The sequence below is a fragment of the Oncorhynchus kisutch genome, linkage group LG7 (assembly GCF_002021735.2).
Source record: "Oncorhynchus kisutch isolate 150728-3 linkage group LG7, Okis_V2, whole genome shotgun sequence".
Taxonomy (NCBI): Eukaryota; Metazoa; Chordata; class Actinopteri; order Salmoniformes; family Salmonidae; genus Oncorhynchus; species Oncorhynchus kisutch.
Genome location: NC_034180.2, coordinates 39,604,933 through 39,749,111, shown reverse-complemented (window position 1 = coordinate 39,749,111; position 144,179 = coordinate 39,604,933). Strand labels below are relative to the sequence as shown.

General features: G+C 43.2%; 4 protein-coding genes across 6 annotated transcripts in view; all 4 read left to right on the top strand.

Annotated features, from left to right (window-relative positions):
- The window catches only part of LOC109894610 (filamin-A-interacting protein 1), a 32,081-nt gene extending 18,424 nt beyond the window's left edge, over positions 1–13,657 (top strand). Inside the window, exons 5-6 of the mRNA XM_020488218.2 lie at positions 8,116–11,125; positions 11,805–13,657. Of these exons, the coding sequence (XP_020343807.1) occupies positions 8,116–11,125; positions 11,805–12,011 (3,217 nt within the window). The 3' untranslated portion in view covers positions 12,012–13,657. The remainder of the gene's footprint in view (positions 1–8,115; positions 11,126–11,804) is intronic.
- A 5,528-nt stretch (positions 13,658–19,185) lies between these two features.
- Positions 19,186–23,909, top strand: LOC109894609 (cell cycle control protein 50A-like). The gene is made up of 7 exons (XM_020488217.2): positions 19,186–19,717; positions 19,894–20,013; positions 20,417–20,524; positions 20,671–20,755; positions 21,625–21,765; positions 21,850–22,059; positions 22,218–23,909. Exons 1-7 carry the CDS (start codon positions 19,469–19,471, stop codon positions 22,409–22,411), a joined length of 1,107 nt encoding a protein of 368 aa, XP_020343806.1. The 5' UTR covers positions 19,186–19,468; the 3' UTR covers positions 22,412–23,909.
- Positions 23,910–29,504: 5,595 nt separating this feature from the next.
- Positions 29,505–34,154, top strand: LOC109894608 (cytochrome c oxidase subunit 7A2, mitochondrial-like). The gene is made up of 4 exons (XM_020488216.1): positions 29,505–29,683; positions 32,439–32,528; positions 33,442–33,526; positions 33,921–34,154. The coding sequence occupies exons 1-4, from the start codon at positions 29,666–29,668 to the stop codon at positions 33,974–33,976; spliced, it is 249 nt and encodes an 82-aa protein (XP_020343805.1). The 5' UTR covers positions 29,505–29,665; the 3' UTR covers positions 33,977–34,154.
- A 1,607-nt stretch (positions 34,155–35,761) lies between these two features.
- On the top strand, positions 35,762–123,363 carry LOC109893783 (collagen alpha-1(XII) chain). 3 transcript variants are annotated; one of them, XM_031829082.1, is made up of 66 exons: positions 35,762–36,401; positions 37,208–37,313; positions 41,359–41,475; positions 41,595–41,738; positions 42,723–42,779; positions 43,756–44,019; positions 44,302–44,466; positions 44,595–44,768; positions 45,644–45,934; positions 46,087–46,689; positions 48,307–48,585; positions 49,053–49,328; positions 49,427–49,702; positions 59,274–59,543; positions 61,363–61,629; positions 61,924–62,116; positions 62,326–62,447; positions 64,479–64,628; positions 64,800–64,919; positions 65,276–65,440; positions 65,652–65,798; positions 68,335–68,474; positions 71,372–71,501; positions 72,300–72,445; positions 72,874–73,003; positions 73,210–73,346; positions 74,728–74,857; positions 79,075–79,214; positions 84,461–84,593; positions 84,708–84,731; positions 84,900–85,039; positions 87,733–87,862; positions 88,132–88,271; positions 88,557–88,686; positions 90,292–90,434; positions 92,249–92,378; positions 92,491–92,633; positions 92,831–92,960; positions 93,368–93,487; positions 96,656–96,802; positions 96,906–97,022; positions 97,608–97,760; positions 97,923–97,997; positions 98,109–98,248; positions 98,401–98,524; positions 98,717–98,860; positions 99,094–99,258; positions 99,383–99,421; positions 99,591–99,729; positions 101,563–101,705; positions 102,055–102,164; positions 107,006–107,164; positions 107,522–107,599; positions 108,504–108,590; positions 109,168–109,221; positions 109,735–109,830; positions 110,090–110,143; positions 113,172–113,225; positions 113,655–113,708; positions 114,391–114,462; positions 114,720–114,755; positions 116,012–116,078; positions 116,212–116,394; positions 116,852–116,929; positions 119,810–119,980; positions 120,364–121,026. In XM_031829082.1, exons 2-66 carry the CDS (start codon positions 37,244–37,246, stop codon positions 120,372–120,374), a joined length of 9,216 nt encoding a protein of 3,071 aa, XP_031684942.1. In that variant the 5' UTR covers positions 35,762–36,401; positions 37,208–37,243; the 3' UTR covers positions 120,375–121,026. The 3 variants fall into 3 exon arrangements, with proteins under 3 accessions (XP_031684942.1, XP_031684941.1, XP_031684943.1); XM_031829081.1 differs by lacking the exon at positions 120,364–121,026 and adding an exon at positions 122,410–123,363 and having other exon boundaries at positions 35,769–36,401; XM_031829083.1 differs by lacking the exons at positions 41,359–41,475; positions 41,595–41,738; positions 42,723–42,779; ... (11 more) ...; positions 62,326–62,447; positions 120,364–121,026 and adding an exon at positions 122,410–123,363 and having other exon boundaries at positions 36,083–36,401.
- Positions 123,364–144,179: the final 20,816 nt, after the last annotated feature.

The following is a 144,179-nucleotide window of genomic DNA, read 5'->3' as shown; positions in this document are numbered from 1 at the left end:
TGTTCTTCATGATGCTCTCTGCGCTTTTAACGGACCTCTGAGACTATCACAGTGCAGGTGCATTTATACGGAGACTTGATTACACACAGGTGGATTGTATTTATCATCATTAGTCATTTAGGTCAACATTGGATCATTCAGAGATCCTCACTGAACTTCTGGAGAGAGTTTGCTGCACTGAAAGTAAAGGGGCTGAATAATTTTGCACGCCCAATTTTTCAGTTTTTGATTTGTTAAAAAAGTTTGAAATATCCAATAAATGTCGTTCCACTTCATGATTGTGTCCCACCTGTTGTTGATTCTTCACAAAAAAATACAGTTTTATATCTTTATGTTTGAAGCCTGAAATGTGGCAAAAGGTCGCAAAGTTCAAGGGGGCCGAATACTTTCGCAAGGCACTGTATAGCCTCATTACAGATTTTATTGTGTTACTATTTCCTTTTTTGTTATTTAGCAAATATTCATCTTACTTTTTAACTCTGCATTGTTGGGAATGGGATGGTGAGTAAGCATTTGACTATAAAGTTTACATCCGGTTGAATTCGGGGCATGTGACCGAATACACTTCGATTTGATAATTAGAATTTCTCAGATTTACTTTTACGATATTACATCTACCCCTGAGTCCAGGTTGGATTAAACTACTCACACAGAGGGATGAATGACGTCATCTGACCAGTGTGTGACCTCACCCTGCCCTCGAAGCCAAGCGGAACCATGGCCCGACACTGGGACTCCCATTGACACTAATCACCACAGTTTATATGATACCTATCATATGGCCAGGACTTGTAAAGTCAGAGGACCAGATAACTTTAACAGATTCCACTGGCTAGATCCATTGGATGAGGCTTTTGCAGCAAGCACTATTGTTGCTTCCCAATACAGAGACATATGTGTTTGCTCTTCTCCCTGTGGGCAATGGGGGCATGGAGAACCTGTATGCCCATAACGTCCATGCATTTCCCTTGGATCCAGCAGCAGCATAAAGGGCCATTGCACAGTTTTAAATGTTCAGTTGTGCTGAGGGTTAATGCTTGCAGTACCAGCTGCCTCTGGACACAGACCATTTACTGTGGCCGATAGATGATGTGTTAGAACTACGGTGTGTGTGCGTGTATGTTCCCCACACCCAGTCATCTGCAGGCCAGAGTGGAGACCCAGCTGTGTTTCATAAGCTATAAAACCACAAACAGCATCTCCCAGACAGGCCCAATGTACTCTCAAAGCTCCACAGCACCATCTCCTTCCCTTTTATTGGACAACTCAGGAGACAGACCATGAAGGCTACATCACTGTCAGAAGAGTCGTCATCAGAGACAGTGGGAGAGGCCTGGGAGAAGGAGAAAGAGGACAGAGGGACTACTGTTCATTGGTTCCAAACAGTAGAACAAACTTGAACCTTTGCCCCGGATGTGTTTGATTGACACCTGACTGAGGTAGACCCTGAACATGCCTAACTCCAGGCAGCAGGTTTCACGCTTTTTTGGAGAGAGATAGCAACCGCAGGAATTCCCTTTAATGAACCTTCAGACTGTCTGATGAAAGCCTTCCACATTAACCAACCCCAGAGAAACAGATACAGTCAGTGGGACTAAGTTCGACTAGGCTTCATCAGGTGCTAGCTATGTACAGTACGAGACAGCAGTGACTTTCATTCTACAAACCAAGGTGGTTATGAACTATAAATTGTTCAATCCAAACCTGAGATAGTTGTTGGAGTTTACAGGGTTCAGTAGGTAGATCTACTTTAAGTCCAGTTGATCTTAATGTAGGTGTTAGCGGTGCCGGTGACAGCCTCTGCCAGGTTGTTTCACTGTCCTGGTTGGCCAGTGTTCAGCCTACTGCCCTCCACAACCTCCTCTTAGTGCCTACAGCCCTGTGTTTAAGGTCTCCTGCTCCATCAGCACTGGCTGAGCCCACATTCCCCTGGCCTGGAGTCAGGAAAGGGCTGCACACACGCACACACACACCTGGTAGAGAATTACCACTGTTTTGATAATGCTCTCTGTCAGTGCAAGGTGGGAGCAATCTGTCTACATGTCCATCCATTTCACACCTATTCATTTAAATAGCTCACTGACGTGTGTGAGTGTGCAAGAAGAAAAGCGAAAACACATACAGGTCTTACACCAAACTACTGAAGGAATTTGGAGTGAAGGGGTTGCTAGCTCTGCTCTTGACTTCGTTTTCACATGCAGTATGTTGTAAATTAGGGAATAGAAGCGTTGCTGCGGTTGATACAAGTTGTATTCAAAAGAGAGGCATTTAATGCCGCTTGCCGTCATTGTGATCAAACCTACACCGGCCTGTGATCCAGACTTTGGGTGCTTTAATTAAAGTAGTTTAGCTTCTGGTGCACTTCTGTTAACACAACATCAATGAGATGTAGTTTATCGATTATGCTGTAGCTGAGCGCTTAATGCTTTTCCACCTCAAGAGCAGCGATTACAGTCCACGATTGTGTTTTGACAGGCACAGTGTCTCATCTTTCATCCACAACCCTCTGACACATACAGGCTGCTGCGCCTCCAACTACATTCCTCAGGGAAACAAAGGATGAGTGACATGCTGTTTCATCATGAACATGTGTTTTCTCAGGGACCCACTGTTGATTGCACCTGAACATGTGCTCAAGGGAGTTCAGGATCTCATGTTTATAGACCACGTCATTATGAAACTTACAATCATTTGACCATCCTGAATCCATGATCAAACAGAGCCGATAACGTTCCACCTATGTTCCGTGAATCCATGATCAAACAGAGCCGATAACGTTCCACCTATGTTCCGTGAATCCATGATCAAACAGAGCCGATAACGTTCCACCTATGTTCCGTGAATCCATGATCAAACAGAGCCGATAACGTTCTATGTTCCGTGAATCCTAACATGCCAGCAGTATGTGTGGTTCATAACTCGTCATTACAATATAGTCTGGTTGTTTAACCATCTTCATTACAATATAGTCTGGTTGTTTAACCATCTTCATTACAATATAGTCTGGTTGTTTAACCATCTTCATTACAATATAGTCTGGTTGTTTAACCACCTTCATTACAATATAGTTTGGTTGTTTAACCACCTTCATTACAATATAGTCTGGTTGTTTAATTATCCATCTTCATTACAATATAGTCTGGTTGTTTAACCACATTCATTACAATATAGTCTGGTTGTTTAACCACCTTCATTACAATATAGTCTGGTTGTTTAATGAACCATCTTCATTACAATATAGTCTGGTTGTTTAACCATCTTCATTACAATATAGTCTGGTTGTTTAACCACCTTCATTACAATATAGTCTGGTTGTTTAACCACCTTCATTACAATATAGTCTGGTTGTTTAATGAACCATCTTCATTACAATATAGTCTGGTTGTTTAACCATCTTCATTACAATATAGTCTGGTTGTTTAACCATCTTCATTACAATATAGTCTGGTTGTTTAACCATCTTCATTACAATATAGTCTGGTTGTTTAACTTTGTGCTGCAATCCCGTTAAAACGGGATGATATGACAACAGCCAGTGAAAGAGCAGGGTGCCAAATTCAAAACAACAGAAATGTCACAATTCAAATTCCTCAAACATACATGTATCTTATACCATTTTAAAGGTAGTCTTGTTGTTAATCCCACCACAGTGTCCGATTTCAAATATGCTTTTCAGCAAAAGCACCACAAACGATTGTTAGGTCACCACCAAACCACAATAAACACAGCCATTTTTCCAGCCAGAGACGAGTCACAAAAAGCACAAATAGAGATAAAATTAAATCACTAACCTTTAATGATCTTCATCAGATGACACGCATAGGACTTCATGTTACACATGTTTTGTTTGATAAAGTTCATATTTATATAAAAAAATCTGAGTTTACATTGGCGCGTTACATTCACTAGTTCCAAAAACATCCAGTGATTTTGCATAGCCACATCAATTCAACAGAAATACTCATCATAAATGTAGATGATAATACAAGTTAGACACATGGAATTATAGATATACCTCCCCTTAATGCAACTGCTGTGTCAGATTTCAAAAAAACTTTATGGAAAAAGCAAACCATTCAATAATCTGAGACGGCGCTCAGAACAATAGTCAAATTAGCCACCATGTTAGAGTCAACATAAACCAGAAATTACATGATAAATATTCCCTTACTTTTGATGATCTTCATCAGAATGCACTCCCAGGAATCCCAGGTCCACAATAAATGCTTGATTTGTTCGATAACGTCTGTTATTTATGTCCAATTAGATACTTTTGTTAGTGCGTTTGGTACACCTATCCAAACATTGCTGGTCGACCTTTTCTTTGGAAAAAAACTTCAAACAGTTACATTACAGGTCGAAGAAACATTTCAAACTAAGTACAGAATCAATCATTAGGAAGTTTTTATCATAAATCTTCAATAAAGTTCCAACCGGAGAATTCCTTTGTGTCTTGAGGAGGAACGGAACGCAGGAAGATATCATGTGCTATGCGCGTGACCTGGAACTGGCTCTCTGCCAGTAGTCTGATTCATTCCCCTCTTATTCAGTCCCACAACACAGTAGAAGCCTCATTCAAATTTCTATAGACGGTTGACATCGAGTAGAAGCCCTAGGAAGTGAATTTCAATAGGTAATGGGTTGAAAATAGATTTCTCACTTCCTGTTTGGATTTCTTCTCTGGTTTCTGCCTGCCATATGAGTTCTGTTATACTCACAGACATCATTCAAACAGTTGTAGAAAATGCAGAGTGTTTTCTATCCAATACTAATAATAATAATATGCATATATTAGCAACTGAGACTGAGGAGCAGGCCGTTTACTCTGGGCACCTTTCATCCAAGCTACTCAATAGTGCCCCTGCAGCCATAAGAAGTTAAAGGTCAATGCTGCTGCTTGTTGGAGACTTTGACTTGGCCTTAGATCACGAGGGGCTCCTGAGGACATTGCTACACCTCTGATGGGTTTGACAGGGTAGCCGTTTGACCACAGTTACTAACTCCTGAATTACTGTTTCTCCAGGGAGATAGGGAGCTCTACTTTACGTCTGAAGGTCAGGTGTGAGTGACTTCTCCCCAATGTGACCTTGCCCCTGTAGGCCCAATTGACAGTGACATCATGCCTGTGACCTTTGTGTGAGGGTAATTTTAGAGTGCCGATTGCTTAGGTGTCAATGACTTATGGACGTGGGTAAGTGTGTATGAAGATCAAGTGGCACACTGTAGAGCAGGAGTGTCAAACATACGGCCCACAGACCAGATTCCGATGGCAAGCCAATTCATTTCGGCTAGGGGGTGGTTTGAGTCATTTAAAAAATATGATTTTTCTATTATTATTTTTCCTTTTTCAGTGAAAAAAATCTTATATCGACATTGAAATGACTAAAACCAAACTGTGTAGAAATTATAATGGCTCAAAAGTCTCTGTCCAGCTCGCTAACAGTCATCGAAACCGAAGCTAGACAGTCAGGGAGCAATCGATGCAATGCAATGGATTGAGGACTATTTTTAGAAACATTTTACGATGGTAAATATAACCAATAATACCAGGAACCAAGTGTGTTCATCCAGACCTCGGTGAAGACCAAATGCGGCCCGTGGAGCAAAATTAGTTTTCCACCCCTGCTGTAGAGGCTGGATGATACTGGATCATTTGAATGATACCGATGTTCATAATCCTTCAACATAAACAAAAGATCTGCTCTATTAGAATCTAGAATTCAACGCATCCTCTGTATAGAGGTAATTTCACTGTAAGATCTACTCCCCTTTAATTTGGTGCATGTGACAAATAAAATTTGATTTGAAGTATGATGAGCTCTAAAAAGGGATAGTTGTTACGTACCTCCTAAAGGAGGGAGGTGCAGGAATCAGGAGCAGGAGAGCAAGGAAGTTCCAGTGGCACAATTGTTTATTGAGCAGTCCCAACCCAACTACAACATGGGACTGAAACACGTCCAAACGAGGTTAACACACACACAGGGAAATAAAGGCTACACACAGAGGAGAAACCTCTACTCCTAAACTCATACCAACCAGCACAACTGCCGTGAGAAAAGAAAACCCTGTGGTGCAGACACGCACCCTTAACAACGTAACCACAGAAAACAATCCCGCACAAAGACTAGCAGGCAGCAGAGGTAAATATACCCACCGAAATCAACTAATAAGACACAGGTGTAAACAATAAGACAGACAAACGAAAAATGGATCAGTGGCAGCTAGTAGGCCGGCGATGACAACCGCCGAGCACCGCCCGAACAGGAAGAGGAGCCACCTTCGGTGGAAGTTGTGACAATAGTTAATTACAGATTCATTGCATTGCCATTCACTCTTGTTGTTGAAGATAGGAGTTTCTTTGTTTGTCTGTAAGCTGTAGAGTGCTAGGCCTACGGTCTCTGTATTGATCCACACCATATCGCTCAGAGTCAGCACCTCATAAAACCATTGTCAGGGTTCCCGTCTGTCCGAGTGTTCATAGAGTCTGTTTCCTCACCTCCAGGGAGCGGAACTGGCTCATCCCTATCTGTTTTCCCCATTATACGTCAGCTTTATACGGAGCAGAACGCAGATCCACTTCTCCCAAGATGACACAACAGCAGACAGACTCGCTGTCCTCTCTCCTACTGAGCTTAAAGCTTCCTGTCTGTAGGCAGGGCTATTAGGAGATTAATCACAGGGCTACTTTGCATTGTTTTCCATCAACAGAATTTGGCTTAGCCAAAACAGCACTGTGTCTATGGAGACCGCTTTAAGTAATGTAAGAAGTGTCTGAATCACTTGTGTACACAGGCTTTTGTAGTAGCCTGTGTGTAGGAGCCACTTCTCTTGAAACACATTGCCTGTTAGTGAACACAGGAAAGGGGGGGAAACAAATTAAGGAGGAGTGTAAAGAACGCCCTCATCTGACCAGGGTCCCTCCTACTTCCTCACAGTCTAAACCAGAGCCCCACAGATCTCTGCCTAACTGCCTATGGGTGAGTTGACGTCACCAGCTAAAAGTCCGGTGCTACACACACAGCATTTATTCACCTTTCATTGTCCTGATGACATGCTTGGAATGTGATGGTACAGTTCTTGTGGAGAAATGCCAACTCTGAACTTGGAGTGGATCCTGTACTATGGCAAACATGTTAGACATGGACTCTCCTGTAGTTCATCTAGAATAGTGGGTAAGTTTTGGTTGGTGTCTAAGTTGTTTAGAGTGCAAATGTTTCTGCTGGTATAAAATGTACTGCAGTCAGAAATATGTTTCTTGGTTGATATCCTAGCTCATTGTGAGATTTACTGTATATATAAAAACTTCAGGCAAAATATGGAGAGGAGAGTTCCCAAGACAACTTTGCATTCAGTGTGGAGAGATTCCTCACATGGACATGCATAGCATACAAGAGACCGCTCAGTGGGGGTTCAATCAAACTTTCACTCACATTTTGTTTTCTCAGTCTTGATTTCAGCAGCAAGGATGGAAAACAGCAAGGGAGTTTTTGGCAGTTTTTCCTAGTGTACTAGATCGTTCAGTGTGCTGCGAGCCATGGCTATCTGAGCCAGAAAGAATTAGTGGAGGGTTCAGTGTCTGATCTGACCCATGATTGTTCCCTGTGACACAGAATCATGTGTTTTTTCATTAATCCTTCCTTATCCTGATCATCCTTTATGCAGTAAAATAAACGGATCCAGAGGAAATCAGGCTAACATCTACCAGGTTTATTAATTGGGAATATGAGAGAATCACTTATATTCATCCCTTTTGATAAATATGATTGAATACATCCCAAAGAGTATGTAGCAGCTGCAAATATCAGTAGTCATGTCTTGTAAATAAATAGTATCTTAGTGTTTAAGTTTCATGGCAGCTTACTGTATATTGTGTTCAATCACTCCTGTCATGTGAGACCAATTCTCTATGGTTTGACATTTCTGTAGAAATTCAAAAAATGATTGTGCTACAAAGTATCAAGCTTGGCTGAAGTGAATGATGTTTAAATTATATTTTTCTTTGTGAAAGATTACATTACAGAATGATACAACGAAGAAAATTACTTCTAGGATGTACAGTCCAGCAGAACAGTTTACACATCCTTAATGGTAAAAAAAAAAATGTTCTCTTGCCAGATTGAAGAGGTTGCTGGAGAATGAGAAAGCCTACCAGGTCCGTAAAGAGAAGGAGAACACCAAGCGTCTGGAGAAGGTGAGGGAGGAGCTGGTCAAACTGAAGTCCTTTGCCCTGATGCTGGTGGATGAGCGGCAACTCCACCTGGAGCAGATGGACCAGCAGAGCCAGAGGGTCCAGGAGCTGACCCAGCAGCTGTCCCAGAGGGAGCAGGACCTGAGCAACGCCAGTGCCCGGGCCCAGGAGGACAGACTGAGGGCCCTGAGCTTGGAGGGCGAGCTGAGTGAGTGCCAGGCCAAGTTTACCCAGGAGCAGGAAGAGATTACAGCCAAGCTGGCCAGCCAGGAGTCCCAGAACCGCCAGTTGGATGTCAAGCTGTCTGGACTCACCCACATGCTGGAGGAGCTGGAGGAGAGCAACAGGGCTCTGAGGAGATCAGAGGAGGAGCGCAATGGGGCTCTGAGGAGGTCAGAAGACATGCTGGAGGAGAGCAACGGGGCTCTGAGGAGGTTAAAGGAGGAGCTGGAGGAGAGCAAATGGGCTCTGGGGAAGTCAAAGGAGGAGCTGGAGGAGAGCAACGGGGCTCTGAGGACGTCAAAGGAGGAGCTGGACGAGCTGAGGGACAAGATCAGCAAAAGGGATTGTGGGAACTCTAACCTAATGACTGAACTGGAGAGCCTCCGCAAACGGGTATTTGAGATGGAAGGGCAGGACGAGGAGATCACCAAGGCAGAGGCCCAGTGCAGAGAGCTGAGGAAGAGGTTGCAGGAGGAAGAGAGCCGAGGGAAAGAACTCAAACTGCAAGTGGAGAAGCTCCAGAAGAGAATGGTGGAACTGGAGAGACTAGAGGGGGCGTTCAATGCCAGCAAGGCGGAGTGCTTCCAGTTACATGCCACTGTGGAGAGAGAGAAGGACGTGTCAAAGGAGCTTGCCGACGAACTGGTGGCCGTTAAGATACGCATGAAAGAGATGGAATCCTCTGAGCTGAGACTGGAAAAGACTGAGCAGGGCCTTAAAGATGACCTGGCAACGCTGAAATCATTCACTATGGTAATGGTTGATGAGAAAAATAATATGATGGAGAGAATGCTGTTAGAGGAGAAGAAGAGGGATGATCTGAGTAAGATGTTCAAAGTGGAGCAGGTCAAGGTCATGGAGGTGACTGAGAGATTGATAGAGGAGAGTAAAAAGCTCCTGAAGTTGAAATCAGATATGGAGGCCAAGGTTGGGACCCTCACCAGAGAGAAAGGAGAGCTTAGCACTAAGCTCACATGTGAAATGGAAAAGAGCAAGGATCTGAGCTCCAAAGTCAGCCAAATGAACAAGAGGTCAGATGGATTGCAGGAGGCAGAAAATATATCCACAAATAACATAGCAAAGAGGGAACTGGGAAGCTTGTCAGATGGGAGTTCGAAAGAGGACAATAGGGTGAAGGAGCTAACGTTTGAAATAGAGAGGTTGAAAAACCGTCTCAAGCAGCTGGAGGTTGTGGAGGGAGATTTGATAAAGACAGAGGATCAGTATGACCTGCTGGAGAAAAAGTTAATGACGGAGCAAGACAAGGCCAACATTCTCTCCCAGCAGGTGGAGGAGATGAGGAGTCAGATCGCCAGGACTAAAGCAATAGAGAATGGAGAGGTGGAGAGCCAGGAGGCAGACCTACGACAGCGCTGCAGGACAGAGAACGCCAACACCAGAGACTTGCAGAATGACATGGTAGCCCTCAAGGAGAAGATCCATGAGCTGATGCACAAAGAAGACCAGCTCTCTCAACTCCAAGTGGACTACTCTTTCCTCCAGCAGAGGTTCCTAGAGGAAGAGGAGAAGAAGAACAACATGAGCATTGAGGTCCTCCACCTCACCAAAGAGCTGGAGGTGACCAAGCGCCACAGCCGCGCTCTACGACCCAGTCTGAACGGGAGGAGGATGGTGGACATTGCCATGGCGTCCACAGGAGTTCAGACTGATGCGCTGGCCAATGAGACGGCAGAAGAGGACACCCCAGCCGTGTTCATCAGGAAGTCCGTCCAGGAAGAGAATCACATCATGAGTAATCTTCGACAGAAGGGTCTCAAGAAACCCACAGAGAAAGCTGGTGGTCATGAACGCTACTCACCCTCTGTTGCCGCTGACCTCAGCATGAAGAAGTCCTGGATTCCCTGGATGAGGAAGAGGGAAATCATCCCTCAGGGTGGTAATCTGGACAAGTCTGTCCATATCAACAGTGAATCCATGCATTCTGATCTGGCCATGTCCCAGAAGCAAGGGCAGCCTTTACGCATCAGAGTGACCCCAGACCACGAGAACAGCACGGCTACCATGGAGATCAGCAGTCCTTCTACTGAGGACCTCTATTCCAGCTCCAGCCTCAGCCTCAGTCCCACCCTGCAGGGCCACCAGAAACCTCGGATCACTATCATTCCCACCCACACCGCCGCAGCTTCAAGGGGAAAAGCCAGTGCCGGGCCAGGGGGACCAGAGAGGTCCAAGTCCCCGGTCACTGTCACCACCATCTCCAGGGCCAAGTCACCAGAGATCAGCAAGGCCTCCTCCTCATCAGGCAGGCCCATATCACCCATATCCATCATGACAGTTAGCGCTTCTATGGTGTCCAACATGTCCACCTCCCCAGAGCCCCAGGAGATGACCATGGGCCGGGCCGTGTTCAAGGTGACCCCTGAGAAACAGATGGTCCCCACACCGATCAGGAAGTACAATTCCAATGCCAGTATCATCACCACCACAGAGGACAACAAGATTCACATCCACCTGCACGGCTCCCAGTTCAATAAGGGCCCCTCGGAGGGTCACAGCAACACAGGACCCAAGGTGGTGGTTAGGCCTGTCGGCATGGCAACAGAGTGTAGCAGAGAGATGATGTTATCCACAGGCACGGTGTTGCGCTCCCCTCGCCATAGTGCCACTGCTGTCAAAACCACACCCAGTAAAGTGATGAGCAGCATCACCATCACTGCAGTCACGTCCACCCCTGCCAGACCAACACAAGCTGTGGTGAGTCTCCTCAGTACAACAATTCACCTGGCTGTTATGTTAATGTGTTATTAACTGGTTCAAACTTATACTTTGAGTTGTGTTAACCCTATGCACTCACAATTACATTAGGAATCTAATAAAAGGAAATCTATGAAAATAACTATGTTTATGAACTAGAAAAATAATGATTTTGTAAGATTGTGGACATGTACATTCATTTCTGTTATGTAACATATTGATGGGCGACAAGGTAGCATCTCACTGAATGGGTGGTATAATGAGGTCTTTGTGGGGCAAATGGTAGCGTGACAGAGAGAGCTTTATCAACAGTCCTCCAGACAACAGAGCTCTAATGATGTGGCAATCTGCCACCATGTTACAATCATCCTGTCACTTATAGCTGCTGCTCAGTGTGTTCATTCTCACACAGACACACAGGACACAAACACCCTTTCTGACAGAAGAAAGGCAGAACAGAGCCAGTAGGCTGCCATACGCCGTAACATGACTCTCAGCATTACTCCCCCACTGAGTTGGTCTTGAAAGAAGGACAGTTCCTATAGTATATGTTCTCTAAGGGAAATGTTTTCATTGATATTCCCCCTCAGTAATTGATCCTTCTCTACCCGTTTCTCTGTTGTGGCCTCCTCTTCTCTCACCCCCTCTCCTCTTTCTATCCTATCCCTTTATCGCCCAGCATGATGCCCACCCACCCCGGGCAGGGCTCACCCGTATCCCCATGTCCAAGGGCCTGAAGACAGGCAAAGCCATGCTGGGAGCCCTGGGGATGTCTGGAGGAATGAGGCTGGAGCAGAGAGCAGAAAGCCAGTCCATGAGGATAGAGCTGAAGAAATCTACAATCAGCAGCACAACAGCCTTTCAAAATGGAGGGAAAAGCTGTTAGAGCCAGAGACACGAACAGGGAACAGAAGTCAAACAAGCTGACAACCCATAGTAATGTTCTATGGGTCAAAGGTGCTCAGTATAGAGGCACCATTAAATGACCTGGAGACAGAGAGCGAGGGGGGAATGTCATTTGGCTCCTCTCTATTGAGCAGGAGCCTGAGTTGATCATTGTGTTCTTGTCTAACTGAAAACAGTACACATATCTAATATATTATATTTTTAGAAACTATTTATATTCTGTTCTCAGTGTTTGTAATGTGGATGAAATCAACTGAACTGCGTTGTTTGATAACCGCTGACGTGTGCATGTTGTAAGGGGAGAGGCCGTGTGTATTGTCAGGTAGTTCTGCTATTAACTGCTTCATGTGCTCGTTAGGGGACTGCTTCACCTAGTGAGCTTTTCATTATGCATTTTTGTACTGCATTTAATATGGAGGCCATATCATTTGGTTTGTACTGCATTTAATATGGAGGCCATATCATTTGGTTTGTACTGCATTTAATATGGAGGCCATATCATTTGGTTTGTACTGCATTTAATATGGAGGCCATATCATTTGGTTTGTACTGCATTTAATATGGAGGCCATATCATTTGGTTTGTACTGCATTTAATATGGAGGCCATATCATTTGGTTTGTACTGCATTTAATATGGAGGCCATATCATTTGGTTTGTACTGCATTTAATATGGAGGCCATATCATTTGGTTTGTACTGCATTTAATATGGAGGCCATATCATTTGGTTTGTACTGCATTTAATATGGAGGCCATATCATTTGGTTTGTACTGCATTTAATATGGAGGCCATATCATTTGGTTTGTACTGCATTTAATATGGAGGCCATATCATTTGGTTTGCAGCAAATTAAATGTGTCCTTTTTATGTAAAGGTTTTTAAATAACCATATTTTTTAAAGATGACCTACAGAATATTGTTATGAGAATACATGCAACATTGAGTGGACAATGTTAATGTTCTCTAACATTATTTTGGATGCATTCTTTGGGCAAGGCATCAGTTGAACCAGACTCACTATAGTAATTAATTCATCTCACATTCATTTACTGACTAGGCAGTGTTTGTATTGACTTGCTGTGTGTTATGAAATTGGAAAATATATCAATTGGAAAATATATCAAAACAAATGGCCGTATACATCAATGCTTCTGCTGTGATACACTGGAGAGTCACAGTCATCTTTCAGTTGTGGAGCGCTCACTTGCCATAGAGCAATTCAAATCAACTCGTTTAACAAGCTGCCTGTGTCTACAATCACCAACCATGTGCCCTCTGAATGAAAGAATAATATTGTTTCTAATTTGCTCAATCGACCAATGAGAGAATCAAACCTGTGTCATTAGATGGGTTTGTTGTGAGTCAAAGGGTAACTAGCCTGACACCCCCCATGGGAAATGTATGTATAGAAATATAGGAATTCAAAACGCGTCAAAATATATTTTGTAATGTCTATGCCATAAATTAAATATCTCTACATGTTTTAAATGTGTATAAAACAGACCTGCCTTTACAGTTTGTAACGTAACTCAATGCACAAGCAATGAGCATTGTCAATTATAATAGAACACATTGAATTAATGTGAACATGATGAAACAATTGAAAGAAACATAATTGTAATACATTTTCTATGCTGGTCTTTTTTTTGTATGCTGATATGGATATGAGCAAATTCACTCAGAGCAAATGGCCTGTGGGACAAAAAGAAGAATGGTTCATAAATGGCTGAAGTAGCAGGGATGTTAAAGTCCTCAGTTGAGGAGATGAATAGATACATTTTGGAAGGATTCAGTCAAACCTCACTAGGGTAGATTGTCATGTGACACAACCATTGATGCCATGAGGTCAAAGCGTGAGGGAGGGAGCAGGCCAGAGAGCTTTTGAGGGAGTGGTCCAGGCCCCTGGCTTGGAGGCTTTGAGATGGTCACATCAGTGTAGGGGATCTGCGGCCCCATAGACTTGCGGTTGATGTTAGCAGTAGATCACCAGAGAAAGCTATGATTGGCTGACAGTCTTGGAGCTAAACCTAGTGTAGTGTAAAGCAATATTCAAGGATAGAGCACCTACAGTCAGTCAGTCCAGAAAAATCTACCACTTGCAATCTATTACATCACTGACATATACATCCATCCCAAACATAAATATTATTTGGGCGCTTTGTGTCACAAATTAGTCAGTGAACATGGGGTTAGAATAGAATATAATAAAAAAGAGAGTATTTTCCCAGAGGGAACTTCAGTGAAGTCTGAATATGGTAAACTGTAAATCATATAGACTACAGTGAATTGAGTTATAACATATTGTAGCCTCATCCTATGAGGATGATATGTCCAGTGTCACATGAAAACATAATGAAACAATGAGTGCACATTTTAAAATCCACTGCGACACAAGGTGATCAATTCAAAATGTTAAAAGGTGCAATATGCAGAAATTGCTCCGCCATTTCCTTGCTGCTAAAATTCGAATAGTTTGCCTAATTTCCGTTGATGCCTCCGTCCATGCAGTGCTTATCGGCGTCTGGTATCCAACGTTACAGTGCATTAAAAATCACCTACTGTAGAGAATCATTGTACCATCTAGACCGCTTTTAAATATATTTTCAACTGTTTGAAGACAGTGTATTAATCAAATGTAAAAGACGTAAGAAACTAAATTTAAGAATGGGGAGCAGCATAGAAATAGCACACATAGAACAGATCTACCACTTCTTAGACTTGCTTTCAACTAGTGTGCAACTGCAGCCCGCAATTCAGTGTGTTCCTGCATGTAGACAGTTCCTTCATGAACACCCACAAGCATCCCATCGGTTCTTACATGAATGCCCCTCCTTGAGCGTTCCTGCATGACAGTTTTGAATGTGGGTCAAAAGGGAAAAATATGTATTATCTGAAATGTTTTGACCCTGCTAACTAGCGGGAGGGATACCAGTAGAGTGCCCTTCACTCCCACCCGCCAAATACCTGCCCTCATCGCGGTTACCATTTCTGTAACTGCGATGAGGCTACCTGGATAAAGCACGAAATAAACTTTTAGTGCTAAAGTTAGTGCTAAATACGGCTGCTAGAAACCTGACTAGAACCCAAAATGTTTATCATATTACTCCAGTGCTAGCCTCCCTACACTGGCTTCCTGTTAAGGCAAGGGCTGATTTCAAGGTTTTACTGCTAACCTACAAAGCATTACATGGGCTTGCTCCTACCCATCTTTCCGATTTGGTCCTGCGTACGGCATACGTACGCATACGCTACGGTCACAGGACGCAGGCCTCCTAATTGTCCCTAGAATTTCTAAGCAAACAGCTGGAGGCAGGACTTTCTCCTATAGAGCTTCATTTTTATGGAATGGTCTGCCTACCCATGTGAGAGACGCAGACTCGGTCTCAACCTTTAAGTCTTTATTGAAGACTCATCTCTTCAGTAGGTCCTATGATTGAGTGTAGTCTGGCCCAGGAATGTGAGGGTGAACGGAAAGGCACTGGAGCAATGAACCACCCTTGCTGTCTCTGCCTTGCCGGTTCCCCTCTCTCCACTGGGATTCTCTGCCTCTAACCCTATTACAGGGGCTGAGTCACTGGCTTACTGGTGCTCTTCCATGCCGTCTCTAGGAGGGGTGCGTCACTTGAGTGGGTTGAGTCACTGACGTGGTCTTCCTGTCTGGGTTGGCGCCCCCCCCTTGGGTTGTGCAGTGGGGGAGATCTTTGTGGGCTATACTTTGTCGTCTCTCAGGATGGTAAATTGGTGGTTGAAGATATCCCTCTAGTGGTGTGGGGGCTGTAATTTGGCAAAGTGGGTGGGGTTATATCCTGCCTGTTTGGCCCTGTCCGGAGGTATCATCGGATGGGGCCACAGTGTCTCCTGACCCCTCCTGTCTCAGCCTCCAGTATTTATGCTGCAGTAGTTTATGTGTCGGGGGGATCGAGTCAGTCTGTTATATCTGGATTATTTCTCCTTTCTTATCCGGTGTCCTGTGTGAATTTAAGTATGCTCTCTCTAATTCTCTATCTCTCTCTCTCGGGGGACCTGAGCCCTAGGACCATGCCTCAGGACAACCTGGCATGATGACTCCTTGCTGTCCCCAGTCCACCTGGCTGTGCTGCTGCTCCAGTTTCAACTGTTCTGCCTGCAGCTATGGAACCCTGACCTGTTCACCAGATGTGCTACCTGTCCCAGACCGGCTGTTTTCAAGTCTCTAGAGACTGCAGGAGCGGTAGAGATACTCTCAATGATCGGCTATGAAAAGCCAACTGACATTTACTCCTGAGGTGCTGACCTGTTGCACCCTCGACCACTACTGTGATTATTATTATTTGACCATGCTGGTCATTTATGAACATTTGAACATCTTGGCCATGTTCTGTTATATAAAAAAAAATCTCCACCCGGCCCAGCCAGAAGAGGACTGGCCACCCCTCATAGCCTGGTTCCTCTCTAGGTTTCTTCCTAGGTTTTGGCCTTTCTAGGGAGTTTTTCCTTGCTTCTACAGCTGCAGCTTCTATTGCTTGCTGTTTGGAGTTTTAGGCTGGGTTTCTGTACAGCACTTTGAGATATCAGCTGATCTAAGATGGTCTATATAAATAAATTTGACTTTGATTTGATTTGATCTGTGGGAAAACAGTGCCAGACATCTGGGGGCGAAGGACACTGTCTACCGGTCGCCCCGTCTCCCGCTAGCACAAAACTATGGTGGGTGCTAAGTGCCAGCATACCCCATAGTGCCCAATAGGCAGGGAGAAGGACACTACCGGTGTACAGCTAGCTAGCTATCGTTGTGGCAACCACCCCTTCTTCGGTGCGGCTTATCAGTGGCTGGCATCCAATATTATTGTGCATTAACACCACCTAGTGTACTGGAGCCAGTGGCGATTTTAGTATGATGGGGCAAACTAAATCTATTTTTTTATACATGCCAGCAAAGACACTACACAACATTAAACAATACATTCATTGCACTATAACGTGGAGTGAATCATTACCACTGCTACACCTGCGTATCAGTGAAGCCTCATCTGACAGCCAAACAGTTCATTCAGCCTCATTTACTGCCTTTTTAAAAACCATACCTGACGTGCTTAAATAAATATGGTTTCTACTAACTCCTTGTGGATTTGTGTAACTCAATAAGAATCGCATTCTTCTTCAAAATGAACAAATGCCGACACGATTGAGTTTTGAACCATACAGAAACATTATTACATTTATTTTCAGTAAATTCATCATGTTTGATCTTCATCATTAACACTTAGCTCTAAGTATAAGAAGCTGCACGCAAACGACCTACGACGTGGTAGGCCAAGTCGTTCGGCACTTTCAAAATGGACACTGACTGAAATTAAGATAAAATCAGCAAGATGTTGAGGCCTTAACTTTACTCTTCTTTAAGTCATCACAGAGAGAGAGAGACACAGGCGGTCTAAAAAGGAAGGAAAATACAATCACGAGGGTCCACTTTTAAAGACAATATACCAACACACAGACAGCGCACTGCACAAACATAACAGCTCTCGCAATATCAATTGGAATTACATGGGTCTATTACTGGTCTTTTTGTAGAATTATTTGGGGGGAAATTAGAAAGAGACTGCCACTGGCAAACACAGTTACATGCCCAACAACATTATGTTGTACCCCCTCCTCGTGGAGAAAAGCACATGAGCTAATTATAATTCACAAAGTAAGCAAAACAATGAAATGCATCATTCCAATATCGCCTAAAATTATTAATAAGATACTAATGATATAGACCTGTATAAGCAATATAACAATTGGGAACAATGAGCGGATAAGAGGTAAGCCATAATTTTCATTAAGACAAATGAGCGAGCTAAAATGGATGTATTTGTTCAGCACTTTTGAAACAGGCAGCACAGAAATCAGAACATAGGCCGTTCTTACAGTATTCTCCCTGTACAACAAGTCAGAACCATAGGATAAATAAAGGGGGCATATAAACAGACAATGAAAGCACTTACAATATTCGATGATGACATTTCTCTGAAACAGGCTATAGGTTACATGTGCACCACCAAGTCAGAACAGTAGGATAAGTTCTGAGGGGGAGAGGAACAAAATTCTTACATACTGACCAGACCGCCCACGTCGCGTGCGCAAGCGTTGCAAAATGAATGTACACATACATGTTATTCAGTCATTGCACCCACACTGCTCGAGTCTGCGTAGCCAGGCGCTATAATAGAACGTGGTTCCATTTGGAACACTTGACGCACTGCAAATCCGGCTCTCCCATTTCCTCATTGGTTTTTAGAAACATATACCCACGTGGGGGATTGAAAGATGAACTGAGGTCCACACTCAAGTCCAGTTGGTGGTGGTAACGCACCTTAAAGTTGGTTGCCAACCGCCATATAAAGTCCAAAGAAGAAGAGATTACTAGAAAGAACCCTTTTATCTGTGGATTAATTGTCAGTGTAGAGGATATTGTACATTTCAGGTAAAATAAAAACCCAATGTTTATATCCCAGGACAAATCAGCTAGCAACAGCAAGCTAGCTAGTTAAATTGACATAAATGTGAACCAAATAATTAACCAACTAATTAATATAGTTGGTTCAGAGCTCGTTTTGATATTTCAACCTGCGTCAGGTGTGTGTGTGTGTGTGTGTGTGTGTGTGTGTGTGTGTGTGTGTGTGTGTGTGTGTGTGTGTGTGTGTGTGTGTGTGTGTGTGTGTGTGTGTGTGTGTGTGTGTGTGTGTGATATATATATAAAATTATGAGCTAGAGCCACACCTGCCCTGAATGACAGGTCACCAATGACTGGAGCACCCCTGCCTCTGGCCTGTCCTTTAAAAATGTAACAATAGAAGTATAAAGAGGGATCCTGCAAATGCAGATATGCCCACATGCAAGAACGCCCGGACAGCGGCCCGCAATTGCATCCTTCTTGATTGCATCCTTCTTGCTTTCAATGAGAATGACAGATCTATAACACACATTTCTATGTGAATTGGTCTTCGCCAAAAAAGTTACATATTGCAGCTTTAATGATGAATACATCCTATACAACAATAAATATATATTTTTTTAATTATAATTGAACATTGTCTGTTCGGACGGGAGTTTCAAACCTCTGCCTCACACCGAAAAAATTATTCTGATTAATTTATATGGTCTCACAAGGGTATTTTTTTAGAGAATCAAAGGGGCGTGCACTTTACCTGATCACGTGCAACATCCTTGGATTAATAGAAGTTTCCTGATTTATTCTCATAGCTGTCTACTTTCGCTCTCACGGTAACTCGAAATTCCCACCAAAGTAAATCCACAATGTTTGTATTTGTTAAATGATTACATTTAAGGCTACGTAACATTATCGAGAAGATAACGGGTTGATTCACTTAGAAACGAAAGTTTACGCGCGACAGCCAGCTGTCACTGTTGTTGACAGTGGATTATTTTGTTCGACGAGAACTGCAGACATGATGGCGTCTAGCTACAACGCCAAGGAAGAGGACAGACACCAGCCTGGTGCTACGGGCCATGTAGGCGCAGGAACTATGACAAATAAAATGCCGGACAACACTGCATTCAAACAGCAAAGACTGCCCGCTTGGCAACCTATTTTGACAGCCGGCACTGTTCTTCCTGCTTTCTTTGTAATTGGTCTCATCTTCATCCCCATCGGCGTTGGGCTTTTCGTGACCTCAAACAACATCAAAGAGTTCGAGGTAACGTTAGCTAACAATCCATAAAGTATAGGTACCATAGCATAGTCAATTCATTTCGATTGTGTTTGGGTTAACGCTGTTGGCTAGCTAAACATCTTTCAGTTTGTCTGCTTTGAGTGTAATTGTTAACTAAATTGACGCTAAGTGTTATTATTGATCATCTCCCTAATTTACAGATTGATTACACTGGTGTTGACATGTCAAGTCCGTGCTACAACTGTTCTCAAAGCTACAGCTGGAACAACACAAAGTCATGTACCTGTTTTGTACCCTTCTCTCTGGATCAACCATTTGAGGTGAACTGAACATAACCTACAACTTTATTTACCCTTTTGGGTCCTCGAAGTACTGTATAATCACAATTAAATGTTTAGACAAGTCAATCGGTATTAACTGGACTGGAGGCATACTTAGTGTCCATTAGCTGTTCTATTTAGAAACACTTAACGGTCGGCCTCTATTCAGAATCGATCATTACTATTTTACACCATTTCCCTGAATGTTATTTATTATGCACTCAAATAGATTTTACAGGATGATGTTATTATGTGAAGGAAATCCTTATTTAGACTCTCAGCCTCCTGCACTTTCATCTTGGAGTTGCAGCATTGTTGCAATGTCTTATGAAGGCCTATTCTCTCATCCGATGAATAACTAAACTAATTTATTACTCATTGATCTGAAATTCTTCCCCGACAGAGTAACGTCTTCATGTACTACGGATTGTCCAACTTTTATCAGAATCACAGACGCTATGTGAAGTCCAGAGATGACAGCCAGTTAAACGGAGATAAGACTTCTCTACAGGTATGGTACAGGTACACTAAATTGTGAGGGCGTAAGCTACATCTGTCAAGTATCACATTATACATTGAATAGATGTCGGCCTAATTGTTAGCTTTAAACATCCATTATTTTTACGCTGCACTGAAACTTCTTGGCACTCTTTACAGAGCCCCAGCAATGAATGTGAGCCGTACCACAGCAGTGACAAGCCTATTGCTCCATGTGGTGCTATCGCCAATAGCCTCTTCAATGGTAAGACTTGAGGGCGGAATTCACTTAACAAATAGTTGCCATTTTTGGTTCCGCAGTCTCTTAGTAACATTACGGCACACACCAATGCGCAACTACAAACTTATATAAAACTATTTACAGTGCATTCGGAAAGTATTCAGACCTCAGTTTGGCTGGGCAGCCAGCTCTTGGAAGAGTATTGGTGGTTCCAAACTTCTTCCATTTAAGAATAATGGAGGCCACTGTGTTCTTGGGGACCTTCAATGCTGCATACATTTTTTGGTAGCCTTCCTCAGATCTGTGCCTCGACACAATCCTGTCTCGACGCTCTATGGACAATTCCTTTGACCTCATGGCTTGGTTTTTGCTTTGACATGCACTGTCAACAGTGGGACCTTATATAGACTGGTGTGTTCCTTTCTAAATATAGTCCAATCAATTGAATTTACCACAGATGGACTCCAATCAAATTATAGAAACATCTCAAGGATGATCAATGAAATCAGGATACACCTGAGCTCAGTTTCGAGTCTCATAGCAAAGGGTCTGAATACTTATGTAAATAAGGCATTTCTGTTTTATTTGGAACGCATTAGCCAAAATGTCTAAACCTGTTTTTGCTTTGTCATTGTGGAGTATCGTGTGTAGATTGAGGGGGGGGGGGGATGTTTTAATGAATTTTAGAATAAGGCTGTAACGTAACAAAATGTGGAAAAAGGGAAGGGGTCTGAATACTTTACAAATGTACTGTAGATAAACGTCTACCTATTTGGACCAACCCTTGACTAGAGTTTTTGGAGTGGCTTTACTTTAGTTTGCCATGAAGCATCAGTGTTGGTCCACTATTTCAGAGACCGGCTTGCTATTGACTGCCATGTATTTCTCATCAGACACTCTGGAGCTCTATTACATTGACCCCAATGGCTCCAGAACCGCAATTCCTCTGGTAAAGAAGGGTATTGCATGGTGGACGGACAAGCATGTCAAATTCAGGAACCCCAGTGGAAACAACCTCACTGTTGTTTTCCAAGGTGATTTACATACCATGCAAAATGACACAACTACCTTGTAATAATCAAATTATCATGACTGACTTGGCCTTTTTCCTCCTTCAGGCACAAGCAAACCTGTGAACTGGAGAAAGCCTGTCCTTGAGCTGGACCCATCAGACTCTGACAACAATGGCTTCATCAATGAGGATTTCATGTGGATGAGGACTGCTGCCCTGCCCACCTTCCGCAAGCTGTACCGCATCATCCAGAAGAAGCCCAACAACATGACCCCCACGTTGCCCCGAGGAGAATACATCCTGGAGGTCACCTACAGTATCCTTTTGAGAAAGACTGCAATACATTACAACCTAGAGATTCGTGGCAGGCATATGTTTGTATTGAGTGAACATTGCACATAGGAGACAGAGCCATATGAGTTTATATTCAGTTATAAACCGCTGCTGTCATTTTCTTTAACCATGTGACCTCAGATTACCCCGTGCGAAGCTTCGATGGTAGGAAGCGCATGATTCTGAGCGCCATCTCCTGGATGGGTGGCAAAAACCCCTTCCTGGGCATTGCTTACATCACTGTGGGCTCTGTCTGCTTCTGCCTGGGCTTAGTCCTCCTCAGCATCCACTACAGATATGGCAAACGTAACAACAGTGCAGATATTTCCAGCTGAAGGCCTTGCTCATATGGAGACCCTACCACCTCCTCCCTCTGCATGCCTGGGTCTAGCCACCACTAGTTTGCCCTGCTCTGGACTGCTTGCTGATTTAGCCTGGATGCACTGCTCTTTGTTTGTTAATGTTTGTTTTGATGTTGTAATGTTAGCTCACTCATTCCCACCTCCAGTGGAAGGCTGCAGTCAGGTGTTTTTTCAGAAGGGTGATTATATATAATTTCAGCATGTTCTAGATATCTGTTGTCAAGAACTTACACCATTGTGGATTCTCGTGACAAAGGTCTGTTCTACACAATATATGTCTAATATTGTGACCTCCTGAAAAAGGCCTGTGTGTTACACCCTGTAAATTAATGGGATGAGACACAAAAAGGCTCTGGGAGCTTAGGATACTGTGTCTTTGTACAAGATGACTGCTGAAAATGTTCTCTGTGGTTCTGAAGTACATAGTGTTTGTATTATCTTTTTATCTTATCTCAAAAGACAACATTGTATATTATTTGAGCAATGTATGTTGTATGGTTTGATGGCACTATATTTTAATGTAAGTTCCACACGTATTATTCTGTAATATTTCCTGTTTGTGAATGTACTAATGTTTTTAATTTACATACCTCTGAGGCAATTTCAAACAGATTTGAATTGGAGGGGGAAAGTTCATAGACATGTTGATTGTTTAAGGATATAAGCAGTTATTGATTTGATCAAATAAATGTTCACTTCAACAAAAGAGATCTTATTGAGATTGACAAACCAATGTATAATCACTTTTTTTTATTATTATTTTTAATTTTTAATTTACTGTATTGGTCAAATTGTGGTTTTCTCTACTATGGTATGTGTGAAATCCTATTTTGTCCTCTTAGGATACAGCCATAGCCAACTTGACCTGAAGGTTTTATGGACCAATGCTGTTGACGTTGTCTCTACAATGGAACTTTTTGACTTGACTATCAAAATGCATTTTAAAACATTTAACAAGCTTCATTTCAATGTTGACCAAATGCTATGCATTTTAAAAGTGTTACATTTGTTATGCAGTACTTGAATTTTTATTTAGGTTTTCTTTTTTTTCTTTTTTAAAAGCTAATTCTGCCCTTTTCTTTAATATATTGCATTGGATAATCTGCTGATATTTCAAAAGTGAATCAAATGTGAAAAATTGTATTTTCAAGTTATTGATTGGTTTTTATTTCCCTCATCAATGTTAATGGAAATGAAATGTGACATGCACTCCTGGGTGTTGCCCAATTATGGAAATAAATTTGCTTGCTATGTTTTGGCCAATGAGGGGGTTTGCAGCCAACGATCAGCCATATAAATCCTACATACTTGTAGGAATGAATGGAATTCTAGAGTATTTAATTTCAAGGACAAAAGTACATATTGTATTGGGGACAGTAAAATGAGAACTTTCAAAATAAATGTTTATTTTTAGATTACAGAACATGATTAAAGTATGCAATAGAATAAATGTGACAGTGACAAAAACGAATGTAGACATTAGTAAATGTATTTGTATAGCGTCCAAATTATTTTACAATGTGGGGGAGTGCCAAGATGGAGGTGTGGGGGCTTTAAAACAGTGCTCCCTGTCAGTCATCTAGTGTATATATAAAACTGGCATTGCCCCATACCAAGTTATTTCACACACACACACAGGTATTCTATCACAATTTCCACATTTCAGAAGTTACTGACTCTCAGTTGCCAACTGAATGTCAGGCCAGGCTTCTCTAAATTTGAGCAGAGAACACACCAATTGCCAATGTCACTTTCCGCCATACGGGGAAACTGACTTTTTCAGCAACCACCTTCATAGACTACGGTGAGTGTTTCATCCCATGTAGGAGCTGCACCTACTTTTCACAATTCCGGGATAATGTTGTCCGACCAATTTTCCAAGGTGAAAACTGTCAGTTTATTGAGGAATATACAGTACCAGTCAAGATTTGGACAACATTTCTTTATGTTTACTATTTTCTACATTGTAGAAAAATAGTGAAGACATCAAAACTATGAATTAACACATATGGAGCATGTTGTAACCAAAAAAGTGTTAAACAAATGTAAATCTATTTTTTATTCTTCAAAGTAGCCAACCTTTGCCTTGATGACAGCTTTGCACACTCTTGGCATTCTCTCAACCAGCTTCACCTGGAATACTTTTCCAACCTTCTTGAAAGAGTTACCACATATGCTGAGCATTTGTTAGCTGCTTTTCCTTCACTCTGCGGTCCAACTCATCCCAGACCATCTCAATTTGGTTGAGGTTGGGTGATTGTGGAGGCCAGGTCATCTGATGCAGCACTCCATCACTCTCCTTATTGGTCAAATAGCCTTTACACAGCCTGGAGATATGTTGGGACATTGTCCTGTTGAAAAACAAATTATAATCAAATTATAATCCCACTAAGCGCAAACCAGAACTGTCATGTTCAAAACATATTGATACAACAGTAGCTAAGATTAGGAGAGGTCTGGCCATAATAAAGTGCTACTCTTCCTTCTTAACAACCCTATCAACAAGGCAGGTCCTACAGGCCCTAGTTTTGCTGCACCTGGACTACTGTTCAGTAGTGTGGTCAGGTGCCACAAAGAGGGACTTAGGAAAATTGCAGTTGGCTCAGAATAGGGCAGCACAGCTGGCCCTTAAAGTACACAGAGAGCTAACATTAATGACATGCATGTCAATCTCTCATGGCTCAAAGTGGAAGAGAGATTGACGTCATCACTACTTGTTTTTGTAAGAAGTGTTGACAAGCTGAATGTACCGTGCTGTCTGTTTAAACTAAGGACACCCCAAGGCCAGAACAGACTATGGGAGGCGCACAGTACTACATAGAGCCATGACTACATGGAACTCTATTCCACATCAGGTAACTGATGCAAGCAATAGTATCATTTTTTTTTTTTTAAGGTAAAAGTACACCGTATGGAACAGCAGGGACTGTGAAGATGTGACAGGTTAAAGGAAATAGTCATAGCCTGTTATACATTAAAAAGTATTAGTAAGTTCATAGTATGTGAGGATCTTAAAACATCTAAGGTTAAAAAGATGCATTCAGTATCAGTTGATAAAGATTGATAACATTCATATAATTGTGTTAAAGTTCAAATCTGTCAAAGGGTACGAATTGTGAGAGTAATGTGTAAACGTTATATTGATTACTTGATTTTGTAGTGCCTAAAAGTGTTAATCTGTGATCTACGAAATGCTCTTAATCTATGAGCCGGAGATCGATTGCTCTGGTCTCCACCCATATTCCTGGGGAAAATCGTGGTCTTTTTCTCATTCAACTAAACGTTAAATTGAGAATACAACACCGTATCACTCTCGTGATTATTTCTCCCCTGTTTTCAGGTACTTTATTGATGATAAAAATAGTAATTTAAATGTTATAACTCACTAACATGTCAAGAGTGTTTAAGGTGTGTCTTAGTAACGTTTTGAGGAAGTTAGAGTTAAGTTTGAAGAGAGTAATATTAGCCCTGCTCGGTTGAAGTGAAGAATAGCATCGTACTGAGAGTAGCTGCCATTTTATGTCGATTGTGAATGAACATGTACGTTGTTAATAAGATATTTTGCTGTGTTTATTTGTATAATGGTTTTTCTGTTGTTTTGTAATGTGTTACTTTTGTGAAATTGATTCAACTAAACGTTAAATTGAGAATACAACACCGTATCACTCTCGTGATTATTTCTCCCCTGTTTTCAGGGGCGTAACACACACAAAGGTACATACACACGCATGCGTATACAATGTAATATTGTTGTATGGTGGTACTATACATTTTGTGTTGTACATTTTGTATTGTAGATATGTAGTGGTGTAATAATGTAATAATAATATGATGTACTGTTTTATCTTTTGCTTTATATTCAATGTTAGTACTTTAATGTGTTTGGGATCCCAGGAAGAGTAGCCGCTGACATGGCACTAACTAATGGGGATCCCTAATAAATACAAATGTAAAATGATACAAAATATCTGATCGTTACACTAGCACCAGTCTACAAGGGTCCAGCCTTCACACAAAGCAACCAATGAGCAGCGTGTGAACATATTGCAGCAATTTCCGGTCGTCTCTAGTTACTACAGCCACAAAGTCATAGTTATGGCTAAACCTCACCTCTTTCTACAATTTATCTTCTTAAAATCTGATTTGAAATCTAACCCTAATCACACTATGCCTTACACTAACTTTGAATTAAGATTTTGTTTTGTATTTTGTTTTCATACATTTCTACGTTTTGGGCTTTGTGGCTGTGGTAGCCTCAGCGTGATTCTGGGGGGTATGGCAACGCGAGACTATGGCTGTGTTAACAAGTAACAAAGATTATGGATTTTCTGACAAGATATGTCTCGCCGCCATAACAATGCGAGTCGTTGTCGGCAAAGCGGCACAGCTGGATGTCCAGCTCCCGTCTATCCTTTCTTTGAATTGGTGGATACAATTTAAGGGTTTTATTGGCATGGGTAACATATGTCTACATTGCCAAAGAAAGTGAAATAGATAATAAACAAGAGTGAAATAAACAATAAACAATGTACAGTAAACATTACACTCACAAACGTTCCAAAGGAATAGAGACATTTCATATGTCGTATTATAGCTTTATACAGAGTTGTAACGATGTGCAAATAGTTAAAGTACAAAGGGGAAAATAAATACATAGAAATATAGGTTGTATTTACAATGGTGTTTGTTCTTCACTGGTTGCCCTTTTCTTATGGCAACAGGTCACAAATCTTGCTGCTGTGATTGCACATTGTGGTATTTCACCCAAGAGATATGGGAGTTTATCAAAATTGGATTTGTTTTCGAATTCTTTGTGGGTCAAATCAAATGAAATGCTATTGGTCACATACACGTGCTTAAAAGATGTTATTGGTCACATACACGTGCTTAAAAGATGTTATTGGTCACATACACATGCTTAAAAGATGTTATTGGTCACATACACATGCTTAAAAGATGTTATTGGTCACATACACATGCTTAAAAGATGTTATTGGTCACATACACATGCTTAAAATATGTTATTGGTCACATACACATGCTTAAAAGATGTTATTGGTCACATACACGTGCTTAAAAGATGTTATTGGTCACATACACATGCTTAAAAGATGTTATTGGTCACATACACATGCTTAAAAGATGTTATTGGTCACATACACATGCTTAAAAGATGTTATTGGTCACATACACATGCTTAAAATATGTTATTGGTCACATACACATGCTTAAAATATGTTATTGGTCACATACACATGCTTAAAAGATGTTATTGATCACATACACATGCTTAAAATATGTTATTGCGGGTGTAGCAAAATACTTGTGCTTCTAGCTCCGACAGTAAAGTAATATCTACCAAGTAATATTCGACAAATACACAACATATACCCAATACACACACAAAATAATGGAATTAAGTATATTTAAATATATGGACGAGCAATGTCAGAGAGACATAGAATAAAATACAGTAGAATAGTATAGGATACAGTATATACATATGAGATGGGTAATGCAAGATATGTAGACATAATTAAAGTGACTAGTGTTCCATTTATTAAAGTGGGCACGGTCTGTGTAATCTGAGGGAAATATGTGTCTTTAAATGGTCATACATTTGGCAGGAGGTTAGGAAGTGCAGCTCAGTTTCCACCTCATTTTGTGGGCGGTGTGCACACATTATTGTAATCGTTTTATTAATTTTGATGAGGGTTGGTGACGTCAACCGCCTGTATTCAATGGAGAGATGCTATGCTACTAGCCTTTGTGGAATAATTCAGACATAACTGTAAGGAATAAGTCATTTTTCTACCCCAGCTGGCATGAGAGGAATATTGACTTTGTTTTAGATGTTTTTTGACCACAAGGGTAATATTCTCACATATGAACAATTTATAACATTGAAAGAGTTTCCAATACCTTTCAGAGAGTTAATTTCTGTGATTAAAGCCGTTCCCAGTGGTTTAAATACACGAATGAAAACTCATCTTAGCTTAGGTAATAATCACAAAGTTTATCCAGAACTCAGATTGGAAGGCGTGGGCTTACTTGAGAAATCTGGTTGTAATAAATATATTAAAGACAAATTCTTCATTCACAAAACCAACTTACACCGAGAGGAAAGTTTTTCTGGAACATGCTTATTCCTGACATTGTCTGGAAAAATGCATGGTTAAGGTCTTACAAATATTGTATACCAAACCAAGTTAAGGAAGTACACTTTAACATTTTACATAAGATATATCCATGTAATTCTATGATATCCAAATTTGTGGCAATTAATGATATCTGCATTTTCTGTGAAAAAGAAGGTGAGAATCTGTCTCACTTGTTCTTTGAATGTAAATTTGTGTCAGAATTTTGGGAAAACCTTGCAAAATACTTATATACAATTATGAACACTAGCTATGTTTTTGACATGAAAGATATAATATGTTACTATTGCAATGATAACAAGACCACTGAAATGATTGTGAATTATTTTATTCTTGTTGTCAAATACTTCATACACAAACAGAAATTCCAAAATTCTATACCAAAATTCTATATTTTTTTATTGAATTGAACTATTTTATTAAAACATTAACCCTTGTGAACAATAACAATAACATTTTTCTAAATCATTACAATAAGTTTTTTTCAGAGTGATTACAATTGCACTAGAATTGTTTATTTTTTTTAAAATATTTTTTTGTTTGTTTCAGTATTTTCTAGTTAATACCTGAGTTCTGTTTTGTATGATGTAAGAATGTAAATTGTTGACCTGTATTTTGAATAATTTTTTTTTTTAAATGCTATGCTTTACTAGCCTCAATTTATGAATATGCATAGCCATCACGAGACAACTCCCATATAAGGTGTTTTTTCTCAGCTTTGTCGGGATGTCACGTGTCCTACTTATATCAGTACACTCGTAACATGTTAAGCATTACGGAACTTCAATTTTATCAAATTAACCTCACTTAGCAAATAAGCCATTATTTTGGGGGGGACCAAATTAAACTCTCATTCATTTCCATACAAAAACTCCTTGCTTGGTGGGCGAAACAACGTCACCTGCTGGAGGGAGACAGAGTTTCTGCCGAGTTGGCCACTCTCACCGTCTTCCTCTCTAGTGACTGACAACTGCAATTTATTCGCCATAAAGAATCTTGGGATATCACCGGAAGCACAGTAGATACGTTTTCAAAGTGTCCTTGTGCACTCACCTAGAAGTTTACCAAAATGTACAGACAATTTATGGTAAGCGTTCAATTATATATTCGACCAATTGTTATGTATTTGTGTACGCTATTCGATATTTTATTTTTGGCTACTGCCGTTATCTGACATATGCCTCCTCAAGTGAACTCTAAGCTACCGAGCTGTTGCTAAGCTAGCGTGTAACGTTAACCGTTGACTATCTAGCCTTTTTTTGTCAGGGTAGTTGGCATACTAGCTAGCTATCACCTGATATTTTACACTTGCTTGACAATCAAGTTAGCCTTCTGATCTAAACACCTGTTTTTATACAGTATATTGTTAACCTAGCTAGAATGACACATGTTAGCTACTTGGTAAGCTAACCAAATGAGTAACTACATAGTAGTTATTCAATCAGGTAAACCTAGCTTGCCACGTATTCTCTTCCCCAGTCTTGAATTGTCATCCACAAGTGTAAAGGTCGCATAGGTTAGCTAGGAAAATTCTGACTAGCTCTATCTAACTATCCAAGTGTTGTAAAAGGTGGCGTTTGCACGTACACTTGTCATGTGAATGGCTATTTTTTGGAACAGGGTTTACGTCATCTGACACTTAAAGATGCGCTACGCTCCCTGGTTGCTAAAATTCTAATAGTCCGCCTAATTTCAGGTTGTGACAAAACAAGCAGTCATTGTGTAAAGAATAATTGTACCATCTAAACCGATATGAAATATATTTTCCATTACTAAAAATATAGTATATTCATCTGTTTGAAGCTGGTGTAGAAAACCGAAAGTAAAAGACGCAGAACCTTTAGCACGGGAAGCATAGACATAGCACACACAGAACAGATCTACCGCTTATTAGACTTGCTTTCAACTTGAATGAATGATCTATAACTAAAATGTGAATTTGGTCAGGTAGCCCAAAAAGTTACATTGTAGCTTTAATGTATGTGTGTGGAGGATAATGGTGCTTTCAAGATAATTGGGAACTTTTAGTTCAAATCATGGCATCAATGATCTTCACTTCGGAAAGTCGGAGCTCTAGAAAGATGCCAGAGTTTCCGACTTGGAATTACGAGTTGTCGTTCAAAAATATGTTCCCCAGTCGGAGCTTGTTTTTCCCCCGACTTCCCAGTTGTCTTGAAAGCTTGGAAGTCTGAGATTTCTGAGTTACCAGTGGTTTTGAACACGGCATAATTTATGCTCAACTGTCTAGAATCACAGCTAGCTACATGGCTTTCTAATGGACCAATTCTGTTGGCTAGATCTACAGTATCTAGCAGAAGGTGTACATTATACAGTATATACAAAAGTATGTGGACACCCCTTCAAATTAATGGATTTGGCTATTTCAGCCACACCCGTTGCTGACAGGTTTATAAAATCGAGCACACAGCCAGGCAGTCTACATAGACAAACATTGACAGTAGAATGGCCTTACTAAAGAGGTCAGTGACTTTCAACATGGTGCTGTCATAGGATGCCATCTTTCCAACAAGTCAGTTTGTCAAATTTCTGCCCTGCTAGAGCTGCCCCGGTCAACTGTAAGTGCTGTTGTTGTGAAGTGGAAACGTCTTGGAGCACCAACGACTGAGCTGTAAAGTGGTAGGCTACCCAAGCTCACAAAACAGGACAGAATAGTGCTGAAGTGCGTAGTTCCTAAAAATCTTCTGGCCTCGGTTGCAACGCTCACTACAGAGTTCCAAACTGCCTCAAGAAGCAACGACGGTAAAATAAGTGTTGGTCGGGAGCTTCATAAAATGGGTTTCCATGGCCGAGCAGCCGCACACAATGCCAAGCGTCGGCTGGAGTGGTGTATAGCCCGCCGCCATTGGACTCTGGAGCAGTGGCAACGCATTCTCTGGAGTGATGAATCACACCCCACCATCTGGCAGTCTGACGGACAAATCTGTGTTTGGTGGATGCCAGGTGAACGCTACCTGCCCGAATGCATAGTGCCAACTGTAAAGTTTGGTGGAGGAGGAATAATGGTTTGGCTTGGCTTCTTAGTTCCAGTGAAGGGAAATCTTAACGCTACAGATGCTAGTGACATTCTAGACGATTCTGTGCTTCCTGCTTTTTGGCAACAGTTTGGGGGAGGCCCTTTCCTGTTTCAGTATGACAATTACCCCTGTGCACAAAGCGAGGTCCATACAGAAATAGTTTGTTGAGATCCGTGTCGAAGAATTTGACTGGCTTGTATAACTGATGTGAAATGGCTGGCTAGTTAGCGGTGGTGCGCGCTAATAGCGTTTCAATCGGTGACGTCACTTGCTCTGAGACCTTGAAGTAGTTGTTCCCCTTGCTCTGCAAGAGCCACGGCTTTTGTGGAGCGATGGGTAACGATGCTTTGAGGGTGGCTGTTGTCGATGTGTGCAGAGGGTCCCTGGTTCGAGCCCAGGTAGGGGCGAGGAGAGGGACGGAAGCTATACCGTTACACTTGCACAGAGCCCTGTCCTCAACCCCATCATCATAATTGGAACGCCGACTGCTAGCCAGGCCTAATCACCCAACATCAGTGCCCGACCTCACTAATGCTCTTAGCAAGTCCCCGCAGCAATGTTCCAACATCTTGTGGAAAGCCTTCCCAGAAGAGTGGAGGCTGTTATAGCAGCAAAGGGGGGACCAACTCTATATTAATGCCCATGATTTTGGAATTAATGTTCAACGAGCAGGTGTCCACATTATTTTGGTCATGTATTGTAGCTAAAGCAAGGTTATTAGGTATTGCACATGTAAACACTTCAGTAATCATTTCCAGTTAATGTTTTTATTTTTCTGCATCTCTTCCTGATCACCTATATGTTTAGAGACTTCAGCAGCTGTCCAGCCGGACTATCTCCAGTAGTGCCCGCAGACAAGTGGACAACATGGTCAAGGAGAAGCAGAAGCTGTTCCAGGTAAGCTCTGGGGCCAAGACAGGCAGATGGCGATGGAGTGGAAATGTGGAATGGAACACCTGTCTACCGAAGCTCAAATACTGTTTTTAAAAGTTGACAATTCTGTTCTGGTTTTGATTACCTAATTTTGACAGTCAATATTTGTGTTCAATCTTGTTTGACTAGTAATGGTGCAGTAATGCTAAGGTTAAAGTTTGCACTTTATTCTCAGGTTCTGGAAACAGAATCTTATTTTCCCACCATTGTAGCCTGAAAGATAAGTATTTATGATGTTTGCTCATAGGTTCACTCTTAGTTTGGGCTGGGCTGACTAATTTTGCATGCAGCGTGATATGCAAACAGCTGATACAAAATGAGACTTTTGATATCAGTGCTTTGCTGAATCTTGCATAACACCCAGAGGATGTCCATTGCCCTGCTTTAAAATTGTGCATCGCCTCATGGACGTCCCGGTAGTGGCCGGCTGCGACAGAGCATGGGCTCGAACCCAGAATCTCTGGTTGCACAGTGCCTTAGACCACTGCGCCACCCGGGAGGCTGCTTTTCTGCAATTTGTTGTTGGTTTTCATCTTAGCCTAAGAATTTCCTGATCCTTTTAAGGTCATAATGTTCATGGTAAGTAATTCCGTTTGTTGCTTTCCAATAAGTATAAATCTTTTAAAAACGTTTACTTGTTTTAATTGTAGTTCTAAACATCTCACAAAATAATTGGGGCTATTGTAGTGCAGTGTGTGTTGATTAAGGAAATATTCAACATATTCAGGTGGTGCAAAAGTGCTTAGACCATAAAATACAGCCACCACCCAGACCGAACCATTTAGTTTGTGGTTCATATATGTTGCTATGAAGGGCTTCTTTGCATACTTCTGAATATCATTTATAGGCTAATTTCCTCTTCTTCCTGTTTACACAGGCAGATAACGGGATACCAGTCCATCTGAAGGGAGGAGCCAAGGATGCTATTCTGTACAGGGCAACGATGGCCCTTACAGTCTTTGGTAAGTATGCATTACTTGTTGTACAGCCCTGATATGACCCTCCTTGAATGTAACATTGATTGTAAGCGCTAATGGAATTTTTACGGCATATAATCAAATAATATAGATCAGGTCTAACTACACACAGTGGAGTCAAATACCAGTTTCTCACATATTTTTTTTATTTGACCTTTATTTAACTAGGCAAGTCAGTTAAGAACAAGTTCTTTTTTTCAATGACGGCCTTGGAACAGTGGGTTAACTGCCTTGTTCAGGGGCAGAACGACAGATATTTACCTTTTCAGCTCGGGGATTCGATCTTGCAACCTTCCGGGTCTAGTCCAACGCTCTAACCACTAGGCTACCTACCGCCCCTATGCCTGTTATATAAAACATCTTTCTCCTCTCTTCACAGGAAGTGGATTTGTCGTGTATGAACTCCTCAATGCAGCAATGCCCAAGAAGGCATGAGTGCCCTTATCCATTTCCATCCCTAAATGAATCTTCTCTGTGGTACAGATGTATGATCTGGGAGATTTTTTTTTTGTCCTGTCAATAATGCCAATTTGTTTCATGCATGGGATCAATATTTATTGATTGTTCAATGAATGTACCATAGAGAATAAAACGACCACAATACAAAGTCTTATCCATGTGAATGTTATCATTTCAAAATCTCAATACATCTGATAGTTATTTTTTTCTTTTTAGATACAGAATATGTATACTTTGTCTATAGCAATTCTGTTTTTAGCTGTGATTGTGTACATGAACCAATAGATAAACCATTATATGGGACAAAAGCCCCTGGGCCTATAGGATAATGGTTACTTCTGTGCATGTGGTTGACTTTCAATGCTCTGCCCAAAATGTATTTCCTGCTTTTAAACACTAGAGGCCCTCACTGATCATGAAATGAGGGACATTTTACCATGTTTACAATCATCCCAAGAGGTGACACTGCCTCAATGAAACCCAAGCTGTTCAAGGCTGTTGATATGGGCTACCCAGTGGTGTAGTAGTGGTTACGCTCAAATTTAGCTAAAGAAAATATCAAAACAGTGAAGGAAAGGCACCCCATGTGGAAAAATTGTGAGAAACAGTGACATACACTCTGAATGACCTAAAATTATGAATCCCATATGGGTCTTTCACAGTCAGGCCAACCCAAACTGTACTGTGCAGTAGGCTAATAGTATGTCTACAACAGATGACTGAGTCAGAAATTCGCAGGTTTCAAACATTCCACATCATGCTTTTAAATTCTTCTTCTTTTTTACAGAAAAACAAAATTGTATGTTTTAAGTCCATAACAATGCTTAAACCAATTTTGAGTTTGGACAAATCGAAGAAATTTGGATTTATTAGAGTAGTTACCCTTTAATTCAATTGTTTGATTAGAGGTGTTTCTGTAGCGCATCAGAAGGAGTTTGCAAAAGTAATGGCCACTGGATTGATGCAAATAATCATATGATTCTGAGTGGGCGTGGGCTACTTTATACCTACACTTAATAGAGAAGGTTTTTGGGAAAGCCTTTCCATCTACCAGAAGACAGTGAGACCTATTATTAACATCGCTATATTTTTCCCGTTCCTTAATTGTTTTAAACCTGGACGTTTTACTTCATATTATGAAGCATGTCTTACCTTGCTTCAAAGTAGCCTACAGCCAAAACCCCACCGTAGAAACGTGGAGGCAATTATTTTTATAGACTTACTCGTATGCGTTCCCCTGTTCTATTGGTTTATGTCAACGGGTTTTCATTGTATAGCAGCTAAATGCATTATCCTAATCATATTATCAAACCATGATAGTTGTTGCATCTTTAAGTCCCTCCTCCTTCTAACGGATATTTCCATATCTGTGTGCTTGCATGTGCGGTGCGCATTTTTAATGGTGTTTTCCCGCTAATTGCATTTTGGAATATCCATGCATAGGCCAACTGCAGTGTGAACATTGCTGCCTCTAAAATGTGAATAAATAATACTTTATCAATATTTTACGCTAGACATTCCTATCCTTTCCATCAGTCCTATTAATTTATACGGCGTATACGTCCACTACACCACTTTCATACGTATCAATGGGGGTTAAGAAGTGAATAAGAAGAAGAAAATAAGTGGGTATACCCTCCGATACACCACTGGGACTACCTGTCCCGTACAATTACTTAATCAAGTGAAATTGTACTAGATAAGTTATATAGTTTATTGTTTGCAGTTGTCATTAAATGTAGGACTGTGTCATTGTGTTTTAAAATCGGTGGAATTGTATGTGTACAAGTTACCCGCATGTAGTCTAGGTTGCCCTGGCGACTGCATATATTCTCAGAGAGATCCACAAGAAAATCCACGAACGAGTCGTTTGGATAGTAAATTCAGCTGGTTTTTATTGATTGAACAAATACTTTCACTGAAATAGTAAGTAGACCATTTTTTAAAACCTAATATAGCCTACATTTGAATTTCCTCAGGGTTGACTGGCTATATAGACTGTGACTCACATTATCCCTGTTAACCCGTTATAGGCACTTAAGACAGAAGATCGTGATGTGCCAAAGGAATGCAGAAAAGAATGCACTTCCCTGAAGTGTATTCCCACTGGTGGATGTTTCACATATCAAACCATGGCAAGGTTTACCGGTGGACTTTCGTAAGAGTTTACGGCGGTAAAATGAGAGTTGGGAACAGCCCCCTTTTAAGTAGCAGATTGTGGAAAGATTCTACCCACTTGGACAGAGACTTCCTTCTTGTACATCTGCTGTTGGAGCTTCCAGTAGCCAGCTAGAGGAGAGAAGGGTATACCCAGAGCTCCTAAAAGTTATCTATTCGTAGAAGTTATCTTCAACGAGACTGCATTTACATTTTTTTATTTTATTCTGTCAGAATTGACCAGGTGAGCTACAAATATTTTATTTTATCCTGCTGTTGATTAGAAATAATTCAATATTTATACAAAATAAATGCCTTTCAATGAATAAGACATTGTGCTAATCTGTATGTGCTATTTATGCACCTTTTCAAAGACCTGGATACAGGAACGCAAAGATTAATTTATTTCTGGGAATAACTGCAAGATTAGTGCTTTTTTTCGCGGTCGGTTAATTCTTTAGGTTATAGTTTGTCCATAAAGAAACACGTCTATGTTGGATTATTTCTGGACCCAGTGTGTAATCAAGAATTATACTGTACGAGAGTATGCGCATCGAAGGAGAATAGTTTAGCCAAAGTAATCAATATATTAGTTGATCATTGGTAAACCTTTACTTTAAAGCAATGATACATTTGCTATTGGGCATTTTATTCTACATAATATATATACTTTTATAATCTATGAGCCTAACCTATACAACAGGTTGAATTATGATTACATTATTTATTAACAGTGAGTGAACGAAATCCATTTTTAGACTACTTATGCTTAATAACGAATATAGTTCAGAAAAAAGTGATTCTATTTTTTTAGATAACCGTGCAAAAAGTGACAGAAGTTAGGTCGTTAAATAGGCCTACTTTTTTCTCTCTTTTCATTGAACCAAATTTAGCCAGACAGTGGTTTAGGTCAATTCCTCCACTGGCAGATGCCCTTTCAGTCAGGCAAATGTAATCTATTCCCTTTCGAGGGCTCGTGACTTTCTGGCCACTCTCATCCCAACGCTACACTAAATGGGTTTAAATTTTTGATTGCAACTCTCTTCTCAGATTGATTCATGTGCTGCTGACCCATAAAGTATAAAAATGAAGATAAGGCTGTCGCTGGCCGTGGCTGCCTTTGTTGCTGTGTTATTCTCCACAGTTGAAGCTCAAGGTAAATGTCCCTCCCCCCTATCCCTCCTGTCAAGCCTTTTCATATACCCTCCAACTCTCTCTCTCTCTCTCTCTCTCTCTCTCTCTCTCTAGTTGTTTGATTACAGTGTTTAGGATGTAGGGGTTTTATTGTGTGTGGACCTACTATCACATGGAAACAACCCTAATGCATTGTACAGTATGATTAATAAAATTATACCCAGTTATGTGTGTATTGTGCTTGATTTGACTTGTCCTGAACCTGTCTCTTGTTCTGTAATGTATTATGAGTTATTTCAGAATAGTTACAATTGCATTTACTCACTCCTGGTACATGTATATAACATATTCTAAATTAGTTTTTATAATTATGATAGGACATATACAAACTCTGTCATGAAACCAAAATCAGGAAATGTCTCCAGCTATGCCAATGAGAAATTAGGGACTCTGGTATTATGTCGTCAACAGTCATCTGTAATACCCAGTATGTGACATTACTGTCTCAACAGTTGGATCTGACTTTTATGTTGATGTCAGAGTCCTCACAGGGCTCTGAAACCATCATGTCTAACCATAGTCGTATTGATGTTATGGTTTGGTAAAAGAATCCAGGTTTCAATAGTCATTCCTTCATTGAAAATTAGATAGGATTTTTTTTTCTTTCAATTATGTGTTTTCTAAAACAAAAGTACACTAAAAAGAAGTAAAACTAAAATCATTTCATGGTTTAGTTATTCCCCTCTGTAATTATGTCAACTAAAATTAAGTTTACATTAGCTGTTCTAGATTTGAGTATTTCTCATATTTCGATCGCCAAACAAAATAAGTGGTCATGACATGATCATTTGTAGAAATGTGAGATCATAGTTTCAATATCCCTGATGATCAAAATGTGAGAATTCAATTCTTATGTTTTTTTGAAGTGTAAAAACACTTTCAGACCAAAGACAAAAACCCAAAATGGAAAGTTCTGATTATTTCCCCTGAAAGCTTTTTTGGGGAGTCCAATGTCTACTCCCATATATCTTTACTAACGGAATGGAAATATGTAATATGAGAATCGCAAATTAATCTTCAGACAGGGCAAAGACAAAGATAATGTGGCATTCTCGAAAACGTTGAGTTGCGATCCATATGGAAAGTTAATTTGTAGTAATTTTTGTCAGTACATGTTGCGAAATTACTTTGGCATCCCTTCTGCCTCTTTTGGAGAGTCATAGCTCTTTCCTCTGAATGACTGACTGGCTGTAGACTAAGGTTACTGACAGTAGCCAGAGTCTGGCTTATGGGAAAGGCAGAGGTGTCCTCTGGTCAACCAGGGTGCTGTGATGTGCATCCACGCCTGTTGAGGGAACTCGACCAAAAAGATATCCACCAATGTTTATTGTGATTATTTTATATCTTCAATGCTTTTTTTCAATGTCTTGTTTTAGAAAAGTATGTTAAAATGCAAGATGAGAAGATTGAACAGAAAATGTGCGCAGTAACAACTCTGTAACAACTGTGTTTCCAACTATTTACGACTTTTTCTACAACAATGCTCAAACAGCTTGAGCAAAGTGACACAGCTCTTTACTCTTGTGAGTGAAAACAACCTCCCTACCCACTTTCCTTACCCAAATTCCCCTCCATCTCCCCACCTCCCCTTTACTTAACACCCCTCCCTACCCACTTTCCTTACCCAAATTCCCCTCCATCTCCCCACCTCCCCTTTACTTAACACCCCTCCCTACCCACTTTCCTTACCCAAATTCCCCTCCATCTCCCCACCTCCCCTTTACTTAACACCCCTCCCTACCCACTTTCCTTACCCAAATTCCCCTCCATCTCCCCACCTCCCCTTTACTTAACACCCCTCCCTACCCACTTTCCTTACCCAAATTCCCCTCCATCTCCCCACCTCCCCTTTACTTAACACCCCTCCCTACCCACTTTCCTTACCCAACGTCCCCCTCCCCATCTCCCCACCTCCCCTTTACTTAACACCCCTCCCTACCCACTTTCCTTACCCAACGTCCCCCTCCATCTCCCCACCTCCCCTTTACTTAACACCCCTCCCTACCCACTTTCCTTACCCAACGTCCCCCTCCCCATCTCCCCACCTCCCCTTTACTTAACACCCCTCCCTACCCACTTTCCTAACCCAACTTCCCCCTCCATCTCCCCACCTCCCCTTTACTTAACACCCCTCCCTACCCACTTTCCTTACCCAACTTCCCCCTCCATCTCCCCACCTCCCCTTTACTCAACACCCTCCCTACCCACTTTCCTTACCCAACTTCCCCCTCCATCTCCCCACCTCCCCTTTACTTATCACCCCTCCCTACCCACTTTCCTTACCCAACTTCCCCCTCCATCTCCCCACCTCCCCTTTACTCAACACCCCTCCCTACCCACTTTCCTTATCCAACTTCTCCCTCCATCTCCCCTCCCCACCTCCACTTTACTCAACACCCCTCCCTACCCCCAAGTGGGTTTATTTATTCTTGTTCAGAGACTTTCTTGGAGACATGAGGGGAGCTTTCCCGGGCCCCCTGAATTGATGTCAGGTTGGTGATCCTCTTTTACTGTGTACCAATAGCAGCTTAGTTCAGGTCCTAGTTGTTGTCCGCCTGTGCATTCAGTGTGTCCTGAGCTGTGGCTTTCTCAGTGGGTATTTTACAATGATATTCTTGCATCCCATTCCACTGCCCCTCCTCAACAGCTTGCATGCCACCCACCTGCTGACATGGTCTGCAAAGCCAGCCTTGGCATGTATGTCTTCATCACATACTCATCATCATCATGGACTATAGTATGTAGCATATAAGAAGTGCCTATACAGACAGGCCAGAGGAGGAAGAGGCACTCCTACAGCACCTCACTTCGTAGATGTTAAGACTCTTACATTCTCACAGTTCTAGCTATCTTGTTATTCTGTTTACCCTCAAGTACATGTTTATATGTCCAAACACTTTTGTTTCCCATTTAACTGTACTCACATAAAGGTGAAAGGTCACTCAACACTCAGCTGATCTAAATAGGTTGCATGTGAACCCCAACTGAGGAAGAATATAATGTTAAAATATGTTTATTATCTCTGTGTGTGGTCCGTCATGTACATGGAAACTTTCATCCAATTTGTCAAGTTGTTCTAAACAACTTTCTCATGTACATGTGCATGGTGCCGTGGCAGCCAGCTCAATGTGGACACGTGTGTTGTTGTCAGATTGCATCTGTTGTTTTATTTTTTTCAATATATTTGTAAATGATTTTCCTCTGTATCTCAACTCTCTCTTCATGTTGTCTGTGTAAGGCAAGCAGTGTCCCAGCACCTCATGCCATGCTGTTCACTCTGCCAATGAAAAGAACGTACACAACAGTCTCCCGTGACACATTGTGTATTCTTTTTGCAAGGTTTGCAATGGATTTATGCCAATGACTTGTGCTAGTCTCTAAATATACAAATAGTTTGTCAAAATATGTATATATACTCTGTATATATAACATGTGTTAAAATCAGCAAATGCCATCAACATTACCTGGCAATCTTGACTCCATTGTATAATCAATAATGTTGGAATGAAAATGTTGTTGTACTTGTGTGTTGTTCCAATCAACTCCATGACTTGAGAGCAACCTGTTGGTGCTGGTTGGTTGGGCATGCGTGGTAATGACTGCACTCAGCATGTATTGGATGGTTCACTCAATGTTTGTCCTAAGGGGAGTTTTATGTGGAGTTGGTCTGTATTAATGTTGTTTACTCCAGACTTCCGGTGCTTGAGTTGCTGACTAGGGTCACCTGGTTGTGCAACTCAAACAAATGCCATTTTGTTTTCCAAAATGGCTTCTCACACTTTTTAAATGTTGTTGTAAATGTATTTTTTGTCACATTTACCATGGATGTGGGTTTTTGTCTCCCTCAACAATGAACGTCTCAACTTCAGTCATGAAGTGTTTATCGTTGGGCTAAATGTGAATGCTTGATATAAAATGCCTTGCTGAAATACTTGATCAACACTTATATACTTATACCCATGTTTTGCTTACATGTAAGTTAACATCAGTTCCTCTTTTGTTTGCAGTGGAGCCCCCCTCAGACTTGAAATTTAAAATTCTAAATGAGAACACAGTGCAAATGTCATGGAGAAAACCATCGCAAAGGATACAAGGCTACAGAATACAAGTTGTATCGGATACAGGTTCGTATTTATTGATCTCATCAGTTAATTGACGTTTGCCTTACTAGTTATAGCCTTTCATGCCAAGCTGAATGACAATTTGCACCAATGCTAATGGAAACCCATTCTTTATATCCCAGATGAACCAGCCAAAGAGTTTAACCTCTCTGCCACTGCTACAAAGACGTCTATCCCAGACCTGACTCCTGATCTGGACTACTCAGTGTCCATCATCTCCTATGATGGCACAGAGGAGAGTATACCCATCTTTGGTCAGCTCACTAGTAAGTGCTCAATATTCAAATCAAAACAAATGTGTCTCCTGCACCAAATACAACAGATGTAGACCTTAAAGTGAAATGCTTAAATTACTTCAAAATAAGTTGAAATGTAGCAAATAATTAAGGAGCAACAATAAAATAACAGTAGCGAGGCTATATACAGGGGGTTCCTGTACAGAGGGTTCCGGTTCAGGGTCAATGTGAGGGGGCACCAGTTAGCCGATGCAATGGAGGTAATATGTACATGTAGGTAGAGGTAAAGTGACTACGCATGGATAATAAACAGGGAGTAGAAGCAGTGTAAAAATGTGGGGTGGGGACAATGCAATTAGTCCTGGTAGCCATTTTATTAACTGTTCAAGAGTCTTATAGCTTGGGGGTAGAAGCTGTTAAGATGCCTTTTTGACCTAAACTTGGCACTCCGGTACAGCTTGCCGTGTGGTAGCAGAGAGAACAGTCTATGACTAGGAAGGCTGGAGTCCTTGGCAATTTTTTGGGCTTTCCTCTGACACTGCCTGGTATAGAGGTCCTGGATGGCAGGAAGCTTGGGCCCAGTGATATATTCTGATGCTGTTACAAGGTTAAAAATAACTTGTGTGAAAAGTCAGATGGCTTTCCCAAAAGCCTGATGTGGACTGATATCAAAAGGGTTTAACCTCAGATCAGATCACTCAGCCATAGGAACAATGGGCCAATTACATAGCTGTCTATGGTGTAGCTGCCAAGTGAGATGAAAAACATAAGATTTTTAATGGAACAAATTTGAGTTGATAGCGTTAGCTTCTAGACACATCAGAAGAAGGAAATCACATTTGTTTATTGAAACTTGAATAATGTATAGCTAATGAAGCAGGAAACATATGTTTATATGTATGTGGTTGACATCCCATTGAAGAGGCTTGATGATGTGTTGATTGTCTTGGATTAATACATGGCCTATGGCACACAGGATGTCATGATAACAGTTCAAGTTCTCTTGTGTTTCAGTTCAATCCAGTAACACAAGTGGAACAGCAAGGAGACCTCAGACTTCAGAAGCAATCAGTAAGTATGTTTATCTCAATGTCAACCAATCCCCTCTATGCCCATTGCCTGTCCACATAGCTGTACCATTTTCCTAGTACATTTTTTGTGTTTGTCCATGAACTTCCATCATAATCATAATAGTTTTCTCTGGAATATTTTCCTCAGCCTCAAATACCCCTTCTGTACTGAGTTGTCACAGTGTGAGCAGACAGGTGGACCGACAGTGGCTGAGAATGTACACTGTAATTCGTAATTGAAAACAGTCTTCACATTGAGGCAAACAGGTTCCTTTTGGGCTCCCATAATCCAATGAGTGGGATGACGTCACTGTCATGCCAACTCGGTGCATGTCCGTCCTTTAAATTAAATGTTGAAAGAAGTGGAAAGGATTACTGCTCTGACCAGAAGTCCTTTTACTGGAGTTCTTTGCCTCTCCATGAGTCCAGTCTGTGGATTGACAGGGAGACATGCTTACTTTTCCCCACCATGTACGATTTGGGTGGAAATTGAACCGGAAGTCCCGAATACAAAATCTGGTAGAACGCTCTTACCGCTCTCACAATTGACCTAATTGTCCTGCTAAATCGGTAGAATATTTTATGTTTTATCAATAAATCTTCAAAAGGTGAGAATAACAAGATGTGAGAAGCACATACGCTTAATGAAGGTAAAGAGTCAAATAGACCTAGGGGATCTAAGATTCAAGACATTCATAGAAGTCCTGCGAATTATTGCATCTTGGATGTTCCAGAGAATCGGATGGATCTGTGATTTAAAAACCCACTAGGGTTTGAAAACATAAAACCGATCAATACCGTTGAAAGTTTCAGTGATTATTTGGTCCATAAAAACACATTTTTGTCTTCATGACTGTTGGAATATCATCTGTCAGATATGTTCATTAGAGTACCACAAAGGTGCACCAATCTGTCAGATTGTGTTCAGACAATTAATTGTGTTGCCTCTCTCCCCATCCCCCTCTCCACCCCTCCAGAGTGTTCAGTCAATGCCATAGCAGACCTAGTTTTCCTGGTGGATGGCTCCTGGAGCGTTGGCAGGGAAAACTTCAAGCATATCCGCAGCTTCATCAGTGCCTTGGCTGGTGCCTTCGACATCGGAGAGGACAAGACCAGGGTGGCCGTGGTCCAGTACAGCACAGACACCCGCACTGAGTTCCCCCTCAACCGCCACTCCAAACGAGGGGAGCTTCTCAAAGCCATCAACACCCTGCCCTACAAGGGAGGAAACACCATGACAGGTATACGTGATTTGTGTGACTTAACAGCCTACTTGGACGTGTTTGATCCCTTACAGCATGGATAGCCTGTAGATCATTTGTAAATTCTTGTAGGACTGAATCCTAACTTGAGATCTGTGTGTGTAACTAGAACATTGGTGCAAATCTTCAGTTTTATGTTCTGTTTCCGTGCTTGTTCTCAAGGTAGACTTCCGCCCACAGACAATAAATGTTGTCTTACGCTGAAAGATTTTTGGTAACACTATTTTCTTAAAGGTAAATTATGTTACACTCTGTCTCTAGGGGACGCCATGGACTACCTGCTGAAAAACATCTTTACGGAGGCGGCTGGCGCCAGGAAAGGCTTTCCGAAGATAGCCATGATCATCACAGACGGAAAATCCCAGGACCCAGTGGAGGAGTATGCTAAACGACTCAGGAACATTGGAGTGGAAATATTTGCCTTAGGTACTGCTCTTTCTTAAGAACATCCTTATAATGCTTTTAGTTTTTGTGTGCCTGGAGATTCTGTAATGGCTGATGTCCAGAGTACTCAATTTCTCAGGCTAATTTGTAAGATTTTTTTCACAATGTAGGCATCAAAGGAGCAGATGAGAATGAACTGAAGGAAATGGCCTCAACTCCCCACAACACACACGTCTACAATGTTCCTAACTTTGATGTGATCAAGGCAGTGCAGAAAAAGCTCATCACTCAGGTGTGCTCCAGTGTGGAAGACCAGCTCAACTCTCTAGTGAGCGGAGATGATGGTAAGACATTATATATGATGGTAAGACATTATAGATGATGGTAAGACATTATAGATGATGGTAAGACATTATAGATGATGGTAAGACATTATAGATGATGGTAAGACATAGATGATGGTAAGACATTGTAGATGACAGTAAGACATTAAAGATGAAGGTAAGATATTAAAGATGATGGTAAGACCTTATAGATGACGGTAAGACATTAAAGATGACGGTAAGACATTATAGATGACGGTAAGACATTATAGATGACGGTAAGACATTATAGATGATAAGACATTATAGATGACGGTAAGACATTAAAGATGACCATAAGACATTATAGATGACAGTAAGACATTAAAGATGACGGTAAGACATTATAGATGACGGTAAGACATTCTAGATTACAGGTAAGACATTAAAGATGACGGTAAGACATTATAGATGATGGTAAGACATTATAGATGATGGTAAGACCTTATAGATGATGGTAAGACATTATAGATGACGGTAAGACATTATAGATGACGGTAAGACATTAAAGATGACGGTAAGACATTATAGACGACGGTAAGACATTATAGATGACGGTAAGACATTATAGATGATGGTAAGACCTTATAGATGATGGTAAGACATTATAGATGACGGTAAGACATTATAGATGACGGTAAGACATTAAAGATGACGGTAAGACATTATAGATGACGGTAAGACATTAAAGATAGATAATGTATTACATCACATTTCCATTGTTTGATTGAAATCTTCCCCTATTTCAAGTACATTGTCAGAAATAGGTATGGTCAATGTAACAAATCAACAACTTTGTAACTGTAAATGTATTGTTGAAGTGTTTCCTAACCAAACTACATTTGTTCTGTCTCTAGTGGTGGAACCGGCCTCTAACCTTCAGGTGCTTGAGATCTCCTCTAAGTCCATGAGGGTGACGTGGGATCCCTCTCTGGGGGAGATCACAGGCTACAAGCTGACCCTGATGCCCATGATGGCTGGGATGAAGCGCCAAGTGGTATACGTGGGGCCCACCCAGACCTCCGTCAACGTCCGCGACCTGTCCCCAGAGACTGAGTACGAGATCAGCCTGTTCGCCCTGAAGGGTCTGACACCCAGTGATGCTGTCCTGGCCATGGAGAAGACTCAGCCTGTCAAGGTGTCATTGGGTGAGATAACGCTCTGTAACAGCATATCAGTGATCCACTCACTCTCTCACATACTAACTCACTGAAAGTTTACTTAGTTGCTATGTAAAAGAACAACCTATTTCATAATGTAGACCATATAGAGATGACATCTAATGTATTTTCGACCCCAGAATGTTCTCTTGGAGTGGACGTACAAGCTGACGTGGTCCTGCTGGTCGATGGTTCCTACAGTATCGGATTACAAAACTTTGCCAAAGTCAGAGCTTTCCTGGAGGTCCTGGTCAACTCCTTCAACGTCGGGCTTGACAAGATCCGGCTCAGCTTGGTCCAGTACAGCAGGGACCCCCACACTGAGTTCGCCCTGAACACCTATAATGACATTGCTTCAGTGGTCAAGGCTGTCCGGACGTTCCCTTACCGCGGAGGCTCCACCAACACGGGCAAGGCCATGAACTACGTCAGGGAGAAGATCTTTATCTCCACCCGAGGCGCTCGAACCAGCGTCCCACGTGTCATGGTCCTCATCACAGACGGCAAGTCCTCGGACTCCTTCAAGGACGCGGCCACCAACCTAAGGAATATAGATGTGGAGATCTTTGCTGTGGGGGTGAAGGACGCTGTAAGGTCAGAGCTGGAAGCCATTGCTAACGCCCCAGCAGCGACCCACGTATACACTGTGGAGGACTTTGATGCTTTCCAGAGGATCTCCAAGGAGCTCACCCAGTCCATCTGCCTGAGGATCGAACAAGAGCTCCTAAACATCAAGAAGAGGAGTGAGTAGCCATTTAACATTTCCATGGTAATAGAACAATGCTGAGACTTTAAAATGTATGTCAAACAAAAACCAATGATTGTAAAGTTAAACAAACCATGCACAATGACTACTTTTAACAATTTCCACAGAAAATTGTGCAAAAACACATTTACTTGAAGATCACTGCAGATGCAAAGTTTGGTAGCAGAATGACAGCACAAACAGCACAAACAGTACAAACTGTAATTATGTTACCAAACTTAGCATCAGCCGTGTTCTTCAAGTAAACGTGTTTTTGTAACATTTTCAGTAGACATTGTTAATAGTAGTCCTTGTGCATAGAGTTGTATGGTTTGTTTAAGAATAATTTGTTTGACATACATTTTAAAGTGGAAATTCTGAGTCTCAGTATTAAATGCCCGTACCCTTATAACAAAGGGCTGGGGGTTTTCCTTCTCTGGTCATGTGGTCAACAAAAACTCCTAGCCCTACTCATTACACATACCCCTGTTTGAAGTTTAGCATGCTTACTCTGGGCTGTACTGTACCTGTAACTATAGCTACATAACCATACATGCGGGTTACTTTAGTGGCAGCCGCTAAGTGACCTCGAACTCTGTATAGTCCATTGTAATCAGTTATTTGTGCTGCGGTAAAGCAGGTCAGAACTGTGCTACTGCAATAGTGATATCATAATGTAACTACATCTCCACTACACAAAAGGCTGAGTAATAATCTGAATCTATTATTACCCTTGCCTTGGTCTGTTTCTTTCTCCCCAGCTGGCTTCTGGTCAGGCAAACACAAGCGAGGTATTCATTGTCAGGGTTCTCCCCAGGATTTTTTAACAAGGTGGTGCTGCTGAGAACACCTGGAACTGCCATTTCCTGCAATGTAGAGCAAATAAATACTCAATTAGGGTGTGGTGCCTTGCCTTAAATGATAACAAATAAAAATATATAGTACTTTTATTCTTTTTTTACATTGTGGTGCAGCCAGTCAGCGTAGTGCCCTTCTTGCATTTTTTGGGGAGAACCCTGATTGTTTTATCTCTCTGGGCATACTGCCTTCAAAATATCACAAAACCATATGCCTGCAACTCAGGGGAGCTCGTTGAACCATTTGTTATCGTTTACTGTTTTTAAACACTATAGCAACTGACTGGAGACCCTCTGTTATTCTGACCTAAATGTCCTTCCAATTCAAAGGCCACCCGTCTCTGAAAGTCAACAGGACTTTAGACAGTTTTCAACACCACAGTAGCAGGACATCAATTTATCTGCTACACTTATTATCAGTAATGATCCCCCTTTTCCAAGAACACAAAACAATTAGCCATTGGCAATGTCCTGGGGTTTTAATATGAATTTGTTGTAATCTTGTCGGCTTAATGCATAATGCTAGCATTCAGTATGAGGAGTGTTTCCTTTGACCAAGACACTCATGGAAGATAAATGGTCAAATATGGATCTGTGAATGGTGTTGAATGAGTTCAACTCATTGGTTCCATTCCAGCTTTTCTGAATGAATAAGATAGACACCTCTGCTTAGCATTATCAAAAGCCCTAACAATTACATTTCCTGTGAGGACAAAACACAAGCCAGTCACTTAATTGTGTTTTATCCCTCTCGTCAGGTCTGATTGCACCCAGGGACCTGGAGTTCTCTGAGGTGACGTCCAGAAGCTTCCGTGTCACCTGGACAATCGATTCCACCAACGTCATGTCCTACTTGGTGCGTTTCCGTAAGGCAGAGGACATCACTGGGGACTACATCTCCCTGGCTGTGCCAGCCGACACCACCAGCGCCATCCTGCCACACCTCACCCCCTTCACCACCTACGAGGTCAACGTGTTCGCCCAGTATGACAAAGGAGACAGTTTCCCTCTGTCAGGGGAGGAGACCACTTTGGAAGGTAAGGGGTTAAAAGTATACACATTCAGGGGTTTCACAGCATAATCAAGTGAAGAGATACAGTACACTCTTAGAAAAAAAGGTGCTATCTAGAACCTCAAATATTTATTCTGCTGTACCCATAAGAGAAACCTTTGAAGAACTCTTGTTGGTTCAAGTTTAGAACCCTTTTGGTTTCAAGTAAAACCCTTTTGGGTCCCATGTAGAATCCAAAAGGGTTCTACCTGGAACGAAAAAGGGTTTTTACCTGGAACCAAAAAGGGTTATCCTATGGGGACAGCCAAAGAACCCTTTTGGAACCCTTTTTTTTAAAGAGTATATATGTTATAGTGCTTTTGCTGTTTCTCACAAGTTGATGTTTCTCACAAGTTCAATAGTTTACACAGAAGGCTGGGTGTGGAGTCTTTGTCCTTACAAATTACATTGACAAGCCACTGCTAAACAAAACCTAAACATTCTTCTTTCTAGAACGAGGGACGGTGCAGGGCCTGAGTGTGTCTGAGGAGACCACGGACAGTTTCCGGGTGTCGTGGCTGGCAGCGCCAGGGCCCGTGGTGAGGTACCGGCTGTCCTACATCCCCATGACAGGGGGAGGAGAGGTTCTGGAGGCCCAGACCAATGGACCTGACACCAGTATCGTGCTCCAGGAGCTGTTCCCCATCACCACCTACCGTGTGTCTGTGTCTGCAGAGTACACCTCCGGCCTGGGAGACGAGATGCAGGTTGACGGAACCACCAAGGAAGGTCAGTCAGTTAACCAGCGTGGCTGCTAACATTTCAATTCCTTACCTATAGCTAATGCAGTTTATACTGTACATACATGTTTGTCCTTTCCCTCTCAGTCCGTGGTTCTCCCCGTGATCTCCGTGTCTTCAACGAGACCATGTCTAGCATGAAGGTGACATGGAGGGCCGCTCCTGGGAATGTCCTCCAGTACCGCGTGGCCTTCAAACCAGCCGACGGCACCGGGGATAGGAAGGAGATAGCTGTGAAAGGAGACACCACCGTGGCTCTGCTGAAGAACCTCCAGCCTGCTACTGAATATGAGCTGTTTGTTAGCGCCCGCTACACCTCTGGGCTGGGAGACCCACTCCTGGGTACAGGCACCACCCTAGAAGGTACAACTCTTATGTTTGTTATAACTGTCTGCTCTTTGGCTGCTTTGAAGGGGTTGTGTTTCAGAGAGAGAGAGGGAGATAGAGAGATAGAGAGAGGGAGGGAGGGAGGGAGGGAGGGAGGGAGGGAGGGAGGGAGGGAGGGAGGGGGGGGGGGGAGGGGGGGGGGGGGAGAGAAAGAGAGAGAGAGGCATGGTGTATGTGGCATGGCATGGTGTAGGATGTCAGCCTAGAAAATCATACTGCCCTAGAAATCCTTCCCAGATATCTCCGGATACCTCTTCTCTGACTGAGTGTTAAGGGAAACTGTAAGTGCTGGAATATTGAACTTTATGTCATTCCTGTGACACAGACACACTGTAGGTTAGCTCTGCTTTATTGCCCATGAAGCAGGGAGAGCTGGAAATGGGGGTACTTTCGTAAACCTAAAACACTCCTGAGTACAGCCAACACATGCCATGCTAGACTAGCTCATGCAGTTTTACACACTCTAGGGACATATGGGTTATTTGAGATTATTTTATGTGACACATTCAATATCACTTTAATTTAATTTTTTTTTAAATTTTACCTTTATTTAACCAGGCAAGTCAGTTAAGAACATATTCTTATTTTCAATGACGGCCTGGGAACAGTGGGTTAACTGCCTGTTCAGGGGCAGAACGACAGATTTGTACCTTGTCAGCTCGGGGGTTTGAACTCGCAACCTTCCGGTTACTAGTCCAACGCTCTAACCACTAGGCTACGCTGCCGCCCCTTTTAAAGGAAAATACCACTCAAAATCTTTTGTTATTCGTTTCATTAGTCCGATACAGTCCCAAAATGTTTTGCATGTCGGCAATCAAGTTTTCGTTTTGCCAAAATATATATTTTTGTGGTATTTTCATTCAATGATTTTGTAAACCATTTGGAATAGAAATGCTGCTGATCAGAGACGGCTTAATCTGCTAATTGGGATCCTCAACCATAGACCTTGATGCATACTTAAGCCTATGTCTTCAAGAATGTTAGCCAAAATGTACCAAATCCATTGTAGACTACACCCCTCTTTCTAACACTGATGGATAGTGTTAGAAGGTTGTTCAGGACTGACATGCAGTGAGTTAGTGTGTGGGACATCTATTAGTGATATAGGTGTTTCAGTAGGCAGCCATTCAGGCCAGAGCAGCAGGAGGTTATGGTCTGGGTCACGCTGGTCTGGCTGCTTGGGAGCCCAACAATAACAAAGACCACTCTATCCCACACGCCAGAACAGACACATTCCCCACAATCAGTTCTGCTCGTGGCAGCCCAATCACAGGTCTCTGGACAGCTTTATGACATTAGTAGAGTTCTGTCCCGGAACGTCTTTGATCAGGGTGGTCTAGAAGAGAAAGCTCTGAGGATGGGAGGCCCAGCTAAAAGGATGAGAGGGGAGGGGAGGGCCAACTAAGGGGACTGGGGTCTGGGAAGGGGAGAACCAACTAGGAGGACTGGGGTCTGGGAAGGGGAGAACCAACTAGGAGGACTGGGTTCTGGGGAGTGGAGACACAACTAGGAGGACTGGGGTCTGGGGAGTGGAGACACAACTAGGAGGACTGGGGTCTGGGGAGTGGAGACACAACTAGGAGGAGTGGGTTCTGGGGAGGGGAGACACAACTAGGAGGACTGGGGTCTGGGGAGTGGAGACACAACTAGGAGGACTGGGGTCTGGGGAGGGGAGACACAACTAGGAGGACTGGGGTCTGGGGAGTGGAGACACAACTAGGAGGACTGGGGTCTGGGGAGGGGAGACACAACTAGGAGGACTGGGGTCTGGGGAGTGGAGACACAACTAGGAGGACTGGGGTCTGGGGAGGGGAGGGGAGGACCAACTAGGAGGACTGGGGTCTGGGGAGGGGAGGACCAACTAGGAGGAGTGGGGTCTGGGGAGGGGAGGGGAGGACCAACTAGGAGGACTGGGGTCTGGGGAGGGGAGGACCAACTAGGAGGACTGGGGTCTGGGGAGGGGAGGGGAGGACCAACTAGGGCTGAGGTCAAGCAGACAGGAGGCAGTATGTGCTTTGCTTTAGTTAGGTTTGGGGGTCAGCAGTATGCATGTAGAGAGGAATATTGTTCCAGCCCTTTCCCTTGAAAGGGGCAATCTGCAGTTGCTACATCAATTTTTTGACATATACTGCACATTTATGATATGTACCCATTGATTCTTGAAGAATATAACTTGTAAATGCCTCATGAGCTTAGTTCAACTATCACACCCCATCAGAACCCAAAATATAAACTGTATAGCCTCAAAACATGATTAAAACTATAATTTTGATATCATGGATTGTCAGTCCTTGCATATATGGTCCTTGCAACTATGAATTGGAGAGTTTTTACATTTCGCCAGACCCATCCCTGAGTTTTTGACCAAAACTGCACTTTGTAATTGTTTCAACTGCTGATTCCTGCTTTAAAGTGGAAGATGCCAAATGGTTTCAGTTTGAGCCCCCCAACACAGCAAAGATTAGTCATTCACCATAACCAAAGAGTGGAGTCATTGTCTCTTGATGTTGCCTCCTACCTAAATGTCACTTATGACAACATTAATAGTAGACCACATGGCTTCTGCATCAGGGAATAACAGAGGCCTTATCCCACTCTGGAGAACAATGGAGAGGTGTCCGCTATGGAGTAGTATGTAGCTATTTTCACTTCATAGGCGGAATGCTTCAGATTCATTCTTTCTTCATGGTAGAATGGCGCCGGAGGGAATGGCAGCCATTTTACGGGCTCCCGACCAATTAAACTGTTTTGTGTATTCTTTTTCGTTTCCTATAACCGGAAAGAGCTTCTGGACATCGAAACAGCTATCACTAACGAGGATTTCTACTTCAATGAGTCGGAGGCGAAATACATTGATTTTGCTGGACTAGTCCCTAATCCCTGACTCTTGTCGGGATTGCAATATAGAGGCCGGCGCGCTTGCACTCTGATGAGATTACGGCCAAGAATGAATAAATCGCCTCTATCCTCTGTTCTATTGGTGAATGTGCAAAAGCTGGAAAATAAACTGGACAAGCTCCATTCGAGACTATCCTATCAATGCGACATTAAGAACTGTAATATACAATTGCTTTTTGGCATCATGGCTGAACAAGGACAATATAAATTAACAATATAAATCTCGCTGTGTTTTCTACGCATCGGCAGGACAGAAAGGCAGAGAACTGTAAGATCAGGGGTGGTGTGTGTCTCTTTATTAACAACAGCTGTAGCGTGATCTGTAATATTAAGGAAGTCTCAAGGTTCTGCTCGCCTATGATAGAACACCTCATGATAAGCTGTAGACCACACTATTTACCAAGAGAGTTTTCATCTGTATTTTGTGTTTATTTATTGATATAACTGTTTATTTACCACCACAAACTGATGCTGGCACTAAGACCTCTCTCAATGAGCTGTATACAACAAGAACATTCTCATCCAGAGGCTGCGCTTCTAGTGGCCAGTGATTTTAATGCAGGAAAACTGAAATTTGTTTTACCTTATTTATAAAAAGAGAAAAAAAGGATAAAAAGATTTTCTCCACACGTGAAGGCGCATTCAAAGCTCTCCCCCGCCCGCCATTTGGCAAATCAGACAATAACTCTATCCTCCTGATTCCGGCTTACAAGCAAAAACTCAACAGGAAATACCAGTGACGCACTCAATACGGTTATGGTCCAATGAAGCAGATGCTAAGCTACAGGACTGTTTCTCTAGCACAGACTGGAATTTGTTACGGGATTCCTCCGATGGCATTGAGGAGTTTCCTACATCAGTCACCGGCTTCATGAATAAGTCAATCGACAACGTTGTCCACACAGCGACCATACATACATATCCCAACCAGAAGCCATGGATTACAGGCAACATCCGCACTGAGCTAAAGGCTAGAGCTGCCACTTTCAGGGAGCAAGACACTAATCTGGACGCATATAAGAAATCCCGCTACGTGCTCGGACGAACCATCAAACAGGCAAAGTGTCAGTACAGGACTAAGATCGAATCCTACTACACCGGCTCTGACTTTCGTCAGATGTGGCAGGGATTGCAAATAATCACGAATTACATAGGGATACCCTGCCGAGAGCTGCCCAGTTATGCAAGCCTACTAGACAAGGTAAATGCCTTCTTTGCTTGCTTCGAAGGCAAGCAATGCTGAACCATCCGCGAGAGCACCAGCTGTTCCGGACGACTTTATTATCATGCTCTCCGTAGCCGATGTGAGTAAGACCTTTAAACAGGTTGACATTAACAAGGCTACAGGCCAGACTAATTACCAGGATGCGTACTCAGAGCATGCAATGACCCGCTGATAAGTGTCTTCACTGACATTTTCAACCTCTTGCTGACCCAGTCTGTAATACATACATGTTTCAAGCAAACCATCATAGTACCTGTGCCTAAGAATGCCAAAGTTACCTGTCTAAATGACTACCGCCCCCGTAGCACTCACATCTGTAGCTATGAAATGCTTTGAAATGCTGGTCATGGCTCACATCAACACCATCATCCCAGAAACCCTGGACCCACTCCAATTCGCATACCGCCCTAACATATCCACAGATTATGCAATCTCAATTGCACTCAATACTTTCCTTTCCCACCTGGACAAAGGGAGCACCTAAGTAAGAATGCTGTTAATTGACTACAGCTCATCGTTCAACACCATAGTGCCCTCCAAGCTCATCCCTAAGCTAAGTATCCTGGCACTGAACACCTCCCTCTGCAACTGGATCTTGGACTTCCTGACCCTCAACACTGGAGCCCATTAGGGGTGCATGCTCAGTCTCCTCCTGTACTCCCTGTTCACCCACGACTGCGTGGCCACGCACAACTCCAACACCATCATTAAGTTTGCCAATGGTGGTATTCCTAATCACAGACTAGGATGAGACAGCCTATAGGGAAGAGGTCAGAGACATGGCAGTGTGGTGCAAGGACAAAAACCTGTCCCTCAACGTGGGCAAGATAAAGGAGCTAATCATGGACATCAGGAGATGGAGGGCCGAACACCCCCCCTGAGGGCCCTCAGATCCTCAAAAAGTTCAACAGCTGCACCATTGAGAGCATCTTGACTGACTGCATCATCGCTTGATATGGCAACTGCTCGGCATCAAAGTGCAAGGCTCTACAGAGGGTAGTGCGTATGGCCCAGTACATCACTGGGGCAAAACTCCCTGCCATCCAGGACCTCTATACCAGGCAGTGTCAGAGAAAGTCTCCTAAAAATGGTCAAAGACTCCAGCCACCCAAATCATAGTCTGCTCCTTCTGCTACCACACACCAAGCAGTATCTGAGCACCACGTCTGACACCAAAAGGCACCTGAACAGCTAGTACCCCCAAGCCATAGTTAATCAAATGGCTAGCCAGACTTTTTACATTGACCCCTATTCAGACCCACTAGACTCTACCCAAACACACTACACACACACACACGCACACACACACGCACACGCACGCACACACACACACACACACACACGCACACGCACGCACACACACACACACACACACACACACACACACACACACACACACACACACACACACACTTCACATATGCTGTTGTTACTCTGTTAGTCATATATCCTGATTACCCCTAACCACAACCACATGTACATACAGTATTACCTCAATTACCTAGTACCCCTGCACATTGACTCAGTACTGGTACTCCTTATATATAGCCTCGTTATTGTGTTAATATTTCCTCTTTTTTTTAGCAAATTTGTGTCTTATTTTTTTAACTCTGCACTGTTGGGAATGGGCTTGTAAATAAGCATTTCACTGTTGTATTCGGCGCATATTTAAATTTGACTCTTTTGCCTGGTGCTCCCTTCTCTTTGACAATCAAGCTGACCTCCTTTGTCCGTATCTGGACCTCCAGCCAGAGCATGGTCAGAAGTCAGATGCTCAGTTTCCATGACATGGTCAGAAGTCAGATGATCAGTTTCCATGACATGGTCAGAAGTCAGATGATCAGTTTCCATGACATGGTCAGAAGTCAGATGCTCAGTTTCCATGACATGGTCAGAAGTCAGATGCTCAGTTTCCATGACATGGTCAGAAGTCAGATGATCAGTTTCCATGACATGGTCAGAAGTCAGATCCTCAGTTTCCATGACATGGTCAGAAGTCAGATGCTCAGTTTCCATGACATGGTCAGAAGTCAGATGATCAGTTTCCATGACATGGTCAGAAGTCAGATGCTCAGTTTCCATGACATGGTCAGAAGTCAGATGCTCAGTTTCCATGACATGGTCAGAAGTCAGATGCCCAGTTTCCATGACATGGTCAGATGTCAGATGCTCAGTTTCCATGACATGGTCAGAAGTCAGATGCTCAGTTTCCATGACATGGTCAGAAATCAGATGCTCAGTTTCCATGACATGGTCAGAAGTCAGATGCTCAGTTTCCATGACATGGTCAGAAGTCAGATGCTCAGTTTCCATGACATGGTCAGAAGTCAGATGTTCAGTTTCCATGACATGGTCAGAAGTCAGATGCCCAGTTTCCATGACATGGTCAGAAGTCAGATGCTCAGTTTCCATGACATGGTCAGATGCTCAGTTTCCATGACATGGTCAGATGTCAGATGCTCAGTTTCCATGACATGGTCAGAAGTCAGATGCTCAGTTTCCATGACATGGTCAGATTTGCTGACTCATCAGACCTGGCGTCCCACCGGAGTAGAACCTTTGTCTGGGCTCCTTTCTGTGCTCCATGACAAAGCATGGGTCTGGTTACAGCAGCACAGCTTGACGTCAGGACAACAGGCCAACACTGATCTCATTGTTTACGGTGCCACTGGCTTCCAGGTACCCACTGTGTGAGGTAACCTAACTGGCTATTGGAGACAATAGTGCACCCTGTGGCAGCCAGTGGCCAATCTATCTTGTATGTTCAGCCAAACAAATCCTGATTCATGACCACTAAAGATTGGCTTCATTAACTGAATCAGAGAAAGGGGGGCTGAGTTAAATGTCTGGGATTCATATTTTAAATGTGATCCTTATATGTATTAAAGCAGGAAGTCTTTCCCAACATGTGTTAGGTGTTACTTAGCAGCTACTTCAAAGCTGTGAGCAGTTGAGTGCTGGCTGGTTCCTCCAGCAGAGAACTGGCTGTCTGTCCACTTCCTCCCAGTCCAGGGAGAGGCCAAAGAGCATGGAGAGAGAAAGACCAGAGATAACAAACGCCACTGACACCAAGCCATACTTCTACTTCTATTTTGGGTCATGGGACAAAAATATGTTTTCGATAAAACTCTAAAAGTGCAGTTTGGTGTACATATCATTACACTATACAAACCACAAACTGCTGTCATGCAGGTATAGCTAGCTAGGTCGTGTGCAAGTGGCTGTAGACAATCATATGCAATGTTTGCAAGGTTCATTTTGAGTGAATGTTTGTTCGTGGGCATAAGAGCTGAGCTTTTCAGTAGTAAGCATTTAATGGGCCACAGAGTGTGGCGTGAAACCAGGTTAATTCAAAACGGTTTGCTTTGATTTCCTTTCATGACGATCCCTTTGGAAACTGGGCTCCTGGCTGGGTAGTGCTTTGCCAGGCTCAGTGACTTAGCGGAGCCAGGAGACGCTGTTTTTCCTCCAGACTGAAGGTCCTTTGAGGCGAAAGGGCAGAGCAGGGCAGAGCCCCTTGCATGCAGGTGAACCATGTGTCTTCATCATGGTCTGGCCCTACACAGAGCCGAGGTGGACCAGGCTCCAGGGCAGTTAAATGAGGGAAGAGTAAATAGAAGTGCAGTGAGTTTGATGGATTCTCTTTGCCATCTGGAGAGTGCCCTTGCTATCGAGCATCCTTGGGGCATCCCTACCCCATTGGAAGTTGACATTTAAAATGGTTAAGGTAAGGGTTAAGGTTAAGGTTAGGTAAGGGTCATGGTTAAAGTTAGACTAACGGTAGGGTTTAGGGTAGGGATGTCACAAGGATTCTGGATAGCACTTACCATCTCCAAAGAGCGGTTCTCAAATGAGACTTGGCTAAACTGTTTATCTGTAAATTGAAGTCTCCGTTTCCAGTGGTGTTTCTTCTTTGACTGTGGACTCAATAATAAGCATTGCCTGTATGCTGTTTGTTAGACAAGAACTCATGTACTGAATGCAGTAAATGCATGCTGTTAAGTTACATTGATAAGAGTGATGTTTGTGTCCATATGTGAGCTGATAGGGTGAGCTTTTTATGAAGGCTCAGCCTCATAGCAGGCAGCACACACAGTGTACTTTTCCTGGCACCTGACTCATCCTCTTGACACATAATGATATATATCCACAAATCCAATTCGAGCCCAAACCAACACGGCGTTTGGCCCACGATTTGAAGGTTAGCTACATCAACAAACATGCCTTGGTTACAGGAAGCCCCTGGCTGGTCTACTCCTATACATCACTTAGTGAAGTATACAGATTAGACTCTGTGTCTCAGTGATCTAGACCCATTATGTTTGTCAGATGTGTTTCCTTCTTTTTCTTTTTCGAGATTTAGGGGATTATGCCGACAACTGTATTTGCCAGTGTGATGATTAAAATGTGTAATAGCTCATCCTTTGTTAATGGCTCCTTCTTCAATGCTTCTTCAATGCTTTTCGTCATTGCACAGAGCCTGGGAGAGATTGTCCATTTACAAATCTAAGTTCTGCTTACATTGTTGGTTTCAAATGCATGTTTTGCTATTTCCAACTGAGCTTACTTCAAAATGGAGGCAGCTAGCTGTGTCAGTCTGTGTTGCATGTATGTGCTTCAGCGTTTGGCCCCTGTGAGTGTGCTGTGCTCAGAGTACTGATGAAAAGTGGGTCATTGTCTGCAGAAGTCATTATCGTGTGATTCGGTCCCTCTTGTGCAGCAGCACAGCCGGGAAAGTCAGTGGTCTCTCTCCTCAGCGCTTGGCAGCAGCTCGCTGCTCCCTGGATGGAGGGGACTTGGCATCTAGAGGGGCCACAGAATATTATCCTTGACAGGCCCTCCAAAATCTGGAATTCTCTATTAATTTCCTTGTTGAATTCATTACTCCTCATATTTGGATCAACTCTCTCTCTCTCTCTCTCTCTCTCTCTCTCTCTCTCTCTCTCTCTCTCTCTCTCTCTCTCTCTCTCTCCCTCTCTCTCTCTCTCTCTCTCTCTCTCTCTCTCTCTCTGCATCTGCAATTGTAACAAACACACTTTATCGGATCAAGTTTCTTCTGGTTTGATGGAAAATGAAAGTGCTGTGAGCGAGACACTCTGAGCTGAGCGCTGGAATCCAGTGATTGGTTTTGCAGAGCTTTTTCCGATCCCTCTGATTATGAACAAAGTAAATCACTTGTTTCAAAAAGACCTTGAGGGGTTAAACGGAGACAGATACATGGTTGGTGGTTTATCACTATACCAGCGAATTCCTCCTCCTCACTAGAATACACTCGCCCACACTATCTGCATCCAGAGTGAGACAAACTGCCATATCAACTAGCAGACCTAACACAAACTGTTTTGGTCCATTTGATACAGACTCTGTACTAACACTGGTATGTGAGATGTTTCCCAGCTTCCTCTGTCCTTTTTCCCCTCACAGTCCTTGGCTCCCCTAAAGACCTGGTTACCAAAGATGTCACAGAAACCAGCTTCGCTGTCTCCTGGACGGCAGCGCCTGGTAATGTGCGCTCCTACTGGTTGAAGTGGAAGTCGTTGTACACGGAGGAGACAGGGGAGAAGTCAGTCCCTGGAGATGTAACGGCCACAGTGCTGGACGGGCTCACTCCAGAGACGCGCTACCAGGTCTCCGTCTACGCAACCTACGACAGGAGAGAGGGGGAGCCGCTCGTGGGTGCTGAGACCACAGATGGTAAGTCACTTCTCCTCCCTAATGTTTCCACCATACTCACTTACTGTGGAACCCTCTCTCTCTGTCTCTCTGTGTCTGTTTCTCTCATTCAATCTCTCTCTCGCTCTCTTTCTCTTTCACTCATCCTCTCTGTCTGCCTGAGAAGATGGGTTTCTGGGTTTTTCATCCACAGTTTACCACAGAGCTGAAAAATATATATAGATGTAGGATATAAAAATACCCCATGACCTCAGAAAATCTATCTATATAACTGGAACGAGCCTATATAAAGCACCTGGAACGAATAGGAGATCCAGAGTGGGTCATATTTGTCTGATGACATTAAAGAGTGTGTCAAGATGGTTTGAGCCCTTGAAGAGATTGGATTTATGAACAGACCTTAAATACACCATGAGCGTCAAGCTTTCATAGTCTTTATAATCCAGGAGTAGATAAAAAAGGTAAAAAATAAATGAAACAACTTCAGTCCTGTCACCCTGACTGTTGAAAGCAGTGACCCAGGCTTTAGAGTTATGTAGGAAACTTCAGCCCCATTCTTGGGCGCATGATGTGGAAAAAGTGACATACGGTGACATTTCCGACTCATTCTTTGAGCTTGGAGATAACGTCAATGCTGCTGGCATTCACCTGATCCATCTGAACAGCCCACGAGATGCTTTTGTAATCAGGGTGACGTGTGTGACTGCGTGCGTTGGTGCATGCTTGTGCAAGCATGTGCACGTGTATGTTATGTACGTATATGGCCATGACGCAATGCGCCACACCTGCCCCCAGTTATCAGGGGAGATTGTGGATTGGGATAGACACAGGAGTAGACAGTGCTTCCCCTCTCCTCACAATACAGCGACCCACTGAAATGAGAAAAGCACATTGACGGAAACTCGCCCCGATTGGGGAATTCATCCGCTGGTTAGCGAGACAAAATGTGCTAATGGAAAATGTGTCTCTCCATCGTTTTGTTTATTGATTCTGGAAAGCAGGACAGGTGCAATTTACACCGAAAACAACCTTGAGGCACCTCCGGAGGCTCGTATGGTTTATATCTATGGTCACTAGCCCTGCGGGTTCTTCCACCAGAACCACCAGCCCTTTCTCTGTCTCTCTCTGTCTCTGTCTCTGTCTCTGTCTCTGTCTCTGTCTCTGTCTCTCTCTCTCTCTCTCTCTCTGTCTCTGTCTCTGTCTCTGTCTCTGTCTCTGTCTCTGTCTCTCTCTCTCTCTCTCTCTGTCTGTCTGTCTGTCTGTCTCTGTCTCTGTCTCTGTCTCTGTCTCTGTCTCTGTCTCTCTCTCTCTCTGTCTCCGCTAACAGGACAGGTCCATTTGGATCAAACCACGCAGTGAAAACTTGGACAGGCTGCTTTTTTCCGTCCATAAAACTCCTCTCTCTGAAGTCTAGCTGTCTGAATATTTTCCTGAGCTCGTTTAGGGGTTTTGGCAATTCACACTTGTCCTTCCTGCACCAAAAACACACTGGGGTCATAGTATGGAAAGATAAAACACACAGTGGGTACAACCCACCACCTCAACACAATCTAGTAAAGCAGAGTCTGGTCAGTGTATGGTTTGACTGGGAAATCAAACTATGTTTGGATGGATTTGTGTTCATAAGCATATGGAAACTGAACAGATATCGCCGTGAAAACCTTGGAGGTATCCAACCTTGTCAATGTTTAGATTGCCCAGGAGAAGCCAAGGCTTCGTACCATTTTGAAATGTAGGCAGCAATTTGGCATGCATTCCAATTCTACTTTCTGCTCAAACTCACAGCATGATACCAAAATCAATCCATCAATCATTCATTTTCTTTCATTTGTGCTCCCAGTGTCTGCAGCCGGAAAAGTTGTCGCCGTTTCCGAGGAGACGGAGAAGAGCATGAAGGTGACATGGCAGCCTGCACCCGGGAATGTTGTCAACTACCGGGTGACATACAAGCCGGCGTCGGGAGGGCGACAGCTGGCCACCAAGGTGCCCGCTGGGACCACCAACACCATCTTGAGACGCTTAACGCCCATGACCACCTACGACATCACAGTGCTGCCTGTGTACAAGCTGGGAGAAGGAAAAGCAAGGCAAGGAGTAGGAACCACACGTACGTTGGTTTATCATTAACCACAACTGAACTGTGCTCTGTGATGTTTACGTTAGGTTAGGGGAGTCTTGTACAGTAGTTAGTCACTGGAGGGTTATGCAGACTCATATCATCATCAACAACTAAATCTAGCATGAAACAGATGCTTGCAGTAGGATAGCCCAGGAGAGAATGGATCTCCAAATAGGCAGCTAAGTACTAGGATTTTACTAGTAATTGTAATAGTTTAGCCACATTTTACTTCCACTTTATATTCATCTGTTTATATCAAATCTTAAATTTTCTCTGTTCCAGTGTCACCGTACAAAGCCCCTAGAAACTTGCAGACCTCCGAGCCTGCTAGGACCAGTTTCAGAGTGACCTGGGACCCCGCTCCAGGGGAGGTCAAGGGATACAAGGTCACCTTCCACCCCATTGGAAATGATATAGACCTGGGAGAGCTGCTGGTCGGACCCTATGACAACACTGTGGTTCTGGAGGAGCTCAGGTAGGCTTATCCTTGGACTGGAATGTAAAATATATCAGATGGACTGTCACATGTAATGGATTACTTTGCACAGGTACTGTCGTTTGAGCTATGCCGCATTTTCATTAGTTCAGCAATTTGTTGTGTCAGTCTCTCAGTCATATCTCTCAGACAAACTGACAAACCTGTTGAGATGAATGAAGTGTAACTGATTTAAGTTTGTCTCACAGGGCTGGTACCAAGTACACAGTGAGTGTGTTTGGGATGTTTGAGGGAGGAGAGAGCCAGCCGTTGGATGGAGAGGAAAAGACTACTCTCTCTGATGCCCCTGAACCACCACCATATGATGGAGGTAAGACCTACTCTCAAACCCCTCCTACATGAATAATCATAGCCGACAACAGCAACACAGCACTACACATGAGACTACACTGGAAAGAATTGATCTTATGCACAGCCAATCAACAACCGTGGGCACGGCAGCCATGTTAAAAAGTAAAGGGTCATGCGTAAGGTAAATATTTGTATTCAGGAATCGTATATATAAGAAAGCTGTGATCCATTTTAGAGGCAAAGGCGAAATAACACATTTTCCTCAAAGAACCCAACAACCCTAATGACCTATAGGATTTAAAAAAAATTGTTTTATTATTCTCCCTCATGATACTTAAGACCTTATATGTATATATGTTGTGTCTCCTGCGTCCATAGCCAAAGTGTGGGTATACATTTTTAATCCCTCTCCCTATAGAAACAGATGAGTTGCCCTAAATGCCTTTCCTCAAAGCTAATTGTCTCACCAAATAACAGATTTAACGACTGTTCCATCTGTTGGCTGCTCGCTTTTTTCATCACTTTGGGTTCCTTTTTCTTTTTCTGGATCCTGCGGCAGCTAAGAGCAGTAGAATTGAAAAAAGGTGAAGCTGTTTGCAATTACCAGTGTTTTACAACCTACCGGGTGTGAGCACGTGGCGTGGTGCAGGGCAGTGAGTGACAGGAGAGGAGAGGAAAGAGAGAGAAGGAGGAAAATGTTATGTGTTTGATGGAAGGCTCCAAAGAGGCCAGTCTGACACTCAGCTGACTGGAAGGCCTCCTCTAATAGGGAGCAGATACAGTGACAAGACCAAGTCAGCCAGTCAGCCAGTCAGTCAGGCAGCCACCCACCCACAATAATATAATTTAATAAAGGGGACAGAACAACCCTTCTACACCTCATTTCCACCTTTCTCCTTACCCAGTACTCCTCAATTCAGTCCCCCCATCCCCAATCCTGGAGGAGTGAGATTAAGAAGGGAGTGAGGAGAGAGAGATTGGGTCTGAAGTAATTCGTTCATCAGCCTCCCTCAACTCTGAAGATATTTTACACCAGACAGTAATGGAAATTTGTTTTTTCCCTGTAAATTATAGATAACTGTTCTTTGAGTCACAGATACATTTGTGCTGTAACGCACAAGTAAACAAAACATTGAATTTACAGTGCCATAAACAGAGACTGGATGTGAATTTATTTATTTGGTGAAATGCATATTGCAGTCAAAGGACAAACCTCTGCCGTGGCCGATAAATCTTCCCCCTGTAGTCTCGCCCGATAGCCTTAGATAATTGTCTTTGTTACGACTGTGTAGCTAACTAAAACAGCCTGTAATCCGAACGACACACGGTTCAGTCACACTTCGCGGGACATCTATTTATCTGTGGGCCGCATGGGGAAGGAAAGACTAGTCTGTAAATCAAACATCATGTAACCTGTTTTCAATTGCAGACAGTGGCAGATTGCACAATGTCTGTGTGCGGCTGCTGCATCTGCAGTCTTAACGGACTGGGGACGAGGCCTTCTTCTCATCCCACAGGTGTCTGGAAAACAGTGAGAGCTGTGCCAGTGAGGAATGCACAGTAACTCTCACCAAGGAGACCCTCGTAGATCATGTCAGGAGAGCTTCTTTTTGTTGTTCCCCGGGAGAGGCTGAGCAGTGGCCAGTGAAGAATACTCCTTGGACACACAGAGAGAGAGAGAGAGAGACAGAACAGTCTCAACTTGTTGGAAGAAAAGAAGACAATAATTATATCGGCACCTGGAAATGAAATGTCTATGATGAAAATAACTTGTAACCCTAAAAATGGAATAGAAAGTGTTTTTTTCTGTTTGGGAAGTGTGTGTGATGTACTGTGAATTAATGTCAACAATGTAATGTCAATGACCTCTTTTCTTTCCTACTACTTCACCTCTCTTCACACCCATGCATTATTAAACACCTCTGAGCCATCTCCATGACATGTCTGCCCTCATAACTTCACCTGTAATATAACGGAAACTGCATTATAATAACTAGAGCCCATCACTGTTCTGTTCTGTGTCTCTGACCTGTGATCTCTGACCTCTCAGATGTGGTGTGTAAGACCAAAGCCCGGGCTGATATAGTCCTGCTGATCGATGGCTCCTGGAGTATCGGCCGTCTGAACTTCAAAACCATTCGCTCCTTCATCTCTCGCATGGTGGGAGTCTTTGACATCAGCCCTGACAGGGTCCAGATCGGTAGGTTGAACCTCAGTGTGCCTAAAGTCTCACAGGATATGAGCATTCCTGCTCCCTGCTATAGATAACACTATTGTAGCTCCACTCTCCAGTAATTCTGTAGGTGTTATAATGTTGTGTAGATTTACATGGCATCTGATCTGACAGAGGCTCTCTGTGTGTTTCTCCCAGGTCTGGCCCAGTACAGTGGTGACCCTAAGACTGAGTGGCACCTGAATGCCCACAGGACCAGGGCTTCCCTGTTGGAGGCTGTCGCCAACCTGCCCTACAAAGGAGGCAACACACTCACTGGTACTGTACTTAATCTACATCTATAACCTCAATGCAGACATTACTGTTTTATACTGTTAACTCTATCATGTTCGTGCTTGTATTGGCTACTGAAAAAGGTTCCAGTTCGTAAACTTCACAATGGAAACTGTGCCACTGCTTTGATTCTTGGCAGCTGAGCTGTTTGTGTGATAGCCAGAGGGTGAAGGGAACGGAACTCAATTGTATGCTCCATTATGCAAATAAAACTTTGTTGTTCCTAATAGGCTCACAATGTATTTTATAATAATCTGCATTCTGTTTAGCTGCCTTGTTGGAAAGGCCTCAGAGAAATTATTAATCAGTGTGATAAATAAATGTTTCTGTCTTCGTTGCAGGTTTGGCTCTGAACTACATCCTCCAGAACAATTTCAAGGAGAATGTTGGAATGAGACCCAACGCTCGTAAGATCGGAGTGCTGGTCACTGATGGCAAGTCTCAGGATGACATCATTGCCAACTCCCAGAAACTGCGTGACCAGGGCATTGAGTTGTATGCAATCGGTGAGTCTCTGCCATCTTCACTGGGAACTTTTCCCTTTCTTCTATTTTGACTTGATAGGACATCTGGCACTCCTTGTATCCATCTCAACTTGAATAATGACAGTTATCTTTGTCGTCTTGACGTAGCGTGTGAATGCTCGAGTTGCCCTAGAATAATTGCTCTAAGACGGGATAGCTGACTTGACAGTTGTCCCTTGTTGACTCCTCCTAGGTGTGAAGAACGCTGACGAGAATGAGCTGAGGTCCATCGCCTCTGACCCGGAGGAGATCCACATGTACAACGTGGCCGACTTCTCCTTTCTGCTGGACATAGTGGACGACCTGACTGACAACCTCTGTAACAGCGTCAAGGGACCAGGTACCTTCAGCCTTCCATTAAACTCCTTGTCGTGACTGTTAATAAGGTGACAGTCTTATTGGCTATGCAGGTTAAACCCCTTAGTCTTAATACAAGTGCTTAGTGCTAAGGCTTATATTCACAAAATGTTCCAGAGCGGGAGCGTTGATCTAGGATCAGTTTTGCCTTTGATTTCATAATGAATAAGAGGGGAGAGCTGATCCTAGATCTCTGAGACGCTTTGTGAATACGGGCGACGATCTGGATCTGTGTGAGTCTATAGTTATGTAAACAGGGTTTAGGTCATGGCTAAGAGAGACCCTCAATAGAGTTGCAAGTCTGGAGCACCAGAGGAGACAACACAAGGAGCTGAATGCCAGCTTACCACTGGAAATAATATAGAATCTAGTCCTCTTTCACCCGATGCTCTATTTTATCCTCTCTGAAATGAGAAATAGTCTGCTCCTTAATCAAATGAATGAGCTGGAACTGGATACTATGTGGGAGAAGTTCCTTTTCTTTGTCCTTTTTTTGAAAAGGCTTAAACGTGGCGTGCAGCCATCTGGAGTAAAGAGTCTTTGTCTGTCTGTCAACTGGATTTTCTGCTAGGGAGCTGTGTCCAAATCTGTGAAAGACAACTCAAATGATTGGTAAACAACAGGTGTAGACTAAAAGTGAAATGCTTACATATGGGTCCTTCCCAACAATGCTGAAAGAGAGAAAATAGAGAATTAACAGAAAAGTAAAACAAGTAATAATAAAAGCTTAGTAAATACACAATTAGTTATGATAACTTGGCTAAATACACGGGGTACCAGTACCGAGTCGATTTGCAGGAGTACGAAGTAGTTGAGTTAGATATGTACAGATACATATACAGTTGAAGTCGGAAGTTTACATACACTTAGGTTGGAGTCATTAAAAATAGTTTTTCAACCACTCCACATATTTCTTGTTAACAAACTATAGCTTTGTCAAGTTGGTTAGGACATCTACTTTGTGCATGACACAAGTCATTTCTCCAACAATTGTTTACATACAGATTATTTCACTTATAATTCACTGTATCACAATTCCAGTGGGTCAGAAGTTTACATACACTAAGTTGACTGTGCCTTTAAACAGTTTGGAAAATTCCAGAAAATAATGTCATGGCTTTAGAAGCCTCTGATAGGCTAATTGACATCATTTGAGTCAATTGGAGGTGTACCTGTGGATGTATTTCAAGGCCTATCTTCAAACTCAGTGCCTCTTCGCTTGACATCATGGGAAAATCAAAAGAAATCAGCCAAGACCTCAGAAAAAAATTGTAGACCTCCACAAGTCTGGTTCATCCTTGGGAGCAATTTCCAAATGCCTGAAGGTACCACGTTCATCTGTACAAACAATAGTATGCAATCTGTACAAACAATAGTATGCAAGTATAAACACCAAGGGACCACGCAGCCGTCATACCGCTCAGGAAGGAGACGCATTCTGTCTCCTAGAGATGAATATACTTTGATGCGAAAAGTGCAAATCAATCCCAGAACAACAAAGAGTCTCTGAAGATGCTGGAGTAAACAGGTACAAAAGTATCTATATTCACAGTAAAACAAGTCCTATATCGACATAACCTGAAAGGCCACTCAGCAAGGAAAAAGCCACTGCTCCAAAACCACCATAAAAAAGCCAGACTATGGTTTGCAACTGCACCTGGGGACAAAGATCGTACTTTTTGGAGAAATGTCCTCTGGTCTGATGAAAGAAAAATATAACTGTTTGGCCATAATGACCATCGTCATGTTTGGTTGAAAAAGGGGTTGTGGGGGACTTTGCTGCAGGAGGGACTGGTGCACTTCACAAAATAGATGGCATCATGAGGAACAAAAATTATGTGGATATATTGAAGCAACATCTCAAGACATTAGTCAGGAAGTTAAAGCTTGGTCGCAAATGGGTCTTCCAAATGGACAAGCATACTTCCAAAGTTGTGGCAAAATGGCTTAAGGACAACAAAGTCAAGGTATTGGAGTGGCCATCTCAAAGCCCTGACCTCAATCCCATAGAACATTTGTTGGCAGAACTGAAAAAACTTGTGCGAGCATGGTGGCCTGCAAACCTGACTCAGTTACACCAGCTCTGTCAGGAGGAATGGGACAAAATTCATTCAACTTATTGTGGGAAGCTTGTGGAAGGCTACCTGAAACATTTGACCCAAGTTAATACATTTAATGCAATGCTACCAAATACTAATTGAGTGGATGTAAACTTCTGACCCACTGGGAATGTGATGAAAGAAAGAATTATAAATATTTAGATAATATAAATAATAAATATTATTCTGACATTTCACATTCTTAAAATAAAGTGGTGATCCTAACTGAGCTAAGACAGGGAATTTTTACTAAGATTATACATGTCAGGAATTGTGAAAAACTGAGTTTAAATGTATTTGTCTAAGGTGTATGTAAACTTCCGACTTTAACTCTAACTAGGAATAAAGTGACATATAATAAACAATGAGATCCTATGCTTTGGGTTGATTTGACCGCCTCTCTCCCCTTTTCCCTGATAGGAGGTGGCCCCGAGGCACCCACGGACCTTGTGACCTCAGAGGTGACCCACTATTCGTTCCGTGCCAGCTGGACAGGCCCTGAAGGTCCAGTGGAGAAGTACCGTGTGGAGTACATGACCTTGTCTGGACGCCCTCAGCAGGTACATACCTTTAACCTCCACACTAACTCAACCCTATCAAAGACCAGCCCCTCTGTTACTCTTCCCTATCAACCCCCAAACCCCTCTGTCACTCCCCCTCTATCACAAATCCCTCTGTCACTCCCCCTCTGTCAACCCCCAAACCCCTCTGTCACTCCCCCTCTGTCAACCCGCAAACCCCTCTGTCACTCCCCCTCTGTCAACCCCCAAACCCCTCTGTCACTCACCCTCTATCAACCCCCAAACCCCTGTCATTCCCCTCTATCAACCCTCAAACCCATCTGTCACTCCCCCTCTATCACAAACCCCTCTGTCACTCACCCTCTATCAACCCCCAAACCCCTCTGTCACTCCCCCTCTATCAACCCCCAAACCCCTCTGTCACTCACCCTCTATCAACCCCCAAACCCCTCTGTCACTCACCCTCTATCAACCCCACAAACCCCTGTCATTCCCCTCTATCAACCCCCAAACCCGTCTCTCACTCCCCCTCTATCACAAACCCCCCTGTCACTTACCCTTTATCAACACCCAAGCCCCTCTGTCACTCCCCCTCTATCACAAATCCCTCTGTCACTCCCACCTGAGGATGGAAGGATGAGGATGGAAGCAAGTTGTAAAGGTTTTGTTCTCAATGACTTACTTTGCTAAATAAAGATAGAAGAGATTACATACTGTAAGTATTCACCCTGACCCCACACCTACCCTACATGTAGCCTTGAGGACGTTATGGGCAGGTTTTTGGGAAGACTTTTTCATTGTCCTGGGTTTAGTTCTAGCCTCTGATCTGCCAGATACTAGAGGGAAACCCCAGAAACTCTCCCCACCTCCCTTCCTCAAGCTTGTGTTGGCTGCTCAGTATGAGGGTGTTTGGTAAAATGGGTTTGGCAGAGGGTAAGACCACAAAATACAAGGCTTTGAATTTAGAGTACTAGTAGCAAAAAATGTTTGTTTAGTTTATTTCATATCCCTTTATCTGACAGCTGCAGGGTCTTGGCTCCAGTGTACTAGAATGGGGTAGCTAACTTCCAACTTCTTGGAGTCCAATTTCATTTTTCTAAGTATTTATTTTATTCCAACTCTCATGGCTTTGTGATGCAGTGGTCTAGTGTGGGATCAAGATTTTGTTTGTTTTTTACTATTCTAAATAGAAACAGAGTGGGTCGGAAAGTGTGGAGTTTGTTCAGAGTTCCTACAACCAATTTCTGACCCACCACCTGGATTCGGTCCTATGTAGCAAAATTTGAAAGATAATGAAATTGTAACCCTACTTTTGAGAAAATGGCTCATGAGTATTTTGGTACAGCTACTGGAGAGTTCTTCTTTGTCTACACCCATTCAACATCGTTCACACCCTCCTAAGCCTTAGCCCCACCCATCTCTCTAAGGATTCACAGTGTAATAAACAACCAAAGATTTCAAGACTAAAAGTAGTGAGAGTAGAAGCAAAAAGTAGTAGTAAAAATAAACTTTATCTAGTCCTTGGCCTATATCCTAATCTGACTTTGGTGCAGGTCATACTGTTCTTCACATTACCGTATCTGGTAAACAAACACTATATAAAATCTAAATGTATTTGTCACATGCGCAGGATACAGAAGGTGTAAACGGTACAGTGAAATGGTTACTTGGATAGTGGAGTCTTTTGTTTATACATGTAGCTAGCTAGTTAGCTAGCTAAATAATGAACCATAATCCCAACTCTAATGCCGCGTTCAAAACAACTGGAAACAACAAAAAAAAGACTGGGAAAAATCGATGTGAATGGTCATCCAACTCAGAATTCCAACTCTGGAACTCGGGCATCTTTCTAGAACTCCTACACAGATCATACACGTAACGTTAGCCAACGAGCCAGCTAGCTAATGTAAGCTAGCTAGTTAACAGAATACTTTAACTTAATACTTTAACTTTCCACGAAATTGGAAACATATAATATCTAAAAATGTCGCTTGACTCTTACGTGTATACATGGAAGAACTCTTCTCCCTTTGTCATGCATGCCACGGTTGCCCTTAGTTTGAAGATGTTATCCGAAGACAAATGTTTTATACAACAGACTCTCTCCGCATTTGGCAATCATCTCTCTGCTTCCACTGGGCATTCCACTGATTTCAAAACTCGGGTCAACTTCTTCCATGACAACGACACCATTTCTTCCCCACCATTGTCATCAGAAGACTCGACAATGTCTGGTTCAATTAAAATGTTTTGACCTAAATCAGTGATTTCCTCATTGTCTGATTCCTTTTCAGAGTTCGAGAGAGTCAGCATTGCACGATCATTAACTTCAGGGCAGCAATGTTGAGAACAATTTGATATCTTTCAAAAAAAGCTGCAGTAGACAGGATTGTCCACACATACAGTATTTAACAGCTCATGTTATAAACAGAAGGATGCTTACATGGCAGACCAATGCAAACTCATCTCTCGGCATGTCCAGCCCACCCATTGTCTCTGCCAATCATGGCTAGTGGGAAGGTTCCTGTATTTTCCATGGCTATACCAACTAGGCTCGTTATTTAACAATTGCATTCATATTTACAAAAGGCATACACATTTGTTATTAAGGCACATGAAAGTTCACATGTTCCAGCAAGCATTTCTGAAACCCCTTTTTTTTTTTTTTTTAAATGCCTCTCCTGTAAAGTAGTGACGTGTAACATACGCCTAGCTTCCAGAAACGGGTCATATTTGTGGTTCAATGAAGACCACTAGCATCAACACAGGAAACACTGATAGCTGTACTTTGTTGTATTGTTTGGCTTATTTGTCCTCCAACAGAAACCAACCTTTCCATGCTTGTCAAGGGTTACTTATAATAGACATCCAAAGTCATTCTACAACCTCATACTGTATTCGCCTTGTTCATGTTTACTCTTGTTGTCTGGGTGTAGATGTTTGTTGATGGCTCTGTGACCACAGCCATCCTACCTAACCTGAACCCACTGACTGAGTATCTGGTCAACGTCTACTCTGTCATCGGAGAGGAGAGCAGCGACCCACTGAAGGGCGCTGAAACCACCTGTGAGTCCTAATCTGTTTTTCTGTGTTCTTCTTTAAAACCACTATACTGTACCTGTCCATTACTATACCTGTATGTCCCACACGTAATCTCTATAGGATCAACAATGGATGTCTTTGAGACTGTAAAACAAGTATTCTTCCGTTACATTCAGCACACCACTGTGACTTTATTTAATTTTACCTTTATTTAACCAGGCAAGTCAGTTAAGAACACATTCTTATTTTCAATGACGGCCTGGGAACAGTGGGTTAACTGCCTGTTCAGGGGCAGAACGACAGATTTGTACCTTGTCAGCTCGGGGGTTTGAACTCACAACCTTCCGGTTACTAGTCAAACGCTCTAACCACTAGGCTACCCTTATGGATGTTCCTGTGGTGCTTGTGCGGTCCCTGTTTTCAACGTTAAAGAAAGAACAACACTGTCTTATTTATGATACCATATAAGGCTGATATTATTGTAATCAAAGGGGGAAACACTGTTTCAAACTCAAAACCATGCTGTTATTCGGCGGCCACTATGTGCATCAAGAATGAGAGAGGTCTTTTTATGTTGTTCTTCACTATTCTTTTATTTGTCCTCTAGAATAGCGTGATTTTATGAAGCAATTTTCTTTATGAGTTATTTATGAGTTATTTCTCCATAAAAGCTCCTATAAAATACCTCATTGTTTAGTTCTCACTACTTGAATAGGCACATGAAATCTGCATGGCTACGTTTCACTGCAAACATTTCATTTTTGGATGGGATTGTGTGTGTTTAGAATCTAAGTGTTTCCCTCTCCCTCTTCCCATGTCCAGTGCCCCTCAGCGCAGTGAGGAAGATGATCATCTATGAGGAGCGTCCCACCACCATGAGGGTGAAGTGGGAGGAAGCAGTGGGTGCCACGAACTACATGCTACTCTACAGAGCCATCAACGCCACAGAGCCCTCCGTGGAGAAAGAGGTGAGACGGCAACAGAGAGAGAGAGAGCGCAAGAAAGAGAGAGACGCCAGTCCAACTGCTGCACTGACACACATACACAGATGCTGCCAATGACCGGATATACCGGTCCCCTGCCAATGTCTCCTGACAGCATGCAGATGTCAAGGAATAGTGATGAATAACTTTCTTTTTATGGATGCAGAGACAACAAAACACAGAATTATTTATTACATTTTTTTTCATCTTACTCTGGCATGATATTAGTTCCTGAGGTGTCAAATCAAGAGGATTAGATCGTCTGTAGTATTGGCAAACACTTAGATAAGTTATATGACACTGGACACTGCCTAAGACCCTTAATCTGTGGAAACATGTTCATCCAAACTGCCTGTCTGAATGACAGTGAGCCTTGTAAAATAATGTTTGTTCTGTCATGGTACTCCCTGCAGATGAGAGTTGGAGGGGACACGACTGATGTCCAGTTGGTGCAGCTGATCCCCAACACGGCCTACACTCTGTCCATCTTAGCTCTGCATGGACAGTCAGCCAGCGACCCCCTGACCGAGCAAGGAGTCACATGTACATACAGAACAGTACTCTTCTACCTTCAAATGTTGTTATTAATGTTTTGCGCTCAGTGCCCTAAGGGAGGGTAAGGCACGACAGGTCCTAACTCGTATAGAGTAAATCAGGTCTCCTCACTCCCTAGTTTATGGAATGAAAGGGATTAAAGTAATAATGTAATTTGGTGAGCCTCATGTTCTATATCTCTGTCCCCTCTGTAGTGCCCATGCCCCCTGCGGGAGAGCTGAGGGTCAGGGACGTTACCCATAGCACCCTGAAGATGAACTGGGATGCTGCTCCAGGTGCCGTCCTCAAATACATCATCACCTACACGCCTGACGAGGGAGAGGCCAAAGAGGTGAGATACGACAATCACAATACATCTGTTGGATACAGACAGCAGTGAAAGCAATACTCTGTACTCTACATACTCCCTCTGGGGGCAGAAACATATGCTTAGCTCTCTCTCCTACTGGTCACAGCAGACACCAGCTCCTGTGCTGAGCACATTCTCTGTTTATGTCAGCTAGCAGATTGATATTGATATTTTTTACGCATCATTTGAGATATGACATTAGACAGCGTAATGGGAAGGGCAGCTGGTGAGAAGGGTATGCAGTGGACCTCTGGGGCTGTGCTATTTGACCGTGAGCCTGGTGGAAGGATCACACTACTGGACCGGAAGCCTGGTGGAAGGATCACACCACTGGACCGGGAGCCTGGTGGAAGGATCACACCACTGGACCGGGAGCCCGGTGGAAGGATCACACCATTGGACCGGGAGCCCGGTGGAAGGATCACACCATTGGACCGGGAGCCCGGTGGAAGGATCACACCATTGGACCGGGAGCCCGGTGGAAGGATCACACCACTGGACCGGGAGCCCGGTGGAAGGATCACACCACTGGACCGGGAGCCCGGTGGAAGGATCACACCACTGGACCGGGAGCCCGGTGGAAGGATCACACCACTGGACCGGGAGCCCGGTGGAATGATCACACCATTGGACCGGGAGCCCGGTGGAAGGATCACACCATTGGACCGGGAGCCCGGTGGAATGATCACACCATTGGACCGGGAGCCTGGTGGAATGATCACACCATTGGACCGGGAGCCCGGTGGAATGATCACACCATTGGACCGGGAGCCTGGTGGAATGATCACCCCACTGGACCGGGAGCCTGGTGGAATGATCACACCACTGACAGAGATTTCAGACTAAGAAACATTAGGAATGACCTCCTGTACCAAAAGCCGTGATCGTGCGATTCCTGAGTACTGAAAATAAACAGATGTTTATTGTGCATTTAGAAATATGTTTGGGTACTTTTCCAGTGCAGTATGTTTGTGCTTGACTGTCATATATATATATATTTTTTTTTTATATATTTGTTTTACTTGATTGTTTATCTTTCTCCACCTCTGCGTGTGCTAAGGATTTACACATGAAGTGGAGATAACATGCTGTCTCGTCAGATGTATACAAAGACGCCCACAGTTTCTCTCACAGATTCTTTGGAACTCATCAATGAGAATGGAAAATTACTTTGGAAGGCATTCAACATGACCATGATGAGGGAAACAGAATTACTCATGACAAACCCTAACCCTCCATTTACAAAATAATGCAATAGTTATTCAGTTGTTGCTACAGGTAAATTATTTAACATGGTTTACACTGGAATAATGTGACAGACTGTAGGGCTTGATGTAAACAAAGATGTTGTTTTGGTCTGCAGCTTGAAGTGGGGGGAGGTGTGACCTCCAAGGCCTTGGACAACCTGATCTCTCAGACTGAGTATGTCCTGGCTGTCACCCCCATCTACAATGATGGAGCTGGAAACCCCATGCTCAACACAGCCATCACAGGTACAGTCACACAGCGTATGTGAGGGTTAACACACTGGGGTTACACTCCATGGAAGTCCTACTCAGTACTATAGGCCCCAAAAACTTTTGGGCCCTAGTTATAGGGTATATTGATGTTTTTATTATAGGGTATAGTAATGTCCTAGTTATAGGGTATAGTGATGTCCTAGTTATAGGGTATATCGATGTTTTTGTAATAGGGTATAGTGATTTCTTTGTTATAGGGTATAGTGATGTCATAGTTATAGGGTATAGTGATGTCATAGTTATAGGGTATAGTGATGTTTTTGTTATAGGGTATGGTAATGTTTTTGTTATAGGGTATAGGGATGTCTTTGTTATAGGGTATAGTGATGTCTTTGTTATAATGTCATAGTAATGTCACCTCTCTTTCGTAATGTATGAGATCCCCAAAGATTGGAAAGCTGCCGCGGTCATCCCCCTCTTCAAAGGGGGAGACACCTTAGACCCAAACTGTTATAGACCTAAATCCATCCTGCCCTGCTTTTCTAAAGTATTCTAAATCCAAGTTAATAAACAGATCACCGACCATTTCAAATCCCACCATACCTTCTCCATTATATAATCTGGTTTCCGAGCTGGTCATGGGTGCACCTCAGCCACGCTCAAGGTCCTAAACGATATCATAACCGCCATCGATGAAGACAGTACTGTGCAGCCGTCTTCAACGTCCTGGCCAAGGCTTTCGACTCTGTCAATCACCGCATTCTTATCGGCAGACTCAATAGCCTTGGCTTCTCAAATGACTGCCTCGCCTGGTTCACCAACTACTTCTCAGATAGAGTTCAGTGTGTCCCTCCCAACTAACATCACTACTCTGGACGGTTCTGACCTAGAATATGTGGACAACTACAAATACCTAAGTCTGTAAACTCTCCTTCCAGGCTCATATTAAACATCTCTAATCCAAAATGAAATCTAGAATCGGCTTCCTATTTCGCGACAAAGCGTCCTTCACTCATGCTGCCAAACATACCCTCGTAAAATTGACTCCTGCCGATCCTTGACTTTGGCGACGTAATTTACAAAATAGCCTACTCATCAAACTGGATGTAGTCTATCACAGTGCCATCCGTTTTATCACCAAAGCCCCATATACTACCCAACACTGCGACCTCTATGCTCTCGTTGGCTGGCCCTCAATTCATATCCATCGCCAAGCCTGCTGGCTCCAGGTCATCTATAAGTCTTTGCTAGGTAAAGCCCCGCCTTATCTCATCTCACTGGTCACCATAGCAACACCCACCCTTAGCACGCGCTCCAGCAGGTATATTGCACTGGTCATCCCCAAAGCCAACACTTCCTTTCGCCACCTTTCCTTCCAGTTCTCTGCTGCCATGACTGGAACGAATTGCAAAAATCTGGAGTCTTATATCTCCTTCTCTAACTTTAAGCATCAGCTTACCGATCACTGTACCTGTACACAGCCAATCTGTAAATAGCACACCCAACTACCTCATCACCATATTATTACTTACCCTCTTGCTCTTTTGCTCCCCAGTATATCTCTACTTGCACATCCTCATCTGCATATACAGTGCCTTGCGAAAGTATTCGGCCCCCTTGAACTTTGCGACCTTTTGCCACATTTCAGGATTCAAACATAAAGATATAAAACTGTATTTTTTTGTGAAGAATCAACAACAAGTGGGACACAATCATGAAGTGGAACGACATTTATTGGATATTTCAAACTTTTTTAACAAATCAAAAACTGAAAAATTGGGCGTGCAAAATTATTCAGCCCATTTACTTTCAGTGCAGAAAACTCTCTAAACTTTCAGCTCATACAAGGAGAAGACTGATCAGAGATGCAGCCAAGAGGCCCATGATCACTCTGGATGAACTGCAGAGATCTACAGCTGAGGTGGGAGACTCTGTCCATAGGACAACAATCAGTCGTATATTGCACAAATCTGGCCTTTATGGAAGAGTGGCAAGAAGAAAGCCATTTCTTAAAGATATCCATAAAAAGTGTCATTGAAAGTTTGCCACAAGCCACCTGGGAGACACACCAAACATGTGGAAGAAGGTGCTCTGGTCAGATGAAACCAAAATTGAACTTTTTGGCAACAATGCAAAATGTTATGTTTGGCGTAAAAGCAACACAGCTCATCACCATGAACACACCATCGCCACTGTCAAACATGGTGGTGGCAGCATCATGGTTTGGGCCTGCTTTTCTTCAGCAGGGACAGGGAAGATGGTTAAAATTGATGGGAAGATGGATGGAGCCAAATACAGGACCATTCTGGAAGAAAACCTGATGGAGTCTGCAAAAGACCTGAGACTGGGACGGAGATTTGTCTTCCAACAAGACAATGATCCAAAACATAAAGCAAAATCTACAATGGAATGGTTCAAAAATAAACATATCCAGGTGTTAGAATGGCCAAGTCAAAGTCCAGACCTGAATCCAATCGAGAATCTGTGGAAAGAACTGAAAACTGCTGTTCACAAATGCTCTCCATCCAACCTCACTGAGCTCGAGCTGTTTTGCAAGGAGGAATGGGAAAAAAATTCAGTCTCTCGATGTGCAAAACTGATAGAGACATACCCCAAGCGACTTACAGCTGTAATCGCAGCAAAAGGTGGCGCTACAAAGTATTAACTTAAGGGGGCTGAATAATTTTGCACGCCCAATTTTTCAGTTTTTGATTTGTTAAAAAAGTTTGAAATATCCAATAAATGTCGTTCCACTTCATGATTGTGTCCCACTTGTTGTTGATTCTTCACAAAAAAATACAGTTTTATATCTTTATGTTTGAAGCCTGAAATGTGGCAAAAGGTCGCAAAGTTCAAGGGGGCCGAATACTTTCGCAAGGCACTGTATATCTCTCCAGTATTAATGCTCAATTGTAATTATTTTCACCTCTGTGGCCTATTTATTCCCTTCCTCCCTACTCTTCTACATTTGCACACACTGTACTACCTCATCCCCATACCTATTTTTATTTTGTGTTATTGACTGTATGTTTGTATGTGTTACTCTGTTGTTGTTTTTGTCGCACTGCTATGCTTTATCTTGGCCAGGTCTCAGTTGTAAATGAGAACTTGTTCTCAACTGGCCTACCTAGTTAAATAAAGGTGAAATAAAAATAAAATAAATATATAGTTATAGGGTATAGTAATGTCATAGTATTTAAATTATATATATTTTTTAATTACCCCTTTTTCTCCCCAATTTCGTAATATCTGATTGATAGTTAGTCTTGTCCCATTGCTGCAACTCCCCTATGGACTCTGGAGAGGCGAAGGTAAAGAGCCATGCGTCCTCTGAAACATGACCCTGTTAAGCCGCACTGCTTCTTGACACACTGCTGTGTGTCGGAGGAAACACCGTCCAGCTGGCGGCTGAAATCAGCTTGCATGCCACCATAAGGAGTCTCTAGAACACGATGGGACAAGGAAATCCCGGCCGGCCAAACCCTCCCCTAACCCGGACATCACTGGGCCAATTGTACGCCGCTTTATGGGTCTCCTGGTCACGGCCAGCTGTGAAACAGCCTGGGATCGAACCCGGGTCTGTAGTGACGCCTGAAGCACTGCAGTGCCTTAGACTGCTGCACCACTCAGGAGGACAGAGATGCCATAGGGTGTAGTGATGCCCTGGTTATAGGGTACAGTGATGCCCTGGTTATAGGGTACAGCGATGCCCTGGTTATAGGGTACAGCGATGCCCTGGTTATAGGTTACAGCGATGCCCTGGTTATAGGTTACAGTGATGCCCTGGTTACAGTGATGCCCTGGTTATAGGGTACAGTGATGCCCTGGTTATAGGGTACAGTGATGCCCTGGTTATAGGGTACAGTGATGCCCTGGTTATAGGGTACAGTGATGCCCTGGTTATAGGGTACAGTGATGCCCTGGTTATAGGGTGCAGTGATGCCCTGGTTATAGGGTGCAGTGATGCCCTGGTTATAGGGTGCAGTGATGCCCTGGTTATAGGGTGCAGTGATGCCCTGGTTATAGGGTGCAGTGATGCCCTGGTTATAGGGTGCAGTGATGCCCTGGTTATAGGGTGCAGTGATGCCCTGGTTATAGGGTGCAGTGATGCCCTGGTTATAGGGTGCAGTGATGCCCTGGTTATAGGGTGTAGTGATGCCCTGGTTGTAAGGTACAGTGATGCCCTGGTTATAGGGTGTGGTAATGGCATGGCAATCTCTCCCATATCATTTTTCCTTTCTTCTGTGTAGATGTTGTTCCTGCTCCTAAGAACCTGCGTTTCTCTGAGGTGACCCAGACCAGCTTCAGAGCCGACTGGGACCATGGGGCCCATGACGTGGCCCTCTATCGTATCGGCTGGACTAAGAAAGGAGAAACCAACTTTCAATATGTAAGACAACCATCCAGGTGGTTTGCACTGACATTAGATTTTGATTAACTATGTATAGAATATTGGTATAATGTACATAATTGGATTATTCTTGGTATTCTCAATAAAGTTGTGATTAGGAAGCATTGCCGACATATATTCTATATGCCCTGTTGTGTTGTGTCTCCCAGTCTATAAGCCCTGTTGTGTCTCCCAGTCTATAAGCCCTGTTGTGTCTCCCAGTCTATAAGCCCTGTTGTGTTTCCCAGTCTATAAGCCCTGTTGTGTCTCCCAGTCTATAAGCCATGTTGTGTCGTGTCTACCAGTCTATAAGCCCTGTTGTGCTGGGTCTCTCAGTATATAAGCCATGTTGTGTCGTGTCTCCCAGTCTATAAGCCCTGTTGTGTCTCCCAGTCTATAAGCCCTGTTGTGTCGTGTCTCCCAGTCTATAAGCTCTGTTGTGTCGTGTCTCCCAGTCTATAAGCTCTTGTGTCGTGTCTACCAGTCTATAAGCCCTGTTGTGTTGTGTCTCCCAGTCTATAAGCTCTGTTGTGTTGTGTCTCCCAATCCATAAGCCCTATTGTGTCTCCCAGTCTATAAGCCCTGTTGTGCTGTGTCTCCCAGACTATAAGCCCTGTTGTGTTGTGTCTCCCAGTCTATAAGCCCTGTTGTGTTGTGTCTCCCAGTCTATAAGCCCTGTTGTGTTGTGTCTCCCAGTCAATAAGCCCTGTTGTGTCGTGTCTCCCAGTCTATAAGCCCTGTTGTGTCGTGTCTCCCAGTCTATAAGCCCTGTTGTGTCGTGTCTCCCAGTCTATAAGCCCTGTTGTGTCGTGTCTCCCAGTCTATAAGCCCTGTTGTGTTGTGTCTCCCAGTCAATAAGCCCTGTTGTGTCGTGTCTCCCAGTCTATAAGCTCTGTTGTGTCGTGTCTCCCAGTCTATAAGCTCTGTTGTGTCGTGTCTCCCAGTCTATAAGCTCTTGTGTCGTGTCTACCAGTCTATAAGCCCTGTTGTGTTGTGTCTCCCAGTCCATAAGCTCTGTTGTGTTGTGTCTCCCAGTTTATAGGACCTGTTGTGTCTACCAGTCTATAAGCCCTGTTGTGTTGTGTCTACCAGTCTATAAGCCCTGTTGTGTCGTGTCTATAAGCCCTGTTGTGCTGTGTCTCCCAGACTATAAGCCCTGTTGTGTTGTGTCTCTCAGTCTATAAGCCCTGTTGTGTTGAGTCTCCCAGTCTATAAGCCCTGTTGTGTCGTGTCTCCCAGTCTATAAGCCCTGTTGTGTCGTGTCTCCCAGTCTATAAGCCCTGTTGTGTCGTGTCTCCCAGTCTATAAGCCCTGTTGTGTCGTGTCTCCCAGTCTATAAGCCCTGTTGTGTCGTGTCTCCCAGTCTATAAGCCCTGTTGTGTCGTATCTCCCAGTCTATAATCCCTGTTGTGTCATGTCTCCCAGTCTATAAGCCCTGTTGTGTCGTGTCTCCCAGTCTATAAGCTCTGTTGTGTGTCGTGTCTCCCAGTCTATAAGCTCTGTTGTGTCGTGTCTACCAGTCTATAAGCCCTGTTGTGTTGTGTCTCCCAGTCCATAAGCTCTGTTGTGTTGTGTCTCCCAGTTTATAGGACCTGTTGTGTCTACCAGTCTATAAGCCCTGTTGTGTTGTGTCTCCCAGTCTATAAGCCCTGTTGTGTCTCCCAGTCTATAAGCCCGGTTGTGTCTCCCAGTCTATAAGCCCTGTTGTGTCTCCCAGTCTATAAGCTCTGTTGTGTTGTGTCTCCCAGTTTATAGGACCTGTTGTGTCTACCAGTCTATAAGCCCTGTTGTGTTGTGTCTACCAGTCTATAAGCCCTGTTGTGTTGTGTCTACCAGTCTATAAGCCCTGTTGTGTTGTGTCTACCAGTGTATAAGCCCTGTTGTGTTGTGTCTACCAGTCTATAAGCCCTGTTGTGTTGAGTCTCCCAGTCTATAAGCCCTGTTGTGTCTCCCAGTCTATAAGCCCTGTTGTGTCTCCCAGTCTATAAGCCCTGTTGTGTTGTCTCCCAGTCTATAAGCCCTGTTGTGTTGTCTCCCAGTCTATAAGCCCTGTTGTGTCTCCCAGTCTATAAGCCCTGTTGTGTCTCCCAGTCTATAAGCCCTGTTGTGTCTCCCAGTCTATAAGCCCTATTGTGTTGTGTCTCCCAGTCTATAAGCCCTGTTGTGTTGTGTCTCCCAGTCTATAAGCCCTGTTGTGTTGTGTCTCCCAGTCTATAAGCCCTGTTGTGTTGTGTCTCCCAGTCTATAAGCCCTGTTGTGCTGTGTCTCCCAGACTATAAGCCCTGTTGTGTTGTGTCTCCCAGACTATAAGCCCTGTTGTGTTGTGTCTCCTAGTTTATAGGACCTGTTGTGTCTACCAGTCTATAAACTCTGTTGTGTCGTGTCTCCCAGTCTATAAGCCCTGTTGTGTCTCCCAGTCTATAAGCCCTGTTGTGTCTCCCAGTCTATAAGCCCTGTTGTGTTGTGTCTTCCAGTCTATAAGCCCTGTTGTGTCGTGTCTCCCAGTCTATAAGCCCTGTTGTGTCTCCCAGTCTATAAGCCCTGTTGTGTCTCCCAGTCTATAAGCCCTGTTGTGTCTCCCAGTCTATAAGCCCTGTTGTGTCTCCCAGTCTATAAGCCCTGTTGTGTCTCCCAGTCTATAAGCCCTGTTGTGTTGTGTCTCCCAGTCTATAAGCCCTGTTGTGTCGTGTCTCCCAGTCTATAAGCCCTGTTGTGTCTCCCAGTCTATAAGCCCTGTTGTGTCTCCCAGTCTATAAGCCCTGTTGTGTTGTGTCTCCCAGTCTATAAGCCCTGTTGTGTCTCCCAGTCTATGAGCCCTGTTGTGTTGTGTCTCCCAGTCTATAAGCCCTGTTGTGTCGTGTCTCCCAGTCTATAAGCCCTGTTGTGTCTCCCAGTCTATAAGCCCTGTTGTGTTGTCTCCCAGTCCATAAGCTCTGTGTCTCCCAGTCTATATGCCCTGTTGTGTCTCCCTGTCTATAAGCCCTGTTGTGTTGTGTCTCCCAGTCTATAAGCCCTGTTGTGTTGTGTCTCCCAGTCAATAAGCCCTGTTGTGTCGTGTCTCCCAGTCTATAAGCTCTGTTGTGTCGTGTCTCCCAGTCTATAAGCTCTGTTGTGTCGTGTCTCCCAGTCTATAAGCTCTTGTGTCGTGTCTACCAGTCTATAAGCCCTGTTGTGTTGTGTCTCCCAGTCCATAAGCTCTGTTGTGTTGTGTCTCCCAGTTTATAGGACCTGTTGTGTCTACCAGTCTATAAGCCCTGTTGTGTTGTGTCTACCAGTCTATAAGCCCTGTTGTGTCGTGTCTATAAGCCCTGTTGTGCTGTGTCTCCCAGACTATAAGCCCTGTTGTGTTGTGTCTCTCAGTCTATAAGCCCTGTTGTGTTGAGTCTCCCAGTCTATAAGCCCTGTTGTGTCGTGTCTCCCAGTCTATAAGCCCTGTTGTGTCGTGTCTCCCAGTCTATAAGCCCTGTTGTGTCGTGTCTCCCAGTCTATAAGCCCTGTTGTGTCGTGTCTCCCAGTCTATAAGCCCTGTTGTGTCGTGTCTCCCAGTCTATAAGCCCTGTTGTGTCGTATCTCCCAGTCTATAATCCCTGTTGTGTCATGTCTCCCAGTCTATAAGCCCTGTTGTGTCGTGTCTCCCAGTCTATAAGCTCTGTTGTGTGTCGTGTCTCCCAGTCTATAAGCTCTGTTGTGTCGTGTCTACCAGTCTATAAGCCCTGTTGTGTTGTGTCTCCCAGTCCATAAGCTCTGTTGTGTTGTGTCTCCCAGTTTATAGGACCTGTTGTGTCTACCAGTCTATAAGCCCTGTTGTGTTGTGTCTCCCAGTCTATAAGCCCTGTTGTGTCTCCCAGTCTATAAGCCCGGTTGTGTCTCCCAGTCTATAAGCCCTGTTGTGTCTCCCAGTCTATAAGCTCTGTTGTGTTGTGTCTCCCAGTTTATAGGACCTGTTGTGTCTACCAGTCTATAAGCCCTGTTGTGTTGTGTCTACCAGTCTATAAGCCCTGTTGTGTTGTGTCTACCAGTGTATAAGCCCTGTTGTGTTGTGTCTACCAGTCTATAAGCCCTGTTGTGTTGAGTCTCCCAGTCTATAAGCCCTGTTGTGTCTCCCAGTCTATAAGCCCTGTTGTGTCTCCCAGTCTATAAGCCCTGTTGTGTTGTCTCCCAGTCTATAAGCCCTGTTGTGTTGTCTCCCAGTCTATAAGCCCTGTTGTGTCTCCCAGTCTATAAGCCCTGTTGTGTCTCCCAGTCTATAAGCCCTGTTGTGTCTCCCAGTCTATAAGCCCTATTGTGTTGTGTCTCCCAGTCTATAAGCCCTGTTGTGTTGTGTCTCCCAGTCTATAAGCCCTGTTGTGTTGTGTCTCCCAGTCTATAAGCCCTGTTGTGTTGTGTCTCCCAGTCTATAAGCCCTGTTGTGCTGTGTCTCCCAGACTATAAGCCCTGTTGTGTTGTGTCTCCCAGACTATAAGCCCTGTTGTGTTGTGTCTCCTAGTTTATAGGACCTGTTGTGTCTACCAGTCTATAAACTCTGTTGTGTCGTGTCTCCCAGTCTATAAGCCCTGTTGTGTCTCCCAGTCTATAAGCCCTGTTGTGTCTCCCAGTCTATAAGCCCTGTTGTGTTGTGTCTTCCAGTCTATAAGCCCTGTTGTGTCGTGTCTCCCAGTCTATAAGCCCTGTTGTGTCTCCCAGTCTATAAGCCCTGTTGTGTCTCCCAGTCTATAAGCCCTGTTGTGTCTCCCAGTCTATAAGCCCTGTTGTGTCTCCCAGTCTATAAGCCCTGTTGTGTCTCCCAGTCTATAAGCCCTGTTGTGTTGTGTCTCCCAGTCTATAAGCCCTGTTGTGTCGTGTCTCCCAGTCTATAAGCCCTGTTGTGTCTCCCAGTCTATAAGCCCTGTTGTGTCTCCCAGTCTATAAGCCCTGTTGTGTTGTGTCTCCCAGTCTATAAGCCCTGTTGTGTCTCCCAGTCTATGAGCCCTGTTGTGTTGTGTCTCCCAGTCTATAAGCCCTGTTGTGTCGTGTCTCCCAGTCTATAAGCCCTGTTGTGTCTCCCAGTCTATAAGCCCTGTTGTGTTGTCTCCCAGTCCATAAGCTCTGTGTCTCCCAGTCTATATGCCCTGTTGTGTCTCCCTGTCTATAAGCCCTGTTGTGTTGTGTCTCCCAGTCTATAAGCCCTGTTGTGTTGTCTCCCAGTCTATAAGCCCTGTTGTGCTGTCTCTCCCAGTCAATAAGCCCTGTTGTGTTGTGTCTCCCAGTCCATCCTGAACAGTGATGAGACCAGTAACGTGTTGGAAAAGCTGCAACCAGACACTATGTATGACGTGTCCGTCACCGCCATCTACCCTGACGAGTCTGAGAGTGAGGACCTGCTGGGCAGCCAGAGAACATGTAAGATAAGTTAATTATCTCATCTAATGCATTACAATAAATACATATTAGGAGCTGACCATACAGATCAGATTTATTAACAATAACTCTTTATATTTCTGTTTCCCTCTGCAGTGTCCAAGGTTATTTTCACCCCTGGTAAGTTTATTTGTTGTAATCAAACAGAAATACATACAGCACTCATAGAGATAATTCATTTGAATCAAATACATGTATTTTTATCAAAGTGTCACCATCCAGAAGTTAGGGGATCTGTGTTGATTGGATGTGTGTTTATGTTGTTTATGATGTTGTGTTCGTGCCCAGCCCCCACAGGGCCTCCCCAGAACCTGCAGGTGTTCAACGCCACCACCATCACTCTGACCGTCAAGTGGGACCACGCCCCTGGTCGTGTCCAGAACTACAAGATCACATACGTCCCCACCGCCGGGGGCAAGACCCAGTCGGTAAAACCAGAACCAGCCAGTAGCCACACGGGTCTGCTTAGGGCATCACAATTCCAAGCTGTTCATAGTGCTAACATCAGCTTTTAATCCTAACCATCCTCTGGATGATGAAAGGATAAGGAAGGGAGTCCTTGTAGCATGACACAGAGGCACTTTGTTTGTGTGATGGGAAGATAATAGCTCCCACCAGAATGTTCATATGACACAATTTAAAGCTATAACACACAGCAATTGTTGCATTATAATTTCTGAAAAGGTACATAATATATCTACCGCTAATAGTGGAAGGATCATTTTTTACAGTATTACTTAACCGCCGTGTTGTGATTGGCTGTGATATTCGCCGATTGATTTCTCCTGCCGGAGCGGCATGTCTCATACTGGGAAAGAGATTTCCGTTTATGTGAGAAAACAAGCACTGAATGAATAGTGTAGGGAATTATTGTACCATCTAAATTGCTGTGAAATATATTTTCCATAACAAAAATATCATTTTTACAGCTGTTTGAAGCTGGTGGACCAAAACCTCTGTTTTGGTCCACCAGCTTCGTTTTGGTCCACCAGCTTCAAACAGCTGTAAAAATGATATTTTTGGTTATTGAAAAGATATTTCAGAGTGATTTAGATGTTACAATGATTCTTGTTTTCTCACATAAACCTAAATTGAGTGAACAATGTAGAATTTCACCAACCAGGAAATGACAGCGATATTTTCACTAGACAACACAGCCACAAAGTCGGAACAGCTTCCCCAGTTTGCCAATAGATGAATATCACAGCCAATCACAACACTGGCAGGTAAGGAATACTGTGAAACACTATCATTACACTATTAGCACCAGATATAGTATGGACATTTTCTGAAATTACAATGCAAGAATGTAAAAAATATATAAGGCGAGCAGTGTCGGAGTCCGGAGTGTATATATATATATATATGTGATGGGATGTATAGACATTATGGACAGTATGTGGATAGAATATGTAGTATATCTGAAGAATACGTAGGATAGAATAGTATATGTACAGCAATAGTTGAAAGGGATGGCCTTGACTAGAATACAGTATATACATACGAAATTAGTAAAACAGTATGTTAACATTATTCATGTGACTAGTGTTCCATGTCTATGTACATAGGGCAGCAGCCTCTAAGGTGCAGGGTTGAGTAATCTGGTGGTAGCCGGTTAGTGACAGTGACTACTGTAAATTCAGGGCAAGATACTGAGTGGAGGCCAACTAGTGATGGCTATTTAACAGTTGGATGGCCTTGATATAGAATATGTTTTTCAGTCTCTCGGTCCCAGCTTTGATGCATTTTAGAAACACGTGGTGGTCAGGGACCTTGGCCAGAGCCCCAGGGGATTTGGGGTTATCAGTGTGGAGAGATGGAGGAGAAGGGGGGGCAGAGATGGAATGTCTGGGCCCAGCAGGGTTGAGGGTGTGTGTGTGTGTGTGTGTGTTTATGTAACAGGACAGGGAGTGTGGTACCAAGGGGGTCGTTGACTGCAGACAGTGTTTACAGAGTCCTTCAAGCTGTCTGGCATCGCTGCTGCTCCACTCTATAGAGCTGAATAGTAGTTTAGACAGGCTTTTTTCCTCAGGCCAGATGTTTAGGCGCTTAGAGTTTGCATGATGTGGAGGCACACAGAGAGAGATCCAGTAAATGGAAGGAAGCAGTTAGAGAATTTCACTCTCTCATCAGTCTTGTATGTGAAGTGATAGACCTACCATATTGGAGTCAAGGGTAGCTAGCGCTATGTGAGTTATTTGTCCATTCAGAGTTTCCATTCCCATGCAGAATGGATTAAATGTTTTCCCTTTTTTAATTAGAGGAGAGAACCCATTTCGGTTCAGTGGCCGTCCGTCCCTCGGTTGCTGTGATGATATCACACGCTAAACATTGAGGCATTGTTGGAAAGCTGGAAGCTAATGAGCCAAGCTTAGCCAAGTGTTTTTGTTTCATTGACAGATTTTCAACAAGTATGGAGAGCTCAAGTGGCCCCGCTTTGATTCATTTGTGACAAAAAGTCTGCGTAGGAAATGGGAGACACTGATGATATGTTTTCACCAGGCATGCTGTCAGTGGTTAACCTACTCTGTGGAGGACAAGAAAAAACTAGAAAACGCACACACACACACACACACAGGGTTTACTCAGTCAGCCGTCTCTGTGAGGCGATGCAACGCAACATCGTTCCTTTTAATACAGCATCTCCAAAAACAATGCAGTACATTCATCAATCATACCTCTTAAAACAACCCATCCCACTGTTAGGGCCAGTAGAGTACAGCTTTACCTTAGATCTTGCTCACTACAATAGCAAAGTGCAAAAATGCTCGATGCGTCCTCTGACAATTTCTTTTAACAGTCTGGTATTTCTCAACCTGCATTCTTTCCATCAAGTCTCTGACACTGACATAAACTGTCAAGGGATAGAAGCTGGAGACATCCACATCTTATAAGAAAATACAACTGTTTTTCCCATGTCATCTCTTCTGAGGCCACATTGAATGGACTATTTGACGCATTTGTAATCTGAAGGGAATATTACAAGAATTTAGAGTTGATCCAATAATTGCGAAATGCGTCGACCCTTAGGCCTTGAGTGTGATCATGGACCAGGTGAGCAAAGTGAGGGTCCTTCAGTCTTCTCTCCCAGTCATTTCAATCTGTCTTCATTCCCCAACAGACGCAGATTGGAGGGAAGAAGAACACAGTGCTGCTTCCCAAGCTGACCCCCGACACTCCCTACTCCATCACCGTGTCAGCCATCTACAGCAATGGGGAGAGCAAGGACATCTCTGGCAACGGAAAAACCAGTGAGTGACGTACTGTAACTGTGGCCTCGCTAAGGCCTTCATGATTACATCATGTTCCCTTTTGTCCTCTCAGCTTCACCAGGGAACCAGGGCTACATTTGTTACCTAGATGCTGATGTTAAAGATGCCCTAAGTATTGTGTTTGTAAAACATAAATTTTACGCCTACCACTTGCCACTTCTGTACCTCATACATTTTAACATCTGTAGCTCATTGTTGTCATTTAACATAGTATGAATCCTGAATCCTCCTTTCTTCTCTCTCTCCAGAGCCTCTGGGTGGAGTGCGGAGGCTCCAGGTCACTGACCCTACCACCAGCACCCTGAATGTCCAATGGGAGGCCGCCGAGGGCAATGTGCGCCAGTACAAGATCTACTATGTGCCCACCGCTGGAGGAGCTGAGGAAGTGGTAGGCTGGGCCACCTCTTACCAATCACTACCAAATCTCACTATGGCATGCATACTCTTTCATTATCACATCCATTATCTAATGCTGAAAAAATACAAACACCAATACACTGATACTTCACAGATTCACTCAGACAGTCAAACATACTTGCAAAATACTACTCCTTTACCAGAGCTTTTCTCTCTCTTTTTAATCGTGTTTTATGATGTTTTTCCACATTTCATATAGACAGATCACATCTGTGTAGCTTTGTGACTCAGTCCTGTTGTGTGGTTGAATCTACAGGCCCAGGTGTCTGGTAGCACCACCAACACTGTGCTGAAGAACCTGATGTCTGACACCCTCTACACTGTCACTGTGGTCCCTGTCTACCCCCCTGGAGAGGGCAAACGCATGTCTGAGAACGGCAAGACACGTGAGTCCACGTACAGGTTTACTGTTAGGATGGTTCACGTTATCTAGTATAGATGACCCGCCTCAACAACCCTTTTCTCATGGCTATTGTCATGACCTACCATGGTCAATTTAACGAAGGAGCCTGTGTACAATATAAAATGGTTATATTTCTACCATTCTTGGTACAGCATTTCATGAGGAAAAGATTGTGCTGTGTGCTAAAGGCTACAATATATGATAATGATTTGGGTTTTTGTTTGGTCATTCTTTGAGACCTGGCATTTCTGTAGAGCATGCACTCTCTGGTCTAGTGTGTTGGCTTGCTTACTCCTTCTGCCAGTAAACTCTTGTAATGAGCCCAAAATATGTCCCAGTCTTATTGTAGTGGAATTTTCCTACTAAATTAAACGAACCCCTTTTATTTCTGGGGGCAATGCCAAAAATATGTAACATATTTTTGGTTGTCATCTGTTTACAGCTAAAAATGTCCAATGCCATGCTAGATAGTATGAATCACTGTAGACACTATATTTAGTTTATTAGCTGGTTTCCATCCATTTTGAACAGACCATCCCTCTTCCAGTATCTTCCACAATTATAAGGCTGAGCCTCCACTCAGTATGACTCAGTCTTTAGTGGGCTGATTGCACAGGAAGGAATTCCTCTGTGTTGGCAACACTAGTGATGTCTCCAGCCTTAAGGTAATGGGGTCCGTTTATGGGGTGTAATGACTGGTAGTGGTTGTGGTAGCACGGCTGGGGGGATAGCATGACGTGAGTCATTTGCTCCTCCCATGGAAAAAAACTAGTGGAGGGAAGAGAATGAATTGAGAGTATTTTTTCACTTTCCATTCATCAGCCTTCTCTAGACTGGCTATGTTTATCAAAAGTCACTTTATGTCATTACTGTTACTGGTACCCTGATTACCCCAAAGACATAGCCTAATGGTCTTCTGTCTATCCTGTTGTTAGGTTCATCTGTCCTGTATTAAATCCATCAGAATATACCCCCAGGTACACCGATCAATGATATCTTTCAAGCTTTTGATCTCTGTCAGAATTATAGGACTCTACATATAGATTCCGTTGAAATTGAAGAAGCAATGTTTCTTCAGGCTGTCTGACAAATGTTGCTAATCAAATCTAAATTGGGCTTTAGTCAAATTTTATCAATTTGTGATAAAAAAAATATTGCTATTGATGTGGACTATCCATTGATGCTGTGCTTTCAGGGTGAAGCCCAGGACTTTTGTTACTTATTTCTGGCCAATACTTCTGGTCTCTAAGAAAAGAAGCTCCCCATGTACTTCACACTCTGTCTTTATGAGGGTACAATGCGAGTGGTACAAATACTGGAAACATCATACTAGTCAACTAGTATGTATTGTACATAGACCCAGTGAATGCTTTGATGGCTTCAAGGTGAACATTCCCTAGCGTCTGATTCAGCCACCAATAATTTAGTTGGACTCTCCAATACATTTTTTTAGCTGCTGTCCTCTTCCCACCCACCCCCACTCTTCTTTCCCCATATCTCCCTTTCTTCCTCTCTCTCTCTCTCTCTCTCTCTCTCTCTCTCTCTCTCTCTCTCCTCCTCCCCCCTCCATCCCTCTCTCTCTCCACAGTGGAGCGTACCCCCGTGAGGAACATCCAGGTCTTCGGCCCCACCACCAACACCCTGAATGTGCGCTGGGATCCCGCCTCAGGCAAGGTTGTGCAGTACAGGGTCATCTACTCCCCCCTGAGCGGCGCCAAGCCCTCCGAGTCGGTGAGTCACCACCAGGGAGACCCATAGGGTCTCTGATTAACCCCGCCCCGGGTCAGAGGTCAAATGTTAATGTCCAGTGACTTGGGGTGTGTGCAGGGGTGGCCGAGTGGAACGCTTCGGTCCATTTACAGATTTCCATCACTACAGCTCTTTGTAAAGCAACAGAATGGAACAACATCAACCTGTTTGTGCTCCACATCGACTGCCTCTCTGGTGGGGGTTCTTATTTAACAGTCTATTCCTGGTTTAAGGCCAAATTTTCATGTTCATTAATTAAAACAGGAAGCTGTCTGGGCTTTTTCCCCTCCTTATCTGGCTTGACGGTGCCCACATCTGGAGTTTTAAAGGAGGTCACAAACAACTAATAAACTGCTACTTGACATTGCACAAACAGCCACATCTGTGAGAAGCATTGAGACATTGAGACCCTGTTTTGACTTAACAGGTCTTTGAAGAGTGATGCTGTTCCATTTTATTGATAGCAAGAAGTACTCTCTTTGTTCTTTTAAAGTCACAACATTGTGTTTCTGTGGGAATATTATGATTGACTTGGGCTGGGCTTTTCCAATGCCAGGGCCAGCTTTCCACGTCAGCAGCCATGTGGCCAGTGTCACGATGCACCATCACATTTAACACAGGGAGTTTTGGTGTATGCACTACTATATTAGGAAAGCAGCCTTGTCATATTGGGTTTACTCCTTGAGAAGAACATTTTGCTATTAAACCCTCCAAAGCGATGACCGACGCAAAGGTTCGATGACAGTCGTCAAAAACAGTCCCATCAGAGACACAGAGATAGAGATACACACATTGAACACAAAACAATGGTGTTTGGGGTCAAAGAAAGAGAGGGAAACCAAATGCCAGGTGGGTGGACTCCTGTATATTTTGTACTGTACGTGATACCAGGACAAGGCAGGTAGATGAGAAGATCAGGGTAGAGGCTGATAACCTTTGATAATGTTATCAAGAGACAGACAAGTGGGGTCTGGTATGGGAGAACACAGACACACAGAGATGAGCACCAGCCAGAGAGGTGCCGGGCTGCTGTAAGCAACTGTCAACACATTACGTTAGTTACTCAGTGTGTAATTGCCCTGACTGTCTGGAGGGGCCATACATCATTGACATAAAATTCATACTTGTGTTCCCCCATTCACTGAGCACTGAGAAGTGTCAACACAAGTGGTTGTTGAGTGAGGTGAGGTGAGAACGAGTTGATAGAGGTGTCACATTGAAACAGCTGTCAGGTTGTCAGACTGGGGGGTCATAGTGAGTGTCAGAGCTGCCAGGACCATGGGACAAACAGCATTACAGCATGATTGTTGTTTTCCCCCTACAGCTGATACACTTTTCAGACAGGACTCTTCTCCCCCATCTGGATGTGTCAATTTTTTATTTATTTTTATTTTACCTTTATTTAACCAGGCAAGTCAGTTAAGAACACATTCTTATTTTCAATGACGGCCTGGGAACAGTGGGTTAACTGCCTGTTCAGGGGCAGAACGACAGATTTGTACCTTGTCAGCTCGGGGGTTTGAACTCGCAACCTTCCGGTTACTAGCCCAATGCTCTAACCACTAGGCTACGCTGCCGCCCCCCAATGTAGGCTAGAATGTAGAATAATGTTGATAGTTACAGCTATCCTTGTTATTACTATTAATGCTTGTCTTCATCATAATTTCTCTAGTTTTGAGACTCAAACGTGTGGGTGCGAGAGTTGTAGTCTGATTGAATCCAACCCACTGTAATGCATGCTGTAGACTGTGATTGGTCCTTCAGTGCTGACCTCTGTCTCTATCCCCTCTGGTCAGATCCTGGTTCCTGGGACCTCCACCACCACTCTGCTGGAGCAGCTGGTCCCAGACACGCCTTACAACGTGGGAGTGGTCGCCATCTATGCCAACGGGGAAGGACCGCCAGCTGAAGACAAGGGAACAACACGTAAGATCCAGTATATAATATCTATCATGTATAAGATCCTATTGCCTTTACATGTTTATCCACATCCAAGTATATGCTTGATATTGTGCTCACTTCTTTATAATCCCCGCAGTTCCCCGCAGTGGCCCTAGGAACATGCGTGTGTATGATGCCACCACCAGCTCTCTGACCGTGGCATGGGAACATGCTGAGGGACCTGTGCACCAGTATAAGATTACCTACGCCCCCACCACTGGAGACCCCATCGAGGAGCACGTAAGCACCTATATTGCTGCTATTTCTGATGATACCCTCATCAAACACCATCTTGATGAGTCTACAGCATGAATTAGAGTGTGGCCCAAGGCGCAATGTGAGGAGGTTGTCAGGATCCTTATTTCTCCCCTGTTTGAAGTACCTGTTGAATAGTATTAATGAACAGTAATACAATGTTTTGCCTGTGTGTCCTGTAGACCATGGTTCCTGGGAACAGAAATACCGTCATCCTGCCCAATCTGGATGCAGACACTCCCTATAAGATCAACGTGCAGGCCATCTACCCTGACGGACCAGGGGGAGATCTGGATGGAGACGGGCATACAGGTACGCTAGCACATTCTACGCTTGGTCCACTATTCAACATGATAGACAAACAGACGCACAAGGTTCTCCACAAACACAGTTGCTCGCAGACACATACTGTAAGTTACAGTCACACACAGACACATTCACAGTACAGGAGTTTTATAAACTCAGCCAGTGATTATTGTCCTGGATGTCAGAAACATGGCTTCAGTTCAGTCTGCCTGTGAATACCAGAAACCTTTGAACTAGCTGTCCTCCAATGTTAGATCTCACACTAGAGCTGCTCAATACCCAGTCTAATTTCCTCATTTACACCAAGTCAAAGCAAAGTCATAGCTTGGGACTGCATGGCTGTGATATTAATGTTAAAAATGTTGTAATATGTTTTTAATAGGTTTTGACGGTCTGTATTTTCTTCCCCACAGTTGGCATGCTAGGACCTCAGAATCTGAGAGTGTCAGATGAGTGGTACACTCGCTTCAGGGTGTCCTGGGACGCAGCACCCTCCAGAGTGGTGGGCTACAAACTGGTCTACTCACCTGAAGGTCAGATAGCTACTATTTTACTATTCCAGTATACTAATATATTCAGCTGTGAAAGAAGATTCACTTGGCTTCCTTAATATACATATCCAGCTATAGAAGAAAGTCACAGATGTGATTGTTATTGACCTGGAGTGTCCCGGTCTGTGCCTCCTGTTATTGACCTGGAGTGTCCCGGTCTGTGCCTCCTGTTATTGACCTGGAGTGTCCCGGTCTGTGCCTCCTGTTATTGACCTGGAGTGTCCCGGGTCTGTGCCTCCTGTTATTGACCTGGAGTGTCCCGGTCTGTGCCTCCTGTTATTGACCTGGAGTGTCCCGGTCTGTGCCTCCTGTTATTGACCTGGAGTGTCCCGGTCTGTGCCTCCTGTTATTGACCCGGAGTGTCCCGGTCTGTGCCTCCTGTTATTGACCTGGAGTGTCCCGGTCTGTGCCTCCTGTTATTGACCTGGAGTGTCCCGGTCTGTGCCTCCTGTTATTGACCTGGAGTGTCCCGGTCTGTGCCTCCTGTTATTGACCTTGAGTGTTCCGGTCTGTGCCTCCTGTTATTGACCTGGAGTGTCCCGGTCTGTGCCTCCTGTTATTGACCTGGAGTGTCCCGGGTCTGTGCCTCCTGTTATTGACCTGGAGTGTCCCTGTCTGTGCCTCCTGTTATTGACCCGGAGTGTCCCGGTCTGTGCCTCCTGTTATTGACCCGGAGTGTCCCTGTCTGTGCCTCCTGTTATTGACCCGGAGTGTCCCGGTCTGAGCCTCCTGTTATTGACCCGGAGTGTCCCTGTCTGTGCCTCCTGTTATTGACCCGGAGTGTCCCGGTCTGTGCCTCCTGTTATTGACCCGGAGTGTCCCGGTCTGTGCCTCCTGTTATTGACCTGGAGTGTCCCGGTCTGTGCCTCCTGTTATTGACCTGGAGTGTCCCGGTCTGTGCCTCCTGTTATTGACCCGGAGTGTCCCTGTCTGTGCCTCCTGTTATTGACCCGGAGTGTCCCGGTCTGTGCCTCCTGTTATTGACCCGGAGTGTCCCGGTCTGTGCCTCCTGTTATTGACCTGGAGTGTCCCGGTCTGTGCCTCCTGTTATTGACCTGGAGTGTCCCGGTCTGTGCCTCCTGTTATTGACCTGGAGTGTCCCGGTCTGTGCCTCCTGTTATTGACCTGGAGTGTCCCGGTCTGTGCCTCCTGTTATTGACCTGGAGTGTCCCGGTCTGTGCCTCCTGTTATTGACCTGGAGTGTCCCGGTCTGTGCCTCCTGTTATTGACCTGGAGTGTTCCTGTCTGTGCCTCCTGTTATTGACCTGGAGTGTCCCGGTCTGTGCCTCCTGTTATTGACCTGGAGTGTCCCGGTCTGTGCCTCCTGTTATTGACCTGGAGTGTCCCGGTCTGTGCCTCCTGTTATTGACCTGGAGTGTCCCTGTCTGTGCCTGCTGTTATTGACCTGGAGTGTCCCTGTCTGTGCCTCCTGTTATTGACCTGGAGTGTCCCTGTCTGTGCCTCCTGTTATTGACCTGGAGTGTCCCGGTCTGTGCCTCCTGTTATTGACCTGGAGTGTCCTGGTCTGTGCCTCCTGTTATTGACCTTGAGTGTCCCTGTCTGTGCCTCCTGTTATTGACCTGGAGTGTCCCGGTCTGTGCCTCCTGTTATTGACCTGGAGTGTCTCCTGTTATTGACCTGGAGTGTCCCTGTCTGTGTCTCCTGTTATTGACCTGGAGTGTCTCCTGTTATTGACCTGGAGTGTCCCTGTCTGTGTCTCCTGTTATTGACCTGGAGTGTCTCCTGTTATTGACCTGGAGTGTCCCTGTCTGTGCCTGCTGTTATTGACCTGGAGTGTCCCTGTCTGTCCCTACTGTTATTGACCTGGAGTGTCCCGGTCTGTGCCTACTGTTATTGACCTGGAGTGTCCCTGTCTGTGTCTCCTGTTATTGACCTGGAGTGTCTCCTGTTATTTACCTGGATTGTCCCTGTCTGTGCCTGCTGTTATTGACCTGGAGTGTCTCCTGTTATTGACCTGGAGTGTCCCTGTCTGTGTCTCCTGTTATTGACCTGGAGTGTCTCCTGTTATTGACCTGGAGTGTCTCCTGTTATTGACCTGGAGTGTCTCCTGTTATTGACCTGGAGTGTCCCTGTCTGTGCCTGCTGTTATTGACCTGGAGTGTCCCTGTCTGTCCCTACTGTTATTGACCTGGAGTGTCCCGGTCTGTGCCTACTGTTATTGACCTGGAGTGTCTCCTGTTATTGACCTGGAGTGTCCCTGTCTGTGTCTCCTGTTATTGACCTGGAGTGTCTCCTGTTATTGACCTGGAGTGTCCCTGTCTGTGCCTGCTGTTATTGACCTGGATTGTCCCTGTCTGTCCCTACTGTTATTGACCTGGAGTGTCCCGGTCTGTGCCTACTGTTATTGACCTGGAGTGTCTCCTGTTATTGACCTGGAGTGTCTCCTGTTATTGACCTGGAGTGTCCCTGTCTGTGTCTCCTGTTATTGACCTGGAGTGTCTCCTGTTATTGACCTGGAGTGTCCCGGTCTGTGCCTCCTGTTATTGACCTGGAGTGTCCCGGTCTGTGCCTCCTGTTATTGACCTGGAGTGTCCCTGTCTGTGTCTCCTGTTATTGACCTGGAGTGTCCCGGTCTGTGCCTCCTGTTATTGACCTGGAGTGTCCCGGTCTGTGCATCCTGTTATTGACCTGGAGTGTCCCGGTCTGTGCCTGCTGTTATTGACCTGGATGGTTCCTGTCTGTGCCTCCTGTTATTGACCTGGAGTGTTCCTGTCTGTGCCTGCTGTTATTGACCTGGAGTGTCCCTGTCTGTGCCTGCTGTTATTGACCTGGAGTGTCCCTGTCTGTGCCTGCTGTTATTGACCTGGAGTGTCCCTGTCTGTGCCTGCTGCTATTGACCTGGAGTGTTCCTGTCTGTGCCTGCTGTTATTGACCTGGAGTGTTCCTGTCTGTGCCTGCTGTTATTGACCTGGAGTGTTCCTGTCTGTGCCTCCTGTTATTGACCTGGAGTGTTCCTGTCTGTGCCTCCTGTTATTGACCTGGAGTGCTCCTGACCTGGAGTGCTCCTGTCTGTGCCTGCTGTTATTGACCTGGAGTGTTCCTGTCTGTGCCTGCTGTTATTGACCTGGAGTGTCCCTGTCTGTGCCTGCTGTTATTCACCACCTGGAGTGTCCCTGTCTGTGCCTGCAGGTACTGATCAGACCATGGAGACGTTTGTTGGAGATGTGACCAGCTACCAGCTGCACAACCTGCAGCCTGGAACCACCTACGACCTTAAGGTGTTGGCCCAGTACGACGCTGGCCTCAGCGGACCTCTCATTGGACAAGGAACCACACGTAAGTGATTGATTGGTTGTTTGATTGGTTGCTTGACTCATTAGTTGTTTGGTTGATCAAATTATTGTTTGATTGATTGGTTGACTGTTCCTGTCTTTCACAGTGTACCTGAACATCACTGACCTGACCACCTACAACGTTGGTTATGACACCTTCTGCATGAGATGGACGCCCCACAGGGCTGCCACTTCCTACAGACTCAAACTAAATCCATTCAACTGTAAGTGCTGTACCTGGCTGGGAGCCCATTCCACATAACCTTGATACCTGTGGGGAAGAACTGTTTCTATATTGATGTGAGAATGTTTACTGTCGATCAGATATGTAGACAAAGTTGCCACCCTATCACAAAGGTGTCTTTGTTCGAATGTCTAAAAATGTTATATAATTGTATTTTATTCATGCCCACTGATCCATCTGTCTCCTATTAATTCTCTGACACTGGAGGACTGTAAGAGAAAAAAAATATGGGGGAAAATGTTGCAATATTTAAGTCTGTGTACAGTATGGTAGCCATTATAGTTGGAAGCACTGCACTTTGCCACATTAAGTTAATTCATGTTTGTTTGAAAGGGCATGTTGAATAAGACAAAACACTGTATAAGCCCACTGCTACCTCAGTCCAAGCACTATCACTGGCTGGCTTTAACCCCTCTCCTTCCCCTCTCTTTGAAAATAATCATTATAATGATAATGAATTGGATTTATATAGTGCTTTTACCAGGTGTGATTTCCAGTTGCTCAAAGTGCTTGGGGATAAATCACCTGATCCACTACCAATGTGTGTTACTCTTTCCTCCTACAGCCTCTAACAGGGGAGGTCAGGAGACCACCATCACTGGGTCTGAGAGCCACTACTGTTGGGACGGTCTGACCCCTGACGCCCTCTACAACGCCACAGTGTACACACAGACCCCCAACCTGGAGGGGCCTGGAGTCAGCGTCAAGGAGAGGACCCGTAAGAAACTCCACTAACCATCAGAACTGTAACATGTAACATTTCATTGTGTTTACACACATGTATACCTCCCAAACACCTCAGGGTCACCGCAGGGGGCTAACAGGGCATGCTAGTGAAGTCCAAATGGTTTGACTGTTTACGTTCTGGTCTTTGTTACAGTGATTAAGCCCACAGAGACCCCAACTGAGCCCCCCACTCCACCTCCACCCCCTACCATCCCCCCTGCTATGGACGGTAAGGAAAGGCTTGAAGTCAGCATGCTGTGAAGAGAAGTGAAGCTAACACAGAGAAGAAACTCTTTATACATATCCTACCTGACAGTGACTTGCTCTATGTGCACCACAGTGTGCAGAGGGGCCAAGGCTGACCTGGTGTTCCTGATTGACGGCTCCTGGAGTATCGGAGACGAGAGCTTCAGCAAAGTGATTCAGTTTGTGTTCAGCATGATCGGAGCCTTCGACGTCATCCACCCTGGCGGCATGCAGGTACGTAGCTATCCAGGCTATCCTCTGAGCGTTAGCTCTGTGATGTTTACAGCATATTCTCTTCTCTTTTCCTCTTTCAGAGTGTATTCTTCATGTCGATGCTTTATTATTCTCTCGCTCCCTCTCACTCCCTTTTTGTCTTCTGGAAACAGGTGTCTTTTGTGCAGTTCAGTGACAGTGCCAAGACAGAGTTCAAACTGAACACTTACCAAGACAAGGGAAGGACCTTGGCTGCGCTGCAGCTCGTCCGCTACATGGGAGGAAACACCAAGACAGGTACGCCCACAGACTGCTACTCTCAATCTTACTGGATGATATCGTTAACACCAATTGCATAATGTTGAGTTAATTCAAGTCTACAAACATTCACTCACCACTAATGTCATTACAGTGTCTTCATCTTGCAGGTGGAGTTGAATGGGTCTATAGTTAAAGGTGGAAATTGATGTCTTACCCCTCTGTGTACAGGTGCTGCTCTGAAGCACGTTGGTGAGAAGGTGTTCACCTCAGACAACGGCATGAGGAAGTACGTGCCTAAGGTTCTGGTGGTCGTCACCGATGGTCGCTCCCAAGACGAGGTCCAGAAGAGTGCCTCCAACCTGATACACTCTGGTAAGTGTTCAACATTTGGATTTGCCCTTACCGAAGTCAGTAAAAGGATATTTTCAGTCTAGATTAGTCAGCGTAAGTGTAGCTACAGAACTTTAGAAATTACTAGATATGTTTTGAGATAAAGCATTACTTACTCCTTTTGGGGTTTTCACTGTCAAATTGGAAGATCTGAACAGCCATTGGGCTCGGGCGTATGGATCATAACGGTTATCTTTGTGCTCGTCTTGCTCCAGGTTACAGTGTATTTGTGGTCGGTGTGGCCGATGTGGACGTGGCAGAGTTGAGGAACATCGGCAGCAAGCCAAGTGAAAGACACGTCTTTGTTGTGGATGACTTTGACGCGTTCGCCAAGATCCAGGACAACCTCCTCACATTCATCTGTGAAACAGCCACATCCAGTAAGATTTACATCTACATTACACAGTACCTCAAGACACAAGTGAAAGCAGATTGGCGTTAGCTGTATGTTGTCCTCCAGCCTATTCCATCGCATCATGCTCTGTTTTACTTCTCCCTCCTCAGCTTGTCCTTTGATCTACATCAACGGGTTCACCTCACCTGGTAAGTATATGCTACACCTATATTCTGAATAAACTGACAGCTGCTGATAACACCTATGGCCAGGAGCTCTTTACTGACGTAGAGAAATACCCTAATTCATTCCTACCAACAATGTCAGTACTGTGTTCCTGTGCATTGACTCTGTCTTCACCTGACCTGTGTTCACCAGGCTTCAGAATGCTCGAGGGCTTCAACATCACAGACAGGACCTTCGCTGCCATGAACGGCGTGTCCATGGAACCTGGCTCTTTCAACAGCTTTATAGGCTACAGGCTACACAAAGATGCATTCCTCTCTGCACCCACAAAGTAAGAGTGTGTGCCTGTTAGCGGGCCTTTTCCGTTGCGCGTTGCCTGCTCCTCTCCTGTGTACTGTAATGCTGGCCAGACTGCATAATAGTTTTTTTTGTATCTTCAAAGGCTCTGCTCGGAGAGCGCTGTGCCAAGAGCCCTTTGTCAGCCCTGTTTGTGTTCGCAGCTTGTAGAATATGAGGTGTTAGGAAGAGAAAATGATTTGCTCCCAGGGTAGCCCCTCTCCCACATACACTACCGTTCAACAGTTTGGGGTCACTTAGAAATGTCCTTGTTTTTAAAAGAAGAAAAAAACATTTTTGGAACACAGGAGTGATGGTTGCTTATAATGGGCCTCTGTACGCCTATGTCCCCCCTTATCTCAGCTCGCTGGTCACCATAGCATCTCCCACCTGTAGCACACGCTCCAGCAGGTATATCTCTCTAGTCACCCCCAAAACCAATTATTTCTTTGGCCGCCTCTCCTTCCAGTTCTCTGCTGCCAATGACTGGAACGAACTACAAAAATCTCTGAAACTGGAAACACTTATCTCCCTCACTAGCTTTAAGCACAAACTGTCAGAGCAGCTCACAGATTACTGCACCTGTACATAGCCCACCTATAATTTAGCCCAAACAACTACCTCTTTCCCAACTGTATTTAATTTTAATTAATTTATTTATTTTGCTCCTTTGCACCCCATTATTTTTATTTCTACTTTGCACATTCTTCCATTGCAAAACTACCATTCCAGTATTTTACTTGCTATATTGTATTTACTTTGCCATCATGGCCTTTTTTGCCTTTACCTCCCTTCTCACCTCATTTGCTCACATTGTATATAGACTTGTTTATACTGCATTATTGACTGTATGTTTGTTTTTACTCCATGTGTAACTCTGTCGTTTTATCTGTCGAACTGCTTTGCTTTATCTTGGCCAGGTCGCAATTGTAAATGAGAACTTGTTCTCAACTTGCCTACCTGGTTAAATAAAGGTAAAATAAATAAAATTAAAATAAATGTATATATTCCATAAAAAATCAGCCGTTTCCAGCTACAATAGTCATTTACAACATCAACAATGTCTACACTTTATTTCTGATCAATTTGATGTTATTTGAATGGACAAAGAAATTGCTTTTCTTTTAAAAACATGGACATTTCTAAATGACCCCAAACTTTTGAACGGTAGTGTATGTCATAGAGGGATCAACCAAAGCAGCCGAAGGTCAAGAGCCCAGCTCTTTATTGGGCCCATTAAAATGTATTCAGGCAAATGCTGAGCTGCTCAAGATTTCTTCGCTAACATTTTAGGCATGAGCATGCTTAGTTCATTTGTCCATAATCATCTGTATTTGTGCGTGGGTAAGTCATTGACTTCATGTGCACAAATGGAAACACTTCAAGCAGTAAAGTAGGGATGGAAAATACTTTCAATATGTCCATAATTTTTTGAGTCTGGGGTAGAACTGGCAACCATTTTCAGATTCTGTGGTCTACGTGACAGGGTGGATATTGTGTGTCTTTATGGTTTATGGTGTGACTTTTAGATGCCAACCTTGTTTCTCTGTGTCTTTGATTTTCCAGAAGTTACAAAGGCTCTATAGATTACGATTGGCTATCTTAATTCAAACAGGTTTTAGTGGACCCTCTCATTTTGATCAAAGATTCATGATTATCTGATTCATTAACTTTAGTCAACATTTTGCATGTCTTATGAATACAGCTAGTGATCAGATTGTCTCGGTGTTGGTGTCTATGAAGTTGACCATCTTACAGAAGAGAATCCCTCAGCTTTATAAAAAAGCTCTGCCATGACACCTGTATCCTGTATTTTTCCTCCTGCCAGGGAGATCCACCCAGAGGGTCTTTCTCCATCCTACACCATTATCCTGCTCTTCCGTCTCCTTCCTGACACCCCCAACCAGGCCTTTGATATCTGGCAGATTGCCGATGGTAACAACAACCCTGAGGTCGGGGTCACTGTCAACCGTAAGCCCCCATCATGCTTTGTTTCTCTTCTGGGTTAGCTGAAGCTACCTAACAGCTATGATCTGATTCCCCTCCTTACTGAATCAAATAACAGTCTTTAGAAACTTGGACCAGTGTAATGATTAGTTGGCTGCTACAGTTCACTGATCCCCCTCTAGGGTAGAGTTTTGGTTTGGCACTGACTTTTCACACTTTTCTACAAGTCCACAAGTGTTCACTTGTAAGGGCCATCATCCCTGTATCTCTCTGTCTCTGTCTCTGTCTCTGTCTCTGTCTCTGTGCGTTGCATGACTTCTCCCTGTAATGCATGTTTAGGGGTCCATCTGACGCCATCGTTCCCTCTTTTCAGCTTCCAGCAAAACAATCACGTTCTACAACAAGGACACCAGAGGGGAGATCCAAAGAGCCACGTTTAATGAGGATCAAGTGAAGAGAATTTTCCACGGGAGCTTCCACAAGGTAAACACCATTTCACTTGAATGAAAACGGTTTGTGGGCCATATGGTGACATTAAGGCTTGGCAGAGGAGTAACATATCTTGGCCGATTTTTCTGGTTGAATTTCCCAAGGACATACAGATCAGTAATAATCAGCAATAATTTGGGATAATAACATCCAAAATACCAGGTTCCAAAAATAAATTTTTACATGAATAATTAATTTCTGTTGTAAAATGTTTAGATACATTTCCAAGGCAGAGTAGACACCCTGTCTGGGATGTGTAGCCTTGATATGGTCACCACCTATGATAGATGTGTTCTGTCATTATGCTCGGTCATGTCTGTTCATAGTTGATGTTTCTGTTGATTAGTGTTATGCCTCATTGAGTACACCTCCTGAGGGTATGATCTTGTGGATAATCAACGCCAAGACTAAGATCTAGCTAGGATATGGTTACTTTCCTCTCCTGAAATTAAATGTGATCCATCTTATAGTATTGCGATGTGGGTTCGGTGCCAAAGTTGAGTCTTCAGGCTTTTTTATGCTCCGCTGTTAGCTTTGTTTTCTGAGGCTGAAGGAAGTTACTTTGATGAATGGTTTGGAAGGACGATAAATATCTTTTCAAAGGTTGGAGGAGACTTTGGTGACCCATGGTGATCTTGCACAATGTGCAACCTGAAGATTTTATTTATAGTTAGCCTAGCAATGGAGACTTACGGCGTGCTGATTGGCCATTGTCCTGGCGGCGGTCAGGTGGGAATTCAAGAACGTTCTGAGGAAGTGGGATGTTATTGGATCAGTGTTTGTTTTGTTTTACCTCGTTTATGATAAATGAAACTCAATACATTGGGGAAAAAAAGCCACTTCGTACTTTTGGACCGCATAAAAGAAAGCTAGCTGCATGTGCCCAATGAGGTATTTTCAGGAGTATTTTCTGCTTGAATAAAATGATCTGTCAATAAAATTATTTTCCTGCTTCAACAGACAGTTTCTAACAGTCTGAGAAAATCTGAATAAACGGATGAAATCGACCAAAAACATTCAACAAGCTGAAAGAGACCTACAACAATATGTAAACATGAATGGAGATATTTTGACATACATGTATATTGCATCTTCTATACATCTTTACTGCCTCCGAATGTGGATTCCCATTGGGGCCCTAATCATCTTCTATGTTGGGATTACAATATTAAGTCTCAGTGGGAGTCAGTGAGTACGTTGAGTCATTACTGTACATGACTGTAAACCTCCATCAGTCACTCAAGGCTTTCTAACCCAGTTGAATTAACTCTGTAGGTTGTCATTATTGTATAAAAAGCCATTGGTCCACTAGAATGATCTTCTCAGTGTTTTACAACCGTGATATACAGTGTTTTTGTCACATTCTGCGTAACTCAGTCACAGCAGGAGTAGAGGAGCCCATGTGGGACATCAAACGCCAGCCCCAACTCAAAGCAGAACAGAATATTAAAATGTTGTGCTCAGATATCAGACTGTAGGGATGACAAGGATTTCAACAATGAACGTCAGTATAATGCAACTAAAATGAAAAATGACTGTTTCCAATGGACGTGAAGAATGTTGTATCCAATGTTTCAGAAGGGGAACAATATGCCTCCTATTATGTAAAAACTTCAGCTATTCCTTTAACCTGGAAAATGTCGGGTCAGGGCTTCAGCCGATGACATGACTAACATCAGTACAATGACATCATCAGAGCTCCAGTTGGATGTGTGTGCTTCTTTTCTCTTCCTATGGCTGTGGTGGTGCCTGCAGTCTGAGTGTGCTCTGGGTGGTTAGTTTGTGGTACTGTGTAGTTACTGCTCCAAGCGAACAGGTGTCTTCGGTGGTCTACCTACCTGCTTTTTCTCTGGTCAGGGAAACTATTTGCCACTCAAAGAAAACAAAAAAATATTAACATGTATAGTGTGTGCCCTACCTCAGAGCAGTTCATATCTTTTGATATGAACTCAGAGTAGATTGTTATGAGACACAATAGATTATTCCCCTCCCCTCGAATATTTCTCTCAGTAAATTAATTGTTTATACTTACTAAGATCAGACATGTCCATAGGGAAGTATGAAACAACTAACCCAAACCAACCATCTTCATATAGTTTAATAGCAATGTGTATGTTACAGAGTGCAGACTAATCTACCTCTCCTTTTTCCTTGGGCTAGTAGCTAAATAGAGAATTATCCAGGTTAGAGAGGTCTGGCTCTCCTCTGATTCACCATGTGGGAAATATCCTAATGATAGCTTTAGCAGACGCTAGCCCTCTCTAACCAACGGGGGATTCCCACCCCACACTGCAGAGGTGGTGGTCTTAGAGGGGCGTTTGACCAGGGAAAACTTTATTCTCAGGCAAAGAGCGTTCCACTAAATAAGAGACACAAGCATTTTGCTACACCCGCAATAACATCTGCCAAATATGTGTATGTGACCAATACATTTAGTTTGATTTGAAAGGGGGAATGTTTTTCACCAAGTCATATATGTATTATTGGTGCCATTAGCTTTTTTGCATTTGGTTGCGATCAAGTTGTGCTTTTGGTAATAGCTAGATGTATTCAGTCCATCCACTCTACAGGCTCCCCATACTTAGAGCTTCACAAATGCAGCTATTATTCTCTGAGAGGACCCAAACTCTCTAAAACTTTCCATTCAGGGATTGGGTGGAATGAGCAGTTGGGTTTTGTCAGTATTTGCAAGCACTAATTGAGAATGAGTGGGAGAAGAGAATGCTCCAAAGAACCAAAGCAGTTTAAAACGTTGGTCAATCTGACTGATACATTTCCATAGCCCTGACTGCCCTCTTTGTACTCTCATTATAAGAGTTTCCTCTGAAGCCTTCTTTTAAAAGCCCTCCATTCCGCGAGGTAGCCAAGCAGACTTAATGACGCATGCAACCATTCCTGCAACAGAAGAAGCCACTCAGATATGAAATGGTGAATTTACAAAGCTAAGCAAGCTCCTTTTCTGAAACCAGGATGGGAATATTGTATCCAAGACTGGACATGGGAGCGTAGATGTCTGGAATGATATGGTGGCAGTGGTATACATGAAGAAGGATTTTGTCTATTCCTGGAAAGAGTTGGTGAAATCTGCAATTTGTCAGTGCATCAAAAATATCAGGAAAGATCCACTTTTACTTTTAATCAAACTAATGTAGGATTCCCATATCAGGCTGCATGTGAATTGTGATTTCACGCGCCACTGTGAAATGGAGTGAAAACATGGAGTTGTGAAGACACGGCCAACAACAATAAAATGGAGTCTGATAGAAATCATGAAAGTATGTCAGACACACTGGAACCCAAATATAGCCATATACAGTATACTGTTGCTATGTCTGTGGACTGGACAACTTGTTCTGACTATAGTTTATATTATACCAAAGGGAGGATCCATGCTAAGTGTGAATGGAGTGCTGAAAAAGAGATGTGTCATTGTCTAGAGGAGTTATAGTCAGAGGGAGGAGTAATTAAGTGTAATTGTGACTTGGTCAGTAATAGTGGAAGTCAAGGTCTAGTCTTTCTTGACTCCTGTGGTTTTTGATCCATTCAGAAGATTTTCATAATCTGTGTCAGTGTGATAGATTTCTCAGGCCTTTGTTAGAGAATGAGCCATTGTGTGACTCGTTGATTGTGTTCCAATAGAATATGCTTCGTGTTCCCCATCATCAGCCAACTGCTGGAATTTCATGTTGCTTTCAAATGATGAGTCTCGGTGAAGGACACTGACATTTTCTTGAATCCTCATTTTGCAGTAATATTCTTGTTGGTTAGTGAAATAATGTATATGTACGCATTATTTGCACTTGCAGTATGTAATTTAGCATTATTTTGGTAAGCCCTCAAGTGCATCATGTATACCCCAAGATCCTGGCATGGGCATCAGACCCTCCCCTCTCCTGTGGTTGGCCAGATAATAATGTTGTGAGTGGTTGTCAAGTCCGGTTGGTTTCGCTCTGTAGGACAGTAACACAGCAGTTAGCCTGCTGTCTCTGTCAGGGTGAAAGCTTGTCAGAATGTTCGGCAGAAAAATGCAGCTGCGCAGGAAAGTATGGGAGTGTAGCACTTTTGATGGTGTACCATAAACAACATCATTTCGAGATGTGATGGGAGTTTTGGAGAGTTAATAATGTTGAGAAATGGCCCATACCCTGGCAGTTTTGTGTTATTTCATGTATAGGCTATAGTTTGTTGTTTCATGTTGATCATTCTGTTTATCAGTGAAAGTGGCTGACATTAACTTTTTTCCAAGGGACCTACAACCGGAATGTTCTTACTACTTATGTGATACAATGATCTTTAATGAACTTCTTTACAGAAAATCATATTAATAATGGTGATTTAGTAAAATACAGTATCAGCGTCCTTATAAACATCAGTTAGAAGACTTTAGGGGTTTCGTTTGCACATTGGCTCAACTGGGTTCTTAGTTTATGGTACGAGACTCCTGAAGAATTGTGCTTTTATTTATTTCTTACCTTTATTTAACTAGGCAAGTCAGTTAAAGAACAAATTCTTATTTTCATTGACGGCCTAGGAAAAGTGGGTTAACTGCCTTGTTCAGGGGCAGAATGATTTTTACCTTGTCCGCTCGGGGATTCGACCTTGCAACCTTTCGGTTACTGGTCCAACGCACTAACCACTAGGCTACCTGCCACTACACTAGTACCTGCCACCACTAGGCTATTGCAGAAATACCATGTGAAAAACCCGGAACACTTTCAGTACTCTATACCAAGCCATTATGCCCAAATATTGTTGCAGTAGTTGTTCATATTGAGAAGAATAGAGTGGTCTTAACTAATAATCCTCTTCTCCTCCTCTTCCTCCTTCTCCTAAAGCTTCACATCAGTGTCTCTCCCGAGAGGGTCAAACTGAATGTGGACTGCCAGGAGGTTGCAGAGAAACCCATCAAGGAGGCCAACAACATCTCCACAGATGGTTATGAAGTGCTGGGCAAGATGGCAAAGTCAGGAGGATCAAAGAGAGAGTCGGCTACAGTGAGTGAAAAATTGACAACACTTATTTGAAATGGAAAACTCCTGATAAAATGCATCCCTCACTCACACACAAGCTGTTGGTGTGAACTGTGAAGTGCAAAGTGCCCAGATGTGCTCCTCATGTGTTGATGCTCAATTAAGAGCTGACAACTCGCGGTCATTGTTGGAGGGATGGAAGACGCTGCTCTCTCTGTCTTGTTCTCTCATGCTATCTGTGTCCGTCTCTCTGTGGGTTCTGGCCTGCGTCTGGAGCCATGTTGTTTCTAAGTCCTGAACGCTGGAGCTCAATGGAAGCCATGTGTAACACCCATCTGTGTCCGTCTCTCTCTTCTCTCATCTTTCTGTTCTGTTGTGCAGTTCCAGCTCCAGATGTTTGATATTGTGTGCAGCTTGAGCTGGACCAGCAGAGACAAATGCTGTGATCTCCCGGCCACGGTAGGAGCAGCTTCACTGTAACGGCCTCACAGCTCTCTAGTACGGCCTCATATCTGTACAGTACTGTACCATCAAGCCTTGATACATTGACTCTGCTCATCTTTCACTATACACCATTGAGCACTTACTATAGGTTAAAAGAGCCATTGTAGTTTTGCATGTTAATTTTGGAGTTTATATGTCATTCCTAATGTTTAAGAGTGCACATGGTGTATAGCCATTACAAAGTGATGCCTAGCTGGCAAGAAAGTTATTTGAAATGAAATGATTGCACTGTCAGGCCTGAATAGACCATTGTATTCCTCACTAAATGGACTAATCTCAGTACAGTTTTACAATCCCAACCCCACCAAAACAACTGGTCCCTTTGATCATGGGGTGGACAGTATAAATCATTGTACCCATCTATGATATGTTTATTACTGGATACATGTTATATACTTGACTATAGCCAATTACCCATCTCTCTCTCTGTGTAATTTGCATGAGATATTAATGTATCATGTCAATGAAGGCTGTGTTGTATAAGATTTCACAGATTCCCTTCCACAAAAAAACGGGTTGGTTTGTTTGTTGTCAAATAGTATTTGTGTGTAGGCCATGCTATTGTAGCAGTTATATTTTAGTATGCACCCCAGTTTTATCATGGCTTTAGCAGCCTTTCTAATGTGTTTCCTAGCAGAAAATTTCAAGGCATAATTTTATGGTTTGGGATGCCAGAGCAGTGACACTCATTTTCATCCCAGATACTCCTATTTGCACTTGTTGTATTTCGTGAGTTACCAGAAAGGCCCACAGATGTCAAGAGATGAACAAACTATTACTGTTGTATTTCAGTAAAAAATGAAATAACATTATTATTGTCTTTCTTTCTTTCGCCATCTCCTTCCTTTCTCTACTGCAGAGAGATGAGCTTAAGTGCCCGGCTCTTCCCCATGCCTGCACATGTGCACAGGACAGCGTTGGCCCACCGGGACCACCCGGCCCCTCGGTAAAGACAATAACCATCCCACCATCTGTCCTCATCTTGTGGCAGGGCTCTCTCTGCTTCTGTCTGTCCTCGTCTTGAGGCAGGGCTCTCTCTGCTTCTGTCTGTCCTCATCTTAGGGTAGGGCTCTCTCTCTACTCACTAATGTGATGATGATGATGATGGTGATGCCACTCTCAATCCCCACTATCCCCACTATGTGGACATATAGGAATAGTGTTCCAGGGGTACTTTTCTCCTCATAACTGTTGCCCTGCTCTATAGATTAAGCATGTGGATATTAGAGTGGGGTCAACATGTGAGTATCTGTGTTTTTTCCCATGGAAAACGAAAGACAGGGAGATGAGATGAATGGTGTGCAATGAGGTGTGGACTATCAGACTTAGGGTTGTGTCAAAAGATAAATGCCCGTCGAAAAAACAGTACATCTGGAATATGTTTGCTTCACTCTGCAACCTCACTAAGCCACTGGGGGATTCCTGCTGGCTTGGGATTTAGGTCTGGAAGCAGCTCCTGTTGTGGGGATGGCTCTGACTCTCAGTCTCTGACTCTGTCTCTCATCCTTTCTTGACTTTCCCAGGGTGGACCAGGTACCAAAGGACCTAGAGGTGAGAGAGGAGACTCAGGCCCAACTGTAAGTAATGCTTTTGTATCAGTATCAAGCCATTTAACACACACTTGGATCCAGAGCGATTAATTGAATATTATGGATGTGTGGTCCAAGCCTGAATCCGACTATAAATCAAGCCATATCCTACTGAGCTGGGATACAGTCCAAGGCCTAACGCATTTACAGTAAATCAGAGTTCAGCCTAATGCAGTAGTTATCTCAAAGCACATACCATTAGCATTCCCCATCAGCCAAAACAGATTTCTCACATCTGAACTCACTTATTGAATGTACTGTATAATTTCCAGCTTGTTATGTCCTGTTTATTTTCCCCCAGCTTGATTTAAGGAGGTCTATGTTGAGAGGTCTGATGAGAAGTAGAACATATTTCTCACCAACGGTCACGGATTGTTCTGGTTCCTTCTCATTCTCTCAGCCCTGCTGGGAAAAGCAGTGGGGAGGTCTACCGGGAGATATGGTGTAAATAGTTTAATATTTGTGTGACTGTTTGGTTTTGTCGTTCTGCTTCTACCATAGGGTTCAATGGGCCCCCGTGGAGAACAAGGACTTCCAGGACCATCCGGACCTCCAGGTCCACAAGGCCCTAATGGCTTGTCTCTGCCCGGAGAACCTGTAAGTCATCTGCAGTGTTCTTAGGGATTTACAGTGTGGGGGACTGTAGGATGTCCTCCATGACGTATGATTTACACACACAGTTACTCTGTGTTAAGACGACCTTATTCATTCCTAGACATCCTCCTGAAGCTGGGATGTAAATTCACTCTCAGTGAAAGACTACGTGGTCAAGAGAAAGAGCAGATCTGTAGTTGTTTAGGGTTGGAGTTCCCTTTGTACTCCAGCTCTAAACCTCTCCTTCTCTTTGTCTTCTCAGGGCCGTCCCGGACCAAAGGGAGATCCCGGAGACTCAGGCCTGACTGGGCTGCAAGTGAGTACAGCTTTCTTTTTCATTAGCTGTGGTTTTCAACAAGAAACCAGAGACGATCCACAGAGAGAAACAGTGCTACTGGAGTCTGGAATCTGTCCACATGGCAAAGCTGAAACCACATTCAAAGTGGGAGGTAGACCATGCAGTCCCCAGAGTGGGGTATACACTCCAAGCAACCTGCTGATTTACAGTGGAAGGCCAGTGGTGCAGTTAAGCTATCATGGAGCACAGAAGAGTCTTGCTAATGGGAATAGAGGATTAATATGAACTGTACATATTCTATACTGTCAACCCGATACTGTCAACCCGATACTGTCAACCCGATACTGTCAACCCGATACTGTAAAACCGATACTGTCAACCCTATAGTGTCAGCCCTATAGTGTCAACCCTATACTGTAAACCCTATAGTGTAAACCCTATAGTGTAAAACTTATACTGTAAACCCTATACTGTAAACCCCATAGTGTAAATCCTATAGTGATGGCCAAAAAGAGTGAATTGTAGACTACACTCCTAGAAAAAATGTGCTATCTAGAACCTAAAATGGTTATTCGGCTGTCCCATAGGAGAACCATTTGAAGAACCCTTTTTGGTTTCAGGTAGAACCCTTTTGGTTCCAGGTACAACCCTATGGGGTTCCATGTAGAACCCTTTCCCCAGAGGGTTCTACATGAAACCCAAAAGAGTTCTACTTGGAACCAAAAAGGGTTCACCTATGGGGACAGCCGAAGAACCCTTTTGGAAGCCTTTTTTTCTAAGAGTGTATTCTTCGTTTTACTTAGGTGCCACTAATTGGATTTAAATAGCTGAGAAAAGAAGGGATGTGAAGATAAGCAACCTCAGGATTATAAGACTACATCCCTCAAGGTTGCCAATGACCATCAAAGTGTCTGGGAATATTTGGATCCTAAATTGCATCAAAAGCCCAAAGAACGATGGCTGGAGACAATGGGACAACATATCAAAAGTCAAACCTACCCTGGCCTGGTTATTTCTTGGAGGATATCCTTCATCTTCTTACGTTAGATGGATTCCTTGCCCCTCTTGTAAAGAGGAAACAACCTGAAGGGGCTTATAATGAATTGTTTAGGGCTTTGGAACTGGTCAACCACACAACCTCCACCATGACCAAACTGTATCACTGATAACCTGCACCATGACCAAACTGTATCACTGATAACCTCCACCATGACCAAACTGTATCACTGATAACCTCCACCATGACCAGAATGTATCACTGACAACCTCCACCATGACCAGAATGTATCACTGACAACCTCCACCATGACCAAACTGTATCACTGACAACCTACACCATGACCAAACTGTATCACTGACAACCTACACCATGACCAGAATGTATCACTGACAACCTCCACCATGACCAAACTGTATCACTGATAACCTCCACCATGACCAGAATGTATCACTGATAACCTCCACCATGACCAGAATGTATCACTGATAACCTCCACCATGACCAAACTGTATCACTGACAACCTACACCATGACCAGAATGTATCACTGACAACCTCCACCATGACCAAACTGTATCACTGATAACCTCCACCATGACCAAACTGTATCACTGATAACCTCCACCATGACCAAACTGTATCACTGATAACCTCCACCATGTCCAAACTGTATCACTGATAACCTCCACCATGACCAAACTGTATCACTGATAACCTCCACCATGACCAAACTGTATCACTGATAACCTCCACCATGACCAGAATGTATCACTGATAACCTCCACCATGACCAAACTGTATCACTGATAACCTCCACCATGACCAGAATGTATCACTGACAACCTCCACCATGACCAGAGGGTATCACTGACAACCTCCACCATGACCAAACTGTATCACTGACAACCTACACCATGACCAAACTGTATCACTGACAACCTCCACCATGACCAAACTGTATCACTGACAACCTACACCATGACCAAACTGTATCACTGACAACCTACACCATGACCAAACTGTATAACTGATAACCTATACCATGACCAGAATGTATCACTGACAACCTACACCATGACCAAACTGTATCACTGATAACCTACACCATGACCAGAATGTATCACTGACAACCTACACCATGACCAGAATGTATCACTGACAACCTACACCATGACCAGAATGTATCACTGATAACCTCCACCATGACCAAACTGTATCACTGATAACCTCCACCATGACCAAACTGTATCACTGATAACCTCCACCATGACCAAACTGTATCACTGATAACCTCCACCATGACCAAACTGTATCACTGATAACCTCCACCATGACCAAACTGTATCACTGATAACCTCCACCATGACCAAACTGTATCACTGATAACCTCCACCATGACCAGAATGTATCACTGATAACCTCCACCATGACCAAACTGTATCACTGATAACCTCCACCATGACCAAACTGTATCACTGATAACCTCCACCATGACCAAACTGTATCACTGATAACCTCCACCATGACCAAACTGTATCACTGATAACCTACCGCTTGACCAGATTGTATCACTGACAACTCCAGTGCTGAATGATCGGCCCCTGGATTTCAATGATTGGAGGCATTATCCTGTGACGCCAATAATTAGCATAATTTAGTTGAGAATCACTCACCCCCATCAAGGACGACTTTACTTTTGAAATATGAAACTCACCTGAATCCTAACAATTACCCTGTGATGTTAGTAATACTTGAGAATAATTTGTTTGAGAATCTCTCATCGCATTAAGATGTTTATGACTATAGCAGCCTTGGCTGTCGAATGGTTCTGCTAACAACATGCATTTCAACAACCAAATCAAGTACCCTGAATTGCATCAGAAAAGTCTACCATGTTCTCACAAGGAAACTAAAGAGCAGTTATTACACAGTACAACTAGTAGTTATCATTTCTGGCTAAATGAAAAGGCAATTTTGTGCCATTTTGTCAGAATTGTGTGTTATTACTGGTTAGCAGAGTTTGATTGAGTGTGTTGTGTTCCTGCAGGGTCCTGCTGGTGCTGCTGGTCCTATGGGTTCTGTTGGACCAGGTGGAGTGAGGGTAAGATCAGCATCTCTGTACCTCTACACAGAGCTGCTCAGTGTACAGGCACTGTTGAAAGGCCATGAATCTAGCCAACACCTACTTAACTCAACGTGTGCATGTGATCACTCAACGTGCGCAGTTAAGATGTTGTGTGCTCCTAGTATTCTGGTGCATGTCAGATGACGTCATTTGGCTCCATTAAACTGGCGCAGTAGAACACACTACAGAGATTGGTAGCTAGGGAGATTAGCGAGGTCCTGGTTTATTTCACAGAGTTTTTATAGTCCCATCTCTTGGAAGCATCACCAGTTTAACAGCACCATAAAACGTACAGTACATATATACAGAAATAAAGTTAACATTGACAACATACTTTTAACACAACAACAACTTAATGCCAACTTGTATTGCTGCCTGTTGTGAGTGTCTATCTTCTCTTTCCAGGGACCACCAGGGAAGGAAGGACCATCGGGACCTAGAGGTCCAACAGGACCGATGGTGAGTACTGCAGCCAGAAGACGTGGTCAAAACATCGACAAACTCAGTCCTTCAGTCAGTAATGCAGCTAAAACATGCATCTCATTCTCCCTACTATGATTGAGGCCTGCCTCTACAGTAGTTAATGGCCACACCATACCAATAGGCAAAGGGCCAGCACGTCATTGTCAACATGTAGGCCTGTCATTGTAAATAAGAATTTGTTCTTAACTGACTTGCCTAGTTAAATAAAGATTAAATAAAAAATAAAATAAATATATTAATATATAGCCTACTCTGAGGACCATTAAGCATCCCATCCCTGTTGGGAGTGTTTCCACCCAGTTAAAGGAAAATTCCACCGAGAAACTATCTTTTGGTATTTGTTTCAGTAGTCCATTGTTGATATTGTACCAAAAATGTTTTGCATGTCAGCAATCAAGTTTTCAAGATACAGAAATACAGCCGGTAATGAAACAAATGCCAAAAGATAGTTTTTGGGTGGTGTTGTCCTTTAAATGTTCTTGGCACAGTATACCAAGTTGTGCCTTGACTGTGGATATACATCTCAGTATAGGGCTGGTCCCTATTGTGCAACAGCTATTTAACAGGGACCAGGAGTGGTTGTTGTCCTTATGTTTACTGTTTCGTAACTTTGGTAAGTAGATGTAGCAATAACGCTGTCCATCTTCTCATCATCCAGGGAAGTCCAGGATCTCCGGGTTCACCAGGAAACACAGGAAGCCCAGGAAAACCAGGAGACACAGGAAACCCAGTATGTACAAATACAAGTAGTCATATGATGATGATGTATGTTTCATCAAGGACAGCAGTCCCTAGCCATCTTCCAAAAACATCTGAAATCCTACCTCTTCAAAGACTGTCTTGAATCATCCCACTGCATTTGATTAAATTGGAAAATGTTAACCAACTTCCTATTTCATAGTGTATTTGTGGTGTTTTGTTGCAAATCTCATGCAAATGAATGGCTTTCCTTTTATTGAGAACATCCATGTTTCCTCTTTTCCACAGGGACTGTCTGGAATAAAAGGAGAAAAGGGAGAGAGGGTATGTGCTGTATCCTTTAGTCCAGGACCAGACAACTACTGTATCCTTTAGTCCAGGACCAGACAACTACTGTATCCTTTAGTCCAGGGCTAGACAACTACTGTATCCTTTAGTCCAGGGCTAGGCAACTACTATATCCTTTAGTCCAGGGCTAGGCAACTACTGTATCCTTTAGTCCAGGGCTAGGCAACTACTGTATCCTTTAGTCCAGGGCTAGGCAACTACTGTATCCTTTAGTCCAGGGCTAGGCAACTACTGTATCCTTTAGTCCAGGGCTAGGCAACTACTGTAACCTTTAGTCCAGGGCTAGGCAACTACTGTATCCTTTAGTCCAGGGCTAGGCAACTACTGTATCCTTTAGTCCAGGGCTAGACAACTACTGTATCCTTTAGTCCAGGGCTAGGCAACTACTGTATCCTTTAGTCCAGGGCTAGGCAACTACTGTATCCTTTAGTCCAGGGCTAGGCAACTACTGTATCCTTTAGTCCAGGGCTAGGCAACTACTGTATCCTTTAGTCCAGGGCTAGGCAACTACTGTATCCTTTAGTCCAGGGCTAGGCAACTACTGTATCCTTTAGTCCAGGGCTAGGCAACTACTGTATCCTTTAGTCCAGGGCTAGGCAACTACTGTATCCTTTAGTCCAGGGCTAGGCAACTACTGTATCCTTTAGTCCAGGGCTAGGCAACTACTGTATCCTTTAGTCCAGGGCTAGGCAACTACTGTATCCTTTAGTCCAGGGCTAGGCAACTACTGTATCCTTTAGTCCAGGGCTAGGCAACTAGATTCACGCTGTGGGCTGATTTTTTGGTCGGAGCCGATGGTCAATGGTGGCGTAACATAATTATAATCATTTGTACACTGCAAATTGACCACAAGTAAGGCACAAAAGAGGTTGTATTGGAAAAGAACAACCATTTCATACCTTAATTACATGGAGACATGATCACGTATCTTTTTTTATTCGTGGGAATACTTGTGAACAGATTTCCTAAATGAAACTCATTTTTATCTGAATCCCTGGTGATTTTAGTCCTTTTTTGACGAAAAACTAAAATCCTCAGAACTTTGGGAGGTGCTTTTTTATTTGCCCGCCAGACGCCTGTTGTCGACCCCTGCTTCTCAGAGTAGCATGTTGTCGACCCCTGCTTCTCAGAGTAGCCTGTTGTCGACCCCTGCTTCTCAGAGTAGCCTGTTGTCGACCCTTGCTTCTCAGAGTAGCATGACCTTGTCTCACCAAAATATCTATGTTTTCCAGGGGGACTTTGCATCTCAGAATCTGATGCGTTCCATTGCCAGACAAGTTTGCGAACAGCTTGTGAATAGTGAGTTCCTATTTAGACCTTCATAAACCAGCATTGGTTGGGTACACCTACACACACAAACAATGTATACAAAATAAACCATCTATGTGATTTTTCTCTCTGCCTTAATCATATCTTCATTCATTCCTCTCAGGTCAAATGAGCAGAATTAATAATATGATCAACCAGATCCCCACCGGTTACTCTAGCAACAACCCAGGCCCCGCAGGCCCCCCTGGTCCCGCCGGCAACACGGGTCCTCGTGGAGAACCTGGGCAGACTGGCCGAAATGGTTTCCCTGGAAACCCCGGCTTACCTGGAAACCAAGGAGAGAGAGGTGAGTGATAGTGTGCTGTTTATGTATGGCTAGAAAGTAAAGTGCAACATATCAGAGATGCACAACTTTAAGTTATGACAGGACACGGTCCTCTTCTTTAACCTATCTAACATCCTAGGATAACGGTTGGTCTGTTCTTTGAGCCTGGAGTAACATTGCAACATTTACAACAATGGTACAATTAAATAATTACTGGAGCACAAAGATCAAATGGAAGTTTTGATTGCAAGCGATTGTGCAAAACACATCTATTCTAAATATATAGAGTTCATCACATCTTGTAGATGGTCATCTGCCATCATGCTTCACTTCCTATAGTAAATCTGATCCATGCTACAATTTCCTCCATCCTCAGACATGCTCATTTGTGGTTATTACAAATACATGGTGCTGTACAATGAGACTTTTTGTCATTGCTAATAACCTGTTTCCTGTGTATCTGATTGTGCTGTTCCAGGGGCGCCAGGAGAGAAGGGAGAGAGAGGATCCCCTGGAACAGGACAGAGAGGACAGAGAGGACTCAGTGGTCCCCCTGGTAAGACCTCGGCCATCACTCACTTCTCATGTACAATAACCCATTTCACAGCTATGCCTCTGCCAATGTCTCCCATCTCACAAGAAAACAGAGACCATTAACGGAAGCCCCTGACTCAGTAATTTGCCTCATATACAGTTGAAGTCGGAAGTTCACATACACTTATTTGGAGTCATTAAAACTCGATTTTCAACCACTCCACAAATTTCTTGTTAACAACCTGTGGTTTTGTCAAGTCGGTTAGGACATCTACTTTGTGCATGACACAAGTAACTTTTCCAACAATTGTTTACGGACAGATTATTAGACTTATAATTCACTGTATCACAATTCCAGTGGGTCAGAAGTTTACATACACTAAGTTGACTGTGCCTTTAAACAGCTTGGAAAATTCCAGAAAATTTTGTAATGGCTTTAGAAGCTTATGATTGGCTAATTGACATAATTTGAGTCAATTGGAGGTGTACCTGTGGATGTATTTCAAGGCCTATCTTTAAACTCAGTGCCTCTTTGCTTGACATCATAGGAAAATCTAAAGAAATCAGTCAAGACCTTAGAAAACAATTGTAGACCTCCACAAGTCTGGTTTATCCTTGTGAGCAATTTCCAAACGCCTGAAGGTACCAGGTTCATCTGTACAAACAATAGTATGCAAGTATAAACACCATGGGACCACGCAGCCGTCATACCGCTCAGGAAGGAGATGCATTCTGTCTCCTAGAGATCAACGTACTTTGGTGCGAAAAGTGCAAAGGACCTTGTGAAGATACTGGAGGAAATAGGTACAACAGTATGTGTATCCACAGTATAACGAGTCCTATATCGACATAACCTGAAAGGCCGCTCAGCAAGGAAGAAGCCACTGCTCAAAACCACCATTAAAAAAGCCAGACTACAGTTTGCAACTGCACATGGGGACAAAGATCGTACTTTTTGGAGAAGTGTCCACTGGTCTGATGAAACAAAAATAGAACTGTTTGGCCATAATGACCATCGTTATGTTTGAAGGAAAAAGGGGGAGGCTTGCAAGCCGAAGAACACCATCCCAACCGTGAAGCACGGGGGTGGCAGCATCATGTTGTGGGGGTGCTTTGCTGCAGGAGGGACCGGTGCACTTCACAAAATAAATGGCATCATAAGGAACAAAAATTATGTGGATATACTGAAGCAACATCTCAAGACATCAGTCAGGAAGTTAAAGCTTGGTCGCAAATGGGTCTTCCAAATGGACAATGACCCCAAGCATACTTCCAAAGTTGTGGCAAAATGGCTTAAGTACAACAAAGTCAAGGTATTGGAGTGGCCATCTCAAAGCCCTGACCTCAATCATATTGAACATTTGTGGGCAGAACTGAAAAAGCGTGTGCGAGCAAGGAGGCCTACAAACCTGACTCAGTTACACCAGTTCTGTCAGGAGGAATGGGCCAAAATTCACCCAACTTATTGTGGAAAGCTTGTGGAAGGCTACCCGAAACGTTTGACCCGAGTTAAACAATTTAAAGGCAATGCTACCAAATACTAATTGAGTGTATGCAAACTTCTGACCCACTGGGAATGTGATGAAAGAAATAAATCATTATTTCTAGTATTATTCTGACATTTCACATTCTTCAAATAAAGTGGTGATCCTAACTGACCTAAGACGGGGAATTTTTACTAGGATTAAATGTCAGGAATTGTGAATGTATTAAATGTATTTGGCTAAGGTGTATGTAAACTTCCAACTTCAACTGTACCTTAACAACAAGTTATGGAACATAAGAATCGTCCTGCATACTAACTGTAAATGGTTGTGCTCAACATCTGGAGACAGGAGGTTCCTATTCACTACTTCCTGATCTACAGTTCTTAACTTATTTCACCATGGTAGCCATTTTGTTCTAAATCCTATCCCTGGACCTCTCTTTGTGACTCTTAGAACTCCTCCCAGTGCAATATAAATGACAGACCCAAGGGGCAGGCCAAGATTTACCTAGATGTGTCTCATGAACCTTCGTTTGGGCAGCTGTGTTTCATAAATTCTCAGTGAACCGTCAAACGTATTCCCAGAAAAACACTTCTCTTTTCAAGAGAGAATTTATGCTTCTTCTTCACGGGATTGGTCCGCACAGATATGTTCACACGTCTTGATCAACATACAATACATCAAAGGAATTGAGAACCAAGTTCTATTTCTGGATGAAAGATTTAACATTATGCATTATAGCTGCTATCTTCCCTCATCAAAACAATGTTACCCCGACCTCTCATTCATCAGTGATCCCAAACCCATTCTAGAAATGGCTGAGGATTATGTCTTTATGGAGGCAACATAACATCCACCTTTAATTGATATTCAGCATGTGAAGGCCCTGAGTCCCCAGAAGCTTTCCTATCACAAGGGGTAGGGGGGCTAGTGGGAATGTCAGGCTATATATGATGTCTACTTCCCCCTCCTGTCGAACACTGCCAAGTCTGTTTCTGTGAATGAAGTAAGACACTACTAAACTCCTGTAGGAGGAAGCTAGTTAGCTAGCGATGATGACTCATTGTTGAGTGGGAGAATCAGATTGTTGTACAATGAGCGTTGCTTTGGTGGCTCCTTCATTGACAACACATGTGCTCGCTTAAGAGATCAAAGAGCGAGAGAGTGGAGAAAATTCCATCCTTTGTTTGTACTGTCTAGACAGACAGGGGCAGGGAGTAACTCAACAGAGCCCTGACTGGCTCACTTCTTATCAGACTTTTAATTGAGCCGTCTAAATATTTAAATTACAGTGGTAGAAACCAATAGTCCCCGCCTCCACTTCCAGTTGGGATTTAAGGGTGATGTCAGGGAGGTTTCGTTCTGACTATTCTTTAATTATTTTCCACAACCCATCTCCCTCTCCCTTATCCCAGGGCCACCAGGCGAGGCTCGAACCGGCGCCACAGGTACTACGGGCTCTGCTGGGCCTCGGGGCCCTCCTGGTCGCCAGGGAACCTCAGGAGTGAGGGGACCACCTGGACCCCCTGGCTACTGCGACTCCTCCCAGTGTGTTGGCATTCCTTACAATGGACAAGGTTACCCAGGTATGTCCACAACTGACTGAATCCCAATCTGCATGGCAGGGTAGCTGAATACATAGTGAATGTAACGTATGCACACTAATTTATTTACAACTTTATACTCAACAGCTAACGCTCTGGTTCAATGTACGGAGGTCATGGGTTTCAAGGGTTCTAAAGAAAATGCATTTGTTAACAAAAGTTTATTCAAATGGGACAGTGGACGTATTTTTGTCTCGACAACCCCCTTTTGGCAACATTATGAACCCTTTACGTCCAAGGTCTCAATATGTTTGTTATAGAGTGGATATTCATAATTGCATGTTAAACACTGCCAAGTAGAAATAGAAATGGCAAATAACTTTCTGCAACAGAGAGATCTAACCCCCTGTTTGAACTGTTTCCAGGTCGGTCCTAGTAAACTCTCTATGCTGCCTGTGCTGCTTACAGTCCTGTTTCTGAGATGTTAGCTCACTGGCTAATGAGCCCTTAAGGATAACCACCGGGGACATAATTAATGAACAACGTTAAAAACCCAAAAACGAGACAGAAGGGAGTGGACTCGCACTAACACCACTTCACAGCTACTATCAGACAAGCTGCAGAGATGGCAACCGTACTGGCCTGTTTGCATCTTGAACCAAAACCCCAGCAAACAGAGAGAGAGTGCTTCTCTACGCCGGAAGGAGCATGTAAAAAAAACAAACAAACCAAAAACTACTAACAAAGTGGATATCATAGCAAAAGAACAAGTGTTAACATGTTGACGTAGAGGTGATATCTGTAAATAAACTAATTGTGCCTTGTAAATGATGTTTGAACCACACAATCCACTAAAATCATTTAACATCTGTATTGAGCTTGTGCCTTATAACCCGCTTCTTACTGACTTACTGCCAGCATAACCTCTGTTTTATTACAGTATGAGGCCTGTGATTTACACAGCTTGTGCTCCGGTCCAAACCGAAGCATGTGACATTTGTACATTTAATCATGATATTCTTTGTATGTTTGCCTAACCTATGCTAAACGTTCTTTTCCTACCATTTTCTTCTGTTTATATATATATTTAGTATTCAGACACCTTGACTTTTTCCACATTTTGCTATGTTACAGCCTTATTCTAAAATGGATTCAATTGTTTTTTTCCCTCATAAATCTACTCACAATACCCCATAATGACAAAGTGACTCCGGGATGCTGGCCTTCTAGGCAGAGTTCCTCTGTCCAGTGTCTGTGTTCTTTTGCCCATCTTAATCTTTTCTTTTTATTGGCCAGTCTGAGATATGGCTTTTTCTTCGCAACTCTGCCTAGAAGGCCAGCATCCCGGAGTCGCCTCTTCACTGTTGAAGTTGAGACGGGTGTTTTGCGGGTGTTATTCAATGAAGCTGCCAGTTGAGGACATGTGAGGCGTCTGTTTCTCAAACTAGACACTCTAATGTACTTGTCCTCTTGCTCAGTTGTGCACCGGGGCCTCCCACTCCTCTTTCTATTCTGGTTAGAGCCAGTTTGCGCTGTTCTGTGAAAGGAGTAGTACACAGCGTTGTACGAGATCTTCAGTTTGTTGGCAATTTCTCGCATGGAATAGCCTTCATTTCTCAGAACAAGAATAGACTGACTGGTTTCAGAAGAAAGTATTTGTTTCTGGCCATTTTGAGCCTGTAATCGAACCTACAAATTCTGATGCTCCAGATACTCAACTAGTCTAAAGAAGGCCAGTTTTATTGCTTCTTTAATCAGCACGGCAGTTTTCAGCTGTGCTAACATAATTGCAAAAGGGTTTTCTAATGATCAATTAGCCTTTTAAAATGATAAACTTGGATTAGCTAACACAACGTGCCATTGGAACACAGGAGTGATGGTTGCTGATAATGGGCCTATGTAGATATTCCTTACAAAATCTGCCGTTTCCAGCTACAATAGTCATTTACAACATTAATAATGCCTACACTGTATTTCTGATCAATTTGATGTTATTTTAATGGACAAAAAATGAGCTTTTCTTTAAAAAACAAGGATATTTCTAAGTGACCCTAAACTTTTGAACGGTAGTGTATATATATATATATATTAGTTAATTTGCTGAGGAACATTTGTTGTATAACACCACAATGGGTTTTAGGAGTAGCAAAAGGATAGGATAGAGCTAGAGACAAGTGGCAGTGTTGTATTAGTGTTTTGTTACAAATCAATCCCAGCTTTATTACTTGAATTGGTATTTATCTTTATGTATGTGTTCAATATGGTTCATATTTCTCCATAACATTAAGTTCAGGAGTGCATGTAATCACTCTAACATACAAGCAAGATAAATGACAGTTCTTTGGTCCATACATTCAATATGTTGGTTGATTATTCATGTTAAGGACAAACGTTTGGGATGTACATTGTGCATGTTAAGTCTCAGCCTGTTGACTAAAGTCCTGTTTGATTGGCCAAACTAATGTTTCTAGCCACCGGCTACGAGCCCGACCCTGAAACCTACCTAGTCCCTATACCCGAGGAAGAACCGGAAGATGAATCTGAGGCAATACAGTCGCCTGGTTACTCACGAAACCAGAGAGGAAAGAGGTCACTATCAAGAGACGATACCGAGAGGATAGCACCATAAACAAAAACAAAACAAAGGATTGTTATATTGAATTTATCTCCATTTTTAAGTGAAATTCAGAGAATAAAATCTATGGGTCTGATACCCTTGGCTTTATTGAACATATCTTTACGCATCAACAAATTAAGTTTAGCAAGATTAAGTGGAAATATAATGAATCTGGACATTATTTCATTATAAACCTGTGTGCTTGCTAACTGTTTCTTTAAGTGTCTCTGCTTGTAACATAACTGCATTAAGTGTTAGAGTCCAATGTTTAATGCACTAATCATCGGAAAGTCAGCAAATACGTTGGGGAAGGTATATGTATGTCTCTGTACCCCTCCACATTAGCCCTGTACCTCACAGTTCATTGCAAATTCCACAATGTCAAGCTGTGTGTTGTTCTTTTGAAATCATGTAGTTGGCCACCCTCTTCATCAGAAAGAGGGTTACTGGTTCCAGCTCCATTAAAAGTTCCCAAAGATTCCCAGCTATTATCAAATCAGGCTTTTAATGAGTTACTTTAGACCAAATGTGTATCTTTTTTTATAATACTAACTCACAGCTGATTTTTCCCAAAGGTGGAGTTGCCTGTCTGTGTTGTATATTTAAGATTTCAACAAAACAAAAACAAATCAGAATATAGTTATTGTTTTGTATCAATACCAAATGCAGTTGGAATTTGTTTGCAAGACTATGGACATAGAATTGCCTTTTCATGTTTTAACTGCACATTGTGAATTCCACAGCCTTATTTTCTTATTTATTTCTGAAACAGAAGAGGCATTTTTCAATAAAACTACTGAAAATTGTACATTTTGTTTCAGTCTCATGTCTGTGGTGTCTCAGTCGATGTCCCAGTTATTTGATAAATGCACTAAAGCTGCAAACACTGGATATAGTATATCTCATGTCACATGCCAATCCCAAATAACGGTCTTTACTAGAGTGAGTACAGCTTCAGAGGGGAAATCTGCAGTTCAATCTATAACAAAGCAGCCACCCTGCCACTATTTTGGTATAAAGATGAGGGATGGGGCTGGAGAAATGTAGTCACTATCAGATTCATAGACAGAGCTTTGGATGCAAGGATTGACCATCCCTGACGTCAAAATTAGAGTTTTGAGGCTATACAGCGATTTTTTTTTTTTTACAATTACATTGTTTGCAAACAATGGACTTAAACATGTCTATATTTTGGGTTCTGATTGGGTACGACAGTTGAACTAACCTCGTAAGGAATTCTAAGTTAAATAATATAAGTTCTAATATTCAAGAATCAATGGTTATATAGTATACAGTCAGGTCCATAATAATGAGCACCCTTGATAAAGATGAGCAAAAAAGTCTGTATAAAATAAATAATACAATTGGGAAATGCTCAGAGAAAGAGATTTTGTTTAAGAAGCAATAAAATAAAATAAAAATAGATAGGGATAAAAAATGATTGACAACCTGTTGTCCGTACTCTAGCATCCTCCCCTTCTGAGGGTAATGACACTGAGCCTTATTCTTAAATGTTTTATGTAGGGGATCCTAGACCATTCCTCTGAACGGAACTTTTCCCGGATCCTTGATATCCTGCTATCCTTGATATCCTGCTATCCTTGATATCCTGCTATCCTTGATATCCTGCTATCCTTGATATCCTGCTATCCTAGATATCCCGTCTGCTCTTATGAACCGCCCTCTTCATTTCAAACCACAGGTTTTCAATGTGGTTAAAGTCTTGAGACTGAGATGGCCATTGCAAAATGTTGATTTATAGTCAATTAAACATTTCTTTGTGGATTTTGATTAGATTTGGGGTTATTGTCATGCTGGAAGATCCACTTGCTGCCACAGCCTCCTAGCAGAGGCAAGCAGGTTTTTGCCTAAAACGTATAGAATGGTTTCTGGCTTAATTTTTAACATTTCAGTTTGGTCTAAACAATGTAAAATCATCCTATTGAACTCTTTTCATTGAGACATCATCAGACAGAAACCCCATTTCTCACTGGTCACCAACAACTTAAGGCAGGAAGTAGACCCACTCCAGTGACTGTGTGGCCAAGCATGACTCCAACCATATCATTAAATTTGCTGACAACACAATGGTGGTAGGCCTGATCACCGACAACGATGAGACAGCCTACAGGGAGGAAGTCAGAGAACTGGCAGTGTTATGCCAGGACAACAACCTCTCCCTCAACATTATCAAGACAAAGGAGATGATCGTGGACTACAGTAAAAGGAGGGCCGAACACGCCCCCATTCACATCGACAAGGCTGCAATGGATCAGGTCGAGAGTTTCAAGTATCTTGGTGTCCACATCACCAGCAAAATACCATGGTCCAAACACACCAAGAAAGTTGTGAAGAGGGCTCAACAACGCCTTTTCCCCCTCAAGAGACTGAAAAGATTTGCTGTGGGTCCCCAGATCATCAAAAAGTTCTACAGTTGCACCATCGAGAGCATCCTGACCAGTTGCATCACCAACCTGGTATGGCAACTGCTCGGCATCTGACCATAAGGCGCTACAGCGGGTAGTGCGTACAGCCCAGTACATCACTGGGGCCAGGCTTCCTGCCATCCAGGACCTATTTCCCAAGCAGCGTCAGAGGAAGGCCCAAATTTTTTTTAGGCTCCAGTCATCCAAGTCATAGACTTTTCTCTCTGCTACCACACAGCAAGCGGTACCGGAGCACCAAGTCTAGGTTCAAAAGGCTACTTAACGACTTCTACCCTGAAACCATAAGACTGCTGAACAATTAATCAAAGGGCCACACAGACTATTTACATTGCCCCCCCCCACCCTTTGCTCTACTCATTGTATATTTTCTCTGCATAGTCACTTTACCCCTACCTACATGTACAAATTACCTCGACTAACCTGTACCCCCACACATTGACTCGGTACCGTTACCCCCTGTATATAGCCTCGTTATTGTGCATTGCTGGTTAATTAAGGGGTTGTAAGTACGCATTCCCCGGTAAGGTCTACTACACCTGTTGTATTTGTTATATTCAGGGCACATGTGACAAATCAAATTTGATTTGATTTTGAAGTATTCACTCAGCCTTTGGTATTCCAGTCAGAAGGATGTAGTGTGTGACCTCGCTAGACAAAACACTGTGGTTTCTCCCAGATGAGTCACCCATGGGAACCTCCTTTTGAAGTCCCTGCTAATATGCAGCCTTGGAGCAGGGATGTACACATCAAAGACACACAATTAAAAAGGTAAGTTATAAGCAGTGCTTGCGTATGTCTTTAACCCCATAAAAGTCTAAGGTGCTCTTTGGAGGGATTCAAGCTTACTTTCCCAGTCACTCTTCTAACTGTGGAAAGTTTAAAATATTTTATTATATCGGCATGACCACAAGGTTCATGTTAAGAGCTTCAAACACAGCACACTATCTGAAGAAGAACACTTTGAGGAGTACAAAATGGGAGTCCCACAAAGAGGACTATCTGAAGAGTTGAGGCTAATAGTTCAGAATGCAAGATTACATTTATAAAACAAAGCTATATCAGAACCAGTTGATTTAACATACATTTAGTGGCTGATTCATTTAATGCTATCATCTTTTTTATTATCAGAAATGTATTTACATGTAGCCTAATAATAACTATGTGATAGTGTTCAGGTTGTTACTCCTATGCATTTTTTGGCTCAATATCTCCATCCAAAGAGAAACAAGCACTTAGGAAAACGATCAGAACTGTCAAGCAAGGAACAACTGAGTTTATTTCAATTCATCATTATGAAGGGAAAATACCCTTACAGGGGGAGTTCTATAGAAGAAATCCCCTAGAGAAAGAGTGGGAGAAGAGGCATTTGGAGGCCAAGACTGCTACCACTGGCAGACATGGGACACTGTTGAAAGCACTGGATTCTCAGCAGTCAAAGGATCCCAGTATTTTCACACTGCGCCCGGATGCAAACATTAACGGCTATAAAACGGCTTATTAAAAACATTTTATTTGCTTCTTGGATGATCCAAAAAATTTGATACACGCTTTTTATTTGTTAAAGCCCCGCTTATAAGAGTGTGCTAAATTGCCTGCAGGTAGTGTTTTTGTGACCAGATGACATGTGTTAACCATTAAAAAGCGGAGAAAACACACAGAGGTTTGAAATCCAAATACAGTACCCACAACTGTATGTAGCCTGACGCTATAGGGGTTTTGATCCTTAACCATCAAAAGAAATATGAGCATCAGAGTAGTGAGTCTGAAGGACCTTTGTTTATAAGATATTGTTAAATGCACTAAAACCAATCCTCTATTTTAAAGATGTTAACCGCAGCATAAACATACAGATTTGTGTCAAAACGAACTGTTCTTTGAAGTCGATATGGGCTATTGGTCTGATTATGAAGTGAGTATAAGAAGGAAATCAGTTAAAAATCAACAAAAAACACCACATTCCATGCTAATCAAAACCTGCCCCCCTCAACATGTCTGAATTATGACTTTTGGTAGCCTTAAAACCTCTTAGGGCTAGGGGCGGTGTTCGGAAGTTTGGATGAATGACATGCCCAAAGTAAACTGCCTGTTACTCAGGCCCAGAAGCTAGGATATGCATATAATTGATGGCATTGGATAGAAAACACTCTGTTAAACACTCTGTTAAAATAAAGTCTGTGAGTATAACAGATATGACATGGCAGGCGAAAACCCGAGGGAAATCCATCCGGAAAATGTTTTTTTTGAGTTCACAGTCCATTTCAATGCTTGTCTATGGAATATACAAATAAATAGCTCCCAGATTGCAGTTCCTATGGCTTCCATCTTTAGAAAGGGTTTCAGGCTTGTTTTTGGAAATGACAGAGTAGTTGTAGTTTTTCCAAGGTGTCTCTCATTAGAAATGTAGTCTTGTTGCGTGCGTGAATGAGGTGTGCGCTCTTCGTTATTTATCTTCCCTATTGAACAAACTATTCTCCGTCTTAAACTTGATTGTTTATTTAGATATTAAAGTACCTGAGGATTAATTAGAAACATCGTTTAACTTGTTTGGACAAACTTTACTGGTAACTTTTTGGATTCGTTTGAATGCATGTTGAAAGAGTGGATTACTGAATCAAGTGCGCCAACTAAAGGGACATTTTTGGGATATAAAGAAGGACCTTATTGAACAAAACAACCATTAGTTGTGTAGCTGGGACCCTTGGGATTGCAAACAGAGGAGGATCTTCAAAGGTAAGTGATTTATTTTATCGCTATTTGGGATTTTGTGATGCCTGTGCTGGTTTGGAAAAGTAATTTGGTTTGGAAAAGTAATTTGGTGTGGGGAGCTGTCCTCAAATAATCCCCATAAAGCCTTTTTGAAATCTGACAAAGCAGCTGGATTAACAAGAAGTTAATCTTTTAAACGATGTAAGACACTTGTATTTTCATAAATGTTTAATATTACGATTTTGTCATTTGAATTTGGCGTGCTCCAGCTTCACAGGATTTTGATCCCGCTAGCGGGATCCATGCCCTAAGAGTTAATGTTCCGTTGGTAGTTTAATCTTCCCAAAAACTCATCCATTTTATTGTCCAAAGATTGCATGTTTGCTAGCAGAATTGAGGGGAGTGGGGGCTTATTAGTGACTCTTTCAGAAGGCAGCCTTCCCTCTGGCCTATCTTTCTCCGCCTCCTTTTCATGCAGATCACCGCCTCGGGCTCGTCACAGGCATGAGAGAAGAAAAAGGATTCTGCTAGTCTGTGGTGAGTAATCGCAGTCCTTATGCCTAGAAGTTATTTTTGGTCATAAGAGACGGTAGCGGTAACATTATGTAAAAAAAATTGTACAAAAATAAGTTAAAAAAATAAAAACACAATCGGTTGGGGGCACGTAAACGTCTCCCTTCTGCTCCGGCGCCATCTTACAATGGAGACACAACTTCTGAAGTCATATGGTGGTTTTCCCTGTCCTCAGAGCTCAATACATGTTCCAGTGTGTCATACCCGCTAATTATTCCACTCACTATTCCACTCACTATCGTATTTCACTCAAGGTATTGCATGACAGAAACTAAAACAAGAAGCTCCCACGCTGAGGTCTGTCCAACGCTGGTCCGACCAAGCTGACTCCACACTCCAAGACTGCTTCCATCACGTGGACTGGGAGATGTTTCGTATTGCGTCAGATAACAACATTGACGAATACGCTGATTCGGTGTGCGAGTTCATTAGAACGTGCGTTGAAGATGTCGTTCCCATAGCAACGATTAAAACATTCCCTAACCAGAAACCGTGGATTGATGGCAGCATTCGTGTGGAACTGAAGGCGCGAACCACTGCTTTTAATCAGGGCAAAGTGTCTGGTGACATGACTGAATACAAACAGTGCAGCTATTCCCTCCGCAAGGCTATCAAACAAGCTAAGCGCCAGTACAGAGACAAAGTAGAATCTCAATTCAACGGCTCAGACACAAGAGGCATGTGGCAGGGTCTACAGTCAATCACGGACTACAGGAAGAAACCCAGCCCAGTCACGGACCAGGATGTCTTGCTCCCAGGCAGACTAAATAACTTTTTTGCCCGCTTTGAGGACAATACAGTGCCACCGACACGGCCTGCAACGAAAACATGCGGTCTCTCCTTCACTGCAGCTGAAGTGAGTAAGACATTTAGACGTGTTAACCCTCGCAAGGCTGCAGGCCCAGACAGCATCCCCAGCCGCGCCCTCAGAGCATGCGCAGACCAGCTGGCCGGTGTGTTTACGGACATATTCAATCAATCCCTATACCAGTCTGCTGTTCCCACATGCTTCAAGAGGGCCACCATTGTTCCTGTTCCCAAGAAAGCTAAGGTAACTGAGCTAAACGACTACCGCCCCGTAGCACTCACATCCGTCATCATGAAGTGCTTTGAGAGACTAGTCAAGGACCATATCACCTCCACCCTACCAGACACCCTTGACCCACTCCAATTTGCTTACCGCCCAAATAGGTCCACAGACGATGCAATCTCAACCACACTGCACACTGCCCTAACCCATCTGAACAAGAGGAATACCTATGTGAGAATGCTGTTCATCGACTACAGCTCGGCATTCAACACCATAGTACCCTCCAAGCTCGTCATCAAGCTCGAGACCCTGGGTCTCGACCCCGCCCTGTGCAACTGGGTACTGGACTTCCTGACGGGCCGCCCCCAGGTGGTGAGGGTAGGCAACAACATCTCCTCCCCGCTGATCCTCAACACTGGGGCCCCACAAGGGTGCGTTCTGAGCCCTCTCCTGTACTCCCTGTTCACCCACGACTGCGTGGCCATGCACGCCTCCAACTCAATCATCAAGTTTGCGGACGACACAACAGTGGTAGGCTTGATTACCAATAACGACGAGACGGCCTACAGGGAGGAGGTGAGGGCCCTCGGAGTGTGGTGTCAGGAAAATAACCTCACACTCAACGTCAACAAAACTAAGGAGATGATTGTGGACTTCAGGAAACAGCAGAGGGAACACCCCCCCATCCACATCGATGGAACAGTAGTGGAGAGGGCAGCAAGTTTTAAGTTCCTCGGCATACACATCACAGACAAACTGAATTGGTCCACTCACACAGACAGCATCGTGAGGAAGGCGCAGCAGCGCCTCTTCAACCTCAGGAGGCTGAAGAAATTTGGCTTGTCACCAAAAGCACTCACAAACTTCTACAGATGCACAATCGAGAGCACCGCCTGTATCACCGCCTGGTATGGCAACTGCACCGCCCTCAACTGTAAGGCTCTCCAGAGGGTAGTGAGGTCTGCACAACGCATCACCGGGGGCAAACTACCTGCCCTCCAGGACACCTACACCACCCGATGCTACAGGAAGGCCATAAAGATCATCAAGGACATCAACCACCCGAGCCACTGCCTGTTCACCCCGCTGTCATCCAGAAGGTGAGGTCAGTACAGGTGCATCAAAGCTGGGACCGAGAGACTGAAAAACAGCTTCTATCTCAAGGCCATCAGACTGTTAAACAGCCACCACTAACATTGAGTGGCTACTGCCAACACACTGTCAATGACACTGACTCTACTCCAGCCACTTTAATCATGGGAATTGATGGGAAATGATGTAAATATATCACTAGCCACTTTAAACAATGCTACCTTATATAATGTTACTTACCCTACATTATTCATCTCATATGCATACGTAGATACTGTACTCTATATCATCGACTGCATCCTTATGTAATACATGTATCACTAGCCACTTTAACTACGCCACTTGGTTTACATACTCATCTCATATGTATATACTGTACTCGATATCATCTACTGTATCTTGCCTATGCTGCTCTGTACCATCACTCATTCATATATCCTTATGTACATATTCTTTATCCCCTTACACTGTGTACAAGACAGTAGTTTTTTTGGAATTGTTAGTTAGATTACTTGTTCGTTATTACTGCATTGTCGGAACTAGAAGCACAAGCATTTCGCTACACTCGCATTAACATCTGCTAACCATGTGTATGTGACAAATAAAATTTGATTTGATTTGATTTGATTTGACTCTGGTTAAAATGTTACACAAATTCTGATATTATTTAGAAGCAAAAGGCGCAAGACACAAATATTCCTATTTTTTCAACCAATGTAATCAAATCGCTGTTGTGTTTCTCTATTTTTGAAAATGGTTTATATTCAATCAAGACCGAATGACACAAAATTGTCTCGCCAGAGATTTAGATGTCTGTTGTTCCCAGTGTCATCACAGTTTGGACTCAAGATGCAGCATGTGGTGTTCTATCGTTCTCGGAAGGCAGAAACACATAATATGAATTCCAGCAAATTCCTACGTAATTTGGCTGGTATTGCTGTGAAATCCAATGGGTTAAGGGAAGTAAGAGGTTGGGATGAAAGGAACATGTTTTAATGGAAGCTGATGGACCATGCCAAACATTGGGGATGACTTGTAATAAAATATCTCACAACTGCCTGATGGTATTTGGATACTCCAACAAAGGCATAATAAACATGTAAGCTTGTTAACATTTTGGATAACAAGTCCTAGGATGACTATTGGATGGGATGGGGTTTGACTTTTACAGGTTTTGGAAAAGAACAAAAAAATGCCATGCCCTGACCATTTACGCTAAGATACGTGACAGTATAGGAGATTAGTGAAAAATCGGATTTATGAATAATGATCTCTCCTAACAATACCCGCTGATGGCAACAGTCAAGTATCCAAGACAATTCATCTCACAAGCCCTCTACACACAACATTGGACAAGATAGCGAAACATCTGGGAAGATTTTCACTTCAGGGAAAACATGTGATCAGAGCTCACACTTAGACAGGATCAGACGTTTGTTTCACAAATATAAACAGTTCTTCTTTGGGAGTGAGGAATCTAAACAGCGGTAGCCTGAGTAACAGCCATCTGCACAGCTGTGTCTCAGACTACATGTGGTGCTTTCTGCTGGAGAGGAAGCTGTTTGAGCCAAGATGGAGGACACATGGAGACTCCTCTCCTTCTATCCTCCTCTCTCTGCAGGAGCACACAGAGTGTAAACAACAGCATAAAACACTTGAATGACTAGGCTAATGAGATTAGATCAGATGACACTTGTATGACAAAGGTCAATTAAAATCAGTTTTCTGTTCAGGGGCTTCCTGTAAGTGCTTAGCCTCCCAGCACAGATAACAAGACTTGACATCACACTGACATCACAGATGATCTATATTCTGAAACTCAGATTTTATCACTGGATTATAGTAACTATACACGTGGGAAACTAAAAGTAGAGAATGGTAATGGAATTGCTCTGAACTGATGTTGTCTGCCTTATGAACTCTACAGTATTCTCACACGTCTTCCTTTTCCATTGTCTGGGAAATGTGTGGGACATGGGAGGGACAGGTTTGAGACGAGGACAGGCTTTAATTCATGATTGAGGGCTGGACTGCTCCACAGTTAGAGAGCTCTTTGCCTGCATCCTTCTTCCTTATAATCAGTCGCTGGTCTGGTTTTGGAAACTCTGTGGAAACCTACTGTCTGAATGCTGAATGCTTGACCTTTGAGGAGAATCTCTTTCTTTATCTAAAGGCGTGTTTTATTCCTTCCTTAGAGCATTTGGCCATAACCTAAATGTTGCTGGATTGAATCCCTGAGCTGACAAGGTAAACATCTGTTGTTCTGCCCCTGAACAAGGCAGTTGACCCACTGTTCCCTGGTCGGCTGTCACTGTAAATAAGAATTTGTTCTTAAACTGGCTTGCCTAGTTAAAAATGCGGCATTACATATCAGTCATTCCTGATGTAATAACCTTTTCCATGTTTACTGTTCATCACTACATAAATAGAGTTTCTAGGCAGTTCTGATGTAAAATAAAATGGTCAGAACCACCAAAAACACACACATTGCTTGACTCAACTGAAAATGCTACAGAAAGTCTTTAATTCATAATCTGCCAAGCGACACCTAACCAGTAGGCTACCTGTTGCCCCGCATAAAGAATGCAATTGTAAGGAGATTTTACAGAAAGTATTTCGCTACACTCGCATTAACATCTGCTAACCATGTGTATGTGACCAATAAAATTAGATTTGATTTGAAGTGGTATCATCAGTATAAATGGATGTGGAATTCCAGTTCAAGAACTCCGTTCTGGTGCCTCCGTTCCTAAGGTACCATTTGCATTTAATAAGTGCTTTCTTTGTCCTCCTCTGGAAAAATATTGTTTTGTAATATAAACACATAAAACAATAGTAAAAATACTTTCCCCCTTTTAATATCCAATGTTGACACATTCTTGTGATTTCAGTCTCAAAACTCCCCAAAGAGATTTTAATTTTTTTCCTAAACAAAAAAGCCTAATTCTTGTATTAAAACTGACGTATTTAGTATCTAAATTGTTAAGGAAAACTAAGATGACAGTTGTAGTTTACAGTGTTATGGGACAATGAAATTCTAAATGGCATGATTCAGTACAAAGACTTGATATAAAACCAGCATCAATGTGGAGACTGTCTGTCTTTCCCATAGCAAAATACAAAGATAGTTTGTCCAATACTTGGAGCTGCTGTCTGTCTGGTAACATAATAAGCAAACAGAAAAGGACCAAGACCAAAAGCAGAAAAGCAGAGTTGACTGAGGAATATAACTTAATATCGGTGCTACAAATAGAAAGACATAATCGTTTAGTAATGATATTAATGTGGTTAGAACCTTAGAACCTCACAGTGTATATGACAAGAGCAGAAATGTTTAGGCCCAAGGAACCAAAAGTAAAATGTGTTCATAATTGTTCAATTTACCATAAAACCCACCCAAAAATAAGGTCACATGTTTCATCCACAGTTCTCCACTCCAAATCAGTTGAGGTTATTCACATTTATTGAATTATTGAAATGACCACACGTTTGTGCATCTTTACCCCACAAAACCGTTAACATTTTGCATCCTCAAAAAGCACTGACCATTACCACAGTTTCAGGAAAATATAAAGATTTTCCACATGCATGTTCTCATGTTAGTTTTTATGTGTAATTTCCTTATCTGGTCATTTCCTCATACTATTGTTCCCACAAAAAAAAAGAAAATCAACGTTGTTTCCACGTCCACTACATTTTTGCCAGAGGATTGAACTTTCAAATCATGTTGGTTGACAACGCAACCTGTAACGGTTTTCTTGAGTCGAAGGAGAGGCGGACCAAAACGCAGCGTGGTTATTATTCATGGTTCTTTAATAAAGAAACTATACATGAATAGACTAACAAAACAAGAAATGTGAAAAACCAAACCAGCCCTATCTGGTGCAAACACAGATACAGGAACAATCTCCCACAAAACCCAACACCAAACAGCCTACCTAAATATGGTTCCCAATCAGAGACAATGACTAACACCTGCCTCTGATTGAGAACCATATCAGGCCAAACACAGAAACAGACAAACTAGACACACAACATAGAATGCCCACTCAGATCACACCCTGACCAACCAAAACATAAAAAACAAACAAAGCAAACTATGGTCAGGGTGTGACACAACCAAATGTAAATCAAAACTAGACGTTGAAATGACATCTGTGGCCAGTGGGTTTTCATAGGCCTCTTTAAAATCATAGGTCCAATAAAAGTTTACTTCTCAATCACTTTTAATGCATTTTTCAATGCTGGGTACATTTTGCTCAAGGGCTGTCTAATGTCCTTGCATGGTCCAATTATTTTTGCCCATTTGGGCATTAAATTATGTGTGGTGCTTTATGTAACGACTCACTATAAATCAGACCATTTGATTAAAAGCTTACAATGACATGTAAATTGTTTACAAAGACACAAAGACAACTTTTCAAACTTTCTTTGAATGTTTATTCAGTTCTGTGGTACCATAATAAATCAGAAACTTGTGGGAATCACTGTGGTTAGGTTTCCCTCTCCTTGAACCTCCATACAGACAGACACTGTTTTGACTTGCCAATGTGTCTGACATTGTCCCCACTTGGACCAGTCATCATGGGGTCAATGTGAATTCAGTATCGTCATATTACACCAGGGAGAAAAGCCTTTTGAAACATACTCAGGTACTAGGCATCTTAGTGATATTATTCTTGTAAGAGGGTACATCAAAGCAGTGTGGTATACTGTTTTGAATCAAATTTAATAAAAATACTTATTCAATAGAAAGTTAATCTAACCACATACTGTACCTATCAGTGCTCATATGGCAATATAATGATAGTGGTCCTGCTGTATGTCTCTACCCAGTCAGATCTTTGTGAGTCAAGTGTCAATTTACTTTGTGTGTTATCAGTCAAATAAAAATGTAATGTTCCATCATATGTATATTTTGTTGGAGAATAAAGCTTGTTGAATGAAATTGATAAATACAACGAGGACAAGAGATTTAATTTCAAGAAGCTCTATTTTCTGAACATAATACAGTCCATGTCGTTAGAAAGTACGCAAGATGACTGGTTTCCATACTGTAGATTACCATCCCAGACCAAATACAGTATACAGAGTATCGTCAATGAAAGCTGTGTTGTCGATAGAGAAAATTAGACATAATTGCAGGTCTCAGCCACATGAAGTTTGTCTGACAATGAGGGGAACCATTAGAAGTAGGGAGCCAGTGGAGACAGTCTCTGGAACATAGCCCACTTCAAACACTTGCCACAAAGTAATCACAGATGCACACTGGGTTATAGCGGACTCTGACAGACCAACAGACGGTAACAAAACATAGTGACCAGTACCAGGACGTTACCAAAACTGAGTTGGATTTAGTTCGTGAAGTAGCCATTGTATTATAAACTGTAACATCTTATGCTTCACGGAGTCGTGGCTGAACAACGACAATATCAACATACAGCTGGCTGGTTATACAATGTACCGGCAGGATAGAACAGCAGCGTCTGGTATGTAATTTTGTAAACAACAGCTGGTGTACTATATCTAAGGAAGTCTCCAGCTATTGCTCGCCTGAGGTAGAGTATCTCATGATAAGCTGTAGACCACATTACCTACCGAGAGAGTTTTCATCTATATTCTTTGTAGCTGTTTGACATACCACCACAGTCAGAGGCTGGCACTAACATAGCATTGAATGAGCTGTATTCCCTCATAAGCAAACAAGAAAATGTTGACCCAGAGGCGGCGCTCCTAGTAGCCGGAGACTTTAATTCAGGGAAACTTAAATCAGTTTTACCAAATTTCTATCAGCATGTTAAATGTGCAACCAGAGGGAAAGAACTCTGGACCACATATACTCCACACACAGAGATGCATACAAAGTTCTCCCTCGCCCTACATTTGGCAAATCTGACCATAATTCCATCCTCCTGATGCCTGCTTACAAGCAAGAATGAAAGTAGGAAGTACCATTGACTAGATCAATAAAAAAGTGGTCAGATGAAGCAGATGCTAAGCTACAGGACTGTTTAATAGCACAGACTGGAATATATTCTGGGATTCCTCCAATGGCATTGAGGAGTACACCATATCTGTCATTGGCTTCATCAATAAGTGCATCGATGATGTCATCCCCACAGTGACCGTACGTACAAACCCCAACCAGAAGCCATGGATTACAGGCTATATCCGTGTAACAGTATAACTTTAGACCGTCCCCTCGCCCATACTCGGGCGCGAACCAGCTGCCCAGTGACACGAGTCTACCGGACGAGCTAAACTACTTCTATTCTCGCTTCGAGGCAAATAACACTGAAACATGCATGAGAGCACCAGCTGCATGAGAGCATCCCTCTCTCCGCAGCCGATGTGAGTAAGACCTTTAAACAGGTCAACATTCACAAGGCCGCAGGGCCAGGATGTGTACTGCGAGCATGCGTAGACCAACTAGAAAGTGTCTTCACTGACATTTTTGACCTCTCCCTGTCCGAGTCTGTAATACCAACTGGTTTTAAGCACACCACCATAATGTCTGTGCCCAAGAACACTAAGGTAACCTACCTAAATGACTACCGACCCATAGCACTCACGTCTGTAGCCATGAAGTGCTTTGAAAGGCCGGTCATGGCTCACATCAACATCATCATCCCAGAAACCCTAGACCCACTCCAATTTGAATACAGCTCCAACAGATCCACAGATGATGCAGTCTATTGCACTCCACACTGCCCTTTCCCATCTGGACAATGTGAGAATGCAATTCATTGACTACAGCTCAGCGTTCATCAGCATAGTGCCCTCAAAGCTCATCAATAAGCTAAGGACCCTGGGACTAAATACCTCCCTCTGCAACTAGATCCTGGACTTCCTGACGGGCTGCCCCCAGGTGGTAAGGGTAGGTAGCAACACTTCCGCCACACTGATCCTCAACACAGGGGCCCCTCAGGGGTGCATGCTCAGCCCCCTCCTGTACTCCCTGTTCACTCATGACTGCACGGCCAGGCACGAATCCAACACCATCATTAAATATGTTGATGACACAACAGTGGTAGGCCTGATCACCGACAACAATGAGACAGCCTATTGGGAGAAGGTCAGAGACTTGGCCGTGTGATGCCAGGACAACAACCTCTCCCTCAAGGTGATCAAGACAAAGGAGATTGTGGACCACAGGAAAAAAGAGGACCGAGCACGCCCCCATTCTCATCGATGGGGCTGCAGTGGAGCAGTTGTGAAGAGGGCACGACAAAACCTATTCCCCCCTCAGGAGACTGAAAAGATTAGGTATTGGTCCTCAGATCCTCAAAAGGTTTTACAGCTGCATCATCGAGAGCATCCTGACAGGTTGCATCACTGCCTGGTATGGCAACTGCTCGGCCTCCGACCGCAAGGCTCTACAGAGGCCCAGTACAATGCCGGGGCCAAGCTTCCAGCCATCCAAGATCTCTATACCAGTTAGTGTCAGAGGAAGGCCCTAAAAATGATCAAAGACTCCAGCCACCCTAGTCATAGACTGTTCTCTCTGCTACCACACGGCAAGCGGTACCGGAGCGCCAAGTCTATGTTCAAGAGACTTCTAAACAGCTAGTTTTTAAAACGTTTTTTAAAATTCATCCGTTATTTTACCAGGTAAGTTGACTGAGAGCACGTTCTCATTTACAACAACGACCTGGGGAACAGTTACAGGGGAGAGGAGGGGGATGAATGAGCCAATTGTAAACTGGGGATTATTAGGTGACCGTGATAGTTTGAGGGCCAGATTGGGAATTTAGCCAGGACAACAGGGTTAATACCCCTACTCTTACGATAAGTGCCATGGGATCTTTAATGACCTCAGAGAGTCAGGACACCCGTTTAACGTCCCATCCGAAAAACGGCACCCTACACAGGGCAGTGTCCCCAATCCCTAGTTAAACATCTAGTCTACTCGCATTGCCCCCCCCCTCTCCACACCACTGCCAATCTCTGTTGTCATCTATGCATGGTCACTTTAATTAACTGTACCTACATGTACATACTACCTCAACTAACCGGTGCCCCCGCACATTGACTCTGTACCGGCACCCCCCTGTAAATATTGTTATTGTTTTCTTCTGCTCTTTAATTACTTGTTACTTTTATCTCTTATTCTTATCCATATTTTTTGAAACTGCACTGTCGGTTAGGGATGCGTAAGTAAGCATTTCACGGTAAGGTCTACTAGACCTGTTGTATTCGGCGCATGTGACTAATAACATTTGATTTGATTTGCTGTCTGGGATTGTGGACTCGTAAACAACTAAATCCCTCAATCTCAGATCTGGACCTCGAAGCCAGTTCCATTGCGTTTTTTTTTTCATTTTCATTGTTCCCATCTTATAAGGTACTGATTTAGACCTGGGACACCAGGTGGGTGCAATTCATTATCAGGTAGAACAGAAAACCAGCAGGCTACTGACCTCGTATGGTAAAATTTGAATACCCCTGGCCTAAATGATAAAGAGATAATAACATGTCAGAGCCTGTTGATATGAAGGCTGTCTCTAACGAGAGGGAAATGATGGAAAGACAGATGATGCCTCTTCACAGATGGATTATTTTGAGGAAGAAATGACCATAGAATTCTGTCCTGACAATCCTTCTTCTCAGTTTAACAAAGCAATGAAATATAATAGAAAATACACATTCCATTTCAAATCATCACATCTTTTCCGGAAAGGTCAGTTTGGTCTGAGTGAAGCTTACCATATTTGCACTGGCAGCATTCTGGGACAAAGGGAGAACATTTCAGTTGGTTATTTCAAGCTGGGCTTATTCAGATGTAGCTGAGCTGAGTGTGGGTGTTGGTGAGGGGGCCTGAAAGTTTTCTGCCTGGCCAAATGATCTCCAATGCTTCTCCCTAGAGGGCAATAAGGAGAAACACTCACTACAAAATATGATTGTGTTGTGTCATTTTTTCCTGGCAGCTTTTCCTTGTAAAAAAATCATCTCAGCTCTACAATGACAGGCTTCTAGTTATGAACAGTTCTGAGCAGCTGGTAGACTGTTGGTCATCATGACCTGGGGCCATGGGGGATGTGTTAAGCAGGGAAGAACCCCCAACAGAGGAAGAGAACCAGGATGACAAAGCTCCCCTGAGTTTTCTTCTGGGTGGGGGGGAGGCAGTGTAAGGCTACCGGAGCGGCTGATGAGAAACGCCTGCTGTTGTTCAACGGGAAGGGAAGACTGGTCATGATGAAGAATGTTTTGTGGTGTTTTTATCCATTTGCTGTATTAGAAAGTGTAGTTTTTCAGTTTTAGGATGCAATAAACATTATCATATGGAGTGAATGAGAGAAATGGAGTTGTGATGGTTTTGGTATGAAATTATATTTATTTGGAACACATTTTGCATCTCCACATGAATGTGGTTCTGGTAGAATGTGATATACATACATTTAAGAGTAAGCAAACATTGAGTTAATTAGATAGACATGATTGGCAAATGAGGCTTAAATTGTTTTTAAGACTAAGAAAACTCTTTAAATATTGTCCATGATCAGAAACCTAACCAACTGCGAATGAAATATGAACATCTGTAGAAAACAGTTCCATGTGTCCATGCTTGTTGTTCTAGAACCTTTTCACACGTAGTTTCTTCTTGTCCCCGAAGTAATGCGAGACAGTTTCTATTTTATGGTGAGAGCATGGCTTGAGGACACGAACACCCTCGTCAACCCTTAAAGCTTTTACGCTGACATCGTCATCAAACGTACCAGTGGAATATAGGGTTTAGGTTAAAGAACATACTGTACATCAAGGTTAAGTTCCACCATTTGGTCTTTCATGTACTGTCAGAAAGTAGTCAGTTACTGTATGTGGAATTGGGCACAGACAATTACTGGGCACAGACAACAGCACAAATAGTAAGAAGGTAGAGACAACAATACATCACACATGCAGCCACAACTGTCAGTAAGAGTGTCCATGGTTGAGTCTTTGAATGAAGAGATTCAGATAAAACTGTCCAGTTTGAGTGTTTGTTGCAGCTCGTTCCAGTCGTTAGCTGCAGCGAACTGAAAAGACGAGAGACCCAGAGATGTGTGTGCTTTCGGGACCTTTAACAGAATGTGACTGGCAGAGCGGGTGTTGTATGTGGAAGATGAGGGCTCCAGTAGATATCTCAGATAGGGGGGAGTGAGGCCTAAGAGGGTTTTTGGAAATAATCATCAACCAGTGGGTCTTGCGACGGGTATACAGAAGATGACCAGTTGACAGAGGAGTATAGAGTGCAGTGATGTGTCCAATAAGGAGCATTAGTGGCAAATCTGATGGCCGTATGGAAAAGAATGGACTTAATGATCCCTGTTTTTATCACAGATCATCTTCACTGATGTTTGTTCTGGTATGTTCTGCAGCTCCCTTGCTACAGCCTAACGTGATAACGCCTTGAGAGAAACATTTCTCAAAGAGCTGATGTGGTCTTCCTCTCTCCCCTCACTCAGAAACCTTACATACGTGCCTCCTAGTAATGTGTATGGGCAACACATGAAGCACCACAGAAGTGATGGTCCTGTTTTTCATTTGAGGGTTATTTACAACATTTCAGCACATTTGCTTTGATGTAAATCAGAGAACACAGAACACGTGAGACACCGTATGCTGTGCAGACGCTGAATACAGCGCCAGTTTTCGCGCTGAGATCAAAGAGAACCAAACATAAACTAGTCATGCTATTTATTGCACAGAAACAATATCTTCATGACATCTAAAGTGGTCCACTGTTTTGTTTACAGAAAATGAACATTAGAGTTTGATTGAAGGATTGCTCTCGGTGAACAAATTGTTAAGATATTTATTGAACTAACCAATCACTGTAACAGTATACTATATACGGTGCAGTATATCCTGTAGTGTTTTATTTGTCTCTGCTAACAGTTGCGTTCTTCTGCAAAATCATGTTATTTACACCAAAAATAAACCAACTGAATATCAATTCAGACTGCCAAATCTGGCATTGTAAGAGCGTTTTTTTGCCCTACGTCACTTTAGCTGAGAAGTAGCTTGAATGTCTACACTGTAAACCCAAACAGTATTATTCAATAATTGTAATGTTCTGTAAACATAATAAATGTGAAACTGTCACGTCCTACCCTTAGTTCCTTTTTTATGTCTTGATTTTAGTTTGTTCTCTCTCTCTCTCTCTCTCTCTCTCTCTCTCTCTCTCTCTCTCTCTCTCTCTCTCTCTCTCTCTCTCTCTCTCTCTCTCTCTCTCTCTCTCTCTCTCATTGCGGTGTTCAGTTTATTTATTAAAATTAACATGGACACTTACCACGCTGCGTTTTGGTCTGATCCTTCATATTCATATCCTTCATATTCCTCATCCGAGGAGGACATCGATCGTCGTTGATAGTTGATAGTTTGACAGGCACAAATATCGACCTTGATTACATCTGAAGTCATATACAGTTTAAGTCAGAAGTTTACATACACGGGGCGCCTAGTGGTTAGAGCGTTGGACTAGTAATCGGAAGGTTGCAAGTTCAAATCCCCGAGCTGACAAGGTACAAATCTGCCGTTCTGCCCCTGAACAGGCAGTTAACCCACTGTTCCTAGGCTGTCATTGAAAATAAGAATTTGTTCTTAACTGACTTGCCTAGTTAAATAAAGGTTAAATAAAATTAAAATTTAAACCTACACTTGGCACGCTGGTACTGCTTGCCGTGCGGTAGCAGAGAGAACAGTCTATGACTTGGGTGACTGGAGTGTTTGACCCTTTTTTGGGCCTTCCTCTGACACCGCCTAGTATATAGGTCCTGGATGGCAGGAAGCTTGGCCCCTGCGATGTACTGGGCCACACGCTTTACCCGCCTTACGGTCGGATGCCGAGCAGTTGCCATACCAAGTGGTGATGCAACCGGTCAGGATGCTCTCGATGGCGCAGCTGTAGAACATTTTGAGGATCCGGGCACCCATGCCAAATATTTTCAGTCTCCTGAGGGGGTGAAAGGTGTTGTCGAGCCCTCTTCACGACTGTCTTGGTGTTCACGACTGTCTTGGTGTTTGGACCATGATAGTTTGCTGGTGATGTTGACACCAAGGACCTTGAAACTCTCTCTACAGCCCCGTTGATGTTAGTGGGGGCTTGTTCGGCCACCCTTTCCCTGTAGTCCACAGTCAGCTCCTTTGTCTTGTTCACAATGATAGAAGAGGTTGTAATCCTGGCACCCCACTGCCAGGACTCTGACCTCCTCCCTGTAGACTGTCTCATTGGTGATCAGGCTTACCACTGTTGTGTTGTCAGCAAACCTAATGATGGTGTTGGAGTCGTGGTTGGCCACACAGTCGTGGGTGAACAGGGAGTACAGGAGGGTACTAAGCACGCACCCCTGAGGGGCCCCAGTGTTGAGGATCAGTGTGGCAGATGTGTTGTTACTTACCTTTAGAGGTTGCTTTTTAGTCCAGGACTAGGCTTAATAAGTATTTAAATTGAACCAGGGAGTTTACCCTGCAGTGACTATTCCATTCGTTCCATTGTACCATGTTCCTAATTAAACCAAGCTCAGCACATGTCCCAAGTGATTTAAGGCTACATATTCTAATCTTTCTCTGGTACCATGTTAGATTAGGAAGCCTGTTTCATAAAATTGACATTTATGTATCCGTTTAGGAACTACATGATGCCCACAAAAGGCGTATGACAGTTCTTTGTGCTCTTCCTGTGTTGCTGCACGAGGAAGTCTCTGGATTTTTCAAAACACGCAAGGTACGTTTCCCGTCATTCTGGTCATTTTCGTTATTTACACATTCGAGTTCATTCAGAAAATCATGCTCGTTTTAGAAGTTGGCAAACTGAAGCCAAGGCTATAGGCTCTGAATAATGATTTGATGATACACGTGTTGGCATTAACCAGATGTCTACCACAAGCTGATAACACTCTTTGTTTTTGTTGGAGTCTTATTTTTTAGATGACATTGTGTTGTATTCTGTAAGAAGTGTTATGCTGATCTGCTAGAACACAGTACAAAAGATTGTCTGAATATTTGGTTTGAAGTCAGAACAGAAAATCTTACAGGCCACCTACTACAAGTGCTTTACATGGGCTTTTCCCTAAACCGTGCAGGTAGAATTTGCATAGAATTTGACATTTTGTATGAAAACACCTGTGCACTTATATTTGGTTTTATGGATAATATACTGTTTTATCATCTTTTGAGGAACTATCCCATGGTAATGCCGTTACAGCATGCTTTAGACTTAGAGAAACACACAACAGTTTATGTTCCAATACTTTAGATTCAATAACTGTTTAATAACACTTAATAATACATCTCAGGGCCAAATACTGACCCAAGTCACTACACATCTACACGAGTTGAGCCTGAGAACAAAAGCCAGCAATGACTTTAATATACAAAATGTTAGGGGGAAGTGATACTGTCGTGTCACCGCAGTATTTCCACCCCATCAGGTTTTTTTTGGAGGGTATTTTTGAATCTTTGAGGGTATTGTGCCTGTTGAGCTGTCTCAATTGATGTTGGAATTTCAGTTTACTTAAAATAATAAGGTGTTTTATTATCCCAAACTGACCTCAAAATTATTATTTGTTAACCTTGTTGATTTGTTTTATTATTTAGGAAAGGAACCCCAAAAGACACTTCTTCTTACCCTGTAATCATCATTACAGTATCACCTCCACCAGGGTTGCTGTCAATTCTGGTCAAATCAGGAAGTAAACTGAAATTCCAGTTCTCATTTCATCTCATAGGAGGCAATGAGGAAAATTGGAATTGATATTGGCATTTTAGTTTACTTCCTGAATTGAAAAGGAATTG

Excerpts from the sequence above, each read along its gene's own strand:
- LOC109894609 (XM_020488217.2), top strand. The coding sequence starts at position 19,469 with ATGATGGCGTCTAGCTACAACGCCAAGGAAGAGGACAGACACCAGCCT. Across the intron at positions 20,756-21,624 it reads CGCCAATAGCCTCTTCAATG|ACACTCTGGAGCTCTATTAC; the intron begins GTAAGACTTGAG and ends ATTTCTCATCAG. Across the intron at positions 22,060-22,217 it reads CATCCTGGAGGTCACCTACA|ATTACCCCGTGCGAAGCTTC; the intron begins GTATCCTTTTGA and ends ATGTGACCTCAG.
- LOC109894608 (XM_020488216.1), top strand. Across the intron at positions 32,529-33,441 it reads AGAAGCAGAAGCTGTTCCAG|GCAGATAACGGGATACCAGT; the intron begins GTAAGCTCTGGG and ends CTGTTTACACAG. Across the intron at positions 33,527-33,920 it reads GATGGCCCTTACAGTCTTTG|GAAGTGGATTTGTCGTGTAT; the intron begins GTAAGTATGCAT and ends CTCTCTTCACAG.
- LOC109893783 (XM_031829081.1), top strand. The coding sequence starts at position 37,244 with ATGAAGATAAGGCTGTCGCTGGCCGTGGCTGCCTTTGTTGCTGTGTTA. Across the intron at positions 98,861-99,093 it reads CTCCAACCTGATACACTCTG|GTTACAGTGTATTTGTGGTC; the intron begins GTAAGTGTTCAA and ends GTCTTGCTCCAG. Across the intron at positions 107,600-108,503 it reads GCTGTGATCTCCCGGCCACG|AGAGATGAGCTTAAGTGCCC; the intron begins GTAGGAGCAGCT and ends TCTCTACTGCAG.